The sequence below is a fragment of the Aquarana catesbeiana genome, linkage group LG05 (genome assembly GCF_042186555.1).
Source record: "Aquarana catesbeiana isolate 2022-GZ linkage group LG05, ASM4218655v1, whole genome shotgun sequence".
Lineage (NCBI taxonomy): Eukaryota > Metazoa > Chordata > Amphibia > Anura > Ranidae > Aquarana > Aquarana catesbeiana.
Genome location: NC_133328.1, coordinates 480,829,422 through 480,973,600, shown reverse-complemented (window position 1 = coordinate 480,973,600; position 144,179 = coordinate 480,829,422). Strand labels below are relative to the sequence as shown.

The 144,179-nt window shown below is 42.1% G+C and overlaps 1 protein-coding gene across 1 annotated transcript; it reads left to right on the top strand.

Moving 5' to 3' along the window:
* The first annotated feature begins 38,713 nt into the window (after nucleotides 1-38,713).
* AQP4 (aquaporin 4) lies at nucleotides 38,714-101,241 on the top strand. The gene is made up of 5 exons (XM_073631509.1): nucleotides 38,714-38,834; nucleotides 80,998-81,412; nucleotides 83,052-83,216; nucleotides 94,946-95,026; nucleotides 98,539-101,241. Exons 1-5 carry the CDS (start codon nucleotides 38,803-38,805, stop codon nucleotides 98,800-98,802), a joined length of 957 nt encoding a protein of 318 aa, XP_073487610.1. The 5' UTR covers nucleotides 38,714-38,802; the 3' UTR covers nucleotides 98,803-101,241.
* Nucleotides 101,242-144,179: the final 42,938 nt, after the last annotated feature.

The following is a 144,179-nucleotide window of genomic DNA, read 5'->3' as shown; positions in this document are numbered from 1 at the left end:
AAGCTCCACAGCTTCAAACTGAGCACGCTCAACTGAGTCCTACAACAAGTTAAATAGTCACCTGGGAGCAATTAACCACACCCTTAATTGATAGACTGATGAAACAAAAAAAAAAAAAAAAAAGCTATTTAAAAAGTGACAGCAAAAGGCAAGATAAAAACTAAAAGGAAAAGTCCCCAAAATGCAACCCAGCAAACACCAACAGACAGCAGCAATACACACACCAACAGACAGCAGCAATACACACACCAACAGACAGCAGCAATACACACACCAACAGACAGCAAGACTTGTATACTCTAACTCTTGTTTATAACTCCCACTTAAAAAAGCTCCACTTACACCAAGCTCCACAGCTTCAAACTGAGCACGCTCAACTGAGTCCTACAACAAGTTAAATAGTCACCTGGGAGCAATTAACCACACCCTTAATTGATAGACTGATGAAACAAAAAAAAAAAAAAAAAAAAAAAAAAGAAAAGCTATTTAAAAAGTGACAGCAAAAGGCAAGATAAAAACTAAAAGGAAAAGTCCCCAAAATGCAACCCAGCAAACACCAACAGACAGCAGCAATACACACACCAACAGACAGCAGCAATACACACACCAACAGACAGCAGCAATACACACACCAACAGACAGCAGCAATACACACACCAACAGACAGCAAGACTTGTATACTCTAACTCTTGTTTATAACTCCCACTTAAAAAAGCTCCACTTACACCAAGCTCCACAGCTTCAAACTGAGCACTTTTATTGTTTCACTTTAAGCATTATTAAAATCACTGCTCCTGAAACAACGGCCGCTTTTAAAACTTTTTTTTGCATTGATACATGTCCCCTGGGGCAGGACCCAGGTCCCCAAACACTTTTTATGACAATAACTTGCATATAAGCCTTTAAATTGAGCACTTTTGATTATTCATGTTCGTGTCCCATAGACTTTAATGGTGTACGTGTGTTCAAATTTTTTGCCTGTTCGCATGTTCTGCTGCAAACCAAACCTGGGGGTGTTTGGCTCATCCCTATATAGAAATAACAAAAAATTACACAAAATAGTTTTACAGTTATTAAGGTTGAAACAGACTCATGTCCATTGAATTTATCCACTTACAGCCCCTGTAGGTTTGGTCCGTGGAAAGCAAAACAAAACCTCTATAAACCATTGCCAGTTTAGCCACAATGTCCCTCAAGGGCATTCAGGTCAGGTCAATTCCTTCAATTAAAGTATTGTTCTCTTATACTTTAGTAATTATAACATTAGAAATCATTAGTTCCATTAAATTTACCAGTTGTTTTGTAAATTACTTACCCACATAAGTATTCCACATAATTCACAATATTTTTTTTAAAGACCCTATCTAAAAGGATTTCCAGCAATAAACAAAACCATATTCAGTTAAAACTCCCTTCTGTTCTAAGCATGCAGAACCATGTCACCAATAAGGGCATGCTTTCCCACTGCCTGACCTGACCCTTGGTCTGTCCAAGATTTATTTTGTTTTATTTACGGGTACTCAGTAGGGGTACTCACGTGCATAGTTTGCAAAGTCAGAGTACCCTGCTAATTGTAATTCTATTATATCTCTGTCTGAATATGAAGAGGTAGCTGGGCGAGCTGACACTGGTAGTACGTACCTCTACTCTGCCAGGAGTCAGTCGGTGGCCACCAAGAACAGCAGGTCACAATCAAACCTGGTTCAACAATGTCACAAGGAAGAGGGAGGAGGAACAGTATGTTCGCCATATAAGAATGAAAAATGTGGAAAATGTGCCTCTTCCTACTAAGACAAGCACTTCTGGGTTAGGTGAAATAATCTAGTTCCTCAATAGATATATATATATATATATATATATATATATATATATATATACATAAAACTATATATATATATATATATATATATATATATATATATATATACAGTTGGTCCCCGGTTACAAACAAGATAGGGACTGTAGGTTTGTTCTTAAGTTGAATCTGTTTGTAAGTCGGAACATGTACATTTTTTAAGTGTAGCTCCAGCCAAAAAAAATATTTTTAAGCTTTTTGGATAGCATAGGGAAGGGTTAACACCCCTGTAATGTTTTTTTTTTTTTACCTTTTCCCCATAATAGCTCTTACAGGAGTGAATTTCCCTTCCTAGGGGTAGATTTCCTCTCACTTCCTGTTGTCTCCTTCCGTTTGTAAGTAGGAGTCGTTTGTAAGTCGGATGTTTGTAACTAGGGGACCCCCTGTATATATATATATATATATATATATATATATATATATATATATATAAATAAAAGTCCACAATATATTGCAGCTAGATTCTATATTAATTCCATGGTTAGTGAAAAGAGACTGTCCAAAAAGACGTTTAATTTCCACTTTCAAGATGATAAGCTGTCACCAACATCTCCACACATGAAGAAGTGAGGGTATACATGTGCCCCTTCAAATTAAACTCTTAACAGAATCAACTGGATCAAAAGCACGGAATTAATATAGAATCTAGCTGCAATATATTGTGGACTTTTTTTCATATATATATATATATATATATATATATATACCTATTGAGGAACTAGATTATTTCACCTAACCCAGAAGTGCTTGTCTTAGTAGGAAGAGGCACATTTTCCAAATTTTTCCAAATTCTGGTAAGAGTTTAATTTGAAGGGGGACGTGTGTACCCCCCGCTTTGTCATGTGTGGAGGTGTTGGTGACAGCCTATCATCTTGAAAGTGGAAATTAAACTTCTTTTTGGACTGTCTCTTTATATATATGCACTGCATGATAGTAGTATGTTCACCTTATAACTGACAGTCAATAAAAAATGCAACAGGGTTGAAAACACTCCATAGCTGCAAATTGTCCATAGACTTCTCAAAGATGACCTTCACCACTCTGTCTTTGGAAAGATGACTGCCACAGCTCCATATGGGAGGCACTTTCAATTTCAACTTTGTCCATACTGCAGGGGGCAAGTAATGCCTGGTACACACAAAGAGATAATCGGACGAATAATCGTCCAGGTTTTTTTTGCTTGCTAGTCTCATATCAAAAATCAAGAGTTTACTGAAGTTACAAAAATTCTCGTACAACAGAATAAAAATTCAGAAGTGATATAATGTGCTGTAGTGTATTTGTATTGTATTTTCAATTAACAACTGTACTGAATAAACGAAAATCGTATGATCTGGTATCTTATGAGAAAAATGTTTGTGCTTGTCCCATCGGATAATTTTGCATTAATTGTCATGATCGACTCTCAAAAGCTGTGATCAGATTATCGTATGATCGCTTTGAAAGTGGTATTTGTCATACGATTTTCTGATCATGTGTACGGGCCATTATGCACTGCAGCAAAGAAGAAACATTCTACAGCAGCAAGCATTCCATACTACACAATTGTATACTTTTTTAAAGTTTAAGCGGTATTAAACCCAAAACCAAAAATGCAATAGATTGCAATTTACCAATCCTTAGATGTGGTGGCTGCATTTGTTTCTTTTTTTAGGCTTTTTTTCCTTCTGTTTTCATCAGGTGATCTGGCCAGTAACAGTCTTCCTTTATTCGAGTGCCTCCACTCTACATGAAGGAGCACAAGGACACCTTTGGACAGAAACATTGTTAATCTGGGGGATGGGAGTGTTAGATGGACAAACAGATTTAGATGCACTAACACATTGAAGCCTAACTCCAGCTCACACGTTATAAGCAATTCCAGCAAACAGTTTTTTTTTTCATTTTGGGATAAAGGTTTTACGTAAATAAATAAAAGCTGTCCATTGTAAGCACTCCTGTCAGTGTTAAATGGTTAAGCTCACCCCTCTAACTGCTACATCTGCAGGACAGCTTGTTCTTTTGAAAAACAACAGACTTTACTGGCTGGAGCACCAGATTAAAATAAAGAAAGAAAACGAATGCAGCCATTACATCTAAGCTGCAATATAATAAATCTTTGTTTTGGGGTTGAATACTGCCTTAAAATAGAATTTAAGCCAACCTTTTTTTTATTTTTTTTGGATTGAGCAGGAAGGGTTAAAGGCTCTGTTAGTTTCCTTTTTGTCCCTATCTTGGAGACTTCCCATATACTCTTGTCCCACAGATATAAAAAGAAGTAACAATCTCTCTAAAGTGAGGAAAATCCCAAACATGATAATTGACACCAGAATAGGTATGCTAACTGAAATAGAACAAAACTGAGAACAATATTTTTTTGAGGGGAGGAGCCGAATCTGTGAAGCATCGTGAGTGTAGATTTCCGGTGAATGAAGTGATGATTTGAGACATGCTGTTTTAAAGTTTTTATCTTTTAAGTGGATTTGTTTTGGGGGCTTTTAATAAACATGCAAACTGAGTACACTATGGCACCTGTGTTTGTTGATTCATGTCCATAAACCTACAGAAGTAATAGCGTGATTGAACACTTATGAGAAAGTGAAGGAAGGTTTGTCTGGCGGCAACACAAACACTGATTACCCACACAGAGGAGCAGTCTGGAGACTGTAGGATTACCATTGGAGAGTAAAAGTTGATCCATTGTGGTGTACACGAGGAGTGATTTGTCTATGCTTTTACATTCATCTTTGAGGTGAGCAGGCACTTTAGCTGGTGGAGGTGTGCACTGGATATTGGTCCTTTTGAGGAGGGACACACACAGTGGTGATTGCTTTGGAAGCATTGACACAGATGAACTGTTTTTTTTTCTAATTTTTAGACGTTTTCACTTTTTAATTTAAAATATTTTTTTGATCATGAAATGTTTAATATAAATTTTGTATGCACATTGTTTAATGAGACACAGCGCTGCACTATTTAGAAAACAATATTGAATTTGGTGTGGTGTATCACTGTAATGCTGGACTTCCAATTGACCTTTTCGGTCAAAAATCAGACGGACTTTAAATTTGAAACATGTTTCAAATCTTTCCGACAGATTCGAGTCCGGCCGAAAAATCCGTTCGTCTGTATGCTAGTCCGACGGACGAAAACTGACGCTAGGGCAGCTATTGGCTATCAACTTCCTTATTTTAGTTCGGTCGTACATCATCACGTACGAATCCGTCGGACTTTGGTGTGATCGTGTGTAGCCAAGTCCATTCGTTCAAAAGTCTGTCGGAAGTCCATCAAAAGTCCGTCGAAAGTCCGTCGCAAAGACCGTCGGACCTTTGATGCCAAAAAGTCCACCCGTGTGTACACCGAAAACAAGGAAAAATACTGCGCTACCACTGAATTAATATGCCCCCCCAAAAAGCAGCAGTTAAACAGTGAGATGTGCACCAAAATACAAAAAGAAAAAGAAATAACCAAGCTAAATTATATATAAGTAAGATATATGAAATAATCTTATAACCATATCCCAAAGACTTCTGTTGAAAAATTCATGTGTGTATGTGAAACATGGCAATAATCAGAAAAGTCCATGCATATAACTGTAAATCAAAAAGTGATGTCCATATATAGTGGATGGGAATCCTTATATATAATATTTGAACAGAATCAGTCCCAGAGAGAAACCCATGAATAGACACAACCAGATTGGTGGTAAAGATGAGAGAGACACCACACAAATATTGCGCTTACCACAAGGCAAGCAAAAAACAGCCTATGTTCTGTCCTGGTTTGGGAAATCCAGCTGGTGTGACTTGACTGCATACAGCGTGACTAGGAGGATATGGCAAGGACCCCAAACTCTCGTCTCACAGCCATGTAGATAAAAAGAAACTGACCATGGTGTAATACTGTGATGGTATTCTGGTTTTGTGTGCGTTTTCTTAGCTGCGTGACCCCAATGTCGACGGGGGCGCTCCTCAGGAGATTTACAGCCTATATGGGGGGGTCTTCTGAACTGGGAGAGGCTGAACCCGACAGGATGGATGGATAAGAGAAAAAAAATTAAAATAAAAATAAAAATAAACTTTAAAAGGCGTCCGGAGCGAGGACGAAAAAAGAACCTCGCTCCGGACGCCTTTTAAAGTTTATTTTTATTTTTATATTTATTATTTATATTTATTTTTATTTTATTTATTTTTTGATCTTATCCATCCATCCTGTTGGGTTCAGCCTCTCCCAGTTCAGAAGACCCCCCCATATAGGCTGTAAATCTCCTGAGGAGCGCCCCCGTCCCCGTGAGCTCACGCAGCAAAGAAAACGCACACGAAACCAGAATACCATCAAAGTATTACACCATGGTCAGTTTCTTTTTATCTACATGCCTGTGAGACGAGAGTTTGGGGTCCTTGCCATATCCTCCTAGTCACGCTGTATGCAGTCAAGTCACACCAGCTGGATTTCCCATACCAGGACGGAACATAGGCTGTTTTTTGCTTGCCTTGTGGTAAGCGCAATATTTGTGTGGTGGCGGATCTCTGAGTGTGGTGTCTCTCTCATCTTTACCACCAAGTCTGGTTGTGTCCATTCATGGGTTTCTCTCTGGGACTGATTCTGGTCAAATATTATATATAAGGATTCCCATCCACTATATATGGACATCACTTTTTGATTCACAGTTATATGCATGGACTTTTCTGATTATTGCCATGTTTCACATACACACATGAATTTTTCAACAGAAGTTTTTGGGATATGGTTATAAGATTATTTCATATATCTTACTTATATATAATTTAGCACGGTTATTTCTTTTTCTTTTTGTACATAAGTGTTCAGCAGCTGTGCAGTCACATATTTTGGCGATTTTACACAATTATCCTGTTATAGGAGGAAGTAATTTATTTTGGCGCTGATTGTTTTTTTCACACTACATACAGGGTTGAATTGAAGCCTGTATATTCTTTTTGTGAATGGAATCAGGACGAAAACCCCCCTAGGTCTGAAATGTATGTATTATAGCAGTCCATCTGCCTAGAAGAATGGAACCTGATGAGAGGAGGAACATTCCCTATCCCTTTGCTTCCCATCTTGCGGGAGCAGGACAGACTTTCTGTCACTCCTGGTATGGCTGTGTTAAGTTTCCTACCAACAAAGAGGTTTCCTGTTATAAGGTATCTTATGCCCTGTACACATCACCGGTTTTGCCATCGGAATAAACTCCAAAGGTTTCTCCGAAGGAACTCCGACGGAATTCCATTCAAGCGGTCTTGCCTACAAACAGTCAAACCAAAGTCCGACCGTCAAGAGCGTGGTGACGTACAACACGTACGATGGGACTAGAAAAAGGAAGTTCAATAGCCAGTAGCCAATAGCTTCCATCTCGTACTTGCTTCAGAGAAAGCATCGTTTTTGGTCCATTGGAACAGCATACAGACGAGCAGTTTTCCCAATAGGAATTGGTTGCGTCGGAAATATTTAGAACATGTTCTATTTCTAGGTCCGTCAAAATTTTCTAAAAAAAAAGTCAGATGAGGCATACACACGATCAGAATATACGATGAAAAGCTTCTGTCGGACTTTTTCTGTCGGACATTCCGCACGTGTGTACGCGGCATTACACCAAGCTCGCCTGAGAAACAAACGCAGCCCAAATTTTCAAACATCGTATCTACTGTAGGCAGGGATTAAAGCAATGCTATCTAATCTCTAACGAGGATGAAACCTGTATAGACAAATAAAGGAGACTTTATCTCCGGACTTTGCCGCTCTGAAGAAAGGGTGAAAATGACTTTACCCATACAAATGGCCTACTTGACTGGCTGCATAAATAGTTCAACGGAGGGAAAACTGAAGCCAAGCAGTTCCGGGCCTTCCTCTGATGCAGAGGAGCTACTACTGTCCATTTGCCAGAGTAGCGAAATTAAGTGGGTAAACGCCACCTTCCGAGGTGCCAGGATGCTCGTCTAGTGACAGGCAACTAGGAGGGGTCTGCCTAGCCAAGATAATTGAAATAAGTGCAGCATAAAATCTCATGCCACCCTCTTCAATAACAATGCTATCTGAGTGTTACCTGTCAACTGCAAACTCCTCCAGGCAGTCTTTACTCACCAGCCTATTGAGCATAGGTACTGTGCCACAGGCGCTGCAGGACCTTTGCTGGGATGGTAGCGTTGCTCTAGGAAGAGGCGATAAGACATCCTCCTTGGAACTTTCCCCTTGAATGCGGCATCTAGGGCTACGTTCCTCCAAAGAGCGTCCACCTTCCATGGCTCTTGAACTTAGAGAGCATGAGCATGCGGGGCTGTAAAAATTCAAAGCAATCCACAAAGAGAGGCACTCTTTTCCTGAAACTTACCACATGATGGTCTCCCACCTTTGAATTTGAGGGTCTTTTGTATAAATGGTGACTGACTCATGGTTTGAGGACAAATAGAATGGCCAGCTGAAAAAAAAACAAGGATAGCTGAAAAGGAAAATAGCATCAGAGAGCGAAAGGTTTAGAGATGAAAGAGAAAAATATACATTGGTAACAAAAAATGAAAAAGTGTTCCTTTTTTTCTTTTTAAACAAAAATCTAAGGGAAATAAATAAATTATCCCATACAAGCACATACAAATATGTGTATACACACATATATACAAACACGGGGGGGGGGGGGGTTGTGCCATACCGAAAACAAACATCAGGGGGCATTGAAGGAAAGCTCCCCTGTCCCAGGAAGCAGAGGGAAGAACGATCCAGAGCCAGGCAAAGGAGGCTCTGCCTGACCAAACCTCCAGGGCCGTTTGAGCCCCTCTAATTATCCCTGGAGATCTATAGATCTACCCCGGGACTCCGACCCTCATTATTAACAAGAGGGCAGCTTTTCTCAAAAGAAAAATGGTGGTCGGTACTCCCGCCAGCCAGTGTGGATGTGCAGACCGGCGCAGCCCGATGATGTCATCAAGAGCGCCTCCAGCCCAGAGAAAACAGTCCAGCACAGGATAAAAAAAGCAAAAGGGCAAACATAATCAAAAAATGGAGCCAAAGAAGGCACAGAAAAGGAAAGGTAAAGAAAGGGGAAACATATAGGGCGACAGAAAAACAAAAAGGGATAGGCAGCCTTGTGAGATACAAGGGACCAAAGGAGTGAAATGAATGAACTAGCTGGCCCCCCCAAGCCTCAGCCCGCAAACACTTACTTACTGGCAGATTTCTTTCCTAAAGAGGAAACACTGCAGGGCCCCATCAAGACCCACAGAAGGGGTTCCCAGGCTGCTTAGTGCAATTTAGCTGCACAAACTCCGGGACTTTGAATTGGGAGAGGCTTCACCCAGCCGGGGGCAGAGGTGGGGACATAGTACTGCTTACTCTTCACTGGTGCATGGAGGTATGAGGAAAAAAAGAAGAATGGGGTGGGGCCTAGCTAGGCCTTTAATTTATGCTATTCACTGGTCCTGAGGGAGTGGAATAGAGGAGGAGCCTATAACTAGTATGCTGCCATAGATTGGCGTCAGGAAAAAAGTTTTGCCTATGATTCTACTTTAAGCTTTAACAGCATCAACAAATTTGCTTATGCACAGCAGGGTTGACCCTTAAAACAACAAGCTTTTATTCCTATCCACATTCAGCAATAAACCTTTAGGACCAGTTCACACAACAGAAATGGAGTGCAGATGTGTTCTGAATGCGTTTCTGCATGAGGGTTTTTCACCTGCCTTTACTTGTTGTGCTGCTCTAAGCAAAAAAGTAAACTATGTATGGTCCCACTGGTGCTCAGGAATGGGTTGCCAGTAAGGATGAGCTCCGGCGTGTTGAAGGAGTCATGTGAACCACTGGATATCAGCCATGGATGTTTGTATTTTTTGAATGATTGAACAGAAGATACTTGTACTGAATGTCAAAAATGCACCAGAATGCATTGAAACACATTAATAACACACCCGAGTGCATTATAGCAAAAAAAGAAACTTTGGAAAAAAAACAAGAACGGAAAAATGCACTGAAAACACATTAAAACACAAACACATTTCCCGATGTGCGGCTGCAGAGATCAGGAAATGTCTCAATGCCTGTGATTAGCGCTGTGCCCTGCCGACTTCCTGGCGGGCTTGGCACGTGCAGCATGCAAACACGCCAGAGCTCATCCTTAGTTGCCAGCATGAAATATCACCATCCATGTAAACCCCTTCCCCTCCTTATTTTTCATATTACCTTTTAAATTCAGGTAAACTCCACTATAGTTGGTTGACATACCATAATATTATGCTGATATCAGGCACCAAATCAGCGGTAGATTAATCATAATGTTCTACTATTGAAAAGAGCACCAAATATACTAGCGACTAAATATAGAGAGATATACTTTCCTGTAATAAGAGTATCTTAATGTTATGATGTAACATTTTTCTCTTTAGTCATTGCATTCAATGTTTTCTGATAATTTTTAATAAAATACTTGAACAAGAAAAAAAAAGGAAATATCACCATCCAGTAGTCTATAGCATACTTACCAAAATCGCTCAATACATAGACTGGATTGGGAGAGCGGCGATTTTTCTATGCATGCATGGTTTTGATGTGTTTTCAGTGCATTTTTCCGCTCTTGTTTTTTTTCCAAAGTTTCCTATGTTTTTTTTGCTATAATGTACTCTGTTGTGTTATTAATGTGTTTCAATGCATTCTGGTGCATTTTTGACATTCAGTACAAGTATCTTCTGTTCAATCATTCAAAAAATACAAACATCCATGGCTGATATCCAGTGGTTCACATGACTCCTTCAATCAAATTAACTGGACGGTTGTTGGCTTTCTCTGGTGGCAATGTGCATGTCTCATCCTCAGTTACTTGGCTCCAGGCACAATTTACTGTGTTACAAAGTGACTAACTTGTTTGCTACAATCTATTTTGATCACATATAAAATATATAATACAAGACTTTTTTTAACACTTTTGTGTGGGGTTCCTCCTTAAAATAGAATTTGGGAGGACCTCACAGATTTTTTTTTAATGGGGTTCCTCTTAAAACTTATACCTGACCTAAAGGTTCTGTATGAATTAGGGTGGGGGGACCCAACTCAAAGGGCCTGGCAGGAATTGGTGGGAGCCCCAAGCACTTTTTTTTTTAACTATCCAGGCTCTTTTGCTTAAATTGACAGGAATTCTCTTCCATGTAAATGAATGGGCCCAGTGACATCACTGGTTATTAAAAACATGGTGGTACCTGCACCACCAGTGTCCTTAACAACCGTTGACAGCAAGAAGCTGTAATGTATAATAGTGGAAGTAATACCACTATTATACATAACATTTGGCTCCTGCCAAGTGAATAATTGTTCTGGCATTTGTCCGAATAGCCAAGGTTTGGCCTGAGCTTGTGTTCAGGCTGAACCTTAAACTGGTTGTAAAGTTCTGTTTTTTTATAAAAAATAACAAACATGCCTATACTTCCCTGCTCTATGCAATGATTTTGCACACAGAAGCCCAATCCTTTCCTTCTGGAGTCTCCTGCCAGTGCTCCAGGCCCCTCTTCTTCATCGGGTGCCCATGCGTGCACGCTCCCCGCGTCCCGCTGTTGCGTCCATTGAAATAGACAGCAGGACTCAGCCCCACCCCCACCCCCCACTCCCCGCTCCCATGTCACTGTATGTGATTGACAGCATAGAGAGCCAATCACTCCAACTGCTATAAATCTGTCCAATGAAAAAAGAGAAGGCGGCAGGAGCTGCTTAAATGGGGGTTCCACCCAAATTTTGAACAATATCTGTATGTATTCTCTTCCTTGCCTAGATGCTGACATGCCGTTTAAAAAAAATTAAATCGCCGTAATTACCTTTTATTTTTCTATTCTTCTTTGCACTTCCTGGTTCTCCTGCCGTGGGAGTAGGCATGTTTCTAGCCTCTCCCAGACTCCTGGGAGCTAGTCTCAGGCTTCCCAGGATGCCACTGAGCATGTGCGGGAACGAGCGGTGAATGCTGGGAGCACAGCATTCACCACATTAAGGAAATAAATGCTTGTGGGCTTCAAATGCCCACAATGAAGATGGAAACCGCCTGCAGTGAATAATATAAGTCATTCTTTCTGCCGAAATCTGACACAGGTGGACATATTACACACAATATGTGAGTATGTAATGCTGAGAAGAAAAGTTTGTGAATGAACTCAAAAAAAAAAAAAAACGATAGATAGGTGGACCCCCGCTTTAAGCACATCGCTGGATCAGATCAGGCTCAGGTAAGGAAAAGGGGGGTCTGGGGTGGAGCTGCAGCAAAGAAGGTTTTTCACCTTAATGCATAGAATACATTAAGGTGAAAAACCTTAAGGCTATAGAACCACTTTAAGCTCATCCCTAATGCAGAGTGTGGGGCTAAGATGATGGCATCAGTGCCGCATTCTGCATCAATACACTGTGACTGTAGAGTAGCGATGCCATGGCACCCTTCACTCATAATCTTTCTGTATTCTTTTGGGTTGAATGATGCTGGTCATCATTTAATTTGGAAGACTCCGGACATTTTGCAGATAATAAGAGGTACTGTGGGGGACAGCTCTGGATTTAAAGTAAATATTATTTAACATAAAAATGTTCAGATTATATTATTATGCTTTGCCACATTCCAGTGCAGTTCCTTGCAGAAAAAATGCAGCATGGTCTACTTTCGTTAACTGTACTGAAAAGCACTGCAATGGTGTGAACTTTGCCATTGAAATCCATGTAATCTACTGTTCATGCATTTTTGATGCAGTAAAAAATGCACTGAACTATGTGATGAGAACGGGTCCTTAGGGAACTCATTTATAAATATCAGTGTGCAGCAGTTTAAGAAAAATGCAACAGCCCAGACTTTTCTACATTTATGGATGAATATACTCTGACTGAAAGTGTTTTATTAATACTTATGTCCCGCAAACACGGTCGGATTTTCCGATGGAAAATGTCCGATCGGAGCGTGTTGTCGGAAATTCCGACCGTGTGTGGGCTCCATCTGACATTTTCCATCGGATTTTCCGACACACAAAGTTGGAGAGCAGGAGATAAAATTTTCCGACAACAAAATCTGTTGTCGGAAATTCCGATCGTGTGTACACAAATCCGACGGACAAAGTGCCACGCATGCTCAGAATAAATAAAGAGATGAAAGCTATTGGCCACTGCCCCGTTTATAGTCCCGACTTACGTGTTTTATGTCACCGCGTTCAGAACGATCGGATTTTCCGACAACTTTGTGTGACCGTGTGTATGCAAGACAAGTTTGAGCCAACATCCGTCGGAAAAAATCCATGGATTTTGTTGTCGTAATGTCCGAACAAAGTCCGACCGTGTGTACGCCCTATAAGTTGTCATAGAAAATAAAGAAGAGGTTTTGCTTAATTGATCATATACAAAGAATGTATCTATTGCAAATGCTTCATTATACTTATCTAAACACAACATAAATCAGGGAATAAGCTGCCCATGATGTATGTAAAAAACACAGTTCCACAGTTCCGGTTCCGGCGCCGCATGGAGTAGCTGTCTCTCCTCACAGCTCCCGCAAACAGGACAAAAACCAGCATAAAAAACCGGCCCAGAAGCCCGCATCCACCCTCCAGCACCCCGGGCTCCAGCACCCAATACATGGACCGCTTTGTAGAAGTCCGCGGTCCTCGCACCAACACGGCCCAGACGGCGCCGCCGGCCCAGCCACAAATCGAGGCCCCGGCTTCGGCCTACATGGACCTGCACACAAGCGCCCAGCCAGCAGACATGGAAGTAAGTGGCAGTGCAGCCCCACACACATCTCCCCAGGCCTCCCAAGCTCAACCACAGCCACAATCCGCTTCTCCTCAGGCCCCTCTCCCTCAGGCCTTCCAACTACCAGCCATCCCCCCACAGCTCGCAGGGGACCATGCTACAGAGCGCATAGCACAGGCAGTGGCAGCTCTCCTGTCCCCCATGATTTCAACATCTGTGGAAAACGCTGTAAATGCGGGGATGAAGCAAATTAAGGCCCAGCTAGGAGAACATAACACCAGGCTCCATGAACTAGAACATCGCCTTTCAAGTATGGAAGAAGAGATGTACCAAGCCCAAGCCACAGAACAAGCGCAGGACAAAACAAATCAATACATAATACAAAAACTTGATGATCTGGAAAATAGATCCAGAAGGAGTAACCTGCGATTCGTGGGGATACCCGAATCGCTACAATCATCTGCTTTATCAGACTTTTGCTCCCGACGTATCCCTGAGGCGCTAGGCATAACGGGCCCCTGCACGGTAGAACGCGCCCACAGAATGGGACCATTCAATGAAGAGCGCAAAAACCCTCGCCCCATCATTGCTAAATATCTAAACTACTCCGACAAAGCTCTCATACTCCAAAAATTTAGACAAACTCGCACACTCCAAATTGATGGCGTGAGGGTTCTGATCTTCGCTGACTACTCCATCGAGGTCTCCAAAAAACGCAAAGCCTTCCAACAGATATGCACAGAACTCTTCAAGCAACAATTAAAATTCACCCTAGCATTCCCAGCCACCCTACGCCTCAGGACACCCAATGGTGAACAGCTATCCTTCCAGGACCCAACAGAAGCGGAAGCATACATGCGATTACTACTCTCCAACTCTCAACAGCAAACCCCCTCCAAGGGCACCTCACTCAACCGCTCCCTGGATCAACGGAGCCCACGCAAAGACTCCCCCAAACGCTTCAGATCCTCACACCCGGACCAGCATCGCTTCACTCCTCGCTGAATTGAAAATTGCAACCGTCATCGCGGGCTACCCAATGTAATCTAATCTACGGACAGTATCCCAATCTGTCCCATCCTAGGTCTTCTACCCTCCCCTTTACGGCATCACGTAATGTATGATGTTATTTGTTTTGACGGTTCTCAGTTCTCAAAATTGAAACAACACTTGTTTGAACACAGTTTTTTTTTCTTTTTCTCTATACGGTTATGTTCCCCTGGTTACACTGTGTATGGCAACATTCACCCCCCCCCCCTAACTTCCAGGTATAAGCGCATTCTACAAATGCCTGTCACCCCTCCACGGGCCAATTGGACCCCAAACCATAACTGTCCTGTTATGGGAGTTGACCTACACAGTGATTCCATGCGGAAAAAAGAGAAGTTCTCAGATTTGTTATTTATGTTACTCTCTATGTTGTCTCCCCTTTATGACATACCCCCCCCCTTCTTTTTCTTTTTCCCCCCTTTACAGGGCCCAATACCTCTCCCCCACACATCAATCAACCCCCTCGATCACTACAAAAATGGCAAACATCTTACCATAGCTGGTACTACAATTCACCATCCACAAAACGATAAATTGTTATCATCTGCTCATACCCCTCACAAGCCTCCCCCAACATGAAAATAATCTCATGGAACGTGAAGGGCCTCAGATCCCCTCAAAAAAGAATGAAAATCCTTAGACACCTTAAACGGCTCAAAACCGATATAGCCCTACTCCAGGAAACACACCTTTCAGCTCCAGACTTTCGTCGCATGAAGAAACTCTGGGTAGGCACTGTTCTAGGCTCTGAGGCAGCAGGACGCAAGGCTGGCGTCCTCCTACTCATACATAAAAACCTCCCTTGCTCAATCATGTCGACAAAAACCGACAATCAGGGCCGCCTGCTCACCACACATGTCAAAATAGGCTCTAAAGAACTCATAATCACAAACGTATATGCCCCCAACAACCCAAGCAAGCAATTTTATTCAGAGCTCTCCGGTTGGCTCCTAGAAAACACTCACCTCCCACACCTAATCGGAGGGGACTTTAATGACACCCTCCATCAGATAGATGACAGATCCTCACCAAAAAATTCAAATCTACGCGTTTACCCTCCCGCCCCCTCCCTCTTCGCAAACACCATGGACTCTATTCACCTACAGGACCTTTGGCGCCTTTCCCACCCAACAGACAGGGAATTCACATTCTTCTCCAGCCCACACAAACTATTCACTAGAATAGATTACTTCTTTGGCTCTGACAACCTAATCCCTTTCCTCCAGAACACCGCAATACACGACATAATCATCTCCGACCACGCGCCCATAGAGGTAACTCTCGATAATCTAAACTTACCCCCACATCCCAACATCTGGCGATTCCCTTCCTTCCTCCACGATAACACTGACTTCCAACAATATATGTCAGATGCATGGACGGAATACTCTCTGAGCAATGCCCCCCACATTCAAGACCCCAACCTATTCTGGGACGCCGGCAAAGCTTTCCTAAGAGGCCGTATTATCTCCTATACAACCTCCTTTAAACGCAACACCATGTCTAAATACAAGGCAGCCAGCTCGCGCCTACACCAGGCACAACGAGCATTATACACCGCTGACTCTCCAGCCAATCGATTGGAATGGCAGGCAGCAAAAAGGGACTTCGATACATGGGTAAACACCCTTGAACACACCAAACAGGCTCACTTAGAAGCCACCTTTCACAAATTTGGAAACAAAGCGGGTAAACTCCTATCCCGATTATGCAAAGGCCCGTTCCGCCCTACCCACATTACATCACTTCGCGATAGTACAGGCACCCTTCACTCCACCCCACAAACGATTAACAAAGTCATGCAACAATTTTACTCTACACTCTACGCCCCAGACCCCATAAACACACAAAAAGCACGCGCTTTCCTAGAAAAAATAAACTTGCCCAAGATTTCCACACTACAACTGGAAACCCTTAACGCTCCTATAACACCTACTGAAATATCAACAACCATTCGCCACCTGACCCTATCCAAGGCCCCAGGCCCAGACGGCTTCACTAGTGAATTTTACAAGACCCTACAACCCCTTCTGGAACCTACCCTCCTCCAAGTATACCGGAATATCTGGTCAGGGGGAACTTACATACAGTCGGGGAACCAGGCTCTTGTAAAATTACTATCCAAAAAGGGCAAAGACCCCCAAGAACCAGGCTCATACAGGCCCATATCACTTCTCAACCTAGATGTGAAAATCCTCTCAAAAATCATTGCCACCAGGCTGGCAGATATTATCCCTTCTTTAATTCACCCCGCTCAATCAGGTTTCGTAAAAGGCAGAACCGCCACCCTCAATATTAGAAAAGTCATGATGGCCCTAGAACATGCACTTCATCACCCAAACACCGACCACGCCATTATCACATTAGACGCGGAAAAGGCCTTCGACAACGTTAGTTTCGAATGGCTATCTATGACAATGTCAGAGATGGGATTTACTGGCCCCTTCCACCACCTCATCTCTGCTATGTACAAAGCCCCAACAGCAAAATTAGTGGTAGCAGGCCTCATGTCAGAAGAATTTCGTCTTCATAAAGGCACTCGCCAAGGATGTCCCCTATCCCCACTCCTTTTTAATATCGCCCTAGAACCCCTATCCAGATATCTAACATTAGCAGCCCCTTTACATGGCATAAAAATAGGCACACATGACATGCGCACATCCCTATTTGCTGACGATGTTCTCATATTTTCGGCTAACCCCCTCTCAGATATGCTAACTATTAAAAGGGTCTTTGATGAATTCCGCTTGTGCTCTGGCCTTCGCATCAATTACAGCAAAAGCGAAATTCTTCCCATTGGCACTCACTCTGTACCACAATGGACACAACAATCTATCTTCCCGATCGCGAAATCCCATATCACCTATCTAGGGATAAAAATAGGCAAACTTCCTTCATCACTGTACCACCTAAACTACCCTCCTTTACTGTCAAAAATTGCTCAAGAATTAAATGCCTGGATGGACCTGCCCCTTTCGCTCTTGGGAAGATGCCACCTAGTAAAAATGGTCAGTTTCGCAAGACTACTATACCCAATGCAAACTATTCCGCTACTGCTACTTCATAAAGACGTATCTTCACTCAATGCCTCTATAGCAAAATTCCTTTGGCGAAACAAAAGACCACGTATTGCTCTAAAAAAACTACATCTTCCCAGGCGCGAAGGGGGCATCAGTTTACCTCACATCAGACTGTATAATATAGCTTGCCTGCTAAGAACCAGCATAGACTGGATAACGCAATCCTCCCGCTATTCAAACTTCTCCTTGGAATCCGAAATGGCTCACCCTTACTCACTAGTAGGCCTCCTTCACTGCAGATGGAAGTCAGTTCCCCCCTCCCACCAACACAATCTATTATTAAGAGACACAGTGGTGGCTTGGAGAGAAGCAAGAAAAATACTTAAAATATCTCCTTTCATGTCATCCCATCTCCCAATCCAAGGTAATCCGGCCTTCCCTCAAGGACTAGACCACGAACCTTTCAAAATTTGGGAACGAAAAGGCCTAACAAGATTCTCTTCCCTTTGCAACACCCAAACGGGTCGACCACTACCATTTACCATCATTGCGGATACCTTCGCTCTTCCTACTACTCATACCTTCTATTATGGGCAATGCATCAGCTTCCTAAAAGACACATGCAAACAAGCAGATAAAAGGTTTCCAACAAACATCATAGACCAAATGATATCGAACAACTCATACAAAATCTCGGACATATATAAACCCCTCCTACTTACATCATCCTCACCTCTTTCAGCATCATCGATAAAAAACTGGAATAAAGATTTCCCGGACTCCAACATAGTGGAAAAAATCCTGCAAGGCCTCAACTCCGTACAAAAGCTAACACCCAATGAAATATGGAGAGAAACACAATTGAAAATAGCTCACAGAGCTTATATGCCCTTCCTATCGTCAAAATCAGACATAAGCAAAGCCATCTGCCCATTGTGCCACTCCCGGAAACCTTCCCTGGCCCACCGCTTCTGGGACTGCTCCTACATTTCAACCTTTTGGGACCAAGTCCTGGCGTACATATTCAAAGTGACTCTATTAAAATTACCCAAGGACCCGCTCCTCCTAATCTTCGGCTATTGGGACCCAATACTTCTACCCTGGTCAAAATACACCGCCAGCGCCACAACCCCCTCAGGAAATTTAAAAACAAACGCCTCACACAAAGAGTGGTTCCTAACATGTCTTCTAATCGCAAGAAGAACTATCCTGAAAAATTGGATCTCGCCATCGCACCCCAACATCACCCAAGTCAAACGAGAGCTCTTACACCTACTTACCAAAGACCGCATCAACACGGACTTCAAAAAGAAATCCTCCTCAGACCGCTTTCACTCTAAATGGCACACCTTCATGCTCTCAAATCTCTCCCAGGAGGAAATAGCAAATGTGAGCCAATCTACCTTCTCATACCACGATTCCTACCAGCCGATGCAAAACGAGAAAACATCTCCACAAGAGGCTTCCTCCTAAACTATCACACCGGACTCGGCATACGCCTCTGAACTCACCAATCCAAGATTGCCAACAGTTTCTACATATATTCACATACTGCCAATTTCTCCTATTCCCAAATCCTTACTTACATATGTAAAATGTCTTCGATTGATCAGTTACCATTTCCCCACCAACCGTCCCTCCCGCCTACTCTATATGGCCCTCTTCCCCCCTTTTATTTTATTTTTTATTTTTTTCCCCACCAGTTTGAGTTCTCACCTCACCCACAGGTCTTCCTATTGTTCTAAACCAATCTAGTATTCACAGAGAATGTATAATCGGATCCATCCAGGCATTTACCATAGTAGCCAACTATCTACTCTGCTAGGATCTGTCAAATCCTTTCTTTCCTATCCAATCAACCTTCCCTTATAGACATATACTCCTGAAAATTTATGTTCTCCTTTCTTTAGACTTGAGATATCACCGAAATGTTTATCTTACACGTGAATGTACAAACTATCAAAATATCTGTATACATCACTATATGTTATACCGTTTACTGTATGCTTGAAAAACGAAATAAAAACTTTTTGAAAAAAAAAAAAAAAAAAAAAACACAGTTCCAGTTTTCATGTCAATGATACACATTGCAACTTAGAAACTTCTCGTACTGTCATTCCATGTTTGAATATCATAAATGTATTACATATCTTATATGTGATCAAAGTAGATTGTAGCAAACAAGTTACTCAATTTGTAACACAGTAAATTGTGCCTGGAGCCAAGTAACTAAGGATGAGACATGCACATTGCCACCAGAGAAAGCCAAGAACCGTCCAGTTAATTTGATTGAAGGAGTCATGTGAACCACTGGATATCAGCCATGGATCTTTGCATATTTTGAATGATTGAACAGAAGATACTTGTACTGAATGTCAAGAGAGGCATACTAATCTAGTCATATCAGCATACAACTAGAGGAGATATATCCTAAACCAATATAAACCAATATACTGTAAATTACTAATTAGAGAAATATCAAAACATGCATGCTTGAAAAGTGTTCCTTAATTTTTCATTAGTACCCTCACTTTGCTGATTGTGACCTTTTGTGTAGGCCTTTCACTTCTGCTGCTACTTAGATTTATTTTTGTTCTAATGATATAAATATAGTTCCTATGAGTTCTCATTTGTACAAAGCTGCAGCAGTAATTTGTGGTATATAACAATAACAACAATGTAAAGCATTGAAAATCCTTGTAAAGTGTAAAACCAAACACAGGCTCCTTTCCCAGTGACCCCTCCCCCCACCTGTGCACTTGAAGCCCCCCTCATGGTATTTTATTCTTTTTTTTTTTTCTTTACTTTTTTACTTACCTTTTCCTTATGTCTTCTGGCCTGTCACTGGCCTGTCTGGGTCCTCTTTCTATTTGATTTTTAGCTGGTGGTGTGCAGCCCTTGGTGATGCAGAGTAGTGTTGAGACACATGGGTTTGGCTTGAGCAGTATACGGTGAATATTACTAAAGTTCAGGTGCTGAATTCGAACCCCACTGTAGTCAATAGTAGCTGAATGTTAAATAATGGATCTGGACATTGTCTGAGCTACTAGGCAAGGGTTTGTCAAATAAATGTCATGGGGGGCTGGGCACTGCCCTGAGGGACATGTACCAAAGACTGCATGCTTGGATAAGGGTCTGGTGTGGATTTTTGGGAGGGCTTGTGCTTTTTTTTCCTTATTTTTGTGTGGGGCTCCTTCTTTAAAAATCACACCTGACCTAAATTGCCTTGTATGACCCAGAGGGCATAGTATAGAATTTGGGGGACCACACACCATTTTTTGTGTTTTATAATTCATGCCAGACCTGAAGGGCCTGGTAGAAACGATTGGGAAAGCCCCATGATTTTTCTTGTGAGGTCCATTAACACCTATATCAGACCCTCATCTAGGACAAGGGTCTGGTAGAGATAAATGGAATCCTCGGCCATGTAAACAAAGGATATGGGAATTTTAAAAAATGGTGTGGTTTCTATTACTTATACCAGGATTGTGGGACTTTCTTTTTTTGTTAAGGTACTTGTCAAAACAGTCTATTTCATTTTATTTACACTGTACATGTTTTTGTGAATGAATAAATAGGAGTACTATGTACCCCATACCCCATACCCTTATTATGGGATGTGTAGTTCAGAATGCTGAAGAGACTATGCCAGCAGGACTGATCTGAACTACAAATAACAGAATGCTGAGTGGACAGAACAGATTGCTGGGAAAGGATATAAAAGTGGCTGGCGCAGCCTATATCATCCTCGTATGCCATTTGACTCTGCCAGCAGAAGGTCTGTGTGACAGAGAGTTGCTAATGATTTTTCGGCCTACACAGTGGGGAGCTAAAACCAGAGGGATCTCTGCGGACAGCATCACTCCTTCCTTGCAGCGGATCGGAAGGTGTTCCAGGCCATCCAAAAACACCTGCATATCAGATCCCAGTGGGCTGCAGCATGGCGGACGCCATTACCCAGAGCCAGGATTCAGAGACGTCTTCCTTAAATGGAAGACGTTTGGGACGACCAGAACCCTTCCAAGAGCTGGCCGTCCGGCCAAACTGAGCTATCGGGGGAGAAGAGTCTTGGTAAAAGAGGTAAAGAAGAACCCAAAGATCACTGTGGCTGAGCTCCAGAGATGCAGTTGGGAGATGGGAGAAAGTTGTAGAAAGTCAACCATCACTGCAGTCCTCCACCAGTTGGGGCTTTATGGCAGAGTGGCCCTACGGAAGCCTCTCCTCAGTGCAAGACACATGAAAGCCCGCGTGGAGTTTTCTAAAAAAACACCTGAAGGACTCCAAGATGGTGAGAAATAAGATTCTCTGGTCTGATGAGACCAAGATAGAACTTTTTGGCCTTAATTCTAAGCGGTATGTGTGAAGAAAACCAGGCACTGCTCATCCCCTGTCCAATACAGTCCTAACAGTGAAGCATGGTGGTGGCAGCATTATGTTGTGGGGGTGTTTTTCAGCTGCGGGGACAGGATGAATGCGGCCAAGTACAGTGATATCCTGGACGAAAACCTTCTCCAGAGTGCTCAGGACCTCAGACTGGGCCGAAGGTTTACCTTCCAACAAGACAATGACCCTAAGCACACAGCTAAAATAACCAAGGAGTGGCTTCACAACAACTCCCTGACTGTTCTTGAATGGCCCAGCGAGAGATGCTCAAGAGAGCATCTCTGGAGAGATCTAAAAATGGCTGTCCACCAATGTTTACCATCCAACCTGACAGAACTGGAGAGGATCTGCAAGGAGGAACGGCGGAGGAATGGCAAATGATCCCCAAACCAAGGTGTGAAAAACTTGTTGCATTTGGCCCAAAAAGACTCATGGCTGTATTAGAACAAAAGGGTGCTTCTACTAAATACTGAGCAAAGGGTCTGAATACTTAGGACCATGTGATATTTAAGTTTTTCTTTTTTAATAAATCTGCAAAAATGTCAACAATTCTGTGTTTTTCTGTCAATATGGGGTGCTGTGGAAAAAAATGAACTTAAATGATTTTAGCAAATGGCTGCAATATAACAAAGAGTGAAAAATTTAAGTCATGCCATCTCTGCTAATCAGGGGTATCAGGGGTTGCAATTTTTCTTAGGCCGTATTCCCACCCCAGATAGGGAGGAAGAGTTTGACAGTTGGATGGATCAAGCCATGCAGGCCATAGAAGATTGGAATGTGTCTGAAGCAGTGAAGAGACAACAGATCAGTGAAAGTCTCTGGAGACCAGCAGTTGATGTACTTTGAAGTCTAAAAAGGGGAAAACCATACCGTGAGGCTATGAACTACATTGAGGCTCTGTGTGCTGTCTATGGAAGAGTAGAGAAACTACCAGACTTAATGTACAAATTTGAACATACTCAACAGTGAGGAGGAGAGAGGTTATCAGCTGTTGTTTGGGTGCATCGAATGCTGCATAAAATTATTCTGAAAAAGGGGATTGATCCTCGGGAAGCGGACAAAGCCCCTGGCAGAAAGAATTCTGCAAGGGGCTAGGCACAACCATCCAATTGTGCTTCGGCTACTTCTGAAAGGAACACGGAGGCTCCTACTTACCCAGAGTTGATGAAATTCGTTAGGGAAGAAGAAGCCCTGTTGGATGAGAAAATTCAAGAGGCACGGCTTGTAGTGAAAACCTCTCAGAAGGCAGAGAAGGTCGCAGCTCAGTCAGCTCAAGTGGACGCCAGTGTGCTGTAAAGTGATGAGGAGTCAGAGTTGGGGGAGTGCCCTAAGACTCCTGTGGCACAATCTACACCCAAAGTTACACCAGTTAAGTCGCCAGACTATGGAGCCCAAGTTCAAGAGCAGGTGCAATAAGTTTTGATGCATGTTGTGAAGGCTCAAGCCAAAGCACAGGCTGAAAGGACTGGTATCCAAAAGTGTTTCAAGTGTGGGGAGCCAGGGCATTTCAAGGAGCAGTGTCCACAGAAGGAAGGAAGTGCTGAGTTATTGGTGGAGCTTGTGAAAATTTTACAGAACTTGTTCCTAGATCAGAAGGCGGGAAACTTTCAGGGGTCTCAGTGAGGAGCCAGCTGGGAACCCTGATAAGAATCAGAGCTCCAGAATTGGAAAAAGGAGGAAGGCCAAGAAAAGGCCTCAGAAGAAGGACCTGGCATTGACGCTTTTGCTACCTTTGCAGTCAAGCAACCCATGACCGGGGGCACAGAGGGTCAATGTCTCATCACCACCTAGGGCCACTGTTAGGTCCTCTCAGAATACACCAAAAAGAGATTGCAGACCCAACTCTACTAGAAACAACCCAGAGAACTTCCCAGAGAGATTAGTGGGGCCATCCCCAATTGTGTCCGTACAAGTAGAGGGTATTTACACTAGGGCCTTGCTAGACACTAGGGCCCAGGTCACGCTCTGTTGTTGTCAGTATTGGGAGAAAATGATTCCATCCCTAACAAGATCCATCCTCAGTTACTGCAAGCCTGTCGACATGTGGCAAGAGAGAAGAGCGCCCCCATTGAGAGGGTGGGACGCCTGTGAAAGTTGGAGGCCGGGGAGAGAGTGTTGCAGCCAGGAGAAGTTGCTCGTGTGAATGCCACAGTTAAGCTGACCTGGGACCAACCAGGCCCCTTTGTTGCTTTAGAAACTGATGAACAAGCTAGAGCTGTTGGATTAGAGATGGTTCCTGAATTGGTCCCCACCAAGGACCTGTCCCGAACTGGGAAAAGGGGGTCAGTTAGTCTTTGGAATGTTACAGATCATCAATCACGCTAGGGGCGCACATGTTGGTGGGGCGAGTGAGTGCAGCTACCCCCGTACTTCCTGAATAGACTATTGGTCAAGAGGATTGTCAGCAGATGCGGAAGGAGTTCCAGCGATGTGCTGAAGTTTTACCCCCTGTTTGTCAGCAAAGAATGAAGTCACAGCTGATCCTTTTTCTAAGGATGGTTTTGATGTAGGAGTGCTTAGCACCAAATTTGGTTGCAAGAGGATAAGCCTTTTCGAGAACGAGCTAGGAGAATGCCCCTCAGTGACCTGGAAGACCTTTGAGAGCCGTTGGCTGAATTGAAAAGGTCAGGGGTCATTCAGGAGTCCAGAAGTCCATATGCATCCCCTATTGTGGTGATGAGGAAGAAGAATGGGTCACTACGCATGTGTATTGACTACCGGACTTTAAATCACTGCACTATTCCTGATCAGTACACAACCCCTGCATTGAGGATGCTCTCCAGTGTCTCACTGGAGCCAAATGGTTCAGTGTACTCGACTTGAAGAGTGGGTACTATTAGATCCCCATGCATCCAGAAGATAGAGAAAAAATTGCATTCATCTGCCCTTTGGAGTTCAGTCGAATGGCTCAGGGATTGTTAGGGGCCCCAGCGATTGATGGAAAGAACGGTGAAGACATGAATCTAGTAGAAGTACTAATGTATCTGGATGGCATCATTGTGTTTGGAGGAACATTAGAAGAACATGAAGTCCGGTTAGAAAAGGTTTTTTAATGGCTCCATGAAGGAGGATTGAAACTATCCCTAGAGAAGTGTCAGTTCTACAGAACCTCTGTTAAGTATTTGGGTCATGTTGTCTCCGCCGGAGGGGTTGCCACGGATCCAAAGAAATTGGAGGCTTTTACTACATGGCCCAGGCCAAGGACTGTGACTGAATTAAGACCCAAATCAGAGAAGGTTAGCACACTTGCTGATGACACCCTACTGTACATTGATGGTTCTACAGATACACTTTCCATAGCCTTGTCTGTGATAGAATGTTTTGGCTCCTTTTCAGGACTCAAAATCAATTAGGATAAATCTCAAATACTTCCCCTAGACAGCTTCCCACACAAGCCCAGGCCCACCTTCCCTTACAAAGAGTGGACTGCATCAAGTATTTGGACATACACATCACTCGGGCACCAGCTGACTACACTAAGCTTAATGTGCAACCTCTTTTTGAGGTGCTTAAGCACAAGACCTAGATATGGGCCAGGTTACCGTTGGGGGTTATGGGGCGCATAAACCTTGTCAAAATAGTGGTGTTGCTCAAAATCTTGTATGTGCTTTGCCACTCCCCGGTGTACTTGGTGCTTCGGCATTTTAAGGCTATGGAGGTCATACTCAAAACATTTATTTGGGGTAAGAGTAGACATAAACTTCCCTGGGGCAAATTGAAGAATCCCACAGACCTGTGGGGGACAGCTTTACCAAACCTCAACATGTACTACATAGCAGCACAATTGTCACAGCTGTTTCATAAAGACAAAACTGACAGGGCTAGATTTTTGCCCTTCTTATGTCCCAGGTGGTCACAGTCAACTGGGGATCCCCTAATTGCTATCACGTGGAGAGCGAAGGTCACAGAGTCAGCGGGGGATAGAACATCACTACTTTACCACTACAGACGCATATGGGACCTAGTGACAGCCAAGCTTCAGCTGCCCCTCTTGCATGAGCATACCTTTGCTGTGGCACAACGTGGCCCTGCCGGAGTTTTATTTAATCCCAGACTCTGAGCTATGGAGATCCAAGGGAGTTTTTTACCTATCCCACCTAACCTTTAATGGAGAACTGAAAGTGTTTGACAGACTGCGGGCCGAGTATGGTTTATCGACCCGCATGTTTTTCAGATATTTACAAATTCGACATGCCTGTAGAGCACAATTCCCAACTGGTACCCCTCAACTGGACATTAACCTCTTTAAGGAGGTAATACTAAGCCCAGACCCCAAAAAACTGATCTCTATTTTCTATAGCATGTTGCTATTACCCTCTTCTGCTAGGTCGGCTTATGCACTGAAAACTAGATGGGAGGAGGGTGTAGGGGCAATGGAAGATGAGGAATGGAGTGATACTTTTGACAACTGCGAATTAGTATCACCAAAACTTTCTGACCATCTTACGAAGATTTATGTAATCCACTGATCATACCTTACTCCACTTAGAGTATCTAGATATAAGCCTGACCAATCTGACAACTGCGCAATGCGCAACCAGGCAACGAGAACGTTTTATCACCTACTCTGGGGTTGCCCCAGGATTCATGGCTTTTGAACACAGATTGTACAGTTTCTCCATGACACTATGGGTTCTCCCCTTACCTTGCACCCTAAGCCATGTCTTCTGGGAATATACCCAGAACCAGACATTAATAAATTCACCAAAATATTTTTTAACTAAACACTCTTTTCTGCAAGAAAAGTCATAGCAAAGCAGTGGATAAGGGCCACCCCACCCGAGTTTAGTGCATGGTTAACAGAAGTGAACAACAGCTTAATGTACAAAAAGCTCATTTATACGCATAGGGGTTGCCCATCCAAGTACGCCAAAATCTGGGATAGGTGGTTGCAGGCTTCAGAAACCCTAGGCTGATGGGACCACGTTTGCTTGGCCAAGACCTTACACTTTAATACCTCTGCTACTAACCTACCATATGTACTGAGGAAAATGAATACAAGATGTACTATACGTAATCTGATTATTTCATCGCTAGAAGTGTTATTATGTCTCTCATCACGCAATTTATTGTATATGGTATGTCTGATCATAATATTTGTTGGTAGTATTTTCATCCACATCTGACATTTCCTGTCGAAATGTATTATTTGTAAATTTTAGTTCTTTTGTTCTAATAAAAACCTGTTTGAATTAAAAAAAAAAGACTATACGCAGATCTCTCAGTCCAAAACTGGAGATTCTACCATCATTCAGGGAAGCTGATAGGACAAAAATCGAGAGTATTAGTCCAACTTCTGAGAAGGAAACAAGAGATTTGATAATTTTTTCTGATGAACCTTTGCCTGTACCTGAATCAGATTGCCCTGAAGAGGTTGAAGTTCCTGGCATGGGTGTGGAAAATGGAGAATGTCAGACACCTATTACTACTCTCCTTGAAGAGGTTGATCTTTCTTCTCCACTGCCAAGTTCTGAATCTGCAGTTATGGATCTCCCTTTAGAGCCATGCGGTCCTGATCATACCAGGAGCCCAACAGAGAATCCTGTTCAACCTTGTGAGAAGTATTCCCCAGTTTGGTTGAGACGAAATATATATACTCCCAGGAGACTCACTTATAAAACTTTAGGAGAAAACTCTGATTAACTGAATCATACTATTTGCAGACAAGTTCCCATGCCTAATCCCTCTACCATTAATTGGGTAGGGGGTGACTCTGCTCTGACCTCTGACATCAGTGAGTGGGACATGACAATTGCCCTGGCCTGTTCAGAAAACTGAGTTTGAATTAACTGAATGTGTATATAAAGGGTTACAGCAAAATCCAGAGGTGTGTCAATATCTGTTGAATTTAGATTGTGTTGATGATATTATAAATTTGTTAGTAACTCTTTCTTCCCACAAAGTTTATAAGTTGATGTCTCTGTGTCTTTGGGGACCAAAGAATTCAAGTGGGGGGAGAATGTAGCCAGGGCTGGCTATTATCCCTATAATAATGGGTGGGGATGAGCCGAACACCCCCCTGTTCGGTTCGCACCAGAACTTGCGAACAGGCAAAAAATTTGTTCGAACACGCAAACACCGTTAAAGTCTATGGGACACGAACATGAATAATCAAAAGTGCTAATTTTAAAGGCTTATATTCATGGTATTGTCATAAGACGTGTTTGGGGACCTGGGTCCTGCCCCAGGGGACAAGGATCAATACAAAAAAAGTTTTAAAAACGGAAATTTTTTCGGGAGCAGTGATTTTAATAATGCTTAAAGTGAAACAATAAAAGTGTAATATCCCTTTAAATTTCATATCTGGTGGGTGTCGATAGTATGCCTGTAAAGGGGTGCATGTTTCCCGTGTTTAGAACAGTCTGACAGCAAAATGACATTTCAAAGGAAAAAAAGTAATTTAAAACTACTCACGGCTATTAATGAATTGCTGGTCCGACAATACACATAAAAGTTCATTGATAAAAATGGCATGGAAATTCCCCACAGGGGAACCCCGGCCAAAAAAAAATGGCGTGGGGTCCCCCTCAAAATCCATACCAGACCCTTCAGGTCTGGTATGGATTTTAAGGGGAACCCCGCGCCAAAATTTTTTTTTAAAATGGCGTGGGGTCCCCCTAAAAATCCATACCAGACCCTTATCCGAGCACACAACCTGGCAGGCCGCGCCATTTTTTTTCTTAATTTTGGCCGGGGTTCCCCTTAATATCCATACCAGACCTGAAGGGCCTGGTATAAAATTTAGGGGGACTCCCCACGTCATTTTTTTTTTTTATTTTGGTTCGGGGTTCCCCTGTGGGGAATTCCCATGCCGTTTTTATCAATGAACTTTTATGTGTATTGTCGGACTGGCAATTCATTAATAGCCGCGAGTAGTTTAAATTACTTTTTTTCCTTTGAAATGTCATTTTGCTGTCAGACTATTCTAAACACAGGAAACATGTGCCCCTTTACAGGCATACTATAGACACCCCCCAGGTACGAAATTTAAAGGGATATTACACTTTTATTGTTTCACTTTAAGCATTATTAAAATCACTGCTCCCGAAAAAACGGCCGTTTTTAAAACTTTTTTTGCATTGATCCATGTCCCCTGGGGCAGGACCCAGGTCCCCAAACACGTCTTATGACAATACCATGAATATAAGCCTTTAAAATTAGCACTTTTGATTTCTCCCATAGACTTTTAAAGGGTGTTCCGCAGCATTCAAATTTGACGCGAACACCCCAAATTGTTCGCTGTTCAGCGAACTTGCAAACAGCCGATGTTCGAGTCGAACATGAGTTCGACTCAAACTCAAAGCTCATCTCTAATAATAGGCATAATAGCCTATTATGTCTATTATGCCAACCCCACATCTGTGTTACTAATGTGGGGTTGGCTCCCTTTGGTGTTTGCTGGACTCTATGTGTAAATTTCCTTTTTCCTGTGAGAGGTTTTAGAGCAAAGAATCATGGGCTGTGTAGTTCAGAATGCTGAAGTGACTATGCCAGCAGGACTGATCTGAACTACAATTAACAAAATGCTGAGTGGACAGAACAGATTGCTGGGAAAGGATATAAAAGGGGCTGGCGTGGCATATATCAGCCTCTCGGGACACCGTTTGACTCTGCCAGCAGGAGGTCTGTGTGACAGAAAGTTGCTGATGATTTTCAGCCTACACAGCGGGGTGCCGGACAGCTGTAACCAAAGGGATCAGATCGGAGGGTGTTCCGGGCCATCCAGAGATGCCTGCATTTCAGATCCCAGTGGGCTGCAGTGAGACGGGCACCATTACCCAGAGCTAGGATACAGAGAGAAAGTTCCTGTTAGAGTCTTCTAATCATCTGCATCGTTGCCAACTTCATCTGAGTTCCAGAGTGGTGAGCGGGCATAGCCCATGTTATAATTAAAGGCACTGCTTTCAGACATCATTCACAACAGTTCAGCTGGTTGTACTTGTAGTCCCACAGAAGTTATATTTTATGTTATAACCAACACTGAAAGTAGACATCTATGCCTAGTTCACATTATTGATTCTAGCAGCTATATTGGATAACATTATTAGGATCATAAAAGAAGGAAGTACAATACAACAAGGATAAACCAAGGTTCAGTCAAATTTGCTACATCGTGTCATCAAGGATTACTTTAGTTATAACGCAAAGAGGCTAGCTGAAGACGTGTGGATTTCAAGGAATACCCTTTACCCTTTTATTATCCTTTTTCCTCATCTGCCTTGATTGCATTGGACTTCATCTAGAGGGAGACAGCCTACTTGAATACAATAGTCTGTATGTTGTTTCTTTATATTGTGCAAGATTTAATGGCTTGTGAGTTTAGGAGACAGAAGGGAGAAACCTGACACAGAAGATATAGTGCCAGCTGTCTATCCTCCTATAAACCTGTTCACATAGGTTTCTGTGATTGGGTTAATTAATATCTGTGTGTATTCCCAATTGAAGGAACATCATATTATTGTCTCTTTGATAAATTAGATAAAATAACTGTGTGTAGGAGTGTTTTCTTGATAACTGATCAAGGTGATATATACCTATTTTGTGTTCTCAATAATACAGTAAACATATTTGAACTGTTTCTTTAATACTGTGTGAGTTTCTATTTACTACTACAGTTGGTAAGATGACTGAACCCAGGGTGTCAGAGGTAATGGAGGATTTTCAGAGTTGAGGTAATCAGCGGGGTACAGAGTCTATTAGCACTCCTTACAGGGGTACCGCTACATTTGGAGGTCCCACTGAGATACCCCATCTGGGACGCTCGAGCAAGTCAGGTGACGTGTCCAGGGTGGAAGTGAATATGGACCCGGTCACCGCCACTGACTGGGGCCAAGAACATGGGAGCTGGTTGGAGCTAACCACAGTTCTGAAACTGCCAGGAGACCGGTGGTTCGACAAGGAGGTGCGACCGTTGATGTTCACATAGGTTCACATAGCTCCTGTTAACCTATTCACATAGGTTTCCGTGATCGGGTTAATATTTGTGTTCATTCCCAATTGAAGGAACTTAACATCATATTATTGTCTCTTTGATAAGTTAGATAAAATAACTGTGTGTAGGAGTGTTTTCTTGCTAACTAACCAAGTTGATAAATACCTATTTTGTGTTCTCATTAATACAGTAAGCATATTTGAACTGTTTCTTTAAAGGGGTTCCTGACCGCCTTGCGTACATATACTATGGAACAATGGCACCGCTGTGCAAAACCCGCTGCACAGCGGGGGGACCCAACGCATGTGGCCGGCAGTCGCATTCGCCACCGACCACGCGTGCATGAGCGCCAGCACGGGATTTGTGTGTGTAAACACACAAATCACTTTGCTGTCAGAGGAGAGGAGACATGTTGTTTGTTCCTAGTAAGTAGGAACAGCGAAATGTCTCCTCTTCTACTCAGTCCTATACCCATACAGTTAGAACACACTGAGGGAACACATATTTAACCCCTTGATCGTCCCCTAGTGTTAACCCTTTCCCTACCAGTGTCATTTACACAGTAACCAGTGCATTTTTATAGCACTGATCGCTGTATAAATGTCAGTGGTCCAAAAATGTGTTAAAAGTGTCCAATCTGTCTGCTGCAATGTCCCAATACCGCTAAAAATCGCAGATCACCGCTATTACTAATTAAAAAATGATAAATAATAAAAATGCCATACATCTTTCCCATAGTTTGTAGACGCTATAACTTTTGCGCACACCAATCAATATACTTGCTTATTGTGATTGTTTTTACCAAAAAATATGTAGAAGAATATATATTGGCCTAAACTGATGAAGACATTTGTTTTTTAAAAACATTTTTGGGGATATTTATTATAGCAAAAAGTAAAACATATTGTTTTTTTTTCAAAATTGTTGCTCTTTTTTTGTGTATAGCGCAAAAAATAAAAACTGCTTGTGTAATCAAATAGCACCAAAAGAAAGCTCTATTTGTGGGAAAAAAGGATGCAAATTTTGTTTGGGTACAGCATTGCATGACCACGCAATTCCCAGTTAAATCGATGCAGTGCCAAATTGTAAAAAAGTGCTCTGTAAAATTGTAAAAAGTGCTCTGGTCAAGAAGGGGGTAAATCCTTCCAGGGCTGGTTAATACTGTGTGAGTCTCTATTTACTACTACAGTTGGTAAGATGACTGATCCCAGGGTGTCAGAGGTAATGGAGGATTTGCAGAGTCGAGGTAATCAGTGGGGTACAGAGTCTATTAGCAGCCCTCACGGGGGTACCGATACACAGGTAAGGACTTCTAGCTTACCTTTGACTTCCCTGATCAGCATGATAGTTTTTGGTCAGTATTTCGAGTATTGTCAGAATAACAATCTGACAGCTTGCATTTTCATAAAGCAGTCAGCATTGGCGGTCTCTGTGAAAAAGGAAAAGTGTTAATCATAATATATAAATTGTTCCTGTTTTTTTAGTAGCTATAGTGCTACAGTTCCAGCGTTGAGTGTCATCAATATAATTAGGAAAATGTCAAGTTGTTTTTGGCTGAAGGATTACTCAATAACAGCTATCACTTGGGCTTTACATATTCTTGTTTGTTTCAGACATTATTTTCACACAGTTTCAAGGAAGCATATATGTAGAAACCCAAGAGAGTTAAAAGCAAGCCAGGCAACCCACATTATATTACATTCAAATATAGATCACTGTGTCTTTCCACTTTCTTTAGTCTTACCTGGGTTGACTTTTGTCATTTTTCAGTCTTGTCAGCTTGTAATTGTGTTGCCTTTTTTTATCTTTGCAAAGGGCTTGGCATCTTTTTGGAATGCCAATCAATATGCAGTTATTTTCTGGGTGCTATATGTCATTATGGAATCAACCTTTGGAACTCCACTACTATTGCTTCACTGGTTGTTTCTGCTGACAGGCAGCTGAACCGTCCATTAACATTTAATTCACACTGTCCATTTTACCATGAAATTACTTGGTCAAGGGTTACCTTAAAGCACGTGTTTCCCCTACCTTTTGACTCTCCTGGGCCACACTGGAAGAAGAGGAATTGTCTTCGGCCACACATAAAATACACTAACAATAAGGATAGCTGATGAGCAGAATAAGTCAGGCAGATCACAATTTAACGATCACTGATTTAAACAATGTACCTATCTGAGTAATACAATTTTATTTTTTTGTAATTTTTTTTTAAAGAAGTAAAAGAGGGCAACATAAAATGAGTGCACACTTTGACCCTATTTTTGCTAAACAACAATAGGGATAGCTGATGAGCAGAAAAAGTTGGCCTTATCACTATAAAAATAAAAGAGGGCAACAAAAAATTAGAGTGATATTTGACATTGTTTTTCATAAACTATGTGCTTGTGTTCAGGTTGTGTGTGTACAGTGCAGGGATGGGAAATGGCCAGGCACAGTGTCTGTGATAAAGGGAGGTGGAGGGCAGGGGGCTTTGGAGGGGGCGCAACTGAAATCTGATGGGTAAATGGGAAAACAAAGACCAATGGGAATTTAATTATGCCTCCAGTAGAGAAAACGACAGCTTATTAAAATTATTTATGCAATTTTTTGAATACAAAAAATTCCATAAAAAGTCCATCATTTTACTCAGTTGTCGTTTTCACTAATGGAGGCATAAATAAAGTCCCATTGGACCTTGTTTAAAAAATTGGGGATGGTGCCTCCCATAGTGTAATTTCAATGTATATTTTTTACCTCAACAATCCACCTATCTCTTTCTGAGTATTTGAACCCCCAGCACCCTCTAGATACTTACTTGGCTGTATGTGGTCCATGCATGTGCTGCAAACGTGGCACCCTCGACATCCCTCCAGACGTTCCTGGGCCCTGCTTGTTTGTTTTGGCCGCAGCTGCGGGTGCTATACCAAACATGGCATCCCCAGCATCCCTCCAGATGTGCCCCTGGTCTCATTCATAGCTGCAAGTTTATAATTTTGTGTTGGGCCGCAAGCATATCCCTTTTGGGCCGCATGCGGCCCGCAAGGCAAGGCAAGGTGATCTTTGTTTATGAGGGGACTGGGGATGTAATGCTTGCCAAAATTAACCCTGTCAATACTGTGCTGGTGGATCTCATTATCATTTGTAAACTAGATTTGAACACTGTCTGTCCTAGCAAAGAGTTAATGATCTAGAAGCTGGGTTCCTGAATTTTATGTTATTGAGACGTGGATTCAGCCTGTCCTGAGTGTTTCCATTGGGATAGACTTTGGCCTCATTCACATAGGTACATTCACATACCTCCTTACTTTTTGGAATGAGAGACGCCTATTAGCAGAAGTATGTCGCATAAGACACACCCCTGCCACGCCCCCTTAAAGGAAAATTATACAAAAAAAAAGATTAGTTAAATTCACAATTCACAAGCGCTTTTTTTTTACCACTACTATTCCCTTATATTGGCTTTTGAAATTTGCAAATGCAGTAATTTCAAAATGGATGAAAGGTTTAGCACTGGGAAACACTCTTTGAAAGATAAATAGTGCATTTTATATATAACTATATAGATCAGACCAAAATGAGGGACAAATGAGGAAGAAAGAGGACAGAGGGACATTGTGCCAAATCAGGGACAGTCCCTCAAAATGAGGGACAGTTGGGAGCAGGGCCGGCGCTCCCGCTAGGTGAACTAGGCAGCCGCCTAGGGTGCACTGCTGCCTAGAGGCACACTTCTGCCTAGCCTAGCTAGGAGGGCACAGGCCGGCCTGGATGGATCAGTTCACCAGGCCCAGCGGCCAGTGTGGCTCCGCCAGAATAGTGCTGCCTGTGTCCTGTGCTGACTCTGACTGAGTGTCACTCACTGTGTGCATTTCTACTGTGCAGTGTGCAGGCCTCACAGTCTGTCTGGGCAGCGCTGTCTATGTGCACGAAAAGGATTGGTGAGTTGCTGCCACCCGCCAGACCCCACCAATCTATGCAGCCTGGCTGACACAGGCACTGTGTGCCCAGGACAGGTGCCGTGCCAGCAAATGAGGTGCTGAGCGTGGGCACGGCGCTCCGCCCACCTCAACATGACGTCACTCATTCCCTCCTCCAGGCTCCAGTCCCTGGCTGTCTGGACTGTCCCACATGGTGTGGATTGTGGAGGCTTAGACTGAAACAGAGAAGAGAAGGTACAGGCACATACAGTGTGTGTGTAACAACAGACAGTGTGGCCTGTAATATTTCTGCCTGGCACAAGCTGTAGACAAACAGTACTATACACAGACAGTCTGCAGCTGCAGCAATCATATTCAGAATTCCCTGTGTACTGTGTACGGTATTATGGTATCACGTACATGTTTATTATAGTATGGTCATTGAGAAATATTGGATACTGGATTAATGATCTAGATGAGAGAAGAGATGGGATCGGACCAGTGTGTGATATCAGAAGTAAATTAAATAAGCAGCATCTTGTGTGCCATTTCCCAATATATGTAGATGCTATAACTTTTAAGCACACCAATCAGTATACGCTTATTGGGATTTTATTTTACCAAAAACATGTAGCAGAATACATATTGGCCTAAATTGATGAAGAAATTATATTTGTTTACATTTTTTTATTGGATGTGTTTTATAGCAGAAAGTAAAACATTTTTTGGGGGTATACAAGGAAAGGGGGAATGTATATCTACATATACTGGGACTTTAAATGATGTGCACAAGGGGGGGTGAACCCCATCCCTAATCTGGATAAAAAAATTAAAGTATGTGACTTTGAGTGAGGCAGGCTATAACACAAAGTAAAAGTATATCCATTTAGTGACAAGGTTAAAAAGGATGTACAACAATGTTCATGTTCATTAAAAAATAGCATAACATGGGAGCAAATGTACAAAATACATGAGTATGATGAAATAAAACCATGTTATGCAGAAATAAGGTGGCAATATAACCAATTGTAAAAATAGGAAATGCATTCTTTGAAGCTTGGCATGTTCTGTCGATAATCCAACTCATCGGGAGCGGATGCTAGAGTGTCTGTAAAAAATATAAAATAGTCTAAATAAGAACCCATGTTGTGGGAAAGTTATGTACAAAAAATATGCAGATGGTCTAATCCACAAACTTACATCCCATAAAGAGTTCAACCTGAGCGATACTAGTGTGCAAGAGTCGCCATATTATTTGGGTACAGCGTCGCACAACGCGCAGTTGTCAGTTAAAGTAAAAAAGTGCAAAGGAAAAGGCACACAGAGTAAAAAATTTTGATGTGTCTGAAATTGAACTGATGGTAAGAAAATTTGTTTCTTTTTTTGGGGGGGGGGGGCAAGTAGCTGGTCTTGCCTAGGGCACAAAATAGTCTAGCACTGGTTCTGGTTGGGAGCCAAGCATTCATGCATACATCCATGCAAAGAGTTGTCTTTGCACAGGTGGTCGATGCATCCACATGCAGATAGTCCCTTTCATGTTTACTGGGATGAAGCAGTTGCAATGACACCAATGCTTGTCTCAGTTTGACAGCTGTGCGAGTGTGTGTCCCCAAGTGCACATCTGTGCATCCCAAGTGGCGAAGACAGCCCTTCACACAGATGTACAGTTTCTCACAAAAGTGAGTACACCCCTCACATTTTTGTAAATATTTTATTATATCTTTAACAGGTTGCCACTGGAGTCCTCTTCCACTTCTCCATGATGACTTCACGGAGCTGGTGGATGTTAGAGACCTTGCGCTCCTCCACCTTCCATTTGAGGATGCCCCACAGATGCTCAATAGGGTTTAGGTCTGGAGACATGCTTGGCTAGTCCATCACCTTTACCCTCAGCTTCTTTAGCAAGGCAGTGGTCTTCTTGGAGGTGTGTTTGGGGTTGTTATCGTGTTACCTGTGGCTCAGTCTCCAAAGGAGGGGATCATGCTCGGCTTCAGTATTTCACAGTACATGTTGGCATTCATGGTTCCCTCAATGAACTGTAGCTCCCCAGTGATGGCACCACTCATGCAGCCCCAGACCATGACACTCCCACCACCATGCTTGACTGTAGGCAAGACACACTTGTCTTTGTACTCCTCACCTGGTTGCCGCCACACACGCTTGACACCATCTGAACCAAATAAGTTTATCTTGGTCTCATCAGACCACAGGACATGGTTCCATTAATCCATGTCCTTAGTCTGCTTGTCTTCATCAAACTGTTTGCGGGCTTTCTTTTGCATCATCTTTAGAAGCGTGTGGTGTATGGTCTGAGCACTGACAGGCTGACCCTCCACCCATTCAACCTCTGCAGCAATGCTGGCAGCACTCATACATCTATTTCCTCTGGATATGACTGAGCACGTGCCCTCAACTTCTTTGGTCGACCATGGCGAGGCCTGTTCTGAGTGAAACCTGTCTTGGTAAACTGCTGTATGGTCTTTGCCACTGTGCTGCAGCTCAGTTTCGGGGTCTTGGCAATCTTCTTATAGCCTAGGCCATCTTTATGTAGCACAACAATTTTTTTTTCAGATCCTCAGAGAGTTCTTTGCCATGAGGTGCCATGTTGAACTTCCAGTGACCAGTATGAGAGAGTCAGAGCGATAACACCAGATTTAACACACCTGCTCCCCATTCACACCCAGTCACATGACACCTGGGAGAGAAAATGGCTAATTGAGCCAAATTTGTACATTTTCACTTAGGGGTGTACTCACTTTTGTTGTCAGCGGTTTAGACATTAATGGCTGTGTGTTGAGTTATTTTGACGGGACAGCAAATTTACACTGTTATACAAGCTGTACACTTACTACTTTACATTGTAGCAAAGTGTAATTTCTTCAGTGTTGTCACATGAAAAGATATAATAAAATATTTACAAAAATGTGAGGGGTGTTTTGTGAGATACTGTATTTATATGTACACCTATGTGAATGAGGCCTAAAGCTGGCCATACACCTATAGATTATCTGCAGATTTTCTATGGTTAGATGGAAAAAGTGGGAGACTTCTCCATCCACACAGTTTAGCGAACATGGAGAAATCTGTTGCACTTTTTCCATCTAACCATAGAAAATCTGCAGATAAACTATAGGTGTATGGCCAGCTTTACTCTGAACCGGTACAGAAATGCCTACAGTCAGCCATGACACCTTCTCCTAAGAAACATCTAAAAAGTAAAAAATATTTTAAATAAATGTTTACAGGTATTTTATGTAAATGGGAACACATTACACACATATAGCAGGATTTTGTCAAAATTGACTGCAAAATCAGAAATATACGGTAAGTCTGTTTAGCTAAGAGCAAGGAGCAAATCTACAAATGGCTAGATAGTAGTCTTATGCATGAATTCTGTATTGTATTGCCTATAGAAACCAATTAAATCCTCTTTGTAATTTTCCAACCTTATGCTCAACTCATGAAATAGGAATTTGATTGAAGTTACATCTTCTTTCATATATAAACACGTAGCCAACTGTAAAAAAAAAAACAACATGATACCATAATCCCTTATGAAAGTAATTAGGTGCAATGTAAATAGACATAATGTCTATTTTAGTGGTTCAACCACATGAAATCCCCATTAAAAAGCATTTTCTAAATAGTGCACAATTCAGAGATACCAAACATCTGAGTATGTCAATGAAATACAGCCAGCTCGATATTTTGGGTGTTTCTTTTTTATTGTATGCATTTTTTAATACAATTTTTCATTCTAATAATATGCTTTAGAAATGAGCATGCAAATCTAAATGTATTCCTATGCTCTGATATTATTTGGCATCAGTAGATCAGTTACATCATACCTGGAGCACATAGCACTGTCCATGTCCACCCCTACCCCTGCAAAACCCAATCAGACAACTTGATGAAATCTGACTCCTCATGTTCTTCTAGTGTGGGCTATTAGAACATATCATTCTATACTAAGGAGGAATGAGTGACAGACCTGAGTCAAGGGTTCGAGGGTAAGTGCTTTCCACTGTGTTAGCTTTTATAAGTAGTGCATCAATTCTGCATTTGCGAGACGCAGATGGCATTTCATTAGCTAAAAGTCATTGCAGGTTTCTGACTACATTTAGATAATAAGACAAGGGCAACCATTTTATGTCTTCCTATTATAAATAGATTGTATAGTTACAATCTAAAGCATGCAGCGTCATTTTAATAATAATCATAAAGCCATTCAAGCTTATAAAAGATGTGCAGAAACAACAAAGTACAAAATACAGTTAGCCATAGCAGCGGGTCAAATTTCAGTTTACCATAATCAGATCTGTTAAGATAAGTGTTCTGATTGGTTGCTGAGACCCCGTGCACTCTGTACATTCTATTGCTAGTATACTCCCTTATTTAATGAGGTCATTTTGTTTTTACTCAAATATATGAAGGGCAACAGTCTACAGAAGAAATTTTACAATGGGAAAAACAGAGGCTGCCATTGCTAAGGTTCTTCTGAAAATGCTAGCTGCCTGGCTCACTCTGGCTCTGGGATAAAATAAGCACATCAGGAAAGTCAGAAAGAAGTAAGAACTCCTCATCTCCTAAAGCATTGAAACTACTGGATCATCATGATAGCTAAGAAACTAGCATTTCCAGATGAAGGGGACGGCAATGGCAGCCTCCATATTTTCCCAGCACATGTGTTTTTTTAAAAGCTTTGAAGGCAATCATTGATTGGTTCCCATTAGTTAGTGCACAGCACCTGTAATTCTACTAAATTATCTCCTTCTCAAACATATATAATTGCATATGTGATATTATCAAAGTATGACAAAGGACAATACCAGAAACAGGTGGTGCTTTTTATTATATATGTTCTGTTGGATAAAACCTACTATTCATAGCTATAGTTTAGAGTACCTTTGCACAACTGAACCAAATAAACATGCAGTATGTCAGTTCACAGTACCTTATAACGCAATCTTAATAACCTAAACATGATACATTATCTGATTTTCTGTCCTGACTACTGACACAAAGCAATATAATATATTCTTTTGAAGACGTTGGTACACGTACCAAATATTGTTAAGCAATTTTCTGATATTGAGGAGAATGCAATATATATATATATATATATATATATATATATATTTTTATTACAGTTATTTTTATAGTGCCAATAATTTCCACAGCATGATATATATATATATATATATATATATATATATATATATATATATATATATATATATTGTACATTCAGTTCAGTCCCTGTCCTCAAGGAGAGTCTACAATCTAAGGTCCCTAACTCACATTCATACATACGCATACTAGGGCAGTGATGGTGAACCTTGGTACCCCAGATGTTTTGGAACTACATTTCCCATGATGCTTAACTACAGTGCAGAGTGCATGACCATCATGGGAAATGTAGTTCCAAAACATTTGGGGTGCAAAGGTTCGGAAACACTGTACTAGGGTCCATTTAGATGTGAGCCAATTTACTTAACAGCATGTCTTTGGAGTGTGGAGCAAGCCCTTGCAGGCACAGGGAGAACATGCAAACTCCGTGCAGGTAGTGGTTAGGTTTCAAAACAACCCTAGTGCTGCCAGAAGGAAGTGCTAGCCACTTAGCCACTGTACTGTCCAAATTTACTGCATTTTGGCTGTCACTAAAGTGAAACTGTAGGCCCCTTTTACAGGCTGTTGTAGCGCCTATGCTAACTTGCATTATGTTAAGGCATCCCATTCATTATGCATGGCAAAGGCCCAAAAATCAGACACAACCCTTTTTCGTAATGCAGTATCACAATACCACTTGGCATGTGCAATGTGGTGTACAGCAGTGTGGCTGCATGGCAATCTACTGTAATAGCATGTACAGTTTTCTCTGATTCTAGTCATTAGACTTTTCAGCATGACCTTTTTCGTGTAAGGCTCTTGTGAGTGCATGGGTTATTGTATTTTGCAAATAGTTATTGGACCTTGCACTACCCAGTTAAATAAATCAACATATACATACCCCACAAAACAGAAATGGAGGACCTCCAACTGAAGGAAAAAATGCTGGTCCTGTAATCGACCTTAGAAAGACAGGTTTGGAACTGATTGAAGTGGAACTAAACACAAAACTGATGCAGTTTTATTGTTATTTGAGACCCTAACAAGAAAACTTGCCCCCCCCCCCCCCCCATTCCTTTCTGATATCCAGATTTGACTGTGAATGTAATGGTTTCTCTTTTGGAAGTGCATCTTCCTATATGCCTAATGGAAATCCAGTAATGGCAGGGGGTGGGAGGGATCCATTTCACTATTCTGCAGTGACGTTTGTTAGGAAATCACATTTCACCTAACATCACACACAGCAAAAAACAATCTTAGGGTACATCTTGTATTAAAGATTAAATATCAACCACATAGGGAATGTGTTGTTTTTATTCAGTCGGCCAATTGGTGAAAAATGTACTAGAGCACAAACTTTGCGTAACACTGCAAAACAGGAAGCAGCATTTGAACATATTTGGCTGTCCTTATGAACACGTATAATTATGAACTATGCATAGAAGTATGGCTTTTAAAATAATTACCAACTATACAAAGAAACAACACTTTGAAAGCATTCAAAAGCTAACAAAATGTTCCCTTTTACATGTGTATTTAAAAAAAAAAAACATTAATCAGGCTTTCCAGGGTACCAAGTGCAAAGGTTTGCATCTGAAAAAAAAAGTATTGAGCACATTTGCACCCCTTTTCACAATTTTGTTCACAGGTAGAAATTCCTCTACCATTATAGTTTGCATCGAAGTCTTTCTTGTACCAACTGTCCCAGTTTGCACACACTATTGAACACCTAAATGCCAGGAAACATGCAAGTAAATCAACAGATTGAAAAGGAGTGTTTTGGAAGCCTGATTATTGGCTTTTCATTGATGCAGCTAGACAAGTGTCAGGAGCCATGGTGAGCATAGGTACCCTTTCATACCTACAAAATTAGGCACAGTAAGAAAAAGTGGAATGCAATTTGATGATGACAAAAGGATTTAGAGGGTGAAAAATTGCTAGCCTGACAAGACCTAAAACAGAACTACACTGCATCTGAATTCCACAAACCAAACATTACATTTTGAGTTTTAATATTCAAAGCAAATAACTCATCAATCCATGTCTCCATGATTTATTTTGCTAAGAAATCACTTTACAGTTACATGTACACTGACCTACCCTGACTGTGGCTGTGGAAAAATACATAAGGTGGCAAAAACACGTTTTTGCCACATTTTCCGGCAGCCAAAATGTTCCTATCCCGAATGTGATTCTTCCGTGTTCAGGAGAGGGAGGTTTAACCTCAGCTAAACATGGCAGTTTCTAAACTCTGCTAAAAGCCTATGTGTACATGGACACATAGGCTTTTATGGAGTTGCTTTTAGGAGCTTTTAGCATCTCTGACCATGGGCAAATGATTCAGGTAGCATTCACTTCCTGGAATTCATCTGCACTTAGCTCAGGCATATATTATATACTTTCCTATCTATTTTCTAATGGTAGCAGGATTAAATATAGTCAATGTTGATTGAGAGCGTGAGGTTCTGCTTTAAGTTATGCTGCATAACCTACCTTGTACAGCTTAAACTGTAACAAATATAATATCCCAAAAAATCTAAGTGAGTTAAACAAGAATTACAAGTTTACAGGGACAATGTAATGTCAAATTAATATAATGATAAACCAATGATCCAGTTTTGTGGTTACTGAAACGCTTCTAAACTTCCATGAAGTCTCCATCTAACTTACCACCAGCTAAATATCACCTGCTTTCAGCAGATAAAACTGGCTGTTTAAATTCCACACCCAAACACCTACCTAAAGTGTATATATAAATCAGCAGGTATTCATTTAGCACACGCAAAATTATTTGCATTTTTGCTTGCACGTGATTGGATGATAAAATCAGCAGAGCTTCACCTCAATTTAGAGCTTCCCCTCAGATCTACAGCAACCACACTTCCAAGTGCACTTTCAGTGTACTTGTAGTGCAAAGTGGATTTGCCTTTAGTAAATCAACCCCCTTATTACCAAAAGTATTGGGATGCCAGCCTAGTCTATAGGGTTCAATATTGAGTTGGACTGGACCAACACCTGATCATCAAGGATAGAATTACTATCACCTGGAGAGGTGTTACTTGTCTGCTTGTTGCATTTCAATATTGAGTTGGCCCACCCTTTGTAGCTATAACAGCTTTAACTCTTCTGGGAAAGCTGTCCACAAGGTTTAGGAGTGTGTCTATGGGAATGTTTGATTATTTTTCCAGAAGCGCCTTTGTGAGATCAGGCACTGATGTAGACGAGAAAGCCTGGCTCGCAGTCTCCGCACTAATTTATCCCAAAGGTGTTCTATAGGGTTGCGGTCAGGACTCATCCATGTCTTTATGGACCTTGCTTTGTGCACTGGTCCAATCATTTGGTGGAAGGGGGATCATAGTGTGGGGTTGTTTTTCAGAGATTGGGCTTGACCCCTTACTTCCAGTGAAGGGAACTCTTAAGGCATCAACATACCAAGACATTTTGGACAATTTCACGCTCACAACTTTGTGCCAACAGTTTAGGATGGCCCCTTCCTGTTCCAACATGACTGCACACCAGTGCACAAAGCAAGGTCCATAAAGACATGGATGAGTGAGTTTGGGATGGAGGAACTTGACTGGCCTGCACAGAGTTCTGACCTCAACCCAGTAGAACACCTTTGGGATGAATTAGAGCGCACATCGCCACATCTGTGCCTGACAAGTGCACTTCTGGAATAATGGCCAAGCATTCCCAGACACACTCCTAAACTTTGTGGACAGCCTTCCCAGAAGAGTTGAAGCTGTTATAGCTGCAAAGGGTGGGCATACTCGATATTGAAACCTACGGGCTAAGACTGGGATGCCATTAAAGTTCATGTGCAGTCCTGTTCAAAGGCAGGCGTTCCAATACTTTTGGTAATATAGTGTGTGTATATATCTATATATCTATATATATCTATATATAGATATATAGATATATATATATATATATATATATATATATATATATAGATAGATAGATAGATAGATAGATAGATAGATAGATAGATAGATAGATAGATAGATAGATAGATAGAGATATCTATCTATCTATCTATCTATATATATAGATATATATATCTATATATAATGTCTCTGGAGCAAGAACATTTTAGTAAATCGGGTTCATTGGAAAAAAAGTTTACATGTAAAAACAAGGCAAAATTTAAAGTGCAAACCTTAGCGAATCAGGCAATATGCAGTATGTTCACAAAAAAGTTAGATTTCTGATGCCCAGTTCTGCTGTGATATTTACTAACTACCTTTAAAATTCAAGGCCTTATTTTTGAATCACTTGAAGTTTTCCTTTCTGACAGGGCATTCATTGAAAAGGGAATAACTGTGGCCACTGTATGGAGATGCCCCTGTGGGGTAGGATAGTGCAATCACTGGCACATCGCCCATCTCTCATCCATAGCAACATTACAGCTCACACCATTTAGTGGATGATGCTGAGTGGGTGGAACTTGGCCAGTGTATTTTCTTTCCTAAGACCAATACCTAGAATAACACTCTGCAGCCAGGCAGCTTGGCAGGAATCGATCCCTGAACAGACACCTAGTCCAATAACAGGTAAAGAATTACCATTGAGATAACGTTTTCGGAAAAATGCAAGAACAGCTTCATTAAATGGAATTTTCTAGATATTATAGTTCAGCGTTTAGTCATTTTCTAGATTGTTTGTCTCATATTAGTCCTTTAAATGACTCAGGTAAATTTAGCAAGCACTTATAGAAACGTTTACAAATTATCAATAGGAATGCTTTTGTGTATTCAGTTGATAGGGTTTGTTAGGCAATGTTTTTATATGTATATTAATAATCATGATCATCATCAATGAAACTGGTTTAGTTTTCTCATTATATACTTCATTATATTATACATTTTCTGAGCAGAAATTGGTGAAATGTTTGCTTTTGTTTTTGACCAGATTACACATCTATTATTTATCTGAAACTTTTTTGCTGTACTTATTAAAATTGATTGACATTTAAAATATTTAAACCTAACTCTACAAAGGATGTTGGTCTTAAAGCAAACCTGTCTTATTATGGTATAAATTAATACGACAGTGAAGATGCATAGCGGATATACAGTATCTCACAAAAGTGAGTACACCCCTCACATTTTTGTATTTATATATATATATATATATATATATATATATATATATATATATATATATATATATATATATTATAGCTTTCCATGTGACAACACTGAAGAAATGACACTTTGCTACAATGTAAAGTAGTGAGTGTACAGCTTGTATAACAGTGTGAATTTGCTACCCCTCCAAAATAACACACAGCCGTTAATGTCTAAACCGCTGGCAACAAAGGTTAGTACACCCCTAAGTGAAAATATCCAAATTGGGCCCAAAGTGTCAATATTTTGTGTGGCCACCATTATTTTCCAGCACTGCCTTAACCCTCTTGGGCATGGAGTTCACCAGCGCTTCACAGGTTCCCACTGGTTGCCGCCACACACGCTTGACACCATCTGAACCAAATAAGTTTGTCTTGGTCTCATCAGACCAAAGGACATGGTTCAAGTAATCCACGTCCTTAGTCTGCTTGTCTTCAGGAAACTGTTTGTGGGATTTCTTGTGCATCATCTTTAGAAGAGGCTTCCTTCTGGGATGACAGTCATGCAGACCATGTTAATGCAATGTGCAGTCTATGGTCTGAGCACTGACAGGCTGACCCCCCCACCCCTTCAACCTCTGCAACAATGCTGGCAGCACTCATACGTCTATTTCCCAAAGACAGCCTCTGGATATGATGCTGAGCATGTGCACTCAACTTCTTTGGTCAACCATGGCAAGGCCTGTTCTGAGTGGAACCTATCCTGTAAAATCGCTATATGGTCTTGGCCACCGTGCTGCAGCTCAGTTTCAGGGTCTTGGCAATCTTCTTATAGCCTAGGCCATCTTTATGTAGAGCAACAATTCTTCTTTTCAGATCCTCAGAGAGTTCTTTGGCATGAGTTGTCATGCTGAACTTCCAGTGACCAGTATGATAGAGTGAGAGCGATAACACCAAATTTAACACACCTGATCCCCATTCACACCCGAGACCTTGTAACACTTACGAGTCACATGACATCGGGGAGGGTAAATGGCTAATTGAGTCCAATTTGGACATTTTCACTTAGGCGTGTATTAACTTTTGTTGCCAGTGGTTTAGACATGAATGGCTGTGTGTTGAGTTTTTATGAGGAGACAGCAGATTTACACTGTTATACAAGCTGTACACTCACTACTTCACATTGTAGCAAAGTGTCATTTCTTCAGTGTTGTCACATGAAAAGATATAATAAAATATTTACAAAAATGTGAGGGGTGTACTCACTTTTGTGAGATACTGTATATACATTATATAGTATGTGATGCATACTAGCACATTATGACATTAATTTGCAGGGAGAAGATTTGGTGGGGGGGGGGTGCGATTTCCTACCCCTTTAACAAACTCCTTTCCATCTGTAACAGCAGCACAGTGCCACCTACAGGTTGAAGGAACGCCTGCACCTGCCTACAACAGGACTACAGAAACCCCCCTTTCTTCTCCATAACTCACATAGAAGGTGTTTAGAGATAACTGGGATCAAAGTAACTAATAGTATTGCAGCATAAAGAAAAGGCACTAGAAGTAAACAGTTCATAAAATTTCTAGTTAAGATCATCAGGTATTTTTTGCACTATATACCAAAATGCTTTGACGGTAGATGTAGCAGACCAAAATGGTGCAAATAAGAGAAGTTTATCATTAGGATTACATACACTTTAAAGTAGAAATTAATAATTAAAGTGTTATTAAAAAATATTATTATTTCATGCATATCCACTGCCTAATGGCTCTGTATTCTACTTTTCATTAAGATGTTTCTTATTGTGTTTTTCTGCCTTCTTGTAAGGTCGTCTGTGAGCTTGCTTACCTCTCTTTTTCCCCTCACTTTCGTTTGCTTGGAACAAGCAGTGTACATTAGTTGTAGTCATGTGTGCTGCTGCTCTATGCACACTACAAACCCCACAGTCCATACTCCATCTCGGGAGAGAGCAAGAGAGGTTGGCTACATTTCTACATAAAGTGGGACGATGGAGAACCAATGTAATCACCATCTAACAGAAAGTCAATTCACAGAAACAAAAAAAAGGAATTTGAAGTTTTTGAGGAGGCTGAGGGAATGAGAGGGTACTTTTCTTGGTTAACCACTTCCCGACCGGCGCACGCCGATGTACTTCGGCAGAATGGCACGGCTGGGCCATGCCATGCACCGGCCGGGAGCTCCGTGAGTCGGGTCACGGGTCCCGTTGACTCTATCACCGCGGGGATACCCGCAATCGCCTCACAGAGAGGATGAACGGGGAGATGCTCATGTAAACAAGCATCTCCCCATTCTGCCTAGTGATAGTGTCACTGATCTCTGCTCCCCGTCATCGTGAGCAGAGATCAGTGACATGTCACAGCTAGCCCATCCCCCCTACAGTTAGAAAACACTCCCTAGTACTGACTTAACCCCTCCCCGCCCCCTAATGGTTAACCGCTTCACTGCCAGTGTCATTTACACAGGAATCAGTGCATTTTTATAGCACTGATTGCTGTATAGATGACAATGGTCCCAAAAATGTGTCAAAAATGTCCGATGTGTCCGCCATAATGTCGCAGTCACAATAAAAATCTCTGATCGCCGCCATTACTAGTAAAAAAAAAAAACAATTAATAAAAATGCCATAAAACTATCCCCTATTTTGTAAACGCTATAACTTTTGTGCACACCAATCAATAATCGCTTATTGCAATTTTTTTTTTACCAAAAATATGTAGAAGAATACGTATTGGACTAAACTGAGGAAAAAAATGTTTTTTAAATTACTTTTTGGGGATATTTATTATAGCAAAAATTAAAAAATAATGCATTTTTTTCAAAATTGTCGCTATTTTTTTTGTTTATAGCACAAAAAATAAAAACCACAGAGGTGATCAAATAGTACCAAAAGAAAGCTCTATTTGTGGGAAAAAAAAGGATGTCAATTTTGTTTGGGAGCCACGTCGCACGACCGCGCAATTGTCAGTTAAAGCGACGCAGTGCCGAATCGCAAAAAGTGCTCTGGTCAGCAAGAGGGTAAATTCTTCCTGGGCTGAAGTGGTTAAGAATGCATACTTATACAGATTTATTTTAAACCAGCGTTTAGGTCCAGGTAATGCTTGGGCAATTAAAAATCGTGGGCAGAATCTGTGTGATTCTGTCTGTGATTCCAAATCACATTGTACATTTTGGTGCCATTGATGAATGTCACTCAAATGCAGTGTGAATTGGCTGTAATTGTCATGTGACAAAATGCAAGGGTAATTCCAGAAAAACACACGTGTAAAACACACGTGTAAAATACACGTATAGAATTCAGCCTGGCTTAGGGACAAAATTTGGTTCTTGAGCTTCTTTGCAGCAACAAACACCCATAGGGCAGTCCCTTTAAACAATCAAGTGAATGGGCTGGCTTATGCGCAACATGTTGAATTGTATGAAAATCACCCACACAGATCACGAGCAGGACTGTGAGTTTCCGCTACACAAAGTGTGAACAGGGCCATAATGTCAATTTAATTTCAGTTGCCCATGTGGAAAATCAGTTCCCCATGATTAAGCACCAAACGGCGGAGCAAAACACATTGGGAGCGTGGCCTGGCTGGAGTCCGGGCTGAGGCTGCCCTTCACCTCACTCTATGCACGTTTGTCTGCTTGATGATGTGGAGCTTATGTACAGTATCTTTTCATTTGATATTGCTGCAGCTTGGAGCTAGGATTAGCTCCCTGTCCCTGCCTGCACTCACAGTGGTCTAGTTTGACTTTGCCTATTTACCTGAGCGGCACCTACATTTTGTCTTTTTGGGTCACTTTAATTTCACTTTAGTAAACTATTTCCATTATACTGTATAATGATGTGGCCCCACTGCATATTTTTGAGATTGCATGATGCTTTGTGAATGGTCCTGCGGCCTTCTGGGACATGTGACATGTCCTAGGAGACTGTGAGAAGGGAAGGGGTGGGGCAATGGATGTCATCCTCACCTAGGTGAGGATTGCGGAAGTGAGAGCGGATACTCATAAAAATTCAGTACTTGCACCACAAGAAATCCTGTAACACAGTTACAGGATACTCATAAAAATTCAGTACTCGCACCACAAGAAATCCTGTAACACGGTTACAGGCTGGGGGGAGGGAGTGGACCAGCAGGACTTCACTTTTTTTGTGAAGTTGTACTTTATGAAAAGCCTTGTAATTTAATTAGTGAATACAAGACTTCCTGCAGATTTGGGTTAATTATGTCACGATTTCCATCTCAGCAAATCAGAAGAAGAAGAAAATACATACATTGATAAAAAAAATAAAAGGCTCCTCCTGGATGGCAGAAAAGCACTCTGAATGGCTCTCTTCAATTACAGCAACAGACCAAAGTTGCCCATACTGCTGCCAGAACACAGTGCCACTTACTGTATGAAGCTAATGCTACTACAGTTCACTACACCACCCATTGGTTACATTGTTCTCTAATGGAAATAAGATGTTCGGGTCAGCTTGGTCCAAACAAATTATTTAAAGTGAAATTCAACATGAAATTCTACTTTACGGTGTCTCCATTAGGCTCGTTTTGCCTCATCACAGAAAATAAATCAGTATATTGCTTTTCAGATGCATTTGACAATTGGTGATGAGGTGATATGTTACTTTTTACCACCCATTTTACCCTGTAAATGCCACACCACCATGCTGCAACCATTCATTGCAGGGTAGTTGTGGCACAGCCCCTTTCACTTGAATAGGTTGTGTTGGGCGGCAGTACAACCCTGTCCAGCTACCTTTGAAACTTAGAGGGGGGAAGTTGGGGAATGCTGCTCACTTTTCTAGTTTAAACTTCCATCCCCCTTCCCAAACATAAGTCTAAATGTGCCCTCAGTTTTAGAAAGTACTGTTAAGGTATACGGTACTGTGCATAAGTGTTAATAGTTTATTTTTGATGAATTAATAAAATGGAAATGAAATGAACAAAAAAGAAATCCAAATCAAATCAGTATTTGGTATGACCACCCTTTGCCTTCAAAACAACATAAATTCTTCTAGATACACTTGTTTTTGAAGGAACTTGGCAGGAACTTGGCAGGTGGGTTGTTTCAAACATCTTGGAGAACTAAGCATAGGTCTTCTATGGATGTAGATTGCCTCAAATCCTTCTGTATCTTCTTGTAAACCCAAACCCTATTTACTGCACCCCATGTTTTTGTGTATAGGGCATGGAAACAAGGCTAAGCAACTCAACTATGCACAAAAACATATGAACGGGGGTGCATACACATGGCAGCAGGTGCTCTGGTCAAAATTTGGAATATTTGGCTGTAGCAGGAGGTAGTTTGTTTGCGAAGGGCTGGAGAGCAGTATAATAATGAGTGTCTGTAGGCAACAGCGAAGTATGGTGGAGGTTCCTTGCAAGTTTGGGGCTGCATTCATGCAAATTAAGTTGGAAATTTGGTCAAGATTAATGGTGTCCTCGATGCTGAAAAATACAGGCAGATAATTATCCATCATGCCATACCATCAGGGATGCATATGATTGACCCCAAATGTATTCTGCTGCAGGACAATGACCCCAAATACACAGCCAATGTCATTAGGAAATTTCTTTAGCATAAAGAAGAACAAGGAGGCCTGGAAGTGATAATATGCCCCCCAAAAAGGCTCGGATCTCAATATCATCAAGTCTGTCTGGGATTGCATGAAGAGACAGAAGGATTTAAGGCAGCCTATATCCACAGAAGATCTGTGTTTAGTTCTCCAAGATGTTTGGGGGCTAAGGACATTAAAGTGGGGTGGATGAGGACTGTGATGTGGGGGGCTGAGGACTGTGATGTGGGGCGCTGAGGACTGTGATGTAGGGGGCTGAGAACTGTAATGTGGGGGGATAAGGACAATCATTTAGGGGGATTGAGAACTTTAATGTGGGGGAGTCGGAGAACAGTAATATGGGGCGGTCATGTGGGGGGCAAGGGACTGTAATGTGGGGGGGCAGAGGGCAGTATTGTGGGGGGCTGAGGACTGTAAAGTGGGGGGCTGAGAACAGTAATATGGGTGGGCTGAGTAATGTCATGTGGGGGAAGCTGGGGATTGTCATGTGGGGGGACTGAGGATGGTAATGTTGAGGGAGGCTGAGAACAGTAATGTGAAGGGGACTGAGAACTGTAATGTAGGGGGGCTGAGGCAGTAATGTGTGGGGGAAGGGATGAGGACTGTAATGTTGGGGGGCTGAGGACAGTAACATGGGGGAGGACTGAGGACTGTAATGTGGGGGGCTGAGGACTGTAATGTGGGGGGGGGGGGCTTAGGCAATAATGTGGGGGATGATGTAAAAAGGGGCATAGTACTCTGCAGTGAAGGAGGGCAGAGGACAGTACTGTTGGTGAGGGGTTGATGTCAAGGAAGTGTGAGAACACTATTGTGAGAGGGGTTTGGGGGGGGTGTAAAGGGGGAGATCTTAATGTGAAAGGGGAGGGGACTGTGAACTGGGGACTGATGGTACTGATGTAGGAATGGGTTCAGATCTGTACATGTGCATTTGGTGCACATGTTGTGGGTTCATGGGTAGGTCAGCCTATTTATTTTAATGGGCTGCACTACCCACAAGAAACACGGAGAAGTCCCTGACCCTTTTTTCAAAATTGCACTACACCAACCTGCATGACGCTGCAACAACATGCGGTTTAGCGCACATGAAAATACCCCACAGGTGCTGATGTGTGGGGGTGCTATTAAGAATTAACGGCACCGATGCTCTTATGCTAAAGTGCAGAGCATTCCTCTGCAGTCAGACACATGTGTGACCAGACCTCTGTGAATTTTAATTCAATACTCCTGCCCTAGGCTGTTCAATGAGTTGGAGTGAATGAACTGTTGCTGTATGCCTGGTGTCTCTGCACTGTTTTGGGAAAGAATTGATTCATTCCACAGCGGCTCCTAGGGGGGTTAGTGCTACAGCACATTTTTTTCCCTGCAAAATTATGTGCATTTATTCTTTTTTCCTCAAAGGTGAACTTACACTTTAAATACACCCACACAACTTTGTCATGGCGAATTTCAGCTGTTTTAGGAAGGAATAGTATAACAATGCTTTTGCATAGAAGGCAGTGACATTGACTTTCTGTACATTTATTTTATGATAGAGCAGCTCGCTATTATTCTGATAAGCATTGTTACATATACTTGGCAGCCACTGATTCAGCTAAAAGCTTGGAAAAAAAGATAATAGTAAACCTTGACAAGGCCAGTCATATTGTTAATCTTTAAATCTGAACAATACAAAAGAACTGACCTAGTGCACTGTATGCTCTTACAGAAGATCTGAATTACAAAAAATGTACAGAACATTAAATAATGTGTAAAATCATATTTATTTATATTTATATATCTATACAGGCATTTCATTTTTTTACCTGTAACATTAGCATCATAAACGGTTCAAAGATACAATGCTACAGATCATTTTTCAAATACCTCTAAGATATGATGGTTACTGTTCCAAAATACAATTTCAATATGTAAGCCTAAAGCGCCCTCTATTGATAAATATGTGATATACCATTTATATTGTGATTCATTAAATTCATAAAACAAGTTATTCCAAAATTGCATCTACTTACATTTAAATGTATTTGTAAATAAACAAAAAATTGTATATTTTAAAATGCAGTACTTTACTGGGCTTGCTTTATTTGTGTTTTTTCATTGATGTTCTGACTAGTTTAGTGTTATGATTTAGGCTAAGTTCAACCTAAGGCACCTATGACATGATCTGATTTTCAATGCAGTTTTGTAGTAAAATATCACAGGTTTTTTTTATGGTACGTGGGTTTTTTTGACGGCGAAGGAGACTAGGGGCTTTTTCAGCTAAGGAATGCTGGTTGGTAAATAGGATCTTCAACCTAGAAAGAAAAATTAAAAGTCAGCAACTACAAATACTGTAGCTGCTGACTTTTATTAAAGGACACTTACCTTTTTAGGGATCCAGTGCTGTCCTCACCCAAGCTTGTTCTTTTTCGGTCTTCGGGTCTCCAGAATCAGCATGTTTACTCCTTGCGGCTTCACAGCCAGCTCTCCACTGTGCATGCGTGAACCACACTGCACTTTGTGAATGGTCCCACAGCCTTCTGGGACCAGTGAAGTGTCCCAGAAGGCTGTGGGCAAAGTGAGGGGGACAGTAGGTGATCCAAGCGGAAGTGAGATCAGGTACCTATCAAAATTAGACACCTGCTCCCCCAAAAAATGTGCCAAATGTAGTAGAGTAGAGGACTGGAGAATATAAAGTGGAACTTTCTCTTTAGAGTGACATTCCGTTTTAAGGAGGTGGAACCCACTGGCATCCTAACCTGACTGCCAACCAGGAAATCACAGCTGACAGTAGAATGTAAACAGAGAGGCTAGTCATTAAAAAAAAACATGGTGTGGGGGTCCCCCCAAAATCCACACCAGGCCTTTTCAGAGCCTGCAGCCTAGAAGCCAGGAAAAGGAGGTGATGAGCATGTGGCCCCCCCAAAAAGATTATACCAGGCCACATTATCCAGGGCATAGTCAGGCCATAGTCCCAACATTATGCAGCACACCATTCCAAGGACTCTATCATTTTAAAAATAATAGGGTTTGATCGATTTGTACACCATTGGCAGTAATAGTGTTAGGTAAACTTCACAGAGAGACAAAATTAATTTTCGAGTTGAAAACTTTCAGGTTAAAAAATAGATGGAGGTGTTAATTGTTTTTTTAATAATAGCTAGGGTGTAGGAGATTGTTTTTAATTGATTTTTTTATATATTTATATTTTTAAATTTCATTTTTAATTTCATTTTTAAGCAAGTTTCTTATTTATTGAAATACACATGCCTTTACACACACATGAACTTTGATGGTATCCCAGTCTTATGCCGCGTACACACGGTCGGACTTTTCATCTACAAAAGTCCGACAGCCTGTCCGACAGACTTCCGGCGGACTTTCGGCGGACTTGCGGCAGACTTTCTAACGAACGGACTTGCCTACACACGACCACACAAAAGTCCGACGGATTCGTACGTGATGACGTACACCGGACTAAAATAAGGAAGGTGATAGCCAGTAGCCAATAGCTGCCCTAGCGTGGGTTTTTGTCCGTCGGACTAGCACACAGACGAGTGGATTTCGGGGTCCGTCGTAGTTACGACGTAAAGATTTGAAGCATGTTTCAAATCTAAAGTCCGTCGGATTTGAGGCTGAAAAAGTCAGCTGAAAGTCCGAAGAAGCCCACACACGATCGGATTACCAGCCAGCTTTAGTCCGTCAGCGTCCATTGGACTTTTGTAGCTGAAAAGTCCGACCGTGTGTACGCGGCATTAGTCCGTAGGGTTCAATATTGAGTTGGCCCACCCTTTGCAGCTATAACAGCTTCAACTCTTCTGGGAAGGCTCTCCACAAGGTTTAGGAGTGTGTCTATGGGAATGTTTGACCATTCTTCCAGAAGCGCATGTTTGCGGTCAGGCACTGATGTGGATGAGAAGGTCTGGGTCACAGTCTCCACTCTAATTTATCCCAAAGGTGTTCTATCGGGTTGAGGTCAGGACTCTGTGTGGGCCAGTCAAGTTCCTCCACCCCAAACTCACTCACCTGTGTCTTTATGGACCTTGCTTTGTGCACTGGTCCAAATCATTTGGTGGAGGGGGGATTATGGTGTGGGGTTGCGTTTCAGGGCTTGGGCTTGGCCCCTTAGCTCCAATGAAGGGAACTCTTAAGGTGTCATCATACCAAGACTTTTTGGACAATTTCATGCTCCCAACTTTGTGGGAACAGTTTGGGGATGGCCCCTTCCTGTTTCAACATGACTGTGCAGCAGTATACAAAGCAAGGTCCATAAAGACATGGATGAGAGGGTTTGGGTGGAGGAACTTGGCTGACAGAACAGAGTCCTGACCTCAACTCGATAGAACACCTTTGGGATGAATTAGAGCGGAGACTGGGAGCCAGGCCTTCTCGTTCATTTCAGTGCCTGACCTCACAAATGCGCTCCTGGAAGAATAGTCAAACATTCCACGTAGACACACTCCTAAACCTGGTGGACAGCCTTCCCAGAAGAGTTCAAGCTGTTATAGCTGCAAAGGGTGGGCCAACTCAATATTGAACCCTACGGACTGGGATGCCATTAAAGTTCATGTGCGTGTAAAGACAGGTGTCCCAGTAATGTTTTTATCCAGAGACTGATATTTTATTAATGCAGTAATGAATTATATTATGATTTGTAATTTGACACTTACGCAGTAGATGCCGCCTTCTTTTACAGGATGTGTGTGAAGGATTTATATATTAAAATATTTATATAAGTGAAGTTGTTAGATTTAAATAGCTTTTAATAAATCAAAGTAAAAGATTAATTTATTTAACCCCTTGCCAACCGACTTATGCCAATATACGTCGGCAGAAGGGCACGTACAGGTATATTAACGTACCTGTACGTTGCCCTTTAAGACGCGGCATTGTGAGCACCCACCACAAGCTCCATGAGTGTGATCACGGACTCGATGTCTGTGGGGATACCCGCGATCATCTCACAAAGAGGAAGAACGGGGAAATGCTGATGTAAACAAACATTTCCCCATTCTTCCTAGTGACAGGACACTGATCACCGCTCCCTGTGTCGTGTCACACGTAGCCCCCCCCCCCACACACACACAGTTTGGGCTCTTTCACATGGAGGATCCATATGTCCGTTTTTCATCCTTTCGTTTTCAGATGAAAAACGGACATACATGTATCCCTATGGAGCGTCGGATGTCCGCTGACATCCGACCCGCTCCGATCCGAAAAGTGTAACGGATGAAAACCCTACTTTTCCATCCGTTTTCGGACTGGATCGGGTGACGACGGACTCTACGGTCCGTCATCATCCGATCCCCCATAGGGGAGAGCGGCGCTCTGACAGGTCCATCGCTGCACAGTGTGCAGCAACGGACCTGTCATTTTCCTGCCCAGCGGGGATCGGCGGAGCGATCCCCGCTGAGCAAGCGGGTGTTCACGTGTGAAAGAGCCCTTAGTGTCACTCCCTAGGACACACGTAACCCCTGCAGCGGCCCCTAGTGGTTAACCCCTTCACTGCCAGTCACATTTACACAGTAATCAGTGCATTTTTAATTGCACTGATCGCTCTATAAATGTGAATGGTCCCAAAATAGCACCAAAAGTGTCCCATCTGTCTGCCATAATGTTGCAGTCATGATAAAAATCGCAGATCACTGCCATTACTAGTAAAAAAAAATAATTAATAAAAAATCCATAAAACTCCCCTATCCCCTATTTTGTAGACGCTATAACTTTTGTGCAAACCAATCAATAAACGCTTATTGCGATTTTTTTACCAAAAATATGTAGAAGAATACGTATCGGCCTAAACTGAGGAAAAAATGTTTTTTTTTAAATATTTTTGGGGGATATTTATTATAGCAAAAAGTAAAAAATATTCAGTTTTTTCCAAAATTGTCGCCCTTTTTTCGTTTATAGCGCAAAAAAATAAAAACCGCAGAGGTGATCAAATACCACCAAAAGAAAGCTCTATTTGTGGGGAAAAAAGGACGTCAATTTTGTTTGGGAGCCACGTCACATAATTGCGCAATTGTCGATTAAAGCAACGCAGTGCCGAATTGCAAAAAACACTCTGGTCTTTGACCAGCCAAAGGGTCCGGGGCTGAAGCGGTTAAATTAACTGAAGTTGAATACTAAAGTAATGATTAACATGAGCATGGTACTGTTTCCTGTGCGGAAGTCTGTAGTCCAATAGAAGGTGTGGAGCCTACAGTTCATATAAACAAGGAAGTCACCTATCACCACTACTCCGATGCTCCAGGAAAACGTCCCCTAAGACAAAACCTGCGTAGGGTGGTGCATAAGAGTTACGTCAGTACGCAGCCGGACAAAGTGAAGCATTTTCTGTTATGTTGAATGAGTCTTTTTATTTGGTAGCACTGATATCTCAATAATACAATAATAACTGCTGTCCATAATACTACACTATGGATTTTAAACTGTGTTTCCTCTTGAATTTTATTGAGCTTTGGAGACTGATTTTGGCATCTTGAAAGGTGAAATAGTCTGATCCAGCCAACCGTCCAGGATTTGTTCTAAGGAGCTCTATGACCTCTGTGAAAGTGGGGTCTATTGTTCTGGTAAGCAGTTCTGTGTGCAGGTGGAGGAGCACTGGATAAATTATTTTGCACTGCGATATCAGCTTTTTACAGATGCATGTTTTTTACATGTGGATGGACTTTTTTTTAGCATTGACTAATATTGTGTACAGTGATTCATGTTGACTGGATAATACTATGTGTTTGATATAAAAGATAAATTGTTACATGATATCTGGGATTTTATGTATATATGTTGAGGTTATAATTTAAAGAGACAGTGCAACATGTTTTTGCTCATACCAGGTACCATGTGATAGCAGTAGTGTTAATGACTAAGCACAGTGTTACTGTGTGAAACGCGTCTACCTGTACCTGCACCTGCTACCATCTTGTGGTGCCACATCTTAATTATTGATCAAGAAATAAAGGGACTTTTTTGTTATCTTCGGAGTGCAACCATCTATTTCTTCCTTCATACCATGTGATAGCTGTAGGCCAATCACAGCATAGGAAAAACAGCTGTTATGAATAAATTCATTCATATCAACTTTGTTGACATTGTTGACATAGAGATCAATTGATCCCCCCGGCTGATCAAAGTGGTACCAGCAACCTCAATCCGCTGTGTCCTGTGGGCATATGCTAAGTCAGTTAGCCTGTAGCTGCTGCTTGGGCAGGCAGGAGGCAACTGGTTAATGTTGGGGGTTTACTGTTATGATCCTATAGAAGGGATATGCAATTAGCGGACCCCCAGCTGTTGCAAAACTACAAGTCCCATCATGCCTCTGCTTCTGGGTGTCATGTTTGTAGCTGTCAGAGTCTTGCTATGCCTCATGGGACTTGTAGTTCTACAACAACTGGAGGTCCGCTAATTGCATATGCCCGCGTATAGATAGTGTCTTGAAACTGTTATCAAAGAAAGGAGGAGTATTGTTAAGGTATCTACATATGTGTTATACAGTGCCTTGAAAAAGTATTCATACCCCTTGAAATGTTCCCCATTTTGTCATGTTACAACCAAAAACGTAAATGTATTTTATTGGGATTTTATGTGATAGAGCAACACAAAGTGGCACATAACTGTGAAGTGGAATAGAACTGATAAATGGTTTTCCAATTTTTTTTACAAATAAATATCTGAAAAGTGTGGCTTGCATTTGTATTCAGCCCCCTATACTCTGATACCTCTAACTAAAATCTAGTGGAACCAATTTCCTTTAGAAGTCACCAAATTAGTAAAATGAGTCCACCTGTGTGTAATTTAATCTCAGTATAAATACAGCTGCTCTGTGAAGCCCTCAGAGGTTTGTTAAAGAACCTTAGTGAACAAACAGCATCATGAAGGCCAAGGAACACACCAGACAGATCAGAGATAAAGTTTTGGAAAAGTTTAAAACAGGGTTAGGTTATAAAAAAAGTATCCCAAGCTTTGAACTCATGGAGCACTGTTCAATCCATCATCCGATAATGGAAAGAGTATTTAAATAGAGAAAAATGGGGGGAGGAGGGAAAGAAATTGATAGGGACTACTCCAATAGAGTCCCCCCCTCTGCCACCCCCCGAAATAATTGGACTATTCAGGTACCTCATACAACAATACAAATGTGAGTAAAAATTTTTAGATTTATTCAAAAATACATCAATTAATAAAACATCTATATAATCAAAATATAGATCTCACAAACAGTATAAGGTTACAATAACATATTAAAACTGCCCCCCCTCCCCTCCTCCCCTCCTCCCCTCTCCGTCCTGTTGGTCCTTTTCTCCCTTTTCCTCCCCCCCTTCTCTCTTCCCCCCCTATTCCTCCTCCCCCCCCCCCCCTTTTTCCATCCCCCCTCTCCCTTCCCTGTTTTTACTCACATTTGTATTGTTGTATGAGGTACCGGAATAGTCCAATTATTTCGGGGGGTGGCAGAGGGGGGGACTCTATTGAAGAAGTCCCTACCAATTTCTTTCCCTCCCCCCCCCCCCATTTTTCTCTATTTAAATATCTATCAAGGATGAAGGTACCCAAAGTAATATTTACTTAGTATTATTGATATGGCAATCACTCCACTATAATGGAAAGAGTATGGCACAACTGCAAACCTACCAAGACATCAGGAACATGCAGGCAGGGGAGGCAGGGGAGGCTCTTATGAACATAAAAAAATAAAACGAGCGAGATTCGAGGGTCATAGCTGGGCGACCTGGGGTCACAGGTCGATGGGGAAGGGAGCTGAAGTCCTACCCCACCACTAGGAATGAGCCGAACACCCCCCTGTTCGGTTCGCACCAGAACATGCGAACAGGCAAAATTTGTTCGAACACGCGAACACCGTTAAAGTCTATGGGACACGAACTTGAATAATCAAAAGTGCTAATTTTAAAGGCTTATATGCAAGTTATTGTCATAAAAAGTGTTTGGGGACCTGGGTCCTGCCCCAGGGGACTTGGATCAATGCAAAAAAAAGTTTTAAAAACGGCCGTTTTTTTGGGAGCAGTGATTTTAATAATGCTTAAAGCGAAACAATAAAAGTGTAATATCCCTTTAAATTTCGTACCTGGGGGGTGTCTATAGTATGCCTGTAAAGGGGCGCATGTTTCCTGTATTTAGAAGAGTCTGACAGCAAAATGACATTTCAAAGGAAAAAAAGTAATTTAAAACTACTCGCGGCTATTAATGCATTGCCGGTCCGACAATACACATAGAAGTTCATTGGTAAAAACGGCATGGGAATTCCCCACAGGGGAACCTCGAACCAAAATTTAAAAAAAAATGATGTGGGGGATCCCCCTAAATTCCATACGAGGCCCTTCAGGTCTGGTATGGATTTTAAGGGGAACCCCGCTCCAAAATTTAAAAAAAAAACGGCGTGGGGTCCCCCTAAAAATCCATACCAGACCCTTATCCAATTCCCATGCCGTTTTTATCAATGAACTTTTATGTGTATTGTCGGACCGGCAATTCATTAATAGCCGCGAGTAGTTTAAATGACTTTTTTTCCTTTGAAATGTCATTTTGCTGTCAGACTGTTCTAAACATGGGAAACATGCGCCCCTTTACAGGCATACTATAGACACCCCCCAGGTATGAAATTTAAAGGGATATTACACTTTTATTGTTTCACTTTAAGCATTATTAAAATCACTGCTCCTGAAAAAACGGCCCTTTTTAAAACTTTTTTTTGCATTGATCCATGTCCCCTGGGGCAGGACCCAGGTCCCCAAACACTTTTTATGACAATAACTTGCATATAAGCCTTTAAAATTAGCACTTTTAATTTCTCCCATAGACTTTTAAGGGGTGTTGCGCGGCATTCAAATTTGCCGCGAACACCCCAAATTGTTCGCTGTTCGGCAAACTTGCGAACAGCCGATGTTCGAGTCGAACATGAGTTCGACTGGAACTCGAAGCTCATCCCTGCCCACCACTGGTCAAAATATGGGGCTACTACGACCTATGGTTCCGGAGATACGGGGCTCCTTGAGCAGCCTGTCAGAAGCTACATGCAGAGTGGCCAGTTTAAATACAAGCTGACACTCTGTTTGCAGCAGACTGAGAGGATGAGCTTACAGTGCCTCTCCTCACTTCTTGTCAGAGACACTGAGCTCAATGGACAGCTTGGAGGTTTGGACCAATGGTAAAGTACCATTGGCCCAAGCTGTCCAATAAAAATGCTGCAGTGGAGGCACGCCTCTCACTGCAGTGTCATAGAAGGGAACATGTGTCTAAAAGACACATGCTCTCATCCAGCCCAGCCCTCTTAACTACAAGGAAAAACATAGGTTTATGGGCATAAGATTTACCCACAATCCCATGTTTTTCTCACACAATTAAGGGGGAGAATGAGAATCTGCTGCTGTTAAAAAGATAATGTTTTAATCAAGCTAAATCATATATTTATATGCTATATGTTATAACATAATAATTTATTATTTATCTATTTACTGTGAAATTACTGGTTGGAAGTTATAACTTCAAACTTCAATAATTTGTCCGTTAAGTCACCCGCTTGAGTACAGTTTTTGAAAATATAGTCAATTACCTTAAAAACAATACATAATAATTATTTGTATATTACTTACTTATGGTAATTAACCCCTTGCCACCCAGGCCAGTTCTGACACTTCTCTCCCACATGTAAAAATCATCATTTATATATATATATATATATATATATATATATATATATATATATATATATATATATTTATATATATACTGTATATATATATATATATATAATATATATTTTTTTTAGCAGACACCCTAGAGAATAAAATGGTGGTCGTTGCAATTTTTTTACGCCATACGGTATTTGAGCAGCAATTTTTCAAACGCGTTTTTTTTTCAAAGAAACTGTTTCATGAATAAAAAAAAAAAGAAAACTGTAAAATTAGCCTGATTTTTTTGTATAATGTGAAAGATGATGCTACACCTAGTAAATAGATACCTAACATGTCATGCTTTAACATTGCACAGACTTGTGGAATGGCGCCAAACTTCAGTACTTAAAGCGGAGTTCCAACCACTTTTAGAACTTATCATCTAGCAGCATATAGACTGTGCAATGGAATTTTTTTTTTTTGACAGCTTACCTGGATAGTACAGTTTACAATTGAGTTTCCTGTCTCTGCCACCCACGGATATGTCCGTCATATCCGGTAGTGCACTGTCTCCTGGGAGCTATGTGTCATAATTCCCAGGAGTCAGTGTGGATGGCCACTGCTCGTTATCGCGATATTCCAAAACCAGAAGTAACACGATGACACCAATCATGTGTTAATGGTTGCTATCACAACGGGGCGGGCACTTCTGACGACGACGCCTGTTGTGATGGCAACGTGATAAGTTTCCTGCGCTGCGAGCATCTCACACTGCGCATGCGCGAGAATGGGTGGTGCATTCTGGACATTCAGCTGCACCATATCCCGGAAATAAATGCTTGCAGGCTTAACATGCCCACAAGCAATATGGGAACTTCATACACAGCAGAATATAAGGTATTTTTTGATCAAATATGTGTATTAGAGCGGCAAATTTTCTTTAAAACGTGAGTGGCTAGAATTATTGCTCTTGCTCTAATGAACGAGGCGTATGGAACCTGTGTGTTTCTGGCTCTGATACTAGCCAGTGCCTCCCCAGCCACTGACCTCACAGCATGTCCCTGCAAGACATTGCCATTCACCTAAACTGACAGGCCGGGCACGGAGAGCATTAATCAGAGAAGCAGCCAAGAGGCCCATGGTAACTCTGGAGGAGCTGCAGAGATCCACAGCTCAGGTGGGAGAATCTGTCCACAGGACAACTATTAGTCGTGCACTCCACAAATCTGGCCTTTATGGAAGAGTGACAAGAAGAAAGTCATTGTTGAAAGAAAGTCATAAGAAGTCCCATTTGTAGTTTGCGAGAAGCCATGTGGGGGACACAGCAAACATGTAGAAGAAGGTCAGATGAGCCCAAAATTTAACTTTTTGTTGGCAGCATCATGTTGTGGGGATGCTTTTCTTCAGCAGGGACAGGGAAGCTGGTCAGAATTGATGGGAAGATGGAAGGAGCCAAATACATCATAAATTGTTTCCATAAAACAGTTTCCCCTGTTTTTGCATCATTGTACTGCTCATCTCCTCTAGCCTTTTCAGCCACTTCCTTTCTACATGTACTTTCTGCTTGTCTCAGCATGGCCATTTGTAGTCATAACCAGGGGCACATGTGACAGGATAACAAGATAGAGTCAAAACTGGGAGACAGTTGTCACCTGATAAGTGTGTGAACAAGGGTCTTCATGGCAGGATCACCAGATATTATTTTAATGAAAGTTGCATGTTAACAATGTTAGACAAAACTGGAAATGACAAGAACATGTAAATTTGTAAATGACATTTTGTCTTTGGATTTGAATTTACTGTAACGCAGAACTTTACCCTAAAACCTTGTATATGGTGTTAAATGTCTTCTCAGACTGTCCAGTGGTTAAATCTAGTGTTTTTATTGTGTGCTTGTGCATCGCTCATCTCATGATAGGTGCGTTTAAACCAGCTATTACAAACCAATACCTTGCCCCCCAAAAAGACACCAGACTGATTGAAGTTGGAATTAGAGCAAGACCATAGCCTTATTGAACTTACCAACTGTAACAATATTCAAAATACCACATAACAATGCCAGTCACAGTTATACCGTGAGCATCCATAACAAAACACAGATAGTCTAAGAGGCCAATCTCCACCGTCAGCGCGAGACAGGCATTCAACTGATCCCAGAATTAAACTTGAGGGAATGGCCCATAAAGCAATATCCATCGCTGGCAAGGTAAAACCGCCAATAAAGCTGTGATGAAACTCACAACGTGCAGGTGGGTGGGCAACTCTTGTGACATCAGAATCTCTTCAATATAGTTGGACAATTCCCTTGCATAGTCTTTTCTAGAGTTCAGGCTCCACCCAGTCACCTCATGCCTTAGTGGCCAATCCCATCAGAAATGCTTAATCTCCCTGTTTTGGTTAACACCCACGTAGCTGCCAAGCTTCCAGCAGTCAAGGCACCCTTTCCCAAGGGGCCTTCATTCTTGGCACTGTGGAGAAGAACTATTACAGTTCCATTAATGACTGCACACCTAGATTCCTGGACTTGTGACTCTCAGTTTTACTTAGCATTCTCCAGAGATGTAACTTAATTAAAACAGAACTATGTATGAGTGGGGTGTCCTGACTGAAGCACTGGGAGAATTAGGGAAAGCAGGTAGAGAAATAGGGTAGTGCATCCAATACAGTGCTGGCTTCAGCGTTCAGTGGTTTCCAAATATTGGAGTTAGAAACCAATGGTATATGTAGATATCACATACCTGACGAAGGAGTCCTGCATGGCTCCGAAACATTGCACTACACCGTTTTGTGATGTGATCTTTCTTGATTAAAAAAATGTTTGGATGAAATTGATGGTCCTTGGTGTGGTGGCGAATATCTATTTTTTGCACAGATTCCAGTATCCAGTTGGTGGCCACTACAGCACCAGGTACCTTAAGAGCCAGGAACGTGTGCGACGGGAATATGGACTGTGAGAAACCAATAGGAAAGTTTTTGACTGATTATAGACAATAGGAGTCAAAAAATAAAGTCTATCCAAATTTAATTGTAAATAGACTGGCTGCTTTTTTTTTTTTTTTTTATCCGTTTTTCTTTTTGTGTGTGTCTGGGGGGGTATTTTATTATTACTTTGATGAAATTCTGCAAAATCAGCCAATTTTGGGGGGGGGGATAAAAATCTGCCAAGCAAGGAAAACTAGCAAGTTTTGGTCATGCCTATTCTAACTTAACACTAACCTGAACTTAAAGGGTTAGTTCACCTTTACCAAAAACTGCCTGAGCAGGTAAGGGGCAGCTGTAAATAAGAACAAACCATGTAGCTCTGACTAAAGTTGAATAATGCCCTTGCCATAGGTGTAGACCATTTACGTATTTCATGAAGCCTGACTAGAATACTCCCAGGACATTGCTAGGTTGTTGTTAAGTGAGGCCTAGTTGTTACTGCTCACCTCCTATCACTATCCTAGTGTTACAAGTAGCAAAAATAACAATGCATTTAGTGTATCAATAAAATGGGAGGCTACAAAAGCCTTGGCACTTACTTACAGTGGTTGTAAACCTCAGTAATGAAATCTGAGCAAAGCACATACTGTATATCTGTAGTGTTTGCTTATCTCTCTCCAAAGCTCTTAGTGTCCTTTCTCTCTGGTGCTTCATTCCTCTGAGAGCAAGCCATTAAATATTGCCTAGTGCTGAGCAAAGTATAGAACACTCCTGCACCTAGGAATTTCATAACCATTTATAAACCTGTGTAGGAAAACATACGTCTGCAAAGACAGATATCACAGGACAGTTATAGTGGAAGAATGAACTTCAGTGTTTGCTAAGGTCTCACAATAAATAGTTAAATAAACTACAAAAGGAGACTGGCCAGCATTCACAAAGTATTAGCAGTGTTTTAGGCAACTTTGAAACTTTGCAAATATTTATTAAATGTAAGGGATAATCTAACCAATGAAAACATATCAACAAATCAAATGACAAGTTAAGCAACAACGTTAGGATATGCATATTATTGCAGATCAATTACTTATTTTGTAATAAAAAAAATACAGTATTACATTATAACATACCGTACATTCTATTTATTATTATAATGGGGATAATGCAGCACCTTCTGTACTCCTTAAATCTTAGGTAACCTAAAATACCATTATGCCCCGTACACACGGTCGGATTTTCCGACTGAAAATGTGTGATAGGACCTTGTTGTCGGAAATTCTGACCATGTGTAGGCTCCATCACGCATTTTCCATCGGGGTTTCCGACACACAAAGTTTGAGAGCAGGATATAAAATTTTCCGACAACAAAATTTTGTTGTCGGAAATTCTGATCGTGTGTACACAAATCCGACTGACAAAGTGCCACGCATGCTCAGAATAAATAAAGAGATGAAAGCTATTGGCCACTGCCCCGTTTATAGTCCCGACGTACGTGTTTTATGTCACCGCGTTTAGATCGATCGGATTTTCCGACAACTTTGTGTGACCGTGTGTATGCAAGACAAGTTTGAGCCAACATCCGTCGGAAAAAATCCTAGGATTTTGTTGTCGGAATGTCCGAACAAAGTCCGACCGTGTGTACGGGGCATAAGTCTTAAATACATGGTGAAATACACCATAATACACAAAGATACCACAAGGACAGACATAAACTCTGACGTATGGAGTTGAGATGTTCCAAAGTATCACCTTGCTATATAAGTGAAGTACTCTTTAGTTCATGGGAGAGTTCCTGCTCTCTGAGCAACGTTGAGCACTTTACATGTTGTGTAGGGTGAGTTCTTCTGGCATTGGATGGTGAAGAGCCAATGGGGCTGCTCGGACAATAGATTGAATGTAGTTAGCAGGGACAGAGATAACCGAAGACTATGACAGAGGTACAGTCATACTGCTACAGGATTTATGTGAGCAGTGAAGGCCGACTTTGGTATTGTACTGGCCTTGGTGAGGACCAGAGACCAGAAAATATGACTGGGATCATCTTCTGACTCTTCGGAACCAGCAGTGACCCCTTCTCCAAGTGCCACAGAGCATATGCAACATCCCAGGCTAAATGCTGCCATGTTGTGTGCATATGTCACATGCTATCTTCAGCCAGGCAGGTGTGACAAGCTGGTCACACTTTACCTAGAACAAATCACACATGTACCCTGCCTGCCAGATATCCTTATACTCTTTGGCACAGGGTTGAGAATGCAATATAACTGACTAGCACTGGGCAGTAGGAGTAGCAGCACTTAAACACAGGTATGCAGCAGTATATCTTCAGCACCACAGTAAAACTCAAACAAGGTGTACATTGCTGGCTGGTACCCTGTTTCCCCAAAAATAAGACCTAGCGTGATTGTCAGTGATGGCTGCAATATAAGCCCTACCCCCCAAATAAGCCCCACCCTGTTTTCCCAAAAATAAGCCCTACCCTGAAAATAAGACCTACAAGGACTTTAACTAGGGCTTATTTGGGGGGTAGGGCTTATATTGCAGCCATCACCGAAAATCACGCTAGGTCTTATTTTCGGGGAAACAGGGTATCTGCAGGAGGGGTGCCTGACTGGCAGGGGGAGAGGCACAAGTGGCATTTTGCAAAGCTGAGCAAGTCCTCTAGATAGTTCTGGTTACCATTGGAAGATGAGGCATACAGCAGTGTCCCTATCCTTAGCCTTGGCAGGGTGGAGGCACAAGCAGCACTTTGGAAAGCTGAGCAAGTCCTCTAGGTAGTTCCAGATATAAGTGGAGTATGAGGCATACAGCTGTGTCCTTATCCTTACCCTACTCGCACATGAACCTTTCCCTAATTCTCTGACCCTGACAAGCATGGATCCCCTCCCTACAATAGACTCTTACAAATTTATTACATTTATTAGCAACCAAGATGGCCGCAGAAGGTCACTGGGAGATCCAGTGTCCAATAGGACAGCTGCTCCCTCTGGTGACACTTACAGAGGCTGCAGGGGAACATCATTCCTCTAAGATTCCACTCCATCTCCAAGGTGGCAGGGTGGCAGCAGCTGGGTGGAGTTAAAACTAAAGCTGCCAACAATTATATAATTGACCTAATAGGGCAACATGGTATGCCCAGGCTGCAGCACATTTGGCTGGCCTTGATAGTGTCCTTCCAGGCTTGGCAAATCATGGGTTCCTGTGAAACCTGGGCTCATCCTTACTGATGACCACTGATGATATCTCCTGTACCCTTATCCCTAAGGGAGGAGCAGAGGCGCTGTCAGCTGACTCAGCACCACTTTTCTGAGGTTTTTAAACTGCAGTGGCCAGGCCTGGCTGTAGGCAGCACTCACGGGTAGTGTCTGAACCATATTAATGCTGACTGCATAAGGTCTAGGGCTGATGCAGACATTTTCATGTTGTCCAGTCACTGAACAATATGTGGCTGTTATCTCTCAGATAATTTCTGATGATTTTTATTGCAAGATAACCTGTATTGTCTCTTTCTATTTGCTGCCTAAACAAGGGCTAAAATATGACCCTGAAACTAGCCAATTTCTACTAAACACATACCTGAAATCTATATTTTGAATTTTCAGTAATATTTGGGGACACGGGGGTTAATTCGTAGTGTGTTTGGAGTGTGTTTTTTTTTTTTTAAAACATGTTATTAAACTATTAGAACAATGTTGTTTGGTACTGTGAAAAAAGAAGCACACCTGGACCTGCAGTTAACTATAGACCAGGCACATTGGGACCAGATCTGGGCCATCACAAAATCATGCTCCAGAAATGCATCTGCTGTTGAAACCAACTACAAAGTGCTGCTTCAGCAGTACATGGTTCCCACTAGATTAGAGCATGTCTCCGTCAACTCTTCTTAAAAAGGTTGTAAACCTCTGAAAAAATAAATGGAAAAAAACATACAAGACAAAGGCATAATGAGCCAGTATGCATCACATACTGGCCCATTCTGAAATACTTACCTTAGAACGATGCCCTGCAGTGCCGCCTGCACTCCGCCCCCATGGCCGACATCTTTCACTGGAGTTACTTCTAGGTACATGGTGTCCGGCGCTGTGATTGTCTGGAGCCGTGATGATGTCACTCCCGCCACGCATGCAGGCGGGTGCCGCCAGTCACGGCACGGGCACTGAAGAAACAGCACGAGCAGGCTGTTTCTTCAATGCGCATGCACCGATGATGTCAGCAGCAGCGCATATAGTGAATATCTCCTAAACTGTTTTTTTATAGTACCTACAGGTAAGCCTTAATATAGGCTTACCTGTAGGTACAGTTGGTATAAACAACACAACTGTCAGAAACCATGAAATCAGGCTGAGACAGGAGTACAGTTAAATCACATTTGTTTAATAATAGAAGTAAAAAGAACAAACTTAGTCAAAACATAGCCAAAGTTCAGTAACCGGAACAGATAGTCAGCCAAGCCAGAAGTCAGGGATCAATGTAGTGGAACAGTGTGACGGGAGTTACTTTTGGGCACAGGGTGACTGAGAAAATATATCTTGAATTACTTAAAATGACAGTAATAATTATCCACAATCTCTCCCAGGATATATGTCTTGGTTTGTTTGATTCTGAACTCAACATGTTAGTTGAGAGAGCTGATCACATTGGCCTCTAGAACTGGGTAGGAGCTGGACAATCTACTCCTACTATAGTTTGTTGCCTACAAGGCTGAGGAGGGGAGGGAGATATTTTGTAATTCTGTTTGTATTGTTAATTGTAATTAGCTCCTGCTATTGTCAGAAGGTGTCCTGTGTTTATACTAATGTGTGAAGCTCGGTGACAACAAGTCTGACCTGTAGTGAAATCCTGATTAATCATACAATGCCCAGGAGGGCACGGAGTCACATTGGCTGCTTTAAGGGGTTAGTTAATTAGTTCATGTTAATTCTGCTTATGGTTACAGTTGTATTGTTAGAGTAAAATGAGCAGGAGGGGACCTCCTCTTTTATTGTATAGAAGACTGTATTCTGGTTCTAATAAAAAAAGAGTCTGATTCCTGTTTGACCCTCCATACATAGCCTCGTCTCGTACTTGGGGGGAAGAATTATTCATATGGGTTTCTTGTTTGGCTGATTGGAGTGTTCAGTTGCTGCCTTTGTGTTTGGAAATGGAATGTCCTTAACCCCTTTCATACTCAGGGTGTCGTTACAAATAGCAAGCAGGATCTGGAGCCAGAAGGGATCAGGAGAGCGTTTCTGTGATGTTGACCCAGGTGAAGGCAGAGCTCCTCTGGACTGGACAGCTTAAGTAGGCAGGACTGACCAGCAGGATATCATCAACAGCTGAGTAACTGTGTAGAGAGATGGGAGCTGGCAATTAGCCGACAGCTGAGCGGCCAGCTCAGAGAAGGAAGGGCTGAGCCCATCCCTGACTGTACCCCCTCCTCAATGACCCCTCACCCCAGGCTTGATTGGAAAACGTCTATGGAAATCATGGAGGAGGACAGAGGCTTGTACGTCTGAGGATGAGACCCAAGAGCGTTCCTCTGGACTGTACCCTTTCCAATGCACCAGATACTGTATGCACCCACAGAACCTACGGGAGTCAACAATGGACTGTACTTCATACGCCTCATGGTTCTCAACCTGTACGGGGTGAAGACGTGGTACAGAGGTGGTAAAGTGGTTGCAGACCAAAGGTTTTAATAAGGAGACATGAAATACATTCAAAATACGCATATTAGAAGGAAGGTCTAATGCGTAAGCCACTGGGTTAATCCTGCGAAGAAAACAGAAAGGCCCAATAAACTGAGGTGAGGGAACACAAAGTCAGAGGTTGTGAGATGACAGCCAGACCCTGTCCCCAACCTGGTAGGAAGGCGCAGGCAGGCGTCTGCAGTCAGAATAGAGTCTGTACCTATCATTAGCATGACGCAAAGCCTCCTGGACTTGTGCCCAAGTGGAACAAAGACCACGGAGATGCTCCTCTAATGCAGGAATACTCTGCGGAACAAATGAGTCAGGCAACATGGAACGTTGGAAACCATAATTCGCCATAAACGGGGGCAATCGGGAAGCAGAATTCAAGGCACTGGTGTAAACAAACTCTGCCCGCAGTTATAGGTCTGACCAGTTGTTATGATGGTAAGAAATATAGCAACGTAGGATTTGCTCCAAGGACTGGTTGGCTCGTTCTGCGGCCCCATTAGACTGCGGGTGATACGCAGAGGAAAAAGCAAGCTGAATTCCCAACTGTGCACAAAAGGCTCACCAGAACTGGGACACAAACTGACTACCCCTGTCCAAGACAATCACCTTGGGTAGCCCATGTAAGCGAAAGATCTCCCGAGCAAAAATGGAAGATAGTTCCTTAGAAGTGGGTAGCTTCTTAAGTGGAATACCATGACACACATCTTTGAGAACCGGTCAACCACCATATGGATAACTGTGTTGCCCTGGGAGTTGGGTAACTCCACAATGAAATCCATAGACAGGTGGGTCCAGGGCCTCTCTTCATTGGGTATGGGTTGTAGGAGGCCCACTGACTGGAAGATGTCGTGGAGTCTTACTCTGAGCACACACGGAACAGGCAGCTACAAAGGCAGTTACATTAGCACATAGACTAGGCCACCAGAATTGTTGGAAAATGGCCCAAACGAGTTGATTCTTCTCAGGGTGGCCAGCTGCCTTGGGAGAATGATAAGTCTGGAGCACGGCAGTATGGAGACTCTCTGGGACAAAGCAGCGGTCACAAGGTTTCTCAGGAGGAGCATGGACCTGAGCAGCAAGAATTTTGTCACCCAAAGGAGAAGTGAGACTGGTGTGAACCGTAGCCAGAATACGATCAGGAGAAATCACATGAACCGGAAACAACTCCAACTTGGAAGAGAAAGAAAATTGTCATGACAAGGCCTCAGCCCTTACATTCTTAGTACTTGGTAAGAATGAGACAATGTAATTGAAACTTGACAAGAAAAGAGCCCATCGTTCTGGGAGAGAGGCGTTTAGCCTCAGATAAGAATGTGAGATTCTTGTGGTCAGTAAGAATGAGAACAGGCACAGTGGTACCTTCGAGGAGATGTCTCCATTCTTTCAGGGCTAAAATGATCGATAACAGCTCTCTGTCACCAATCTCATAATTGCACTCCGTAGGTGACAATTTCTTGGAAAAGTAGCCACAAAGATGCATAGCGCTCTCAGAGGTAGGACCTTGAGACAGAAGGGCGCCAACACCAGTCTCAGAAGCATCAACCTCAAGGATAAAAAGTAATATAGGTTCAGGATGTGCCAACAAAGGAGCAGAAACAAAGGCAGCCTTGAGACTCTCAAAGGCCTTAATGGACTCCGGAGACCAACTCTGTGGGTTACTGTCCTTTATGGTGATATCAGTCAGGGGCTTGACCAGAGGGGAGAAGTTATGAATAAACTTCCGATAATAGTTGGCAAAGCCCGGGAAACGCTGCAGAGGATGTAAACCCACCGGTCGAGTGTAGGACTGCCGAAAGTTTCTCTGGGTCCATCGAAAACCAGCAGTGGAAATGGCATAGCCCAGGAATTGAACCTGTTCACGATGGAACTCACACTTCTCCAGTTTACAATAGAGATTGTTCTCTCTTAGTTTCTGAAGCACACGTCAGACATCTGTGTGCTGGCTCTCCAGGTACTTGAAAAATATGAGGATATCATCAAGATAAACCACCACACATAACTGCAACAAATCTCGGAGGACATCATTAATAAATTCCTGGAAAACTGCCGGGGGGTTATAAGGGCCAAAAGGCATTACAAGGTACTCATAATGGCCTGTTCTGGTATTAAACGCAGTTTTCCACTCATTGCCCTCCTTAATCCTCGCAAGATTGTATGCCCCTCTCAAATCAAGCTTCGTGAAAACCATTGCTCTCTTGAGGCGGTCAAATAACTCCGTAATCAACGGAATCAGATAGGCATTCTTAATGGTGAAAAGATTGAGACCCCTATAATCAATACAAGGTCTCAGTTCACTACTCTTCTTCTTCACAAAGAATAAACCAGCACCAGCAGGAGATGAGGATTTGCGGATGAAACCTTGAGAAAGTGTGTCTGCAACATACTTCTCCATGGCCTTATCCTCCAAGACCGACAAATGGTAAACCCGGCCACGAGGGGGTATGGCACCAGGTTGAAGGTCAATTGCACAATCATACGGCCAGTGTGGAGGCAGACCTTTGTCAAAGACATCGCTAAAATCATGGTACTCCTTCAGCAGGGAGGAGAGTGAAGAGGTGCACAGGACCTTGGCTACCTTCTGTAAGCATGTCTTACTGCATTGTGGTGACCAGGAGAGAACCTCAGCATGGAGCCAATCAAAAAAGGGGTTGTGCCTCTGTAACCAAGGATAACCAATGACCAGCGGAAACTTAGGTGAGGAAATAACTTGGAAATGGATTATCTCATGGTGAAGAGCCCCTATGGCAATAGACAACAGAACTGTCACACGGGCAGGCTGTAGAGGTCTCCCGTCAAGAGCCTCAATGGCAAGTGGAGTGTCACGCAGTTGCAGCAGAATTGAGTGCTTCGATACAAAGGCAGCATCAATGAACAGGCCTGCAGCCCCAGAGTCAATTAGAGCCTGTATCTCGACGGACGACTCAGCCCAAGAAAGGATGACTGAAACCAGGGGCTTATCAGGATGAAACAACGCCACCTAAGGTCTGTCCATCACAGGACCTCAAGGTTCGGGCATTCCCTGGACGGGTAGGACAGAACTTCAAAAAGTGACCTGCCTGGCCACAATAAAGGCACAATCTCTCCCTCCTCCTAAAGGTTCTCTCATCCGCAGAGAGAAGCGTGAAAATATGAGGATGGCAAACGTGATCAACTTCTCCAGCTCTGTGGGTATATCTCGGGCTGCTATCTCATCCTTGATGGTATCCGAGAGACCACGAGAAAAAGCAGCCACGAGGGGCTCATTGTTCCACGGAACCTCTGCTGCCAGAGAACGGAATTCAATGGTGTAATCGGCAACAGTTCTCGTACTCTGTTCTATGGACATGAGGCACTTGGCAGCAGAAGCGGAGTGTGCAGGAATGTCAAATACCCTTTTAAATTAAGCCACAAACTCAGGGTAACTCAAGACAACAGGTTTTTGCGTCTCCCATAGAGGGTTTGCCCAGGCCAGGGCTCTCTCAGAAAGCAAAGATATCATGAAAGCTACTTTGCTTCTGTCCATGGAAAACACCTGGGGCAGCATCTCAAAGTATATCTCAACCTGGTTGAGAAACCCTCTACATTGGACTGGATTGCCCCCAAATCACTGGGGAAGTGGAGCGGAACCAAACATACCTCTTATAGAGGTAATACACCAGGCGGGTGCCTGCACAGAGACTGTAGCAGCAGCAGGATCGGCCTGCAACATAAGTTGTATCAGGGCGGCCACAGTGGGAGATTTCAGGTGAGCCGTGTGACTCAGGAGCGTTTGTAACGCCATGGCAAACTGATCCATGTGGTGATCCAGTTTATCCAATCTGGAAAAAATATTACCAACAAGTGGATTGACTGCATCTTCTGAATTCATGGCCTTCACCTACTGTCAGAAACCATGAAATCAGGCTGAGATAGAAGTACAGTTAAATCACACTTGTTTAATAATAAAAGTAAAAAGAACAAACGTAATCAAAACATAGCCAAATTTCAGTAACCGGAATGGATAGTCAGCCAAGCCAGAAGTCAGGGATCAATGTAGTGGAACAGCAAGCAGGATTTGGAGCCAAAAGGGATGTCAGCAAAGCAAGTCTTGAACAGGATCGCAGGAGAATGTTTCTGTGATGTTGACCAAGGCGAAGGCAGAGTTCCTCTGGACTGGACGGCTTAAATACTGTAGGCAGGACTGACAAGCAGGATATCATCAACAGCTGAGCTGAATAACTGTGGAGAGAGATGGGAGCTGGCAATTAGCCGACAGCTGAGCGGCCAGCTCAGAGAAGGAAGGGCTGAACCCATCCCTGACAACAATACAATCTCCTGCACTCGGGAGCTTAGTCAATGAGTAAGTGGTGTAGCCAACCCTTCGGGTAGAATATGAATGTCAATGGTCTTGCTGTCCTCCTCAGAACAATGGTTATCCTTAGAACTGGATTATATAGAAAGAAAAGGAGGGAGCACCGACCTTGTGCATTACCAAAGATAAAATTTATTTAAAATTGTCTCTACGTCTCTAGACACCTGCAACCTGGACCAGATGTTCGGACGAACCAGATGGCATCACAGACGGCTTACGCGTTACAAGGAAGTACCCTCTTCATCAGAGCCACAGCAACAGTAGTTACTATTGCTGTGGCTCTGATGAAGAGGGTACTCCCTCCTAATGCGTAAGCCATCAGCAATGCCATCTGGTTCCTCCTAACATCCGGTCGAGGTTGCAGGTGTCTAGAGACACAGTTCCGAATTGCTGGAGCACTGATAAGCCTTTTTTAAACGTTCGTTTGTGAGTATTACTCTTGTGCGCCCTCTTTTTCTTTCTATATATGGTACAAGTGGTGTAACAGAGTTTACAACCACTTTAATGCGATCTTTATGTTTGCTCTAATGCAGGCTTCTTTATTCATACCTGGTGGGCCTGTCCAGTAGTCCAACGCTGTTGGCAGCAAATGTACCATATCCCACAGCTCTTTTTTCCCTGTTTGCTCCTGCTAAACCTATGCAAAGCTTTTCTCAATCAAAAACCTGAGGGGATCTCTAACTCTCAATTCACTCTCATGACCCATGGCCTCACTGCTGCAAAACAAGTTATAGTGAAGGCTTGGTTATGGCAACATATCACCATGTTTGAGGTTAAATCCCAATTCCACTGGACCAAGAATAATGAAGAACTGACTGCTTGACTTCAGTGCACTATGGCCACATTCTGGGACTCCTGGTCCTCTACCTATCTTCAATGGGACTTTGATTGCTGTCTCCTGTTACTGTAGGGCCAGGAACTTTGGACCTCGGGGCCCCCCAACCAATTCTTCCCCCTCCCTCCACCTCTTTTCCCTTCTCCCTCCTTCTTCCTTTCTTCTTCCCTTCCTCCCCTCTGTTTTAATTATCTCTTTTTAATTTCTTTACTCTAAGTGCCTTCTGCACCGATCAGCTTCACATTCCATTTTTGTTTTGTTGATCCACATGTGTTTCCCATTAGTGGAACGTAATGTTGAACTATGTGCTACACTGTACATTCTATTTTAACTGACTTAATGTATGTTTTATGTATGTCCCTATCCAATATACTGTATGTACAATTATTTTTGGGGCGAAGCACTGTATGCACCTCCTTTTGCTTTTTTCTTGATAGTTTATAAAAATATGGAACAAGAAAAAAGCACACAAACTTTTTTTTTAAGCATAAACTTTCCTGTACTTTTAAATATTTTGAGTTTTCTACTTTCACCAGTCAATTCAGTCCTTGATAAAAAAAAAAAAAAAAATCAGGTGTAGCAGCCAAAACTACTTAAAAAAAGCTTTTTTTCCAAGGTGAAATTAATTTGATTGAGATTCTGCTGCTGTTTTTTTGCCGAGCTAAATGTAAAAGGTAAAAAAATCAGTTTCACACCGTGATAGTAGGGCAGGACCGATCCTAGGATCACAGACGCCTGGGTGCAGAAATATTTCTGGCGCCCCCACGTGGGCGTGGTCATCTTACCAACTCCTCCCCTTTACAAATGTTTCTATGGCAATGACTCAAACACAGAGATGCTAACCTAAGAAGTCTTTGTTACCCTAGGATCCTCCCATGATCTTTTAACAATAAAGCAAATACAGGAAGAGCGTACACTAATGAGACCTGGAGGGGAGTGTCTCTGATGCACACAGAGAGGGCTTCTGTTAGAGAGTCTGTTAGAAAGAGCCCCCAGATATGGTCAGATAATGCGGACATATTACAGGAGATGGTCAGAGACTGCAGACATGTTACAAGAGATGGTCAGAGACTGCAGACATAGTACAGGAGATGGTCAGAGAATGCGGACATATTACAGGAGATGGTCAGAGACTGCAGACATACTACAGGAGACGGTCAGAGACTGCAGACATGACACAAGAGATGGTCAAAAACTGCAGACATGACACAAGAGATGGTCAGAGACTGCAATCATAGTACAGGAGATGGTCAGAGACGGCAGACATAATACAAGATTTGGCCAGAGACTGCAGACATAATACAAGAGATGGTCAGAGACTGCAGACATGTTACAAGAGATGGTCAGAGACTGGTCAGACTACAGACATAGTACAGGAGATGGTCAGAAAATACGGACATATTACAGGAGATGGTCAGAGACTGCAGACATGTTACAAGAGATGGTCAGAGACTGCAGACATACTACAGGAGATGGTCAGAGACTGCAGACATGTTGCAAGAGATAGTCAGAGACTGCAGACATGTTACAAGAGATGGTCAGAGACTGGTCAGACTGCAGACATAGTACAGGAGATGGTCAGAGAATACGGACATATTACAGGAGATGGTCAGAGACTGCAGACATACTACAGGAGACAGTCAGAGACTGCAGACATACTACAGGAGACAGTCAGAGACTGCAGACATTTTACAAGAGATGGTCAGAGACTGCAGACATACTACAGGAGACAGTCAGAGACTGCAGACATGTTACAAGAGATGGTCAGAGACTGCAGACATAGTACAGGAGATGGTCAGAGACTGCAGACATAATACACGAGATGTTCAGAGACTGCAGACATAATACAAGAGAGGGTCAGAGACTGCAGACATAGTACAGGAGATGGTCAGAGACTGCAGACATAGTACAGGAGATGGTCAGAGACTGCAGACATAATACACGAGATGGTCAGAGACTGCAGACATAATACAAGAGATGGTCAGAGACTGCAGACATGTTACAAGAGATGGTCAGAGACTGCAGACATGTTACAAGAGATGGTCAGAGACTGCAGACATAGTACAGGAGATGGTCAGAGACTGCAGACATGTTACAAGAGATGGTCAGAGACTGCAGACGTGTTACAAAAGATGGTCATAGACTGCAGACATAGTACAGGAAATGGTCAGAGAATGCGGACATATTACAGGAGATGGTCAGAGACTGCAGACATACTACAGGAGACGGTCAGAGACTGGAGATATAATACAGGAAATGGTCAGAGACTGCAGACATGTTACAAGAGTTGGTCAGAGACTGCAGACATGTTACAAGAGATGGTCAGAGACTGCAGACATGTTACAAGAGATGGTCAGAGACTGCAAACATAGTACAAGAGATGGTCAGAGACTGCAGACATAATACAAGAGATGAGCAGAGACTGTAGACATGTTACAAGAGATGGTCAGAGACTGCAGACATGTTACAAGAGATGGTCAGAGACTGTAGGCATAGTACAGGAGATGGTCAGAGAATGCGGACATATTACAGGAGATGGTCAGAGACTGCAGACATAATACAAGAGATGGTCAGAGACTGCAGACATGTTACAAGAGATGGTCAGAGACTGAAGACATACTACAGGAGACGGTCAGAGACTGCAGTTCCTATGGACGTTAGTAGATAATGGCCGATCGGCCCTCTCACCTGACCCAGCGATACAGCAACAACGGTTCCTCTGATCAGGAGTCAGCTCACTCTGAATAGCCCGTGGCGACTCCGTTGGGTAGAGCCCAGATCTGTATTACTGCAATGACTGCATTCCTTTCTCCGCCAGGGATGGCACTAGGCTGTGTGGCTTTCCCTCTGGTGGCGCAGGGCAGCAGGGTTCTCTCTCTGATGATGTTCTCTCAGCACTGTCCTCTCCCTCTGGAGTCCTGGGTGTACTTCCCTGAAAGCTTTCCTGGGCTCCTGGCTCTCTCTCCCATTCAGCTGAGCATGCTGTGTGGGCTGCAGTTTCCGTGTTACAGTGGGGCTGCCAGTCCTCGGGACTACATGTCCCACAATCCTCTTCTTTGCTCCTTTTTTTTTCTTCCCTGGCCGATATGAAGGCGGGGGAAGAAACATATTGCGCCGCTTACTAGTACAGCAGCGCACACAAGGAGGAGAGGGAGAAGGGAAATAAGAGCCCACGGCTGCAGTGGCGTCTCTAGGGTTGGTGTCACCCAGTGCGGTAAAACATGGTGTCACCCCCTCCACCAACTATAGTCGCCCCTCAGTACAGACCCCCCTCCACTAAGTATAGACCCCACTTCGTCAGTGCAGACCCCCACTAAGTATAAACCCCTCTCTTAGTACAGACCCCCCATCAGTATAGACCCCCAGGACAAAACACCCCCCTCTATCAGTATAGACCCCCCTCAGGACAAACCACCCTCCTCCATTAGTACAGACCCCCCAGAACAAACCACCCCCCCTCCATTAGTACAGACCCCCAGAACAAACCACCTCTCCTCCATTAGTACAGACCCCCCCAGAACAAACCACCCCCTTCTATTAGTACAGACCCCCCAGAACAAACCACCCCCTCCATTAATATAGACCACCCAGAACAAACCACCCCCCTCTATTAGTACAGACCCCCAACAAACCACCCCCCTCCATTAGAACAGACCCCTTTAGCCAAACTACCTCCCCTACATTAGTACAGACCCCGCAGGACAAAACCACCCCCCCTCCATTAGTACAGACCCCCAGGACAAACCACCCCCCCTCCATTAGTACAGACTCCCCCAGGACAAACCACCCCCTACATTAGTACAGACCACCCAGGACAAACCACCCCCCTACATTAGTATAGACCCCCCGGGACAAACCACCCCCTACATTAGTATAAACCCCCCAGGATGAAACCACCCCCCCACATTAGTATAGACCCTCCAGGACAAACCACCCCCCTACATTACTATAGACCCCCCCAGGACAAACCCCCCCTACATTAGTATCAACCCCCCCAGGACAAACTACCCCCCCTACATTAGTATAGACCCCAACCAGGACAAACCAATCCCCCACCTTACTATATACCACCCAGGACAAACCACACCCCCCTACATTAGTATAGACCCCCCCAGGACAAACCACCCCCCTACATTAGTATAGACCACCCAGGACAAACCACCCCCCTACATTAGTATAGACCCCCCGGGACAAACCACCCCCCTACATTAGTATAGACCCCCCAGGATGAAACCACCCCCCCCCCACATTAGTATAGACCCTCCAGGACAAACCACCCCCCTACATTACTATAGACCCTCCAGGACAAACCCCCCCTACATTAGTATCAACCCCCCAAGGACAAACCACCCCCCCTACATTAGTATAGACCCCAACCAGGACAAACCAATCCCCCACCTTACTATATACCACCCAGGACAAACCACACCCCCCTACATTAGTATAGACCCCCCCAGGACAAACCACCCCCCTACATTAGTATAGAGCCCCCCAGGACAAACCACCCCCCCTACATTAGTATAGACCCCCCAGGACAAACCACCCCCCTACATAAGTATAGACCCCCCAGGACGAAACCACCCCCACTACATTAGTATAGACCCCCAGGACAAACCCCTCCCCCTACATTAGTATAGACCCCCAAGGACAAACCCCTACCCCTGCATTTCTTTTTTTTTTTTGGAGCCATAGATTATTATATTTACGCTGGAGTGATAAAGGACAGATTGCTAAACTATTCAGATGCCAAACTGCATATTAGCACATTAACATTGGTAAACAGCTATTTATTTATTAACATTCACAGATTTATTCATTAAAGCTTTAAAAACAGTCTGGAATAGTTCCATTTTGATTCACACTCTGGTCTAATATTGAGTTTTGCAGTATCTGAAGTATTAATCAAAGTTCTGCCAGTACAAACATAATGTTGATATGTATCCAAGATTAAAAAAAAACAAAACAAATTCATCTATATTTAACCAGAACTTGAAAATGAATCAGTAGTTCTGTACATATTTCATGCCTGTGTGTTTTATTGTAATAAATTTTCCATGGTGCCCCCAAACTGAATTCCCCTGGTATCACTGCCCACAGCATTTTAAAAGGAGTGAATTTGTCTTCCAACTATAGAATTTTACTTTCTTGGCTGAGTGTTGTGCTCCATCCATTAGAGTGAAATGTTCTTGTAGAAGACTACAACATTCAAAATTCTACATTCATTATGTGGGACTCATAAGATATTCTTTTAGCGGTAAAGAAAACCTGTGATTGAAAAATATGGGGATTGCTAGGGCTGATATCTCCTTCTGAAAATATCTGTTGCTTTCTTGGCAGTCCTGCTGACCCTCTAATTTCAGTACTACCCAAGACACTCTCCTGGAACAAATTAACAAATAACTTTTCTTTTATTTTCTATGCATGCATACTTGTTCCAAGTTGATGACTCAGAAAACATTCAGGCCAGTGGCTAAGCACTACTAAGCTATCGGCCTGTGTACAAAGGTTCTTAAAGTTCTGCGCCAGACTTCCACCACAAAAAAATACCACCACCTGCTTATAATTAATCACTGTAGAAAAAAAAGTTAAAATCCCTTTTGACTCATCTTAATCCATGGTCAGATAACACTCCAGGTCCTGACTGTGATATCTTCTAGACTGCAGCGGAGGGAGGTTCTTATTTGGTTGCTCACATCTCTGCCTGAATGATATATACACATCCTATTAGCTGTATATTGGCAAGGTCCTCTTAGGCTACAAAAGTCTGCAACAGCATGATGATCTCACAACAATGGGACCATTGGGCACAGACTGCAGCGCTAGATCTTCGGTCTCCACCACTGTAGTAGATCGCCAGAGTCAAATAAGATTAAAAAAACTGCTCTGTGGGGCTTGTGTAATGGTGGGAGAAAGGAGGAGGCATGGCAAGGATGGAAACACTTTGCTTTTTCCCAGAGATGGGCTTTAAATTTAAGTGTGTGTTATATTGTATAATTGGTAAATAACTACTTTCTTATTTACTTCCTTTAGCAAGTGTGGACGTTTTTGCACGTGCAATCCAATCATGGTGGCCTGTAAAGGAGTATGGACCCAACCCTTTTGGAAGGCAGTCACTGGTGAATTTCTGGCTATGCTCATATTTGTTCTTCTAAGCCTTGGTTCAACCATTAATTGGAGTAAAAAAGAAAACCCTCAACCTGCAGATCTGGTCCTTATTTCACTTTGCTTTGGACTAAGCATTGCAACCCTAGTGCAATGTTTTGGACACATAAGCGGAGGCCACATTAACCCCGCAGTTACAATTGCAATGGTTTGCATGAGGAAGATCAGCCTTGCAAAGTCAGCTTTTTATATCGTTGCACAGTGTCTGGGTGCCATTGCAGGAGCTGGAATCCTCTATGTAGTTACTCCATCTGATGTTGCTGGAGGATTAGGAGTTACTGAGGTAATCACCAATTCTAATCTATTATTTAATCTAACAGAGAAGCCTTTATTTTTTGTTTAATATTTTGTGATGCAAGCAAGCATCTAATTCTGCACAGCAATTTTTTTCAAAGCACTTGTAAAACTGCATCATGCCCCCAACCCCAACTTTTCAAAACCAATAATTTAGATTTAAGCCTTAATTATTTAACTCATTTGCATGCAGTCCTTCCTAATAATCTAATAACCAATCAGTGATGTGCCGCCTGGAGATAGAGCACTTGTACAGCGAATCCTTTTAAAAGCGTGTTATTATCTGTAACTAAAGGAAAGGTCTACTTTGCCAACTAAATGATGTTCGCATACTGGCAAAAACTGAAATGCTGTTTCCTCACTTTATGGCAAACAAGGGGCATTCCGCACAAGATTTGCACAGAGAATTCCTACAGAAATGACATATTGATTTTGTGACTGGCTCACTGCTTTTCCTAGAAGCCTGCACACAGCTGGAAGCCAAATTAGTGGCAACTTGTGCAATAGGATTTTAACAGTTAAAGGAATGCAGATGGTGCTCTCTTTTTGATTACAACAGGTATTGCTCAGGTTTTAATAATGAAGTAAAACCTTCCCACTCTCTCACTTTAGAGTTTCAAGAAAGGACCCTGTAAGGAGTGTGCAATAAAGTAAAATGTGCAAAATGGTAGCAACAGGAAATTGGGATTATGGCGGTGCTCAAAATAAAGACATATACATGAATAATAAAATTTAAGGTTTTATTACATAAAACATCAACATAAAGGACCTCTCAAAAACCATGACAAATGTCTTTTTCGTGTCTAGCTTTCTTTTCTTTATATATACATTTTTGTACATGATGAGAAATCATTTATGATTGATTACTATCATTATCTCTATTGTTACTAGAGCTGTATGGATAATTGTGGTCTCTAAATAATTCCCTGAAGTAGCCAATGTTGGCAAAACATGTTGGGATATAACATCTACTGCTGACCACCTCTGTTATATGGACATCAGCGACCAGTAAAAATATTTTTCAATATTCTCTGTCAATCATTTTATTGAACCCTTAATCCTTTTATGTTTTATGTAATAGAACTTTAATTTGGTTATTTATATATATTTCTTTATTTTGAGCACTGCCATAATGCCAATTAACTGTTGCTACCATTTTCCAATTAACAGGGATGAGTTGACGGATATTCTAGGGTCACTCAATCTACTCTCCCAGCTAAAATGTGCAATAGAGTTTCATTTTAAACTTAGATCGGAAGTAGACAGCATGAGGGCTAATGCTTTCGATTAGAAGGAGGCAAATTGTTGTCTATGTTGACTATTATTGACTCCCACAATTCCTTTTTGAGGTCTCCCTTTACCACTCTTATGCAATATTTATTATATGGAGCTCTGTTGACACCCTTTGGAGGACCAGATCAAGGACAGAATCGTGCTGGTTGTTATAGCATAAAAGTGTCTCTTGGCTTGATACCATTTATATTATATACAGTATATTAACATTAGGTAAGAATAAAATGATAACTAAAAATAATAAAAGGAAAAACATTATATTTTACATTTTATACTGTTTCATTTAAATATAGGCCCTCTTGCTTTAGTAATTTTTGTATTTAATACATTCATAGGTGAATGCAAAGCTTTCTCCTGGTCACGGGCTCCTGGTTGAATTGATAATTACTTTCCAGTTGCTTTTTACCATTTGTGCAAGTTGTGATTCAAAGCGCAATGATATCACTGGATCAGTAGCACTAGCAATTGGATTTTCTGTGGCAATAGGTCATCTGTTTGCTGTAAGTATAACAACCATTGTAGATATATTATGAGAACTTCTTTAATGAGCTGACACTATTGTGGGTTAAACATTATAGGAAATATGTTTTAGGGCCCATTCACACCTATTTATTGTGAAAACAGGTGTGTTACCACAGCACATGGATATGTGATATAGTGCACCACAATGCACTAAGGCCGGGTTCTCACTGCTCTGACATAGAAGTCAGATGACTTCCGATCCGACTTTGCCCTACCACTGCATGTCCGTCTTCCATGCAACTTCAATGGACAGGATCCAAACATACCAGGCTCTTTGAGCCCCACACAGTTTATTTTTTATTTTGGCATGGGGTCCTCCCTTAAGACCATACCAGACCTTTCAGATCTGGTATGGATTTTAAGGGGAACCCCATGCCAAAATTTAAAAAAGAATGGTGTGGGGTCCCCCAAAATCCATACCAGACCCTTATCCGAGCATGCAGCCCGGCAGGTCAGGAAAAGGGGGGGACAAGCAAGTTCCCCACCGCCTCCTTGACAATACCAGGCCCCATGCCCTCAACATGTTGGGGGTGGGCGCTTTGGAGCAGGGAGGGTTCTGTGCCCCCCTACTCCAAAACACCTTGGCCCTATGTTGATGGGGACAAGGGCCCCTGGGTGGTGGTTGGGGGGTCTGCTGGCAGGGGGCTTACCAGATCCTGGAACACCTCTTTAACAAGGGGGCCCCCAGATCCCACCCCCTGATGTGAGTGAGTATGGTGTACATTGTACCCCTACCCATTCACCCAAAAAAAGTGTCAAAAATAAATAAAAACAGTACACAGGTTTTTGACAAAGTCCTTTATTAGAAATTAAGAATGTCGTAGCGCCAACGTGTCTTCTTTCCCTGATGATATCTTCTCCCTCAGGTTCTTCTCCCTCCGCTGCCGATGTCTTCTTCCTCCTGTTGTTCTCCCTCCGCTGCTGATGTCTTATTCTACCGGTTCTTCTCCCTCTGTTCTGTTGTCTTCTTTCTCCGGTTCTTCTGCTGGTTCTTCTCCCAATGCTAGATCCTGCAGTTGTGCCAGCTCCATTCTCTGCTGGTTTTTATATATACACGGCCCGGTCGGTGATGTCATAAGCGAACGGCATCTCCAGATGCTGTCACAGGATGCCCATGCCCCATGTCTATATAAGACCCGAGAGAGAATGGAGCTGGCACAACTACGGGAGCTAGCACCGGGAAAAGAACCAGCACTTGATCGCTACCCCCCCTTTCCTGACCTGCCAGGCTGCATGCTCGGATAAGGGTCTGGTATGGATTTTGGGGGGCCCCACGCCATTTTTTTTTTAATTTTGGCATGGGGTTCCCATTCAAGATCATCAGAGCAGAGCATCAAGTCGCATGCCACATATTGGATCAGTTAAGACGATGATCCAACTTGGATGTGACTTACATTCAAATCAATGGCCTGAAATCGTGCCCATGGCTATCACAAGGAATCATTGATTTATACACGCCATGGGACATGTGCTCTCAAAGTCAGAGCGTATATCACACCAGTGTGAACCGGGCCTAAAGTACTTGTATTTCTATGTACCACAACCCAAGATAACAAATTAGCATGTGTTGTGATGCGCTACATTGGAAAAATTGGTCTGTAATTTCCAATTTCTGGTCCATTGTGGTGTGCTGGCAGATCATTCAAATATATAGGCTACCTTAATGCAATGCACAATATTGTGCAACATAATGGGCATTATTGCACCACAAAAAAACAAATGGATGTGACTGAGTGCTTGGACTTTAAATGTATTGAAATTATATATAATATAATGACCTCCCTTGTGCATTCATAAAGTCTCTTCCAGTGTCAGGCTGGGAATAAAATGTAACATTTTTATATTCCCAGCACTAAGAATTTGTCATGGCTGCTGTTAGAAATCATGGGGCCCTGTACAGCCTTTCTGACAGGGCCCCCCCCAGCCCTGCTTATACACTGACTTTACCCCCCTAATCCCTGAGAATTCCCACTTCTTGGGCCCCTCTGTTAAATCTGTGAACTGATGGGGTCCCGGGAAATGTAATTTAAGCCCCGGTAAACAAGTAGGAGCAGGGGTGTGGTCTAGTAAAATCCATTTATTCATTTAGGAAGAAATGAACAATAAAGTTGTTCTGGGCCCCCCTGTTTAGCTGATGAGGTCTGGGCCCAGTACAACAGGACCAGTACTGCCTTATCAGCGGCCCTGTCTAGCATGCAAAATCATTATATCAATTGTCCGGTAACAAAAATCCCTCTTCCAATAATCTTCTATGCGATACTTTCACACACTTTTTTCACATGCTCACCAGAAATATAGACCCTTACGTATTAATGTGTAAATAACCATTCAGTGTTGCTCACTCTTCCACCATTCCACTCCTTGTAATTCTTCTCATCCAATTTCCCAAATAGAGGTACAAAAACAAATAAAACCATCATAGTGCAGTAATATCAAAACTAGATATCTTCCCAAAAAACCCTTGGGGTTGTGCTCTCATAAACATAAAGTGGTCAAGCATCAATCATCACATTGTGCTTCTATTCCTCTACCCACCACTAGGTGTCACCCACATATACTGCAGTCTCATCCGAGATCGATGACCTCACTGGGTCTAATGCAGCATGAAAAAATTCCTCCTTGATCTTCCCCAGTATCTCCTCAGAGCTGCTAGTTGACCTCTCAAGAAAGGAACTTAGATAGTGTAATATTTTTTATTGATATATATGCTTACATATATAAAGGTGTTCACCACACACATCTAGTACTATCAAAGATTGCCACACTGTAACTTCCGGTCTCGATGACGTTTTTCAAGTTCCGGCTTGATGACATCACTTCGTGAACGTATATAGTTGATTGGACTTTCTCAATAGGGCTTCTTCGAGGAGTGGAATGGTGGAAGAGTGAGCGACACCTGATGGTTATTTACACACGCTTGATTTGACAATAGTGTATAAGGGTCTATATTTCTGGTGAGTATTTGATAAATTTGTGTGGAAGTATCACATAGAAGATTATTGAAGGAGGGATATTTGCTCATGGACAACTGATATATTGAGTTTGCACACTAGAATTCTTAGCCCAGGAAATATAAAATGTGGATTTGAGATCATTTTGGGGTAAAAGTGATTCCAGCTGCTAATAAAATGTGTTTTTTAATTTTTGGGAAGAATTAGAGAATATCCCAAGCGCTGTTTTGCATAGATTTGTATTGGGAATAAAAAGAAGCCCCGGATTTTCACACCACCTCAAATTTATGATCAATGTACTGTATTCCCAGTGCAGCAATAAAGTTTTCAAACTGGATCTACTGTATCTGTAATATATCTGTAATTGCCAACCTTCACCCCACCTTCTCTATGCTGTATGAGTGAAAAGATGGCATACCATCTTGGGGGAAAAACTGAGTGCATGTAGATAGACTCTAGGAGAGTCTGCTTCAATTATTAAGTACTAATGAGTTGATTTTAAGCTAAATAGCTCGTATTTGAAAGTGGTTTCTCTGAGTATTGGCAAAAGAAAGGGTTGCTTTAATAATGATAGATACAGTGCCTTGCAAAACTATTCCCCCCTTGGCTTTTTACATATTTTGTTACATTACAGCCTTTAGTTCAGTGTTTTTTTAATCTGAATTATATGTGATGGATCAGAACACAATAGTCTATGTTGGTGAAGTAAAAATGATGTGAAGTGAAGTTGGTGAAGTGAAATGATGTCCACCTGCGTGCAATCTAAGTGTCACATGATCTTTTATTACATATACACACCTTTTTGAAAGGCCCCAGAGGCTGCAACACCTAAGCAAGAGGCACCATTTACCAAACACTGCCATGAAGACCAAGGAACTCTCCAATAGGGATGAGCCAAACACCCCCCTGTTCGGTTCGCACCAGAACATGCGAACAGGAAAAAAGTTCGTTCGAACATGCGAACACCGTTAAAGTCTATGGGACACGAACATGAATAATCAAAAGTGCTAATTTTAAAGGCTAATATGCAAGTTATTGTCATAAAAAGTGTTTGGGGACCTGGGTCCTGCCCCAGGGGACATGGATCAATGCAAAAAAAAGTTTTAAAAACGGCCGTTTTTTCAGGAGCAGTGATTTTAATAATGCTTAAAGTCAAACAATAAAAGTGTAATATCCCTTTAAATTTCGTACCTGGGGGGTGTCTATAGTATGCCTGTAAAGGGGCGCATGTTTCCTGTGTTTAGAACAGTCTGACAGCAAAATGACATTTTGAAGGAAAAAACTCATTTAAAACTACCCGCGGCTATTGCATTGCCGACAATACACATAGAAGTTCATTGATAAAAACGGCATGGGAATTCCCCAAAGGGGAACCCCGAACCAAAATTAAAAAAAAAAAAATGACGTGGGAGTCCCCCTAAATTCCATACCAGGCCCTTCAGGTCTGGTATGGATTTTAAGGGGAACCCCGCGCCAAAAAAAAAAAAAAAAAAACGGCGTGGGGTCCCCCCAAAAATCCATACCAGACCCTTATCGGAGCACGCAACCTGGCAGGCCGCAGGAAAAGAGGGGGGGACGAGAGTGCGCCCCCCCCCTCCTGAACCGTACCAGGCCACATGCCCTCAACATTGGGAGGGTGCTTTGGGGTAGCCCCCCAAAACACCTTGTCCCCATATTGATGAGGACAAGGGCCTCATCCCCACAACCCTGGCCGGTGGTTGTGGGGGTCTGCGGGCGGGGGGCTTATCGGAATCTGGAAGCCCCCTTTAACAAGGGGACCCCCAGATCCCGGCCCCCCCCCGTGTGAAATGGTAAGAGGGTACAAAAGTACCCCTACCATTTCACTAAAAAACTGTCAAAAATGTTAAAAATGACAAGAGACAGTTTTTGACAATTCCTTTATTTAAATACTTCTTCTTTCTTCTATCTTCCTTCATCTTCTGGTTCTTCTGGTTCTTCTGGCTCTTCTGGTTCTTCCTCCGGCGTTCTCGTCCAGCATCTCCTCCGCGGCGTCTTCTATCTTCTTCTCCTCGGGCCGCTCCGCACCCATGGCATGGGGGGAGGCTCCCGCTCTTCTCTTCTTCTTCATCTTCTTCTCTTCTTCTCTTCTTTATTTTCTTCTCCGGGCCGCTCCGCATCCATGCTGGCATGGAGGGAGGCTCCCGCTGTGTGACGGCGCTCCTCGTCTGACAGTTCTTAAATAACGGGGGGCGGGGCCACCCGGCGACCCCGCCCCCTCTGACGCACGGGACATGACGGGACTTCCCTGTGGCATTCCCCATGACGTCACAGGGAAGTCCCGTCAAGTCACCGTGCGTCAGAGGGGGGCGGGGTCACCGGGTGGCCCCGTCCCCCGTTATTTAAGAACTGTCAGACGAGGACCGCCGTCACACAGCGGGAGCCTCCCGCCATGCTAGCATGTGTGAGGAGCGGCCCGGAGAAGAAAATGAAGAAGAGAAGAAAAGAAGAAGAGAAGAAGATGAAGAAGAAGAGAAGAGCGGGAGCCTCCCCCCATGCCATGGGTGCGGAGCGGCCCGAGGAGAAGAAGATAGAAGACGCCGCGGAGGAGATGCTGGACGAGAACGCCGGAGGAAGAACCAGAAGAGCCAGAAGAACCAGAAGAACCAGAAGATGAAGGAAGATAGAAGAAAGAAGAAGTATTTAAATAAAGGAATTGTCAAAAACTGTCTCTTGTCATTTTTAACATTTTTGACAGTTTTTTAGTGAAATGGTAGGGGTACTTTTGTACCCCCTTACCATTTCACACGGGGGGGGCCGGGATCTGGGGGTCCCCTTGTTAAAGGGGGCTTCCAGATTCCGATAAGCCCCCCGCCCGCAGGCCCCCACAACCACCAGCCAGGGTTGTGGGGATGAGGCCCTTGTCCTCATCAACATGGGGACAAGGTGTTTTGGGGGGCTACCCCAAAGCACCCTCCCAATGTTGAGGGCATGTGGCCTGGTACGGTTCAGGAGGGGGGGGCCGCACTCTCGTCCCCCCCTCTTTTCCTGCGGCCTGCCAGGTTGCGTGCTCGGATAAGGGTCTGGTATGGATTTTTTTTTCCTTCAAAATGTCATTTTGCTGTCAGACTGTTCTAAACACAGGAAACATGCGCCCCTTTACAGGTATACTATAGACACCCCTAGGTACGAAATTTAAAGGGATATTACACTTTTATTGTTTGACTTTAAGCATTATTAAAATCACTGCTCCTGAAAAAACGGCCGTTTTTAAAACTTTTTTTTGCATTGATCCATGTCCCCTGGGGCAGGACTCGGGTCCCCAAACACTTTTTATGACAATAACTTGCATATTAGCCTTTAAAATTAGCACTTTTGATTTCTCCCATAGACTTTTAAAGGGTGTTCCGCGGCATTCGAATTTGCCGCGAACACCCCAAATTGTTCGCTGTTCGGCGAACTTGCGAACAGCCAATGTTCGAGTCGAACGTGAGTTTGACTCGAACTCGAAGCTCATCCCTACTCTCCAAACAAGTAAGGGGCAATGTTGTTGAGAATTACAAGTCAGGGTTAGGTTATAAAAAAATATCCAAATCTTTGATGATCCCTAGGAGCACCATCAAATCTATCATAACTAAATGGAAAGAACATGGCACAACAGCAAACCTGCCAAGAGACGGCCGCAAACCAAAACTCATGGACCAGGCAAGGAGGGCATTAATCAGAGAGACAGCACGGAGAACTGAGGTAACCCTGGAGGAGCTGCAGAGTTCCACAGCAGAGACTGGAGTATCTGTACATAGGACGACAATAAGCCCTCTCCATAGAGTTGGGCTTTATGGCAGAGTGGCCAGAAGAAAGCCATTACTTTCAGCAAAAAACAAAATGGCACGTTTTGAGTTTGCGAAAAGGCATGTGGGAGACTCCCAAAAAGTATGGAGGAAGGTGCTTTGGTCTGATGAGACTAAAATTTAACTTTTTGGTCATCAAAGAAAACGCTATGTTTGGCGCAAACCCAACACATCATATCACCCAAAGAACACCACTCCCACAGTGAAACATGGTGATGGCAGCATCATGCTGTGGGGATGTTTTTCAGCAGTCGCAACTGGGAAACTGGTCTGAGTTGAGGGAAAGATGGATGGTACTAAATACAAGGATATTCTTGAGCAAAACCTGTACCACTCTTTGAGTGATTTGAGGCTAGGACAGAGGTTCACCTGCCAGCAGGACAATAACCCCAAACACACTGCTAAAGCAACACTTGAGTGGTTTAAGGTGAAACATGTATGTGTTGGAATGGCCTAGTCAAAGCCCAGACCTCAATCCAATAGAAAATCTGTGGTCAGACTTAAAGATTGCTGTTCACCAGCTCAAACCATCCAACTTGAAGGAGCTGGAGCAGTTTTGCAAGAAGGAATGGGCAGAAATCCCAGTGGTAAGATGTGGCAAGCTCATAGAGACTTATCCAAAGGGACTTGGAGCTGTGATAGCTGCAAAAGGTGGCTCTACAAAGTATTGACTTTAGGGGGGTGAATAGTTAAGCACATTGATTTTTTCTGTTATTTTTTTTTCCAATAGATTTTTATTGGTATTTCAGTAAATAACAACCAAATAAAAAGGCAGACATAAGATAAACATACAGTGGGGATGGAAAGTATTCAGACCCCCTTAATTTTTTCACTCTTTGTTATATTGCAGCCATTTGTTAAAATCATTTAAGTTCATTTTTTTTGCCTCATTAATGTACACACAGCACCCCATATTGACAGAAAAACACAGAATTGTTGACATTTTTGCAGATTTATTAAAAAAGAAAAACTGAAATATCACATGGTACTAAGTATTCAGACCCTTTGCTGTGACATTCATATATTTAACTCAGGTGCTGTCCATTTCTTCTGATCATCCTTGAGATGGTTCTACACCTTCATCTGAGTCCAGCTGTCTTTGATTATACTGATTGGACTTGATTAGGAAAGCCACACACCTGTCTATATAAGACCTTACAACTCACAGTGCATGTCAGAGCAAATGAGAATCATGAGGTCAAAGGAACTGCCTGAAGAGCTCAGAGACAGAATTGTGGCAAGGCACAGATCTGGCCAAGGTTACAAAAAAAATTTCTGCTGCACTTAAGGTTCCTAAGAGCACAGTGGCCTCCATAATCCTTAAATGGAAGACATTTGAGAGGACCAGAACCCTTCCTAGAGCTGGCCGTCTGGCCAAACTGAGCTATCGGGGGAGAAGAGCTTTGATGAGAGAGGTAAAGAAGAACCCAAAGATCAATGTGGCTGAGCTCCAGAGATGCCGTCGGGAGATGGGAGAAATTGTAGAAAGTCAACCATCACTGCAGCACTCCACCAGTTGGGGCTTTATGGCAGAGTGGCCCGACGGAAGCCTCTTCTCAGTGCAAAACGCATGAAAGCCCGCATGAAGTTTGCTAAAAAAACACCTGAAGGACTCCAAGATGGTGAGAAATAAGATTCTCTGGTCTGATGAGACCAAGATAGAACTTTTTGGCCTTAAGTCTAAGCGGCATGTGTGGAGAAAACCAGGCACTGCTCATCACCTGTCCAATACAGTCCCAACAGTGAAGCATGGTGGTGGCAGCATCATGCTGTGGGGGTGTTTTTCAGCTGCATGGACAGGTCGACTTGTTGCAATCGAGGGAAAGATGAATGTGGCCAAGTACAGGGATATCGTGAACAAAAACCTTTTCCAGAGTGCTCAGGACCTCAGACTGGGCCAAAAGTTTTCCTTCCAACAAGACAATGACCCTAAGCACACAGCTAAAATAAGGAAGGAGTGGCTTCACAACAACTCCGTGACTGTTCTTGAATGGCCCAGCCAGAGCCCTGACTTAAACCCAATTGAGCATCTCTGGAGAGACCTAAAAATGGTTGTCCACCAACGTTTACCATCCAACCTGACAGAACTGGAGAGGATCTGCAAAGAGGAATGGCAGAGGATCCCCAAATCCAGGTGTGAAAAACTTGTTGTATCTTTCCCAAAAAGACTCATGGCTGTATTAGTTCAAAAGGGTGCTTCTACTAAATACTGAGCAAAGGGTCTGAATACTTAGGACCATGTGATATTTCAGTTTTTTCTTTTTTATTAAATCTGCAAAAATGTCAACAATTCTCAATGATTTTAGCAAATGGCTGCAATATAACAAAGAGTGAAAAATTTAAGGGGGTCTGAATACTTTCCGTCACCACTGTATCTGTTGTATATCAGTTACACAGTGACATAAACAAGACACGATATAGGTGGTATATTCCCAACAGTGCAGGGAAACATTGCATCTAACGTATATGTCCAGTCTGTAAATTACTTGTTTTGAGTATGTTTCCACCTTCCATCTCGGAAGATGGAAGAGCTGGCCAGTAGTAGCTGAGTTGGCCCTGCTCCCCTTGGACACCCCTTTGGGAGCAATCTGTATCCGAGAAGGAGCGCAGCCACCCCATCGTGAATTATGAGTTGGTTATATACACTTAAGGAGAAGGTATCAAATCAGTGTTTGTGTACCAGGAGATCCAAGGCAACCAGTGGTTACGGGAGATGTGAAGACGTCCTAAGGAAGACACCATCATCCGCTCATATGTGTAATGTGGGTGAGTTAGGTCTACTTCAGCTATTGTGGGAGGAATATTGTTTTTCCATTTTCTGGTAATTGTTAATCTCGCTGCTAGAAGTAAGTGAACGATTGCGCGTTGCAAGGTGGGGGAAAATCAGTCTATCCCTAGAGATAGGATTGCCAAGGCCGGGTTCGGTAGTACCTGTTGTTGAGCAATGTCTGAGATGATGTCAAAGACTTTCCTCCAGTAAAGGGGAGTTTAGGGCAGTTCCATAAAACATTTATGAGGTCACCTCGTGTGCTGCAATGTTTTTCTGTTATTGTGTCCTATTTGTTGTTTGCTTCACAATAATAAAAAAAATCTTCAAAGTTGTGGACATGTTCTGTAAATTAAATGATGCAAATCCTCAAACAATCCATGTTAATTTCGGGTTATGAGGCAACAAAACATGAAAAATGCCAAGGGGGGGGGGGGTGAATACTTTTGCAAGGCACTGTACAACATCCATCACTGTCCTACTGTGGCTAAATGGGTAGAAAATTCTAAGGATGATCATGATAATATTAATAGTGAATAAGGTTTGATCATATGAATTTATGATGATGATGATGATGATGTAATGTCCGTGCTGATGATGATCAAGTATGTTGGAGTAGTACTGTCTCAAGCTAATCACCTTTATTAATCTAAAAACTGTGCCTGCGCTAAACCAAGGATCAGTAATAAAAAAAAATGGGCAAAAAGCAAATATAAACAATAAAAATGCAAATATTAAATATGACAATCATATGTGCTATCAATCGGTGATAGATAATCAAAGTGCAACATGCATAAAATATAAAATCCAAGTGCTCATAAAAGTATCAAAAGGTGTGTTCACTTCTCCAATAAAGTGATACGCAAAGTTCATAAACTTCATAAATAACAAATGCAAGATTCATAAATGACAAAACTCAAAGTGCATAGATATAATGTCCATCATCAGTGATATCCATCGTGCTCATCCAAAACCATGTGTACAGGGATATAAAGCATGCTTCAGTGCTCTCCAGTGACCCCCAACAGCATATGCGCTCACCTCTGAGCGTGTGACACAGTAGCTAAACTATGTCTAAACACGCATGGGAGCCACTCCTCAGCTCTAAAAGGTATGCAGACGCTGATCTCCAACATCACCGGGGCTCAACAGAAGGACGCCCAGCGAGGTCTGAAAATGGAACAAGCCCAGCAGGGCTGATGTGCAGCAGAGAGGTCCTTAGGTTCTGAGTGATGTGGCTGCAGAAGAAAACATGAGTTGGAGCATCCCCTGGAAGGTGGTGGAAACCGTTTCCACCACCTTCCAGGGGATGCTCCAACTCATGTTTTCTTCTGCAGCCACATCACTCAGAACCTAAGGACCTCTCTGCTGCACATCAGCCCTGCTGGGCTTGTTCCATTTTCAGACCTCGCTGGGCGTCCTTCTGTTGAGCCCCGGTGATGTTGGAGATCAGCGTCTGCATACCTTTTAGAGCTGAGGAGTGGCTCCCATGCGTGTTTAGACATAGTTTAGCTACTGTGTCACACGCTCAGAGGTGAGCGCATATGCTGTTGGGGGTCACTGGAGAGCACTGAAGCATGCTTTATATCCCTGTACACATGGTTTTGGATGAGCACGATGGATATCACTGATGATGGACATTATATCTATGCACTTTGAGTTTTGTCATTTATGAATCTTGCATTTGTTATTTATGAACTTTATGAACTTTGCGTATCACTTTATTGGAGAAGTGAACACACCTTTTGATACTTTTATGAGCACTTGGATTTTATATTTTATGCATGTTGCACTTTGATTATCTATCACCGATTGATAGCACATGTGATTGTCATATTTATTATTTGCATTTTTAATGTTTATATTTGCTTTTTGCACAATTTTTTTTATTACTGATCCTTGGTTTAGCGCAGGCACAGTTTTTAGATTAATTTTGTCACTTACACGGATATGAAACGTGGTTAGTGTTTGCAGCTTGTCTTCATTAGGAAATTCACTCTAGAGGCATTAACCCATTTGTGGCTCGCAAGACCTTTCTATACTTCAAGCTAATCACCTGCTATGGTATGGTAATGGTATGGACAAGAATGTCAAAAGGTTATCAACATGGAACAAAGCTGATACAGTTGAAATTTCCATAGTTAGCTACTTCCTTTTTTTTATGTTTAATCCTTCAATAGATCAACTACACAGGAGCCAGCATGAATCCAGCTAGATCATTTGGTCCAGCTGTAATTATGAACAAATGGGAACACCACTGGGTAAGGCAAACTAAATACACTATTTACAATAAAATTATTAAAAGTCTAATACAATATAGATGTAGACATTATATATTGCTACTAGAAATCCTTATTTGGGCTATATTGAGGGGTTTGTATTGCACTCTTTTTTTTTAACATTAACCACTTGCCTACTGGACACTTTTACCCTCTTCCTGCCCAGGCCAATTTTCAGCTTTCAGTGCTCTCACACTTTGAATGAAAATTGCGCACTCATGCAACACTGTACCCATATGAAATTTGTGTCCTTTTTTTCCACACAAAAAAAGCTTTCTTTTGGTGGTATTTAATCACTGCTGGGTTTTTTATTTTTTGTGCTATAAATTAAAAAAGACCAAAAATGTTGTTAAAAAAATGGAAAATGTATTATCAAATACCGTAATTTTCCTTTCCTGATGGACTCCATGACAGATTACGTGTGGGTTAACCGCGCCTCCTCTTCAGTGCTATAGGACCCCATTCCCATAAGTTTGAGCTCACCGCTTAGGGACTGTCGACTCAATAAACAAAATGAAAGGGCTTCACTGAGGAAGAGACAGACGCAACATATAGAACATAAAATCCGCCATGGAGATCGAGAGAAGAAAAAAAGCAGACCTTGCCAGCCGTGATGATCCACAAACATATCTCTTGCCGGACATCCATCCTTTGGCATACAAAAGGCAGCTTCCCTCCACCACTGGGGTATCCTGTTCCTAAAAAGCCACTTGCCCGCCCATGGCTGGGCCCTGGGCTGGGCCCTGGGCTTGCACCACATAGTTGGTATGCCAGTTTCCGAAACCATCCCGACTGGACGCCAAACGTGAGTATACGTGATATAGCTCCATGGAGGAGGACAAAAAAGGAATGTAGTCCCTAGCGGAGAGCTCAAACTTATGGGAATGGGGTCCAATAGCATTGGAGAGGAAACGGGGTTAACCCACACGTAGTCTGCCATGGAGTCTGTCAGGAAAACAAATTTTCTTTGTTTCTGTTATAAAATTTAGCAAATTAGTAAAGTTAGTGTATATTATATGGTCGTTGTGAAAGTTATAGAGTCTACAAGCTATGGTGCCAATCACTGAAAATTGATCACACCTGATGTACTGATGTACTGATGTACTGATGTACTGATCTCAGTATGGCGATACCACATGTGTGAGACTTTTTCACAGCCTCACCACATACAGAGGTCCAACATGCAGGTAGAACCATCAGGTGTTCTAGAGATATAACACATCTAATGTTATGATGACTTCTCCCCCTTTTGAAGGCCCTGGAGCACCAGGACAATGGAAATGCCCACAAAATGACCCATTTTTGGAAAGCAAACACCCCAACGTATATTCTACAAGGCATAATGAGTCTTTTGAACATGGCATTTTTTCCGCAAGTTTTTGGAAAATGTGGGAAAAAAATGAAAACCCATTTTCGTTATGCAAAGTTGTCAATTTACACAATATTTCTAGCACATAGCATGTACATAGCATAAATTGCACCCCAAAATACATTCTCCCACTCCTCCTGAATATGGTGATACCACATGTGTGAGACTTTTACACAGCCTGGCCACATACAGAGGCCCAATATTCAAGTAGCACCTTTAGGCATTCTAGGAGCATAAATTAATAAATTACACATCTAATGTCATGACGACCTATCACACTTGTGAAGGCCCTGGAGCCCCAGGACAATGGAAACTCCCACAAAATTACCCCATTTTGGAAAGAAAATACCCCAATGTATATTCTACGAGGCATAATGAGTCTTTTGAACATGTATTTTTTTCCACAAGTTTTTGGAAAATGTGGAAAGAAAATGAAAACGCATTTTTTTCACACAAAGTTGTCCATTTACACAATATTTCTAACACATAGCATGTACATAGCAAAAATTTCACCCCAGAATACATTCTGCTACTCCTCCTGAGTATGGTGATACCACATGTGTGAGACTTTTACACAGCCTGGCCACATACAGGGGCCCAATATTCAAGTAGCACCTTCAGGCATAAATGACATCATGTCATGATGACCTATCACACTTTTGAAGGCCCTTCATATTCTAACATATAGCATGTACATACCAAGAATTACACTCCACAATAAATTCTAAGGGTAAAAAAAAAATATTACCTGTGGTTTTATTAGTGCAGTTTTCCACAAAGGAGATCATTGGTCCAGGCAGCAGGCAGGGACGTGCTTAACGACAACAAAAGTAATTATCCAGGCAGCTGGCAGGATTATTGTGTATAGTCAGTACAGGGATATTGTAGCACAGCCAAAGCATTTGTCCAAAGGAATTGTCCAGGCAGAGACATGGTCAGCACAGCCACAATATTGGTCCCTTCATAAACATACTGCCTCTTGCTGCACTAAATATTTCCATAGTACAGGTAGCAGACAGAGGTGTGGTCAGTTGGTCAGCAGCAGGCTGAACAGCAGGCTGAGGGCATCAGTTAGGTAAGACCTGGGCACAGGTGTAGAGGCTTTTCCCACCCAAATCTCTTTGAAGCCTTCGGACTCCAGACCCTAATCTGTAAATGACAAGACTCAGAGAAAACAAAAAAAATTGATTTCTCCATCCGGAAAAACAATTCTGGAGCCCCTCACATATGTGTGACCCCTGTGTACTAAAGTAGCAGGGCAGCAGATCAGTCCATGCGGTAGGCAAAAGCATAGTCAAAAAACAGGCCAGGGTCAGTTCACCTTGAAGGCAGTGCCATGGTTATTTAAGGAAGCATGGAAAATGGTCAGCACAGATGAGGAAAATGGGGAAATAGTTAAAAATATGGGCTAATATTTTAGGGATATATGATGACATCGAAAGCATTCTCTAGCCCAGGTTGGGAGGAACACTGGGGACAATGGTAGCTGATATCTCTTCAAACTCCTCTGTTGCTGCATACACAGCATCTTTTTTAGCGTCTATGACCTGCTTCAGATGGTGGAATGCTATCTGGAAAGTGTCACTCATGAAGTCGGCTAACAGCATCAGAGCAAAGGTTTTCTGGGGGGAATTTTAGGAAGGGGTTGGGGCTTTCCGTGGATTTGGTGTAGGTGATATATGCATTGTAAATGGCCAAATGAAAAAGATAAACTGCAACTTTCTTATACCAGAAACGGACCTCCATGACCCCAAATAGGGCTGAAGCATTTGGTCATTGAAATTCACACCCCCAAAAATCCAAACTCGTTTCCATATACTACAAAAATCTTCACTCTACGACGTAAAGGGTGGAATAAAAGGGACAGTACTTTGAGGTGGGTAGAGGGTGGAGACAAGGGGTGAATCAGAAAGAGGGAGTTCCTGCATTTATTCTCTGAGAAAAAAATCCCTGTGTGCATGTATATGTGCATCTGTATGTATGTGTGTATTCAAGGTGCGTGAGTAAGTATGGGGTCCCAAATATGTTTTTATTTAATAGTGTTTAAACGCAAGTGCAACTCTCTTACTTTATTTAATTTAGGTTAGGACCAACTAAAATGGTAACTGCTTTATTTATATTTTAGGTCTATTGGGTTGGCCCAGTTGTTGGTGCTGTTTTTGCAGGATGCCTTTATGAATATGTTTTCTGTCCTGATGTTGAAATAAAGAGTCGGCTTAAAGAAGTCTTAAATAAAGCATCACAACAAAGCAAAGGAAAATACAGTGAAGTCGAAGAAAGCAAAAGCCAGATTGAATCAGATGATCTGTTGCTGAAACCAGGCATTGTACATGTCTTTGATGAGAAAAAAGGAAAAGATCCGTCTGGTGAAGTATTATCTCCTGTATGACTAGCACTGGCTTCTGCTACAAAAGAAATGCCACCCATATCACCATCGCCATTTCTTCCAATCAAAGAAACTGATATATTATGATAGCAGCTGTTTTGTAAAAAGTCACAAAAATCGAATTAGGTATATTACAAAATATAATTTCAACATACACAACAATGTAAATACACTATAAAAATATTTACACACATGATCTTCAATGAAAATCCATTTGGTGGATCTAAGGTAAATAAGAATGATCCTTAATTTAACAAGAAGTCAATACTGAGCCTAAAATCTGCCCGTTTAGCATCTAGATTGACAGTGCACATTAGTTTAAAACACCCACTGGCAAATTCAAACAAATGGTTTTTCCTCTGGCGCATAATTGGCTGTTGTGTTGTCAGCCCTGATTAAGACATGCCCCCATTTAATTTATCCAGAAGCATTGTAGCAGCAGATGAGCAAATTCAAAATTAAGCTTTAAAAATATGATATGTTTTAATCAAAAATATTATTATTTTCCTCTGTAAAATAAAATGTGTTTTTTAAAGATTTTTTTTTTTTTTTTTAAAAGATTGCTTGCTGGTATAAATTAAAAAAAAAGTCGTTTAGAGGTAAAGAAACAGGATCGAAAACAGCCAATGGCTTCAGGAAGAAAAGAAAATCTTTAAGCACCTTTCTGTCTTTTTCTGACCATGTATCTTTCCCTCTGTTTGAACTGTTCAATGGCTGTAGCAATTTATCAAGACGATGCAAAAGAGTCCAGATCACACTAAAAATAGAAGCCCGTTCTAGTTATCTAAAAACAGCAGCTAGAAACATGCATGAGATGACAGTCAAAAGATCTCTACAACAAAAGATAAAATATGTTTACGTAAGTTCATAATTATTTTAGCCAAATATTCATGCTTATGTACTGAGAAGAAATTGAGAGAAAACACTTTATGTAGAGTAGCTTAATAATTCTTACCTGTGTAATTTTTTTTTTTACCTTTTGTGGGACAACTAATGACCATCAGATACCAAAACAGTTTGTGATGTGGATGCTCTAAGTAGTAATAATGGCCCAGGAATAGCCATTTGAGGGCTGGTTCTTCTCCATGTTTTTATATAAAAGATGGGTGCCAGTCCCCTTATAGAACAAGCTTGAACAAATCATTTATTTGCAGAATGCAAAATATGGGAAGGAGTGTGAGGAGCAATCAGGAATTATCTAGATGTTTTTCATTAACTTAGAACTGCATCATGCTATCACCCAATCAAAAACTGCACTATGGCATTGAATTACTAAAACTGGAGAGTGCAAAATCTGGTGCAGCTCTGCATAGAAACCTATTCAAGTTCCTGGTCTTTTTTTGTCAAAGCTCAATTGAACAAACTGAAGTTAGAAGGTGATTGGTTACTATGCACATCTGCACCATATTTTGCACTCTCCAGCTTGAAGCTCGGTTTACACTGATGCGACATAGGATCTAACTTGTGAGACCCGTAGTCGGATGACATGTGAAATTCAATGTTTTTAGAAGAGGGCTGTCTTAACTGATACTACACCAGTCTGTCCTACTTTAGAAAAAGTTCCTGCACCACTTTGGTCCAACCTTGGTCCCACTTTGGTCCGACTTTGATACTACTTCAATGCCAAAGAGTGCAAAAAGTCACATCAAAGTCGTATCAAAGTCAGACTCCAAAGTTGCACTGAAAGTCACGTGACATTGGAGTCGGGCTAGTGTAAACCGAGCCTTAGTAAATCAACGCCTATATGTTGGGTTGTGAAATGAAGCTTTGCAAAACATTCTCTGAAGAATTTTAGAAAAACGTATCTAAGTATGCTTGGAAAATTTCTACTTATGTGCTGATCAATGAAACTAAAACTGTTTTATTGCTACTTAAAGTAAACCCAAGAACAAAAATTTAATATATAACAGCCTACCAGTCTTTAGCTGACTACATTAGTAAACTTCCATCTCTTGTTTTTACCTATAGGTAAACCTATAATAAGGCTTACCTATAGGTAGTGTAAATATCTCCTAAACATACTCCATGCTAGGAGATAATTACTGTAATTAATTACTGTACATGCAACCAGTGACATCACTGGCCCATGCGCTCTGAAGGAACGGCCACCCGTGCCCTTTCTTCACAGCCCTGTGCCTAGATGTTAACCCCTTCCCAGCCAGTGTCATTAGAACAGTGATAGTGTATATTATTAGTACTGATCATTGTATTAGTGTCACTGGAGATGTCAGTGCCAGTTAGCTCTCACAAAGTGTCAGATTGCACGCCACACTGTCACAGTCCCACTATAATTCACTGATCACCACCATTACTAATATAAAAAAATAAATAAATAAAAATTCCAGTATCTATACTATAGTTTGTAAATGCTATAATGTTCACGCAAACCAATCAATATACGGTTATTGTTATTTTTTTAATAAAGACATGTAGCAGAATACATTTTGGTCTAAATTTATGAAGAAATTGGATTTTTTTTTTAATTTTATTGGCTATCTTTCATAGCAGAAAGTAGAAATGTTCAGTCTTTTTTTGTTTATATCACAAAAAATTAAAAACCCTGTGGAGATCAAATGTCCCCTAAAGGAAGCTCTATTTCTGTGAAAACAAATGATATAATATTAGTTTGGGTACAACTTTGCGTGACCGCGCATTTACCAGTTAAAATAGCGCAGTGCCTAATAGCTAAAAATGGCCTGGTCATGAAGGGGGTAAAATATTCTGGAGCTCAAGTGGTTAATGCTAAGTACATTTTCTGCAAGTACAGGAAAAAACTGTGTAGGGCCAGCCAAAGCAAAGTTATAAATAAATGTATAACCCACACATATCATATGGTATAACAAAACTGCTGTGCCTCCAAGACACACCCAGGTCTTATATACATTATATCCTGAATGTACTAGTAATAATTAAATTTTATGTTTTTCACTGATCATATATTTGTGGAAGGTATGTCATATGTTTCCCTACACAAAATGCTAACATTATATTGATACCCAAGTTAATTTTTTCAACCATTTTATGATTTTCATTATGTCGCCTGCTTGGGCATACATACCTCTGTCATGTTAGTGCAGAATATATATATATATATATATATATATATATATATTAGTAATATATATCATATAATATATATATTAGTATGCGATAAAGTAGGAAAGGGTTAGCACTAGAGATGCACCGATACCATTTTTTTATGAGTACAAGTACTACTTTTTTAGTACTCACTGATACCAATTACCAATACCTACCACAACTATTTGTTTACACTTCAGCTGTCAGCTGAAGCAATGAAAAGTTATTTACTAACTACTTTTTTTTTTCTTTTTTTTTTTTTTTTTTACATATTTTTTTAATGTGAAACATGTAAATATATGTTAAAGGTGTAAAAATATTAATTAACAAAGCAAACAAAAAACTTTTAATTAATAATAGTTTATAAAATAGAAGTGAACATAAAAAAATCAGCAGGAAAATAATAATTAAATGGAGGAGAATAAGGAGTTAATTAAGGCTGATTAGAGCAAATTAATGGTCAATAAAGGGTTAAACTGAGGAACATTTCATTAAAAACACCACAAAAAAATGTTTTTACTTGACAGGTTGCTTTAAACTGACTTAATCTGCAGATTGAAGTTCATCTCTTTGATCAGTAGATGAAGAAACAGAAAGATACAAAAAGAAAGAAAGAAATAGATACAAAAAGAAACCAATGTTTCTTTCTATCTTAGTGTTCAGCGGCTGAGCAATGTGGTTGATAAACATTGCCCAGCCGCATTTTTTTTTTTTTGACAGCTCCAATTGCCAGACTTCTTTAACATTTCAGCTGTTAACAGGGGAAACCCACTGACAGCTCAATAAGTCATCGGTTGTTAGGAACGCGATGGCCCTGCTCCTTAACAATCGATAATTGATGGCTTTTTTTTTTTACATTTCAGTTGTCAGAATCCCACTGACAGCTGAAAGAACCGAGCCTGAAAGTACCGGTTTCAGGTATCGGTGCATTTGCATGAGTACCGATACTTATGTAAAAGCTTAGTATCGGCACAGATACCAGTATCGGTGCAACCCTAGTTAGCACCTCTATCAGGTTATTAATGATGACTGTGTCCCTCTTGAAGAGGGCTCATAAAATAAGTAGAAATCTCTAGGGGGACACAGACAACAAAAAAACTTTTTTTAATTTTACCACAAAAAAGTGTCTGTGTCACTTCTTATTCAAAAGACTGATGCCTAACTAAAAGTCCAGGTCTCACCAACCATCTCATTGTTCAAAGACAAACATAGTTGGGAGGGGTTAGAATTGACAGAAATAATCCTTAATCATCCTAATCCTTCCCAAATATGTCTAAAAAAAGGGTTTGGTTGGGGTTCCACTTTTATAAAATATTTGATTAAAATTGTTAAATTTATATAGGCAGAAATGTATTTTATTGATTGCATATATTTTTTAATATGTTAGTATTTAATATACTGTTGCAATTTTGATTTTAAGCTGTTGAGCAGAAGTGTGTGAGAATTTGACAATAAAAAGTAAATTTTTTATTTGCATAAATGCATGTGTATATTTAAGTTGATTGAAGACAACAGTAAATCTATTCAATAAAAGTGAAATAAGTATAATATGTATTTGTATGGCTTTTAGATTTACTATTTTTTAACCTGACATTTACACCAAATCTTATGTACATAATATGGACTCTCCTGCTGTAGAAATGAAAAAAGTAAGGGTCAAATGGTCTAATAAAGTCTGTAAAATAAGGCCAACTCACCACTTAAATTCTTGTTAAAATAAACAATAACAACATATTTTGCAGTACTGGAGCACAAAGGATATACAGTATTTTAATGCAAAGTATACAAAAAATATATTAAAACAGTTAAAGACTAATAAAACATGTTAAGCTATATGTAAATATAGAACACAATTTAAACATCATTTTGTGAGCCATTGAGTTTGAGTTACTAAAGGCAAATAGATTGTGTACTTGGCAAATGAAGTTGTGTTTTGTAAGGGCATTTTTTTCCCAAAGCTTTGTAAATGTGGTGGAATTCTGCTTTGCAAAGAATACTCAAGCACATGCAAGGAAAGTAAAATAAAAAAAAAAACAGTATTTTTGCTTGCAAGCGATTGGATGATGTCAGCAGAATTTTACATCAATCACTATGCTCTGCGGAAAATTATCTTGCAAAGTGCAACTTCCCTTGCACAATAAACAGCCTACAGCCTACTTATATTTGAGTTGCCACCAGAACAGGAAAAGAATAGAAATCGTCCAAATGGGAAAGTTGCTCTTAGATTGCAGAGATATCCTCTCACTTATTGTTGCATTTACAAGAAAGGAAATCTCCCTAATGAGATACAGATAGCAAAAAAAATCTTCCACAATGGTTCTAATTAATCGTCCCCCAAGCTATCCGAAATTAAAAAACACATATGGATATACATTAAAATGATTGGAATCTGAGCAAAGCAGAAGTGTTTACTTATCTCTCTTCAAAGCTCCAAGTGTCATCTCTCTCTAGTGCTTCATTCCTCTGTTATCAGCATGAGTCACTTCTGAAGTTTTGCCAACACATGAGATAAATTTGTGTCCGGGGGGGCGACTCAGAACGGAGCTTGTCATTTCTCACACACTGTAACTGCAATCTCCCCACTCCCTCCTATGTGCTCCTGACAGATAGAGAAAGCTTTTTAACACATTGTGCCCTTTTGAAGGGGTGTAGAGAAGAGTGCAGATAAACAAGTAAAACTTATTTAAAAGGATATGTTTTATCTCTGTGTATCATCTAAGGCTGTTTACATCACTGGGTATATGTGAGGGTTTACATTCACTTTAAGTACAGTACATGGTGCAAATACACATTCTGAATATGAGCTATCCTACTTGGTAAAGAATGTGTACCTTTGTTAAGTTTACCATTTTTCCCTGTTTTGAGCTGTCTCTCCCCAACAAATAAATGTCCCCTGCATGTTCCTAGTGTCATTGATATGTGCAGTCTATAAAGATATTAAGGCGGCTTTTCTCCTTCCAGACAGTAAAGGCTCACTTACACTTGCTTTGGCTTCAACATATATTATAGAGCCTACCGCTTCAATATGCTTTTATGATGTGTTTTTGATGCTTCAGTGGTGCTTTGATGAGGCTTTGGTGGTGCTTCGATGAAGGTTTGGTGATGCTTTGGTGAAGCGTCAGTGATGCTTCCGTGGTGCTCTTTTGAAGCTTTGTTGAAGCTTGACAGATGCCCTGTGTGTGTGTGTGTGTGTGTGTGTGTGTGGATATCTCATACCTTCAATTTCTCCAAAACTAAGCAAAGCTAAAGCTGAATTAAAGCCTCTTAAAAGCCACAGGTGCCTCAAGTGAGCTTCAAGCGAGCTTTGTCATAGAGTTCTATGGAGGCTTTGAAGACGCTTTGAAGCATCACTAAAGCGACATGGGGTATAATTTTTGAAGGGAAGACGAAGCAAAGCAAACACAAGGTGTAAACAGGACTGTAAGCTAACCATTTTATTTAGTGGCATGAGCTTTGACTGGCATTCAGAGAGCTTTAACAAAGCCTGTCCGAAGTCATGTTTTGAAGCAAGTGTAAACTAACCCTAAAGGACACCTGTGACACAACAGACCGGCACCCGCATGGAAGAGACAGCTAGTGGCTGTTCCAGGTATTGAACTGTGGAAGTTCTTATCAATTTGTTAATCGCTGGACAATGCTATCATACAGCAGGTTGGGAACAGAAGGAAGGGACTGTCCTGAGAGCAGCACATAGGACTGTACTAGCTAGGCACAGCAGAGAGAAGAGAGCTGGCAGTTGTTACTAGATGTCCTCCTCCAATGTTCTACAGTGCATTATACAAGTTAGTGAATGTGGATCCTGGAGGGCTGTCAGTGTTTTTGCCTTCATTGCCACTCCTTTTACTGAACACCCCCAGAAATGTAATTTCCCACTTGATTGAAGAACTCCGCACTAAGCTATAAGTCATGTTTTAGGAGCCCTCTACCTGTAATGTTTGGAAAGATGCTTCTAAAGGTATGCAAACATTTCTAATTTTGAAACCAGAACCATGAACATGCACCGGTTGATTATGATAAATTAATCACAGACATTTAGAATCAGTATCCAAAGACATAAAGGGCTTGTTCACACAAGTGGTTGGAGATAGTAAAACACTGTGGTTGAGCTGTGATTTTACTGCCCAACGAACCACTACTCCCTATAGCTACAAAGGCAGTAGCACAGCCGCAGCAGAGTTTATACCCCCTGTCACTTTTGGCAGGCTGAAACTGACCCATTCAAGGGAATGAGGTCACACTGAAAGCACCCCACAATAGTGTACAATGCATGTGGTTGTGGAATTCTAGTGCGGGGTTCAAGGGATTTAAGCAGGCTGTGAGGAGGTGATACAATGCTTCCTCATCGCCTGTCAAATGCTCTCTGTAGAGCAATCCAAACATGAAGCAAACTACACAGACCAAAGCTAGTGTGAATGAGCCCAAAATGTAACAAACAGCTTTTTCTTCAAGTAGAAACAGGTGGAAATCTGCAGCAAAGTGTGTTAAAATTCTTGCAATGTATAAAAGTTTAGTTACTCTTTAACTCAACAAGCCGATCTGTTATTATGCACAGCTACTTCAGGCTCTGTCTGCTCCAGCTTTAGTAAATTCCCTCCCATACTCATCTAAATTTCACTGTCATTCAATTATAATTAACAATTATGGGTACCTGTCACCCAGTCCTAGCTTTTCTCTTTAATTTTACACTAGTCACTGGGCTGGCTTTATCACAAATACTTAGTCATAATTTTCTTTATTGATTCCTCATCATTTATTATGCAAACAAGCCCTTTTACAAATTGTAGACAATTGTTCAGTATTCCCCAAGGGAGTCAGTTTTAGACCTTTACAATCTATTAATCTGATATTTCTGTGGGTCCTATTTGACATTCTGTCACTGGTATTTATTTCTGCAGCTGCTTTTACATGTTTGTGCATACTAATACATGTCAGAATAAGTATATTCTGGGCTGACTGGGAGAGCTTGACATAGGAGCGTATGTTCAAGTAAGCAAATATTCTAATTTTTGGAGTCTTTATTTACTTAACAGACAGAGGAGCAATGTGAATGAGACTTCAACTGCAGCTAGATAAGGAAAAATACTCACTGAAAGATATTGCCATTAAACCCTTAAGAGACATAAGATACCATTCAGTTTTTCAACTTACCATTCATCCACACACATTGAAATAAAGCTTGCATAATGGATGTGTGCTTAAAGAGGAAGTAGACCCCCGATGGGTTTTACTTCCTCTTTTGCTCTGTACAAACCCTGCAAATTGAAAGCATAATGGGCTAGTATGCATCGCATACTAGCCCATTATGTGATACTTACCTGCAAACGAAGCCCGCGCTGTCCCCTGTCCAGGCTGCGTCCATCTTCATCCCTCCTCCTTCCGGGGCCGCGGACTCCAGCTATGTGACTGGCCCGGAGCCACGTGATGTCACTCCCGCGAATGCACAGCGAGAGCCATCAGTCACGGCACACAATTCTTTTGCATGTGTATGCTGGGGTGGGCTTAATATTACAGCCCACCCCTGACCCCTAATGAAGATGGGCCAAAAGTGGGGGTTACTGACAACAATGCTGGGGCTTAATTTACTTCCATGCTATAAGTCATACACCCTGAAATTAAATTGTCTTGTATCCATCACAGTCCTTACAGGCTCACCCAGGCGTGTGATTCCTGTTGTTTTTTAAGAGTTAAGATCAGGATTATCACCAATTCAAGGTGTGCTGGTGAAGATTGTTATTTTCATAGGATGGTATTACAAAGAGCTAAACCGATGGAAAACACAGAAGAGCATTCAGCAGTAGGTATCAGCATGTCCCAAGGGCAAAAATATTTTTCATGGACACACGCACTCTTCTTAGTGAACCTCTTATATTTTTGGATTTGTAATGAGATATGTAAACACCTTATGTTATAAAAAAAACTCCAATGTGCTTTACAATAAAAAGTGTAATTAAAGCATATTTTATATACAGTACATAGATGTCTGAATGTCTGATGTAAATTGGCACAGTCATAAAAGAAAGTGAAAGGTCTATCATTAAAGCCTAAGCAAAAGGTGTAATAGGATATAAACTTGGATGAGATATACTGTATAAGCAGGATTTTGTTTTACCTTATTCCTTGTTTAAACATCAAAAACGTAAAAGGTTCTACATTTGAAATTAAATGTGACATTATTTATAATATGCTAAAATAAGATTATTAAAAGATTATTAAAAACAAAGTATGTATGTTCTGCTAGAAAGGAAAATATAGCAGGAATTATACAGATTTATAGTATCGTAGTAATATACCAAATTGTATACTGTATCTGTTTAGATAAATATCTATTATTTTGCATAGGTCAAAATATAAATCCGCATTCATATAATATTCCTATTTTCTTATTTGTTAAACAGTGCTTTGTATGTACTGTACATGTATCTAAGAAATGCTTCCAACGTATACAAAGCTATCATAGCTAGGGAGAGCCCCACTGGCACTTGATATGAAGCTCTATAAAATCATCATATTGTGCTCCTGAGTTGGACCCCAGGGTAACATTAGATTGCTTTAATTCTTGAAAAATAACTTCTAATATCTTCTGAAACAGGGAAAAAGAAAATTTAGCTAAACCTGTTACATTATATATTCTCATTGAACTGGTATTTGCTTGAAATCCTGGTTATTTTCTTGGTATTCCATGTGTTTCATATATACTAAACTGACAAAACAATGCTTCATATCACTTTAATAGAATTCTGGCCCACATTATGATAACCACAAAAATGCAGAGGGAAGTGTTACTGTTTCCACTTCAGCTCAAATATCATTTGGCCTGTCAAACCCAAGTGGCATGTTTTTAAGACATTCATTGGCATAATCACCAGTAAAAGATTTACAGTACAATCACTGCACTTTATCACATTCACCTTAGTTATAATCATATAGTCAGTGAATGGCCAGAAAATACTGCACATAAAAAAAAAAACAAAAACAAGCAAATAGCTAATAGATGGTGAATTTGCAAGAGGGAGTTCTCCGTAGTGCTGGAGCTGTGTTTTACATAGGGTTTATTTTAAACCTAAAGTGTTTGTCACCCCAAAACTTCATATTTCCGATATTTGCCTGCTGTACCATGTGCTTATATGAGAAAGTATCCTGTTCTCTTTGTATTGCTTCTTTTGTGCAAAATCCATGGTTTTCCTGCTAGTCCCCTTGCTTTCCTGTTAAAAACTGACCACACTAAGCAGGAGAGCACACCGTGGTTAGTTCTCTAGCTATGCTGGGAGCTCAGCCTGCTCTCCTCCAATGATCAGACTTGTCCTGACATGCCCCCACTGCACAGCCATTCACTGGCAAGCTCAGTGTGCTGCTGCTTCTCCTCCCCCAACTCTTATGCAGCTGAAAACTGAGGGAATGTGATCACATATAAAAAAGGGAAAAAGGTATCCATAATGTTTTTTTATAGATAAAATGAAAACAAACTGCGCTATATGTCCTTATTAGCAAAAGCAGCAGATCAGCTGTGAGATACACACAGTCATAGACCATAATAAGCAAAGTAGAGCTACGCTAAACATGAACCTAAATAGCAAACACTTGCATTTGTATTGGATTTGGTTTGTTTGTGTGCTAGCAGCTTTTTTGCATATCTATTGGGTTTAGCGCAGTATTTTCACCCTTTTATGAACCTAAATAGGAAACAATGGACAATAAAAACTTGGGATAGTCTGTAGTAGACGTCAACACCACTCATGTAGAGAGAAGTGAAAAGGTGTATACCACTTTAAAGTCCTCCTCGTGATGCACCACATAAAATATACGCTTATCAGATAGCAAGCATTTTAATGCTTGAGGATAATACCCAGCCAGGGAAGGGGAAGTCAGATGGCAGCTCATATCTTATTAACCATTCCAACATGTGGTAGAGCAGAACAGATGATCTAGGCTTTTCCCGAGATCCAAAGGAGCCAAATCTGTAAAAAGAAAAAGCTTGCCGTAGTGTAAAACCAACTAAACCTTTTATTGTAAAAAGTAATATTGCATGTACATTAGAGGCGCATAAAACAGCATGTGTATAAAAAATCCGTCCGACTTGTATAAACGCCCACCCTTCTGGGATAGTAACAGCGTGGTGATGTCAGCACGTCCCTCCTTCCGACGCATTTCGGCACATTCTGACGTCATCCTTCAAGGTGATAGTTTACAATCACTTTAAGTCCTGATAGTTCACTTCATGCTAGCTCCATTTGTAGGTATAGCTATACAAAACATTAAAAACAAGTGCCTTTACTGTTTAAAATCCAGTAAGACCCTGCCTTACCCTGCTCAGTTGTCCTCTATTCTCAGCACTGTGATGAAAATCAGAATCACTAGAGGCCAAGCTGCTGACAGCATAAAAATGTACTGTTGCTCAGGGGCTCTGGGCTTCAGCAAAATGGCAGCCTCCAGCAAGAAGAGGCAGGAGCAATGCTGGTGGCAATTTAAAGCGCACACTTATTTTTGTAGTATAATTATTTATGTGGAATGTATAATCCTTGCTAAAGAACATTATTTTTTATCAAGTTGTTATGGTTAAATTTCCACTTTGAAATCCACACTAACTGCTAACTATTTATTAGCAATATATATGTAGGGATTGTTTTACCTAATAAAGGATCATGTGTTTTTGTTAATCCCATTTATACAGCCCTGAAATACCAGAGACAAGTCAGTGACTTAATTTTTATCTGCTTCAGGAAAGACAGCAGGGTCGCCTCCCTGCTCCCACTCTGTGATTGAACAGTAAAAACAGAACACTGGCAGATGGATGAGATTCCTCTTCTATCTCCTGCAATCAGCATGTTCCTTATCAACCAATGTTCACTCAGTACACCTGATTGGTCCCAACCGATCTCGCTCCACCCCCCAGTCTGAGTTCTTATGTTAAAGAAATAACATAAGGCTCATACAAAGTCAAGTACTTAAACTTTAATAATAGATTTCATACTTTTTTTTACAAAATACTAACTGTATTGACAGGTGGCTTTTAATATTGGCCTTCCCAATGTCCAGAAGAGGGTGTCAGCATGGAGGGCATCTGTGCTACCTACCTGCCCATGATGAGATCAGGCAAGTGGTTACCCCTTCCCTTGTGAACTGGTCCTTTGGACCCCTTGCATTATCACTGTGCATTCAGGTATGAATAGTAAAAAAAAATGTACAAGAAACCAGTAAAAAAGTAATGTTCTATTTCTAATAGTACTGTTTCCAAATACTGCCCAGAGTCTAAAATGCCCTCCTGCAAGTCCCTAAACAAAGAATGAAAGTCCTTAGTTTCCTTTCTTTTTAACTTTTGGCCATATGTGTGTGTGTGGTGGGGGGGTGGGGGTGTTCCTAGCAATGCAATTTTTTTTGGTTGACATGAATGCTGGGTATTAGTCCAAGCAATGACAACTATGTAATGGAGGCAGAAAGATGGAAGATAACCTCCCATCCTACCACCCGGGAACTTGATGCTGAAAAAAAACAGTGCCTATCAGTATCAAGCAAAGGATGTATGGAAGGGCTACTCCCCTCAAGCATCCTCTCAATGTTGATGACTGTGTGGAACCATATGGAAAGGCTGGTGTACCTGATGTGCTAAGCTGGTCCCTATCAGGAGGAACAATCATTGGTGTTTTAATATTAAATGCAACAATTCACCATCTAGAGCTGGGGAAATTTATTTTAAAATGTAGTTTGCAAATCTCTGGTAAATGTGCAGAGAATGTAACATGCATTATTTTATAAACAGTACAACCAATACCCCAAGCCTCATCATCATGCAGTCTTACACTGTCCACCGATCAGATGGATAAAATGATATGATGATGTGTTATTTTAAAATGATTTTAAAGACAGAAAATTAGATCATGTTATTTCTACTCTAAACATTTTGTCATTTCTAATGCATGCAGCCAGCACTCAAGTCATGAATGGAGCACTTCATGGTAGAACATTGCAAGCTTATTTTTTTAAATATATTATTCAATTAAACTGTTTTTATAATACCTGCTACTTTAATTTGTGCACTGCCATTGCCACAAATTGGTTTGCTTTAACAGTTTTACATGGTGGAATTAAATTACTATTTTATTTAATACTAATGTGAGTCTTATATCACTCTGGACATTTATGTAGTCTGTGATTTTAATGATGCAAGTTCATCAGTAGCTTGAGGATAATAAGCTACATATATAAATTTGAGTGCTAAAGGCCTCAGGAATATAGCATGTCAGCCCCAAAATCTGTGACCTCTGAAGGAAGTAATTATAAAAGTACCATTGTAAAAATATGTCCAACTTGTCCCTTCATCTTGCAAATAAAGAAGCCACTGGATTTACAGAATGAGAAAGGTGTCAACTAAAGAGTAACATTTAATGATTAAACACGACAGACCGTAGACAAAATGGACCGGAAGGATCAGCAAATGTACACAAGTGATGGGCTTTGCTGTTTCTTGCCTTAGGTGAAGCTCCAGAGAAACAGCTGCATTGTATCCACCAAGAAAAAACTGAGGCAGCTGCACTGCCTATTATATATAAAGAAAACCACATATGCTCCATAAAGCACTTGTTTCTTAAGACAGCTTAAACCAGAGAGGTCACTAGCTAAGGAAGATCTAGTGTATTTCCTAAATGTTTTGACATTTAGTGATGGTATATACGCAAAGGAAACAACATTTCATTTATTGTGATAAAGTTTGATTTTCAAAAGTGATGCAAAGGATAGATAGATAGATAGATAGATAGATAGATAGATAGATAGATAGATAGATAGATAGATAGATAGATAGATAGATAGATAGATTCTAAATAAAGATTAAGTGGCGTTAAACCCAAAACCAAAAATGTAATATATTTTTTCCCTCTCTTTTCACCTAGTAGATTTAAATACCCTAACAAACAGAATAAAGAAAGCTTAAAAAAGAAAAGGAATGCAGCCATCACATCTAAGAAATGTTAAGCTACAATATAGTTTGTTTTGTTTAAAACCACTTTAACTTCCATATTGTGATAACAATTTTACTTGTACAATAATTTATCTCTGCAAGTAAAATTGTAATTCTTGCATAAGGCTTGACCTGGATCATGGAACCTATACCAGAACATTGGTCACAAGGTCTCTGCCGGAGGGTGCTAATAGCATTTCTATTTGTAGGATTTGGTACTGAGTGAACAGCGATCCTTCTCTTAATTCGAGAACACATGATCTACACCTAAGTGCTACCATACTGGAGCCACCAAGTTATGTTTTCTTTTGGGATGCTCGATCCAAAGAAATTTTGCTCCAGGGGCATTAGTAGTGTTAAGCAGTGGCAATAGTTGCTTATAAATACCCATTTACTGTGTTATATAGCCACACCCTCGGAAGACATTGTGATGATGAAACGCGTCAGCGCAGTGGCTATACAGTATCCGGAAGTGATGTCAATGCGAACAATGTTTTGGTGTACATCCCATGATCCAAAGAAATTTGTCTCCTGGGGCATTGAAAGTGTTAAGCGGTGGCAATAGATGCTTATAAATTCCACTTCACCGCGTCGTATAGCCACACCCTCGGGAAGACATTGTGATGATGAAATGCGTCAGGCCTATATGGCGACTGGAAGTGACATCAACAATTTGCCTGGAAGTGATGTGGACTGAGAGGATCACGCAGGGCAAGCGTGATGAGACAGTAGCACCAGCCGCATAGTCTGAGCATTTGGTTGGCGACTTATGTATATTGATGGGCGTGATATCTTTTTATTTTTGTGAGTTTATTTTAACTGGGAGTTGAGATTGAATTAAGTGTTTAAATGGGATTACGCTAGGTGGGCCATTTTTTCCTTTGAGTCCTAGTTTGCATTGAATGCTACTGTGGAGTCTGCTGACCTTGGGAGGAGAAACAACTGTGGAGGATTGGCTTATGCACTTTTTGCTGATCAGTAAAATGAGAGGCAAAGAGAGTTGGTGAGTGTTCAGTGTGGAGTAGAAGTCACATGATGCACAGTGGTGGAAGAGATCTGGTGATCAAGATTAACTTCAGGATTAGAATACACAAAGAGTAATGTATTCATGTAGGAGACATTTGGAAAAATATGATTTTGGGACTGTGATTAAGTACTACAGAGGTGGACTTTTAATTCTCACTATAATCACTGGGTTATATATTTAAATTTTCATTTTTTTTTACTCTGTTTGGTTTACAGTGATATTATATGCATTTGTGGTAGCAGCTCTTTATTGTACAATACATTTGATAGGTGTGGGAACCTCCTTAGTCTGGGGTATTTTTGGTTTAAACCTTAAAGGCTAAGTTCACCTTTGCATTTAGTAATTTTTTTCTACAGGAGCATGCAAAGCATTGCAGCCGCGATTGATTGATTAACATTTTTTGCCATCATTACTATCTCCTGCAGCTGCTTCTGGCCTACCATCCATTAGCATCTTGTGCCACCATTACAGGCCTGCCATCATTACTGTCTTATGTTGTCTACATAGCTCTATTTCAGTTCTTCAACACTGTCAGGGTGCCATAACTAATGCTTCTGCAGTTGCTCCTCAGCAGACAAATTTGATCATTTCTGCCGAGGCCTTTAATGTTTGAGGTGCATTATGCTGGTCCAGCAATGTCATGGTCAGGTGCCACAGCCAATGTGTCTGCAATTGCTCTGCAGCTACCACATTTGTGATTTTTTTTTTTTAATGCAGAGTCATTATGGTGTAGCGCCTAAGTGTTTGCAGTGTTTTATGCTGCTTCAGCAATGCCAAGGTGACACAGCTGCTCTTCACTTGTAAAATTTTTAGTGCTTGATATAGGCTAAATCATGCTTTTTGGGTCCCATTTTCAGCCCATTCCTCTTCTAAGGTAATCTACAATATTGTGGCTATTGTCTCAATGTAAAACTGTAGTCTGACTAACTTTTCTTTAAGACCTACCTGGTCTCTGAAATAAGCTATGGGCTGGTAAAAGTGTTTTCATACTGTGCATGTAGTCAATAAAATATTTTCCTGACTTATTGTAGGTTAACCATGTACCCCATAGCTTGTGGACGCTATAACATTTGCATAAACCCATCAATATACTCTTATTGGGATTTTGTTGTACCAAAAACATGTAGCAAAATACATATTGGCCTAAATTTATGAAGAAAATAGATTTTTTTCAATTTTGTTTATGGGATATGTTTTATCGCAGAAATTAAAATATATATACATTTCTATTTCAAAATAGTTTTTTTGTTTGTTTTGTCGCAAAAAATAAAAACACAGTGGTAATCAAATACCACCAAAAAAGCTCTATTTGTGGGCAAAAAATTACATAAATTTTATTTGGGTACAGCGTTGCATGACTGCACAATTGTCAGTTAAAGCAACGCAGTGCCGTATCGCAAAAAGTGGCCTGGTCATGAGGGAGGGTAAATCTTCCAGAGATCAAGTGGTTAATATTTAAAGTCCTGTACAAGGAGGGAATTGTGAACCAGCTATAACAGAAGCTAAGTGAGTTTTAGTGTACACTTACTGCATACATACTTTTGGTAATGTTCATTTGTTAGGAAACGCTAGTTAGCGTGCGTGTGTGAATTTTTGGTACTCCATATATCCTGTATTGTTTTCCTCATAGATTTGAGATAGATTGAAAGGTTAAGAAAGCTTTGCATTGCCACTGTCATATAGAACTTCACCCAAACTTTAAAGAAGAAACATATAGTTCATCATAATACAAAAAATAAGAATACATTTGGAAATGTCAGAAAAGTAGTTAGATGTACTGTTGCTATTGGTAAGAAGGAGCATCACAATGTTTCCTTGTGGTTATCTAGCACAAGATCTCACCTCTCTTTCATCAATATTTTTTGCTAAAGGGAATGCAGCATAAGAAATCTATTTTGAAGTTCAGAAGTCTGGTTGAAAACAAAACCTTAGATGATTCTAAATCATTGATAAAGCAAGTGCAACAATGATATTTGAAACATTACAAATAGAGCACCAGCCTTTCTATAACCCTGGAAACTTCGTAGATACTATATGTAGTAATGTACTATTTTATTGACATTTCATTTAACATCAGCTGACATTACATTTACATCAGCTGTGCTGTAGTGCAAGGGGCACGATAATAGGAGGCAAAAATAAAGTGAAAGTGAGCTCAGTTCATTAATTTGCTGTGTCTCTTTTCATTGATCGATCACAGGGTGAGGGAGGGACAAGACCTGTAAGTGTAACATAACTGCAGCAGAGAAAACTCAGGTCTCCATTCCTGCCAGACCAGGTTGTGCGGTGTGGCAGAGTTGCGTAAATCTCAGAAATGGACAGGAGCACAAAACAGCACAAAACATTACAAAAAAGAACCCTCACCTGATGGTTCTTGAGGCAATGGTTGATCATTAGTGCTAGATTCCTAGTTACATACCGTAGTTGGTAAGGCTGAATAAAGACACTACCTGCAGTCCATCCAGTTCAAAATGTGTGTGAGTGTTTGTGTGCATGTGTTAATGTCATTACTTTTTCCCATATGCCTGTACAATACATCCACTAAGAAACACATCTAAAATTGTTTTGAATTTATCTAAACTCCCCGCCGATACCACCAACTGTGGAAGGAAGTTCAACATCCTTGCAGTTCTAACAGTAAAGAACCCCTTTACGCAGTTTAAGGTTAAACTAGTTCTCGCCCAACTTCATTGAGTAGTTGCATGTCTTCTTAAGAGTCCTGAGATTGAATAGTTTTATAAAATCACCATTCAGATGATTGTATATTGTGATTGTATCTCCCATTAGGTGTCTCTTCTCCAGGGAGAATACGTTTTTAAAGGGTAAGGGAGAATAAGTTTAGTATTTGCAGCCTCTCCCCTTATAACTGAGGTCCTCCAGCCCCTTATAATCTTTGTTGCCCTTCTCTGGACTCTCTCCAGTTCTAGAACATCCTTCCTGGGGACTTTGGATCAGAATTGGATTGCATACTCAAGAGGTGGCCAGACCGCAGTTTTGTAAAGTGGTAGAATAATAGCTTTATCTCTTGAGTAAATACCCTTTTTAATGTGTGCTAATAGTCTGCTAATCTTGATTGTTACAGCTCGGCATTGCATGCTATTGCTGAGCCTGTGATCTACTAGGACCCCCAGATCCTTTTCCATCCTCAATTACCCCCAAGTAGAGATGGGCTCGATGTTCGGGTCAAACATAAGTTCAACTCGAACATCGGGTGTTCGCCCGTTCGCCGAAGAACGAACATTATGGGGCGTTCGCAGCAAATTCGAACGCCGTGGAATGCCCCATAATGCACTGCGAGATCGCATTAATTAATGGACAGAGCACTTGAGGCAGAACAGCGGGAGGAAGAGGAGGACTTCCTTACCTCTCAAGGCCCCCTTTATCCAGATAGTATTCCTGTGGGCCCGCCTAACACACAGGAAGAAGAGGAGGAGGATTGTGTCAGCATGGACGTGGAGGATAATGCTCAGCAGCAGTCTTCAAGGGATGGTTTTTAGTCCCCAGAAACCTAAGGAGTTGTACGTGGCTGGGAGGAGGTTGTTACGGATCATGTGATCCTTAGTGACCCAGAGGACTCAGAATCAAATGCCTCTGAAAACTTACGGCGCATGGCCTCCCTGATTCTGCAAAGCCTGCGAAAGGACCCTAGGATTCGTGGTATCAAGGAGAGGGATCATTACTGGCTGGCAACCCTTCTTGAACCACGTTACAAGAGTAAGGTTGCAGAACTCATCCTGCCTTTGCAGAGGGAGCAGAGGATGAAACATCTTTGGGAAGCCTTGAAGAAAGGTTTGTGCAATGCATTTCCAGACCCTGGGAGGTTACAATTTCCTGGTGCTGGACAGCGTGTTGCTGAGGCTTCATTCAGTCAGAGGAAGAGCGGTGGAGAAGGTGGCCGGCTGACTGATGCCTTTAGACAATTTTTCAGTCCTCAGCACCAAGGTCTGATCGGTTCAAGCAATCTAATATTTAATAGTTAATATTTCACAGCAGGGCCCGTTCCTGCGCCCACCAAGAGTAACTGTGAGGGGTTACAGTGTTGTGGCACCACCACTACCAAAGGCCCAATTTTTCTGCCCCTGTTTAACAGGGGCACGTAATCACAATTCTTAATCTAATATTTCACAATAGGGCCCGTTCTTGCGCCCACCAAGATTAATTGTGAGGGCTTACAGTGTTGTGGCACCACCACCACCAAAGGCCCAATTTTTCTGCCCCTGTTTAACAGGGGCATGTAATTACATTTTTTTGATATAGTATTTCACAGCAGGGCCCGTTCCTGCGCTCAGCAAGAGTAACTGTGAGGGCTTACAGTGTTCTGGTACCACCAACACCTAAGGCCCAATTTTCTGCAGAGTATATAGGGCAGGCCATATAGTATATATACCTCTGTTCAGAGTATATATATTTGGGGCCCCCCACGCCATTTTTTTTTAAATTTTGGTGTGGGGTGCCCCTTAATATCCATGCCCGGGTCCCCAAACACTTTTTATGGCAATAACTTGCATATACAGTCAGGTCCATAAATATTGGGACATCGACACAATTCTAATCTTTTTGGCTCTATACACCACCACAATGGATTTGAAATGAAATGAACAAGATGTGCTTTAACTGCAGACTTTCAGCTTTAATTTGAGGGCATTTACATCCAAATCAGGTGAACGGTGTAATTACAACAGTTTGTATATGTGCCTCACACTTTTTAAGGGACCAAAAGTAATGGAACAATTGGCTGCTCAGCTGTTCCATGGACAAGTGTGTGTTATTCCCTCATTATCCCATTTACAAGGAGCAGATAAAAGGTCCAGTTGATTTCAAGTGTGCTATTTGGAATCTGTTGCTGTCAACTCTCAATATGAGATCCAAAGAGCTGTCACTATTAGTGAAGCAAGCCATCATTAGGCTGAAAAAAACAAAACAAACCCATCAGAGAGATAGCAAAAACATTAGGTGTGGCCAAATCAACTGTTTGGAACATCCTTAAAAAGAAAGAACACACCGGTGAGCTCAGCAACACCAAAAGACCCGGAAGACCACGGAAAACAACTGTGGTGGATGACCGAAGAATTCTTTCCCTGGTGAAGAAAACACCCTTCACAACAGTTGGCCAGATCAAGAACACTCTCCAGGAGGTAGGTGTATGTGTGTCAAAGTCAACAATCAAGCGAAGACTTCACCAGAGTGAATACAGAGGGTTCACCACAAGATGTAAACCATCGGTGAGCCTCAAAAACAGGAAGGCCAGATTAGAGTTTGCCAAACAACATCTAAAAAAGCCTTCACAGTTCTGGAACAACATCCTATGGACAGATGAGACCAAGATCAACTTGTACCAGAGTGATGGAAAGAAAAGAGTATGGAGAAGGAAAGGAACTGCTCATGATCCAAAGCATACCACCTCATCAGTGAAGCATGGTGGTAGTAGTGACATGGCGTGGGCATGTATGGCTGCCAATGGAACTGGTTCTCTTGTATTTATTGATGATGTGACTGCTGACAAAAGCAGCAGGATGAATTCTGAAGTGTTTCGGGCAACATTATCTGCTCATATTCAGCAAAATGCTTCAGAACTCATTGGACGGCGCTTCACAGTGCAGATGGATAATGACCCGAAGCATACTACGAAAGCAACCAAAGAGTTTTTTAAGGGAAAGAAGTGGAATGTTATGCAATGGCCACGACAATCACCTGACCTGAATCCAATTGAGCATGCATTTCACTTGCTGAAGACAAAACTGATGGGAAAATGCCCCAAGAACAAGCAAGAACTGCAGACAGTTGCAGTAGAGGCCTGGCAGAGCATCAGCAGGGATGAAACCTAGCGTCTGTTGTTGCGTTCCAGACTTCAGGCTGTAATTGACTGCAAAGGATTTGCAACCAAGTATTAAAAAGTGAAAGTTTGACGGATGAGCGTTAATCTGTCCCATTACTTTTGGTCCCCTAAAAAGTGGGAGGCACATATACAAACTGTTGTAATTCCTACACCGTTCACCTGATTTGAATATAAATACCCACAGATTAAAGCTGAAAGTCTGCAGTTAAAGCACATCTTGTTTGTTTCATTTCAAATCCATTGTGGTGGTGTATAGAGCTAAAAAGATTAGAATTGTGTCAATGTCCCAATATTTATGGACCTGGCTGTAAGCCTTTAAAATTAGCACTTTTGATTTTCCACATTCGTGTACCATAGACTTTAAAGGTGTTCGAGTGTTACGAACAAACCTTTTGCACGTTTGCATGTTCTGCTGGGAACCAAATCGGGGGGCGTTCGGCTCATCCCTACCCCCAAGGTTTTTTCCCCTAGCGAGCAACTTAATTCATATTTTTAGACCTCAAGTGTATTATTTTGCTTTTTTTTCAGTATTAAATCTCATCTGCCATGTAGTTGTCGCCCTATTATTTTGTGAAGGTCTTCTTGCAAAGTTGCTGTATCCTGTTTCAAAGTTATTCGACTGCTTAGCTTGGTATTGTCAGCAAACACAGAGATTGAACTATTTATACCAACCTCAATATTATTTAACACATTAAACAGAATTGGTGCAGAACCTTGGGGTACCCCACTTACAACTCTAGACCATTCAGAAGATACACTGTTTACCATAACCCTCTGGATGCACTCTTATAACCAGTTTCTATCTAGGTGCATTTATTATCATCAGTGTCAACATACCCCAATTTGCAAATTAAGTGTTTATGGGGTACTATATCCAATGTTTTGGTGAAATCCAGATATACCATGTCCACAGGCCTTCCTCTATCCAAATTACATCTTACCTCCACATAGAATTTTAACAGGTTGGTCTGGCAAGAACAATCTTTCATTAATCCATGCTGGTTACTACTAATAGTACTGTTTTCCTTAGCAGACTCCTGGATCTCTGATCATACCCTCTAGTAGTTTACATACTAGTGATGTTAGACTGACTGGTCTTTAGTTTCCAAAGATATATTTTTAATTTAATTTTATTAGTACCACGTTTGCTTTTTGCCAATCAGCTGGTACCATTCCAGTCAGTAAGCTGTCCTTAAAAAATAGGAATACCAGTTTAGCTATAACATGGCTAAGTTATTGAGGACTCTTAGGTATAAGCCTTCTGGTCCTGGTGATTTATTCACCTTCAAGTCTTTTTGGACACTGGCTTCTGTTAGCCACAAGGGCACATGCCATGTAACTTTAATACTAATGCTGTCTTGTTTATTGTCCCCCTCCTTTTCCTTTGTAGTGACTGGTCTCTTACATTACCATAAAATAGGAGTAATGCTGGTGGTAGACATACTCCTAAAAAAGGTAGTTTGGTAGCCAGCTCGTGCCTACATAGCCAGTCTGCATCCTATGTCCATAGAAATAATTTGAACATTAGGGACCATACATAACACAGAATGATTGGTGGTATGTATACAATCTGAGTACATTATGTCGAAATATCTGCAGGTACAGCTCTGCAATACACAGAAATGTTTGGGTCACATTAGTGTTTCTCTTTGGTCGATAAAGTAAGAAGGGGTTGGAGTGTGCAAACATTCCCACCTTCAGCTACTCTTGGGGCACAGAGTAGCAGTGAGGCAATGTTTTATACATTTTTTGGATTCTTCTTCCCATGAGAATGGCTATGTTAGACTACAAGAATGCACCATATATTATTAAACTGTCGTCTAATGTATTTGGAAAACTTTATTCCAGCACATGTAAGTGGTTTAACCCACTCCTGGGACAACATTAAAAGCTTTATTTGGTATTGATGTTCTAGAAAATTTTGGAGTTATTTTGGAAGGTACAATAGATACTGCATAGGTCTGGACGTTATGAGGATAAGGCTGCCAAGTATGTTACTGATACAGTTCTTAATTTGAACTTTGTCTGGGAAAATTAAGCTCCATCATTAATTAAATGTGAGTACTTGACAAGATTAGTAACACTTTGTGGTGTAACTTTGTGGTGTGGCAGTGGTTTGTGGTGCTTTGTGGTGTGGCAGTGGTTAACCCTATAGGTTTTTTTTCTCACCTAGCAAACAGAAACAAATATTGCATTGTATTTTTGACAGCTTAGGAATTGGGAAGATCCTTTTTAAACTATTACATGGCTTGAGTAGCAATTGTACACAATATATTACTTTTTCTCAGCAATGTTGGGTTCTCCTTTAAGCTTGCAATGTATTTCTGTTGGGCAAGAATGTGTTTTGCTTACTGTAACAGGTATTTGTGCAGCCAGCAATCTAATCCCTTTATGCTGTGACTGCTTTATGCAGGTTAGTAGCTGGGGAAACAGTGCCTTGCTTAATCGTACTTTTACCTGGATTGTCAGTACTTATTTGGACTGCTTAAAGCAGTACACGCTTTACCTTTCTATTTCTTACTGACAGTTTTATGCCAAAATGTGTGCTTACTGTTTTGAACTATATTGTCACTTCATCCTTATAGTCAGCCATCACCATTTAGGTAGGGGCATTTTTTTTCAGGCAAGTTTTTTTCTTTCAGCTGTTCCTGTGTTTTAAAGCAAAACCCTGTATCCTGTTTTGTTCAAACAGCCAGGGAGGAAGATGACAATGGCCAACAGGTTGTTACAAGTAGCCAAGATACTCTAAAGGAGTTTGTTTTCACTTACCCTGTGCAAGGATCCTCTACTCCGGCAATGTGCATTTTTTTTCCTTCCAGAGCCAATCAACTGGTCTCAGATATTTCTCAGGCCAATGAATCCTCTTCAAACTATTATGTAGAGGAAGATGTGGATGATCTAAATGCAGGTGTTTGTATCTCCCTTTCATTTCCTGTTAGAATGCTTGAAATTGAAGATCCTGTGCAGTATTTTTAACACCTCCAAAAGGGTGTGCGGCAATTTTCCTATGATGTTTAAATTGGAAACTCATTCTAGAAGAGTGGAGCAAAATTGAGCTGAAGTACACAGCAGCACAGTGGCTTAATGGTTAGCAGTTCTGACTTATCAGCTTTAGATTTCCAACTCAGACACATCTACCTGCACACCAGAATGTCAGATTAGGTGCTTATGAGGAGGAGGGTTTCCAGAATAAGGAGTCACCTATTTAGTCGATGTGGTCTTCATGAGATTAGCCAGGTGCATGGCACCAGAGCAGAGTAGATGGGTGACAGTCAGGAAGGGTAGAAGGGAAAGAGTCAGGGAGGCCATGCCTGGACTGGAACATCCCAATAAGTATGCCCTATTGTGTGATATTGGGGAAACCAGTCAGGGACCAGCATTGCTGGAGCAGAGTGACACCCCTAGCTGCCAGGGGAAAAACTCCTTCAGAGAGGTTGGGGGTAAAGCCAAGGGAAAGGAAAGACAGATTTTGGTGGTAGGGGACTCAATTATTAGAAGGACAGAAAGGGTAATCTGTCACAAAGACCTGAAGTGCTGAACTGTATGTTGTTTACCGGAGGATCAGGTTCGGCATATCACGGATCTGGTAGACAGATTACTGGGAGGGGCTGGGGAAGACCCAGCTGCCGTGGCACCAATGACAAAGTCAGAGGATGTTGGAGTGTCCTAAAAAACGATTTTAGGGACTTAGGAGCTAAATTAAGGAATAGGACCTCCAAGGTAGTATTCTCAGAAATACTACCAGTACCTCGAGGCACACCAGAAAGGCAGCGGGAGATTAGGGAAGTAAAAAAGTGGCTGAGGAGCTGGTGTAGAAAGGAGGGGTTCAGGTTCCTGGAGAAGTGGGTCGAATTCTCAGTTGGCTACCGGCTCTTTAGCAGAAACGGACTGCACCTAAATGGGGAGGGTGCAGCTCGGCTGGGTGAGAAGATGGCCAAAAAGTTAGAAAGGCTTTTAAACTAGGCTATGAGGGGGAGGGACCAGATATAGAGATAGCTAGCGTGGAACAAATTTCAGAGGGTAGTATTGGGGGCATTAGTGGTAGGTTGACTAAAGCACCTAAACCCGAGGTAAGTAAATTAACAAGTCCAAATTACAACCTCAGAACAACCAACAAGGAGATATTTCAACTTTACAAAAAATGTAATAAGAAATGTAATGCTCCGTACACACGGTCGGATTTTCCGATGGAAAATGTTCAATGGGAGCTTGTTGTCTTAAATTCCGACCATGTGTAGGCTCCATCGGACATTTTCCATCGGAATTACCGTCACACAAAATTTGAGATCTAGATCTCAAATTTTCCAACAACAAAATCCGTTATCGTAAATTCCGATCAGGTGTACACAATTCCAACACAGAAAGTTCCATGCATGCTTGGAATCAAGCAGCAGAGCCACACTGGCTATTGAACTTCATTTTTATCGACTCGTCGTATGTGTTGTACATCACCGCGTTCTTGACGTTTGGAACTTCCGACAAGATTTGTGTGACCACGTGTATGCAAGACAAGTTTGAGCCAACACCCGTCGGAAAAAATCCATGGATTTTGTTGTCGGAATGTCCGATCGTGTGTACGGGGCATTAGGGTGTAATCGGGGTGGCTAAGATAGAACACGAAAGGCACATAGTGCCGGAGAGTAAAAAAAAAACAAGAAATTCTTTAAGTATATAAATAGTAAGAAAGGGAGGTCAGAACATATTGTCCCCATAAAAAATGATGAAGGTAATCTGGTTACAAAAGATGGAGAGATGGCGAAAGTTTGGAATTTATTCTTCTGCTCAGTCTTCACGAGGGAAACGGGGGGATTCAGTAACCGAGACTGCAATGTTTATCCTCCTGACACATCACAGGAAGCACCCTCATGGCTAACAGAGGATAGAATTAGAAATAGACTTGAAAAACTTAACATTAATAAGTCACCAGGACCAGATGGCTTACACCCGAGGGTCCTTAAGGAGCTCAGTCAAGTGATTGCCAGACCATTGTTCCTAAATTTTACGAACAGTCTGCTGACTGGAATGGTACAAGCTGATTAGAGAAAAGCCAACGTAGCACCAATATTTAAAAAAGGGCCAAGATATATACCTACTACAGACTAGTTAGCCTAACATCAATAGTTTGCCAGCTCTTGGAGGGGATGATAAGTGACTATATACAAGATTTTAGTAATAAAAACTGTATTATTAGCGGTAATCAGCATGGATTAATGAAAAATCGTTCTTTCCAAACCAACTTATTAAACTTCTATGAGGTGGTGAGCTGCCATCTAGATAAAGGAAGGCCTGTAGATGTAGTGTATCTAGATTTTGCAAAGGCATTCGATACAGTTCCCCATAAACGTTTACTGTACAAACTAAGGACTGTCAGCATGGACCAAAGGGTGAGTACATAGATTGAAAACTGTCTATGGGCTGTGATCCCCTATCAATCGCAAACCTGATTTGGCTTTCACCGAGGGATCGTAGAGGGTTACGTAACCCAATTACCAAACATTTTGTCTCCCTGTGGGACAAATACAAACTCAAAAATCAATTGCAATCTTTGCATAGCCCTCTGCTATCTTTCTATAAAAACCCTGCATTTTACCCACCATGGGTCTCACCTAGATCTTTTAAAGCATGGATTAAGCATGATGTATTAACTATGCACAAACTTGTAAACTCCTCGTCCTTTATTCCCTTCCTAACTCTCTGCGATAACTATGGATTAACTCAATCGGAGTTATTTAGATACCTCCAGATCAAAAACTTCTTTATGCCTCTTTTAACCACAGATTCTTCACTGACTCAATTAACTTATTTTTGAAAAATTTGGTAAAAATGATCCTCATGCTAGGGGCATGACTTCTGTCCTATATGTTCAATTAGTAGCCAAACCTGAAATGGAGAAAACATCTTATGTCCAGAAATGGGAGGTAGACTTGGAGCAAACATTGGAAACCACAAAATGGAATCAAATTTGGTTAACAACCAAAGCAGCCTCCCCCAATATACGAGCGATAGAGGCTAATTATAAAGTATTAATTAGATGGTACCTTGTATCAGTTAGAATAGCGAAATATGTGCATAACTATTCAGCAGATTGTTATCCTGGATGCTCTGACCTAGGAACACACGTTCATACTTGGTGGTCATGCCCCAAAGCACAAATTTATTGGTAGGAAATCTTTACTATAGCATCTAAAATGTTAGGAACATCCATCACCCCCAACCCTACAATGGCTCTCATCAATAGAAAGCCAGAATTTTTAACACATACCCAATTTAAATTACCCATTCAACTATTTACTGCAGTGAAACAAACACTGGAAAGAGCCTGGAGATCCCCTTCATTAATAATGGAGGAGGTAGTGAATACAATGAACAACACTATGACTCAAGCCAAAATGGCAGCTCTTGAAGCTGACTCGCTTGCCAAATTTGAAAAAATGTGGCATCCGTGGATAAGAAATTATTTGCCATCGACTTTTAACAAAGAAGTTTTACTACCATGGTAGCTGACCCAGTGAGCCAATGGATGCATTATATAGACTCCAGTGGATGTGACGGACCTCGACTTGACCCTGCGGACTCTTCTTATTCTTTTCCTAGTTTCTTCTTTTCCTATCTCTCCTTTCTTTTCTACTTACTCTCTTTATGATTTTGAAGCTCTTACTAAATATAAGATATAACTCCTCTTATAACCAAAACCATTTGTATGTATTATTAATATCATAGAAATTTATAATTCAACATATAATTTACACTGTTTGAATATACACTTCTGAGCTTCATTCCCTTTGTTGTATAATATGTACTCACTTTAATGTCAAGTACCTTATTGTATGCACAATAAAATCTTTTGACAAGGAAAACTGACTATGGGGGCGAGTCCAGAGGGTGGTGATAAATGGGGAGTACTCAAAATGGTCTAGTGTGGAAAGCGGGGTCCCCTAGGGTTCTGTCCTGGGACCAATCCTATTTAATTTATTCATAAACGATTTGGAGGATAGGATAAACAGCTCAATCTCAGTATTTGCAGATGATACTAAGCTAAGCAGGGCAATAACTTCTACGCAGCATATGGAAACCTTGCAAGAAGATCTAAACAAAATATTGGGGTGGGCAACTAAATGGCAAATGAGGTTTAATGTTGAAAAATGTAAAATAATGCATTTGGGTGGCAAAAATATGAATGCAATCTACTCGCTAGGGGGAGAACCTCTGGAGGAATCGAGGATGGAAAAGGACCTGGGGGTCTTAGTAGATGACAAGCTCAGCAATGGCATGCAATGTCAAGCTGCTGCAAGAAAAGCCAACAGAAATTTGACATGCATTTAAAAGGGGATTTTATGCCAGAGATAAAATGATAATTCTCCCACTCTACAAGACTCTGGTAAAGGGACTGGAGGATCTCTATTGGGAAAGACTGCAAACACTGAACTTATTCTCTCTAAAGAGGAGACGCTTGAGAGGGGATATGATTTAAATGTACAAGTACTGTACAGGTGACTAGGGATGGGTGAAAGGTTCAGCCCGAGCATAAGTTTGGGCCGAACTTTCGTTGTTTGGATTTTCGGCTAACACCGAACAATATGTGGTGTTCGGGGCAAATTCGAAAGCCGCGGAACACCGTTAAAGTCTATGGGACACTAACATGAAAAACCAAAAGTGCTTATTTTAAAGGCTTATATGCAAGTTATTGTCATAAAAAGTGTTTGTGGACCCGGGTCCTGCCCCAGGGGACATGTATCAATGCAAAAAAAGTTTTTAAAACGGCTGGGAGCAGTGATTTTAATAATGCTTAAAGTAAAACAATAACAATGAAATATTCCTTTAGATATCATGCCTGGGGGATCTCCTTAGTATGCCTGTAAAGTGGCTCAGTTTTCCCGTGTTTAGAACAGCACAGCAGCACAATTACATTTCTAAAGGAAAATAGTCATTTAAAACTGATCGCGGCTGTAATGAATTGTCGGGTCTCGGCAATATAGATGAGACTTATTGAAAAAAATGGCATGGGTCCCCCCCCAGTTCATTACCAGGCCCTTTGGGTCTGCTTGAATATTAAGGAGAACCCCGAACCAAAAATTTTTTAAAAATTGCGTGGGGGTCCCCCAAAATCCATACCAGGCCCCTCAGGCCTGGTATGGAAATTAAGGGGAACCCTGTGCCAAATTTAAAAAAGAAATGACGTAGAGGTCCCCCCAAAATCCATACCAGACCCTTCAGGTCTGGTATGGATTTTAAGGTGAACCCTGCTCCAAAATGTAAAAAAAAATGGCGTAGGGATCCCCCAAAAATCCATACCAGACCCTAAGCCAAGCACACAACCTGGCAGGCCACAAGAAAAGAGGGGGACGAGAGAGAGCCCTCCCTCCTGAACTGTACCAGACCACGAGCCCTCAACATGGGGAGGGTGATTTGGAGTAGCCCCCTAAAGCACCTTGTCCCCATGTTGATGGGGACAAGGGCCTCATCCCCCAACCCTTGCCCAGTGGTTGTGGGGCTATGTGGGTGGGGGGCTTATCAGAATCTGGAAGCCCCCTTTAACAAGCGGATCCCAAGTTCCCGGCCTCCCCCCATGTGAATTGGTAACGAGTACCCCTACCATTTCACAAAAAAAGTGTCAAAAATACTAAACGGGTGACCCCGCCTAACTCTGATGTCACGTGGCGTCAGAAGGGGTGGGTTCACCTTTTACGTCACTGAGTGGCCCCGCCCTCAGCTATATAACAGCTGTCATCGAGAAGAAGCATCACTCGTCGGGAGCCTCCGATGGAGGCAGAGGTGTTGCGGCTTTTTTTTTTTACTTTTTTCGGCTTGTCGGGCGGCGTGATAAAAGATGAATCAACATCTCTGGACATTTTTATTTTTTTATAAAGGACATAATCCCTTGATTGTGCCAGGAAGAATCCCTTGCTCCAGCAACAACAGACAGGCTCTACTAACCAATGTTAAATCTTACTGTCTCAGTGGATGCCAATTTCAATACCAGTGGAAGAGATTTTAAGATGGGTGCTGTTGTGCTAAGAGTGTTGCCTATTCTCATAGAGTTGTGAGCTTCCCAAAGCTGTCTCCTTTCTGACGTACCTCAAGACATTATGCAGCTTACATGCCATCCCGGCTTCTCAATCTTCTCCTTCTCATGATATAGATCCTTTTCAAAAACACAGAGGGGGTTGTCAGAACCCTACAAGAGGTTGGCTGGTTAGTGTTTCAAAAAAGGGTCATCTGACCCCTACACAAGTTCTTGTGTATCTGGGAGCCTAATTCATCGTGGTTCAGAAGACATATTTTTGCTGCTAGAGTATACCAGTTTTAGGGTTCTAGGTTATACTGTGTTTCCCCTCTTCACCTGTCCATGTCTCAATGTCTGATGATGATTGAGACCATGGTCTTCTCTATCCTTATATTAAAGTGGGCTTAGTGGAGGAGGCTCTATGTCCAGAAAGTTTTTTTTCCAACATTGCACATGCACCAGGCTATTCATATCTCACAAACAATAAGAAGAAACCTTGGGTGCTGGCATAGTAGTAAATCTTTTGTGCAGCAGAACTATGGCCAGTGGAACTCCTTGTTCAGGAAGCTGTTTCAAACATTCTGTATTTCTGGCCAGCCCTTATTTGCTTCCTGTACCTTTTGTCACCTGACAGTAGTCTCTTTAGTCTCAATGAGGTTGAATAACATGACAGTGGTGTTGTACTACATCAAGGGGCAGGCCAGAACTACTCAAAGTGGCAGAGATGATTGTTACTTGGGTAGAGAGGAATCTCTGTAACTTTTCAGCAAGTCTACATTCCGAGGAACTTCCAAGAGGAATCCATATTCTGTGGTCCAACTGGAAAATAAGTGGTGCATACACCCAGGTTCCTTCAAATGGTTTTCATCTCTGGGCAAGATTCCAGAGTTAGATCTGCTTGCATCTCTGTACAGTTTCAAGCTGGAAAGTATTTTCTCAAGGAGCCTGCGTCAGCAAGCTGGGACCAGATGCTGTGACAAATCAGGAAAGGTTTCACAAGCTGTATGCTTTTCCTCCAGTGCAAACCATGTACAGATTTTTAGTTCTATTGCTAAAACAATGCCATTACCCAAACAGGCCTTGGTTCCTGCTTTTGGTTCTGAGTTATTGGAATCCAGTCCTTCTCAGATGAAATCTTCTGTCGCAGGGTATAATACTCCACCCTTCATCTCTTTTCCGGTTTTTCATCCTGAGAGAAAAAGACTAATCAGCCTTGGCTGTTATTCTCTAAGCTGACATCTATAAATCCTAGAACAGGATTTGAATAAAATCTGTTCAATTTTAACTACTTTGATTTCTTTTGCTTCAGCCTTGGGTCAAATACATTCTGGACTTCTATTGATCTTCAGCTCTCTTAGAGGGCAGATCTTTGCATCTCCAATGTCTCATTCAATACCTTAATGGGGTGCTGTATTTAAGACTCAAGGGGGAGCCAGGACTCCCTGGGATTTACTAATTGCTCTGGACTTCCTTGTCAGCTCCAGATGAGATAATTTTCAGTCCAGTTTGAGTAAAGACTGAGCCATAAAGACAGACTCTCTAGGGGCTATCACATCAGCCAGGAACTTTGCCAAGAACAGGACCTTAGAATATGAGAGATCCTTTGGTGGCCTGCAGCTCCACCTGTGATCACCTTCAGTCCAGTTTTGAGTAGTTTAGCCATGAAGGCAGCCTCTCCAAAGGTTTTTCCCTCAGCCAGATATTTAGCCAGGATCAGGGCCTTAGACTAGGAGGGACTCTTTTTTTGATGTTCTTCCAAGTCCCAGTAGTGTCTATACATTTACTGAGATGCAATCTGAGGTGTTTTGACATCCCATGTGAACAAAAGAATTGTTCTCCCTACATGAAGGACCACCAAGGATGATTGGTTCCATGCCCTGGATATTAGAAAACTTTGAGCTTGTTCACAAGCTATAGCTTTGTTTAGAGATTTAGGCCACCTCTTTACCACTCTCCCTAGTAGAACCAGCAGGAAGGAGATATCATCCAGAATCATTACTGGATGGGCCATGCCTGGATAGCCAACCAGCTCATAGTTACATAGTTGGTAAAGTTGAATAAAGACAACAGATCATCCAGTTTCACCTGTGTTGGTGTGTGTGCGTGTAGAAAAACATTTTCCATATTTCCATACATTGTTTTCACTAAGATGCATGTCCAAGAATCTTTTAATACTATCCATACTTCCTGTCAACACCACCGATTGTGGAAGAGAGTTCCACATTCTTACCGCCCTGACAGTGAAAAACCCCTACGCAGCTTAAGATTAAACAGATTTTCTTCCAGTCTCATCATGTGGCCCTATGTCTTCTCACACTCCCTGGGACTAAAAAGTTTCATACTTACGCTGGGATCACCATTGAGATATTTGTATATTGCTATCATATCTCCTCTCAAGCGTCCCTTCTCCAGGGAGAATATATTTAGCACTTGTAGTCGTTCCTTGCACTTTAGGTCCTCCAGTCCCCATATTAATTTAGTTGCCCTTCTCTGGACTCTCTCAAGCTCCAGCACATCCTCTCTGAGCATTGGTGAACTGGACTACTCCAGATGCAGTTGAACCAGAGTTTTACAAAGTTTTATCTGTGGAGTAAATTCCCTATTTAATGCATGCTAATATTCTGCTGGCTTTGTTTACAGCAGCATGACATTGCTATTGCTCTGTCTGTCTTCTACTAGGACCCCCAGATCTTTCTCCAACCTAGAATCCCCTAGGGGTTTTCCCCCCCTAGTGAGTAACTTGCATTTATATTTTTACCCCCAAGTGCATTACTATACATTTACCAATGTTAAACTTCATTTGCCATCTAGTTGCCCACTCCATTAATTTTATCAGGTCCTCTTGTAAAGTTTTTATCCTGCTGTGATGTTATTGCCCTACTTAATTTTGTGTCGTCAGCAAAATTTAGCTATTTATGCCATCCTTATTTATAAATAAATTAAACAGAATTGGTCCCAGGTGTCAGGGCTGGGCTCAGTCCTTTCTTCTTTGAGCTGGCCGCTCAGCTGTCGGCTAATTGCCAGCTCCTATCTCTCCACAGTGACACACCTGTTGATGATATCCTGCTCGTCAGTCCTGCCTACTTAAGTCATCCAGCCCAGATGATTTCTGCCTTCACCTTGGTCAACATCACAGAGACTATCTCCTGTGTTCCTGTTAAAGACTTGCTTGGATGACATTCCTTCTGGCTCCAGATCCTGCTTGCTTTTCCACTATGTTGTTCCCTGGCTTCCTGACTTTCTGGCTTGTCTGACTACCCATTCCTGTTACCAAACTTTGGCTATGTTTTGACTATGTTAACTTTTATTATTAAACAAGTGTGATTTAACTGTACTTCTGTCTCGGTCTGATTCACAGTTTCTAACAGTAGGCGAAGGCCATGAATTAAGAAGATGCAGTCAATCCACTTGTTGGTAATATTTTTTCCAGATTGGATGAGCAGGATCACCGTATGGATCAGTTTGCCATGGCGTTACAAATGCTCCTGAGTCACACAGCTCACCTGGAATCTCCCACTGTGGCTGCTCCGGTACAACCTCTGTTGCAGGCCATCCCTGCTGCTGTTCCAGTCTCTGTGCAAGCACCCGCCTCGAGTATTACCTTTATATGAGGTATGTCTGGTTCCGATCCGCTTCCCCCAGTGATGTGGGGACGATCTAGTCCAATGCAGAGGGTTTTTCAACCAGGTTGAGATATACTTTGAGATGCTGCCCCAGGCGTATCCCATGGACAGAAGCAAAGTAGGTTTCGTGATATCTTTTCTTTCTGAGAGAGCCTTGGTCTGGGCAAACCCTCTTTGGGAGATGCAGAAACCTGTTCTCTTGAGTTACCCTGAGTTTGTGGCTTCTTTTAAAAGGGTGTTTGACATTCCCGCATGCTCCGCTTCTGCTGCCAAGTGCCTCATGTCCATGAAACAGAGTATGAGAACTGTTGCCAATTACGCCATTGAATTCCATACTCTGGTAGCAGAGTTTGCTTGGAACAATGAGGCCCTCGTGGCTGCTTTTTCTCATGGTCTCTCGGATACCATCAAGAATGAGATAGCAGCCCAAGATATACCCACTGAGCTGGAGAAGTTGATCACATTTGCCATGCTCATTGACTCCAAACTCAGAGAAAAACTCCCTTTTAAAGTGGAGTTCCACCCACTTTTACAACTCTTCAGCATCCCTCACTAAACTGTACACTGTAAACGAATTGGATATTTTTTTTTTCTGAGCACCTACTGTATATCTGCTGTATTCATTTTTCACTTCCTCCTCCCTGGCCATGGCGCATCATTTCCTGTTTGCAATGCCTTCTGGGAAGGGGTGGCAGCTTCCTCTGACACTGCCTTTGCTATGGAAACCTGACCTGAAACCTATTACACTGCTTGTGCTGCACTGAGCATGTGCGAGATCTGCAACGATGAGATCCAGGAAGAAATACAGTCTGGCTTCAGCTGCCCACACTTAAGATGGCCACGGCCTGCTGTAAGTTTATAAAACAACAAACTACTGCTATAAACTAACAAAACAGACCTTAGTTTACAGACTAACTTTACTAGAATACATTGAGCTTGTGTATTATAGGGGTATTTAAAAAGTATAATTTCGTCCGGAACACCACTTTAAGGAGCGCTTGCGGAAGCCTCCTGTACATTTGTCTCTGAGCTTTGCAGTCCCACCCTTGCCTCCCTCACCTCCCATGCCTCCTGGTACCAAGTCAGTCAGTGAAGATGAACCCATGCAGTTGGGCTTCACGCGTCTCTCTGCGGATGAGAGAACCCTTAGAAGGAGGGAGAGATTGAGCCTTTATTGTGGCCAGGCAGGTAGCTTTTTGAAGTCTTGTCATACCCGTCCAGGGAACTCCCGAACCTTGAGGTTCTGTCAAGGACAGACCTTAGGTGGCATTGTTTCGTCCCCAGTTATCCAGAAAGATAAGCCCTTGGTTTCGGTTACACTTTCTTGGGCTGAGTCGTCCATCGAAATACAGACTCTAATAAACTCTGGGGCTGCAGGCCTGTTAATTGGTGCTGCCTTTGTGTTGAAGCACTCGATTCTGCTGCAGCTGCGTGACACTCCACTTGCCATTCAGGCTCTTGATGGGAGACCTCTACAGCCCATGTGACTCATGAGACTGTTCTGTTGTCCATGGCCATAGGGGCTCTTCACCATGAGATAATCCAATTCCAAGTTATTTCCTCACCTAAGTTTCCACTGGCTATTGGTTATCCTTGGATACAGAGGCACAACCCCTCTTTTGATTGGCTCCATGCTGAGGTTCTCTCCTGGTCCCCACAATGCAGTAAGACATGCTTCCAGAAGGTATCCAAGGTCCTGTGCACCTCTTCACTATCCTCCCTGCTGGAGGAGTACTGCCATTTTAGGAGATGTTTTTGACAAAGGTCAAGCCGGTGGTTTGCCTCCACACCGGTAGTATGATAGCGCAGTTGACCTACAACCTGGTGCCATATCCCCTCCAGGCCGGGTTTACCCTTTGTCGGTCTTGGAGGATAAGGCCATGGAGGAGTATGTTGCAGATGCACTTTTTCAAGGTTTCATCCACAAATCCTCATCTCCTGCTGGTGCTGGTTTCTTCTTTGTGAAGAAGAAGAGTGGTGAAGTGAGACCTTGTATTGATTATAGGGGTCTCAATCGTTTCACGATTAAGAATATAAGGGCTGACGCTTTGTCACGACAATTTTCCTCCACTTCCAAGATGGAGTTGGTTCCGGTTCTTGTAAGTACTCCTGATCGTATTCTGGCTACAGTTCGCACCATTCTCACTTCTCCTTTGGGTGACAAAATTCTTGCTGCTCAGATCCATGCTCCTCCTGAGAAACCTTGTGACCGCTGCTTTGTCCCTGAGAGTCTCCATACTGCCATGCTCCAGACTTACCATTCTCCCAAGGCTTCTGGCCACCCTGGGAAGAATCAAATCTTTTGGGCCATTTCCCAACAATTCTGGTGGCCTAGTCTATGTGCTAATGTAACCGCCTTCGTAGCTGCCTGTTCCAAGTAAGACTCCACAACACCTTCCAGTGGGCCACCTACAACCCATATGCAATGGAGAGAGGTCCTGGACCCACCTGTCTATGGATTTCATTGTGGAGTTACCCAACTCCCAGGGCAACACAGTTATCCTTATGGTGGTTGACCGGTTCTCGAAAATGTCACATTGTATTCCACTTAAGAAGTTGCCCACTTCTAAAGGACTGGCTTTCATTTTTGCTCGGGAGATCTTTTGCTTACATGGGCTACCCAAGGTGATTGTCTCGGACAGGGGTAGTCAGTTTGTGTCCCGGTTCTGGCGAGCCTTTTGTGCACAGTTGTGAATTCAGCTTGCTTTCTCCTCTGCGTATCACCCACAGTCTAATGGGGCTGCAGAAGGAGCCAATCTGTCCTTGGAGCAACTCCTACATTGCTATATTTCTGACCATCATAATAACTGGTCAGACTTCTTACCGTGGGCGGAGTTTGCTCACAATAGTGCCTTGAATTCTGCTTCCCGATTGTCCCCGTTTATGGCTAACTATGGTTTCTAACCTTCCATGTTGCCTGACTCCTTTGTTCCACAAAGTACTCCTCTCAAGTCTGGTGGTCCTCCGAGGGGGAGGGGTCATTGAGGAGGGGGTACTGTCAGGGCTGGGCTCATACCATCTGTCAGAGAACCATAGTAGCAAACGTTCATTCCTGTGCATCAGCCATCAATCTTCGTTCTTCCAATACGATTGCACGTAGGCAGAAACGAACGAGTCCCAGACACAGCATGCGCACTGGCGCACTTACACGAACAGGGGTACGTGCACAGGCGCACACGCCAACGAATCACGGCGCACGGCGCCCTATTTAAAGGAAGAGCTTACCTGGTGTCAGCACTGGATTGTCTTCAGCTTGTTCCTGTGTACCCATTGCTGTCTTGTCTGATTGAAGAGGAACACTCGGCTTCCTCTTGACCATTCTCTCAGATTATCCCTGCATCCTTGTCTGACTCTGCTACCTGCATCGACCCCGGCTTGAACCTCTGACTGCGGCTCTGTCTCCTGAACTTGTACTTCGCTGCCAGTCTGCTGCCAACCTCTGCCTGTCTCTGACTTTGAGCCTGCCTCCCGATTGTGTACTTCTCCGCCAGCCTGCTGCCAACACCTGCTTGTTCCTGACTCTGCAAGTGTCCTTGCTAGACTGTTCCAGTGATCTGTGTCTCACCTCCTCCTCTAAGGCTCCGGTGTTCCTGAGCTTCTCAGTCACCTGTCTCCAGGTACCTGCACCCTCCTGTCGCCCTAGCAGTTCCTGTCCCAACCTCCAGGGGTGCTAGGATCAGGACCGTGTAAGAGGCCTCCCTCGTCATTTCGGACTCCGCTGTAAGGTACGTGACACCATCCTTCTCTAAGCTGGCGGCTCAGCTGTCGGCTAATTGCCAGCTCCTATCTCTCCACAGTGACTCACCTGTTGATGATATCCTGTTCATCAGTTCTGCCTACTTAAGCCGTCCAGCCCAGATGATCTCTGCCTTCGCCTTGGTCAACATCACAAAGACTATATCCTGTGTTCCTGTTAAAGACTTGCTTGGCTGACATTCCTTCTGGCTCCAGATCCTGCTTGCTGTTCCACTATGCTGTTCCCTGACTTCCTGACTGGCTTCCTGACTTTCTGGCTTGTTTGACTATCCATTCCGGTTAAAGAACTTTGGCTATGTTTTGACTACCTTTGTTCTATTTACTTTTATTATTAAGCAAGTGTGATTTAACTGTACTTCTGTCTCGGTCTGATTCATGGTTTCTGACACCAGGTCAGAGCCTTGGGGTACCCCACTGACCACTCTAAACCACACGTTATTTATCATCACCCTTTGGACATGCCCCATAGCCAGTTTTCTATCCAAGGACAAACCTTATGGTCTATAACCACCAACCTCATTTTGTGGAGGACTGTATCAAATGCTTTAGCAAGATCCAGATGCACCACTTCCCCCAGCCTACCCCTGTCCAGATGGCAGCTCACTTCCTCATGGAATGCTAATAGGACCCACATTACATAAACCCATGCTGGTTACTGCTAATGATAGGGCTTAAGGCTTGGTTCCTATGGAACAGGTGACAACACACTCAACCATGAGTGTATAGACGTCATGGGCTCCCTGCAACAGAGTGCCAGGAATGATTGTAGGGTGACAACATGGTCCTCTACTAGCTGTTCTACTAGCTCTACTAGTTGTCCTTGCTCACTGTAGTGTGAAGCTAGCTTCCTTATCCTGTACATTTTTGGCTTAAAGGTTTCTATGGCTAAAAGCTATAATTTAATCCTTACTGCTGTTTTGGCATCCCACCCTTTTTTTTTGGCTAGTTATTTCCGGAACGTATGCTGCCAAAGTCAATCAGGAAAAGGGAAAATTTCCTATCCAATATTTACCAGAATTTTCCCCTCATAAACTCCATGGTAGGATAAATACCCTACCAGTGTCATGAGTAGGCTAGTTACGGAACACGGTCTCTGCCTCAAAATGAATGGGTATGGAGTCTTATGGGGTAAGAACGAGGGTTGAGCTACCCAAAATGTCTTCTGCCATGAAGTCTATCAGGAAAGGAAAATTACAGTAAGTATTCAATAGGAAATTTTCCTTTGTTCAGATACATTAAAGCGGAACTATACTTCCCTTCTATCCAGTGCTGCTGTCACCTGGAGCGCCCAGCTGGCTGATGGCGTTACCCACTGGCTGTTGTCATCTTTGACTGGATTGGCTTCCAAGTACTTATCGACGGCCATTTTTATTGGCCCAGCCATGATGATATCAACCTCACACATATGCAGGAGTTTATTCATAGCACCATTGCCGAAATTTCTGCACTGAGCTGAGTATGTACAGGGCATACAGGGATGTAGTGGAACATTAATGCAGGAGAAACATAGTATGTCTCTTCATTATTAAAGTCTTACCTGTTTGCCAAATGTTGGTTTCTCACTTAAACTTCCACTGTAAAAAATGTATCTATGGTTAAAATGTAAAATCTTATATTCATTTCCATATTGTATTTAAATTATTTTAGCCTACCTCTATTAATCTGATACTGGAGTTTGTATACTTACTTTATAAAGACCCCCACAACATTTACGTTCTTGAGTCCTGTGACACGTATTTTTTATGTCCTGTGAGTAGGCATTGCCTTGCATCACACAATTCATAGAGCCTGTCTTCTGAATTACAGAGGTACAACATCAGTGCCCAATTGTTGCTATAGTTTTCACTTTAAGTTTTGAGATTTGTACATTTACAGAAACAATGAGAAAAACTAAATTAATTGACATTTATTTTCATTTGTTCATAGAATGAGAAATCTAAAGTAGTAAATAACAGAAACATATGGCGTGTTCGGTTTTAAGACACATATAATACTCATAGAAGCATGGACCACCAGGAAGCAAACATTTATATCATCTGTGGCTGGCAGAAGGATATAAATAAAAATTGTTGGTACATTTAAGCATGCTTAGCTAAAAGTATCTCCAGGCAAAACAAAGTGCATGTTATCAATATGCATATGGAATATCTCTGAGCCAAAACTGCCCCTAAGTTATATTGTCAGTAGGACAACATTTTCCCATGTGAGACATTGAACAACAGTAAATCATATGTGTGGGAAGGAAAGCCTGCTAGCTATGTACATTATCTATTCCCTTTTGTGCCTTTCCTCTCTCCCTTCCTCACTCCTGTTAGTGGCTCCTTCAATTATGGCTGAGCTGAAGCTGTTCTGCTGCTTGACTGTCTGCAAACAAGGGGCTGTGAAGTATTTTTGCCATAGGAAATGCACAAATGCAATATACATACAGAATATATATATCTATAGATATAGATATATATATATACAGTTTATATTTATGCATGAATCTTCATTTTCTTTTTTAGCTTCAGCAAATGCTTTTAGTTTGATGTGTACATAATTTCTGTATAAACATTATGCTTACATAATAGTTGAAGACCTATGTAAAGAAAAGCAATGTTGTCACACTAGGGCAGGAGGTGTCTTTGGACATCCTCCCCCCCTCCCCATCCCCATGACATATTGGGGAGGGGTTCTGTAGATCACATAAGTGGCTGGAAACAATATCACTGATAGGACTGCAAAACAGGCAGAAAGCACAGGAAGTTGTGAGTTCACAACATTTCTGTCAGGATCACAAGTTATTTTTTTAATTAATTATTGAACAAATACACTTTCAATGTTATATTGAACAAACCAAAAGAGAGCAAATAAGAGATGTCAATTGTTAGGGTGTACACACATTTACATACTCTGCTTCTGCATTTTTTCAATAAATTCCTAAAACGAGTTTACTTAAAGCAGAACTAAACCCTCCTATCATTTTTAGCCAAGGAAGTTGCCATCATGGCTTTTGATCTTCAACTGCCATGGTGCTGCACATGTAATCAGTTATGACACCAGCCATTTGATGGTTTGACAGTTTGGTTGAGAGCACAACCAATGTGACAGTTACTGTACATTCCCAGCAGTTACTGTTAGAGCCCTTTCACACACGCAGCGTGGCTGCATCAGCGGTAAAGCGCTGCTAGTCTTAGTGGGGCTTTACTGTGGTTCTAGAGGCACTTTTTTTCGGCCAGCGGGGTGCTTTTAACCCCCGCTAGTGGCTGAAGAAAGGGTTAAATGCACCCGAAAAGCGCCACGGCCGAATCGCTTTTCAGGCGCTTCGACAACGGCGTCCATTGATTTCAATGGGCAGGGGCGGTGGAGGAGCTCTTCAGCTGCTCCAAAGATGCTGCTTGCGGGATTTTTCTAACCTCCTGCAAGCGCACCACTTCAGTGTGAAAGCACTTGGACTTTCACACTGGGGCTGCAGAGGAGGCGTTTTTCAGGCGCTTTACAGGTGCTATTTTTAGTCCTTTAGTGCCTGAAAAAAGCCTCCAGAGTTAAAGGGGTCTTACTGTTTTTTGAAACTGTTATATTGATGGGTTTAGTTCCGGTTTAAAGTGTATCTAACCCAGGAACAACATTTTTGCAGCTTACCAGTAGTTAGGTTTGATGGCTGCATTAGTTGTCTTATTTTCAGAATTTGTTTTTACTTTCAACTGGTAATCATGGCAAAAATACACTTTTTGTCCTAGGGTGACAGCGTTCACTCACTACTGTATTCCATGGAACAGCGTTATCCCCCTAGGACAGGAATACAGAACACCTTTTCCTCTGTGTGTCTCCATAATGCCGTGAGAGTTTTTTGGAAGCAATGCAACTTCCTATCCTAGGGTGAGAGTGTTATCTCTAGGAGTGCAAAACAGGCAGAGAGCACTAGAAATTGTCAGCTCACTAGATTTTTGGCAAGATCAACAGGCATGTTTTGCACTTATCAAACAGATATAGCACATCTGTTTCAATGGAATATTTGCCAGATAAAAGAGAGGAAATGAGAAAGGTCCAGAGTAAGGATTTTACATATGCTTTAACCACTTAAGGACCAGAAGGATTTATCCACTTCCTGACCAGGCCATTTTTTGCAATACGGCACTGCGTTACTTTAGCTGACAATTGCACGGTCATGTGATGCTGTACCCAAATAAGATTAATGTCCTTTTATTCCCCACAAATTTGATCACCTCTGCGGTTTTTATTTTTTTCGCTATATAGGAAAAAAGAGCGACAATTTTGAAAATAAAAAAAACAATAATTTTTATTTTCTGCTAGGAAACATTCCCAATAATTTTTTTTTTTTTAATCGAATTTCTTCATCAGTTTAGGCCAATATGTATTCTGCTACATATTTTTGGTAAAAAAAAAATAAGCATATATTGATTGGTTTGCACAAAAGTTATAGCGTCTACAAAATAGGATAGCATTTATTATTATTTTTAATGTTTTTTTAGTAATGGCGATAATCAGTGATTTTTAGCAGAACTGCGACATTGCGGCGGACAGATCGGACACCTAGCTGACATTTTTCACACTTTTTTGGGAACCAGTGACATTATTACAGTTATCAGTACTAAAAATATGCACTGACGTTGTACTAATGATACTGGCAGGGAAGGGGTTAACATCAGGGGTGATCAAGGGGTTAATTGTGTTCCCTCAGTGTGTTTCTAACTGTGTGGGGCCATAGGCTGCCTGGGACAACACATAGATCCGTCTTCCTGCATAGCAGGAAGACAAGATTGTGTGTCATCCCCTGTCAAAACGGAGATCTGCCTTGTGTACTTCGGCAGATCCCCGTTCTGTCTCTGCAACTAACAATCGCGAGTAACCAGCAGCCTTAGAGCCCGCCGGACCCGCTGATTGGCTCCCCCGCTGGTCAATCGGTGCGCGTGCGCACCCACAGAACCTCGTGCACGAACCGACGTACAAAACAAAAAATTGCCGCGCTGTGTGAATAGAAAATAAAATACAAAGAAATATGACAGTGATCAGTCCATGAAAGTGTCCAAACAAATGATGTGATAATATTCTGGCAATCGTATCCCAAAGATGGCAGGCGACTATACACCCAATTGTCACCTTATCACATGAAGTCATCAGTGCAGTAGGTATATTATATTCAATGTTTGTACGTACATTTTTAAACAAAGTTATGATAATTATTGCAAGCAGTAGTTATAATGCACAGTATAATGAAAGAGAAAGTCTGTGTTGAAATGTCTACATTTCTGTGCAGTTGTCCTTACCAGCAAAGCTGCCCTGAAGTCTTTCTTTAAATGAACCCAATGCAGATCTTGCGGAAGACATCCACCTGTTATCTCAGCTCTCGGGCTGTGACACTTATGGCTTTAATTTGCTTCTTATTATTTGACTATTTTCTCTAAGTGCTTCAATGTTGTTTAGCTACTGATTAGTCTGACAACACTACTGAACTTAGATAAGGTAGCAAGTAAAAGTAAAGTAAGCAAAATATGGCATTTCAGCATTGTAGCTGCTCTAAAATGTTCACAGCTATAATTTAGTTTAATTTAGTTCAGTTTATTTCTATGAAGATGAACAAAGAAATGGCTGCGTTGCAGAGGAAATAGCTATGACACAAAAGCTTTTTAATGTTAATTGTTTTCTTTGTAAAGTGTTTACCTCATCTTCATGACAGTAATGCCGCGTACACACGAGCGGACTTTCTATCCTACTTGGTCCGGCACACTTTCCGACGGACTTTGTCCGCCAGGTGCGCCGGACTTTAAAACGAACGGACTTGCCCACACACGCCGGGATTTTCCGGCGGGCTAAGTCCGCCCGTCTTTCCGACGGACTTTCGCCGGAGTTCCGGCGGACTTTCAGAATGAACGGACTTGCCCACACACGGACAAGTCCGTTCATTTTGAACGTGACTCAGGTGCGACGGGACTAGAAAAGGATGTCAATCTTGCCGCTTTTATCGGCTAGATTGACACCTTGCGAGCCCCGTCGCGGGGCATACCAGGCCCTTAGGTCTGGTATGGATTATAAAGGGGAACCCCGCTACGCCGAAAAAACGGCGTGGGGTCCCCCTAAAATCCATACCAGACCCCGATCCGAGCACGCAGCCTGGCCGGTCAGGAAAGGGGGTGGGGACGAGCGAGCGCCCCCCCCCCCTCCTGAACCGTACCAGGCCGCATGCCCTCAACATGGGGGGGTGGGTGCTTTGGGGGAGGGGGGCGCCCTGCGCCCCCCCCCCCAAAGCACCTTGTCCCCATGTTGATGAGGACAAGGGCCTCTTCCCGACAACCCTGGCCGTTGGTTGTCGGGGTCTGCGGGCGGGGGCTTATCGGAATCTGGGAGCCCCCTTTAATAAGGGGGCCCCCAGATCCCGGCCCCCCACCCTATGTAAATGAGTATGGGGTACATGGTACCCCTACCCATTTACCTAGGAAAAAAGTGTAAGTAATAAAACACACTACACAGGTTTTTAAAATATTTTATTAAACAGCTCCGGGGGGGGGATCTTCCTCCGGCTTCGGGGGTCTTCTTCCGGCTTCGGGGGTCCCTCCGCTTCATCTTCTCCCGGCGTCCGGTTGGTTCTTCTCCGCTCTCCGGCCTCTTCTCCCGGTGTCGCAGGTCTTCGGCCGGCCCCTCCGCTCTCTTCATGTAGCTCTATTGCGAGCGGAGGTCCGGACTTCTGGGCTTCTTGGCTTCTTGGCTTCTTGGCTTCTTGGCTTGGCTTCTCTTCTCTTCCCCCAGATGTTGACACGACGCTCTCTCCGGCTGGACTGGTTTCTGAGGGCTGCGTTGTGACTTATATAGGCGGAGACCCCGCCCCCATATGATGTCACAGTCCCTGGGCATGCTGGGACTGTGACGTTTTAGGGGGCGTGGTCGGGGGGCGTGGTCGACCACGCCCCCTAAAACGTCACAGTCCCAGCATGCCCAGGGACTGTGACATCATATGGGGGCGGGGTCTCCGCCTATATAAGTCACAACGCAGCCCTCAGAAACCAGTCCAGCCGGAGAGAGCGTCGTGTCAACATCTGGGGGAAGAGAAGAGAAGCCAAGCCAAGAAGCCAAGAAGCCAAGAAGCCAAGAAGCCCAGAAGTCCGGACCTCCGCTCGCAATAGAGCTACATGAAGAGAGCGGAGGGGCCGGCCGAAGACCTGCGACACCGGGAGAAGAGGCCGGAGAGCGGAGAAGAACCAACCGGACGCCGGGAGAAGATGAAGCGGAGGGACCCCCGAAGCCGGAAGAAGACCCCCGAAGCCGGAGGAAGATCCCCCCCCCGGAGCTGTTTAATAAAATATTTTAAAAACCTGTGTAGTGTGTTTTATTACTTACACTTTTTTCCTAGGTAAATGGGTAGGGGTACCATGTACCCCATACTCATTTACATAGGGTGGGGGGCCGGGATCTGGGGGCCCCCTTATTAAAGGGGGCTCCCAGATTCCGATAAGCCCCCGCCCGCAGACCCCGACAACCAACGGCCAGGGTTGTCGGGAAGAGGCCCTTGTCCTCATCAACATGGGGACAAGGTGCTTTGGGGGGGGGGGAGGGCGCCCCCTCCCCCAAAGCACCCACCCCCCCATGTTGAGGGCATGCGGCCTGGTACGGTTCAGGAGGGGGGGGGCGCTCGCTCGTCCCCACCCCCTTTCCTGACCGGCCAGGCTGCGTGCTCGGATCGGGGTCTGGTATGGATTTTAGGGGGGGCCCCACGCCGTTTTTTCGGCGTAGCGGGGTTCCCCTTTATAATCCATACCAGACCTAAGGGCCTGGTATGCCCCGCGCTCGCCGCAATAGGAAGATTTGTTTTTCCTATTGCAGCGAGCGCGAGATGCAATACCATCCCCTCGTGTCGTATTTGGTCTGTCGGACCAGCCTACACACGAGCGGGCTTTCCGTCGGACCAGCACACACACGAGCGGACTTTCCGCCCGAAACTGAGTCCGACGGAAAGATTTCAAACATGTTTGAAATCTAGGTCCGGCGGGCTTTTGGGAAGAAGTCCGCCGGAAAAGTCCGCCGCCGCCCACACACGGGCGGATTGTCCGGCACACTCTGGTCCGCCGGACCAAGTATGCCGGAAAGTCCGACCGTGTGTACGCGGCATAATA

Bases quoted from the DNA above. Each gene is read 5' to 3' on its own strand.
- AQP4 (XM_073631509.1), top strand. From the start codon at position 38,803: ATGAGTGACAGACCTGAGTCAAGGGTTCGAGG. The intron at 38,835-80,997 runs GTAAGTGCTTTC...TACTTCCTTTAG, and splicing joins CCTGAGTCAAGGGTTCGAGG to CAAGTGTGGACGTTTTTGCA. The intron at 95,027-98,538 runs GTAAGGCAAACT...TTTATATTTTAG, and splicing joins ACAAATGGGAACACCACTGG to GTCTATTGGGTTGGCCCAGT.